We start from the raw sequence: 144,179 nt of genomic DNA, 5'->3' as shown, positions 1-144,179 counted from the left end.
AGATGAGAAAGAAAACTTGAAGACGTATTTGTTATGAAACTACGAATATTTTCAATGAAATACATGTGGGGGGGGGGGGGGGGGGGGGGGGGGGGGGGGGGGGGGGGGGGGGGGGGGTAACAAATTTGGAGTAAAACAAAAACTTATTACCGTCAACAACTAATAGGATGTAACTAATGTGTCAACATGGCAGTAGGTTATTTCTAAGAGTCCCCCTCAAGATGGAGTGTATATATCCAAAACACCCATCTTGCTAAGCAAAGAATTGAATTGAGTAGAACCAAGAGCTTTTTTTGAAAAGATCACCCAATTCATGGTGAGAAGTAACATGAAGAGTTTTCATCACATTGGCCTGTAACTTTTCTCTAACTATATGACAGCTTATTTCAATATGTTTGGTTCTTTCATGGATAAATGGGTTGGCTGCAATATGAAGAGTAACTTTGTTGTTACAAAAGAGAAGTGTTGGCTGAGAGTGTTGGAGCTGAAAATCTTTTAACAAGGCAAGTAACCAAGAAAGTTTACATGTTGTAGAAGTCATGGTCCTATATTCTGCTTTAGCTGAGGACCTTGAAACAATTTGTTGTTTCTTTGATTTCCAAGAAATAAAAGATTCTCCAATAAAAACACAAAAACCCATCACAGACTTGCGAGTCTCTACACACCCATCCCAATCTAAGTCACAAAAAGTTTTAAGGTGAAGGTTAGAAGTGGCAGAGAAGAAAAGACCATGACTAGATTTGTCTTTTAAATACTTAAGCACTCTATGCACAACATCTAGGTGAGGTTGTCTCGGCTTGCCTATATATTGACTAAGAACTTGAACAACATATGCAAGATCAGGTCTGGATATAGTAAGGTAGATGAGTCTACCAATGAGCATGCGATAGCTAGACGGATCTGCCAAAAGTTCACCTTCAGTAGAGGAAATTTTGACATTTTGCTCCATAGGAAATTTCACTGGTTTGGTTGGTAAAAATCCAGAATCCTACAAAATATCCAAGGCATACTTTTTTTTACATAAAGAGATGCCCTTGGATGATCTAGCCACTTCTAAACCAAGAAAATACTTCAAAACTCCCAAATCCTTGATTTTAATTTGTTATCCAAAAAAGTTTTCAATTCAATGATGGATTGAAGATCATTGCTTGCTAAAATTATGTCATTAACATAAACTAGCAAAACAATAAAAGAAGAAGCATTAGACTTAATAAACAAAGAATGATCTGAATGTGTTTGATGAAAACCATAATCAAGTATAGCAGTAGATAATTTGTGAAACCACTGTCTAGATGCTTGTCATAGGCCATAAAGAGACTTTTTGAGTCTACAAACATGATGGTCCCCCTTTTGTGCATTACCAGGAGGTATATCCACGTAAACTTCTTTATTGAGGTCACCAAGTAAGAAGGCATTATCTACATCTAATTGATGTAGATGCTAATTTTTAGTAGCTGCCAAAGCTAACAAACATCGCACTATGGTCAATTTTGCATCTGGAAAAAAAGTTTCTTAAAAGTCTAAACCTTCAACTTGAGTATATCATTTGGCAACCAACCTGGCTTTGTATATTTCTATGTTACCATTCGCCTTGTATGTAATTCTTTAAACCCATTTACAGCCTATAGATTTCTTTCATACAGGTAAAAAAGTAATTGTCCAAGTTTCATTGTGTGACGCCCCCAAATTCCACTGATACCCCCAAATTCCACTTAGGATCAGACGAATATTTGAAGCGTCGAGACATGCAATACAAGGTTGATGGTAACATAGAAAGATAAAACAATTAGGTACGGTTTAGATAGTGAGATAAGATAAAATAGTTTTAGATAAAAGTTAAAAGTTGAATAAAATATTGTTAGAATATTGATTACACCCAAACTAGTACGCGGTATTATAGTATAGTTCAGGGTGTCGATCCACAAGGAGTCGGAAAGAAAGACAACAAGACGCAAGCTTAAAAGAAAAGATCAAATTATAATATGATAAAAATATGAAAATTCTACCTAAAGCATGTAATTAAAATGAAATTAGGGCACGGATAAGAAGGCAAGTAAAGTTTTGGGTTTCTATCAATCGAATTCAGTACTATGACTTTTTCAATCGAAACGATATACACAATTAAGAATTATAGCACCAAATTCCTAATTGGAAGAAATGACATTATATTCATCTACTTTCTCAAATTTAATTTTAGAATCTATTCTTCCTTTACAAACCCCGGTTTTCATATATAAAAATGAATATTAGATCTAAAGATAACCCTATGTTCATAAACGATAGTGCAGCAGAAGATCACATCACTGGTATGAAAAGTTTATTTAAGTCACAATTATATATTCATAATCGTATAGCTCAACAAAATCAAACCATAGCAAGATTTAATATAATTGTCTCAAACTTATAATATCCAAAACAAATAGAGAATTGAATTCTAGAATATTAAACAATAAAGCTTAACATATGAATTGAAATAAAGCCAAAAGATTTTCACCAATTAATTTCTACCCTAGACTTTACCCAAGATATAGTTTTCTATAGAAGAACTAAATAATAAAAATTGAATTTTTCTCTTCTCTAAAACTTTGTCTCGTCCTCTCTAAAAAACCCATCAATTCCGTGCTAATGAAATGCTTATATAGGGTAGGAAAGAAACTCTAATGTCTTTTATATTCCCGCATACAAAATCGCCTAAATTTTAGGACTCATCTTGGCAGCCACGTACGCGCTTCATGAGTTTGAATTTAGAAATCTTTATTAGAGATAACTTTGTAGCCATTTAAGATAGATTTTCAACGCATCAAGAAATGCATCAATTCAATATTTAATTGGAAAGTTATGATCAAAATACTAAAGTATGTACAGGTTGTCTTCTAGCAAATTTCGGACTGACTTTTTCTCTTGATCCGAATTACTCTCAAACCCCATCATTATCCTTATTTGAAGAGTCTTACACTCGTTAAAAGTTCTTAAGTTGTTCCAACGTCTTGCCCACTTGAAAGTCTTTTAAATTTGACTGGGTTTGGACTTGTTCTTTTATAGACTCTAAAATTAAACATAAAAATATGCTCAGGAGTATTCCAAAGTAAATAGAAACTAAATTCAAGAATATACATTAATTCCTATAATTTCTATTCATATTTTAGCATTTTAGTCCAATAATAGGATATTTAGAATGTACTTTCGTACACTCATTAAATATTATTCTTTTAATATTATTATTATTTTGAGATTTGAAAAAATTAAATTATTTATTATATTTTGTGTGAAATTTTAAAAAAAGTATAATGATGAGATAAGATGAAACACTTTTACTATAACTTAACATTTCGATGGCTAAAAGTAGTTAGTTGGAAAAGAAAAATATATAAAAATAAATAAATAAAAAGCTCTCTGATATGTATACACATACATACATACTGCATGCATCCGTACTCCCACACGTACACTTAAATCCAACTCTTTGACTGGTTTTCAGGAAGCTAGCTCCATTGTGATTCTGCCCGGTAACAAGAATAAGCCTAGCAGAAAAAAATCTATAGAGCACTTTAATTTTGATTCAAGTTTAAAAAAAAATGATTCAAGTAGATGAATGAAAGTTTTGTGGCAGAAATAAAATAAATAATCCTTTCACACTATATATATTTTCTTTTGTTCCATATTAAATATAATCTTTAAGATGAAAAAAAGACGTGTTAATTAATAATTAAAAGTTTAGGAATGATTCAAATTTATTATAATTTCTTTTGAATTAAAAGATTAAGTGGTAACTTTAATAATAGTAATTTAAGAGTCTTAATTATGATAATTCTCTAAAAGATCAGCCTAGAAATCAAACGTGAAGCATAAAATTAATATGCCAAGAACGAAGTATGTACATGTACTAGGATTGTTCATCCGGGCCGGGTTTTTGTCCCAGCCAGGTCCGGAACCCGGGTACACCCAGTACCCCTTTTTTTCCATTTAATCTTTCTAGTTTGAATGTTTTTATGCCTTTATTCTAAACCCTAACTAGTTAATGAGTATATGAACTGTTGTTGACAGCTGCATGCATGGTCAGTGCGTACATACGTAATTTGAACGAACTAGCTTAATTAGTTTCAATCTTGCATGGCATCGAAAGCACAATGATCCCCAATCATATTTTTTTATTGGTGACGTAAAGTTTTTGCTGACGTGTCCAGCCCCAAAATTATGCTCTGCTAGGGTTTGGATTTAGAGGCTCTGCCATGGCAGTCGTCGGGGGCCCCTTGGACCCTTGACGTCAGCTGGGAGACCACGTTCCTTTGCTGATCTAGTGTCTTAAACACCACATGCCATTCCTAAGGTGGTTGTTCAATTTTGACATCCTAAAGTTGTGGATGGTGAGGTTTTTGTACAGTTTTCAAAAGAAGAATTAGAGAAGTCTATTGAGCCATTCCGTTTTGCGATTGTCATGAAGTTCCTGCATCAGAGACCATCTTTGGATCGGATTAGAAGCTTTATTCATGGGAGATGGGGTCTGATGGCTCAACCGGTGATTTCTACAATGAGGAGACCGAGGAACCTTTTTGTTAGATTTTCCAACAAAAATGATTTCTTGAAGGCCATGACAAGGGAGAGTTGTGACATTGATGGTGTTATGCTGTTATGTACAAAATATTTCAATGGTCTCTTGATTATTCTGAAGATGTGGAACTGGACATGGCTCCTATTTGGATCATGCTTTCGGGACTTCCTCTGAATTTTTATCATGAAGCCATGCTAAAGATTGTTACGACACCAATTGGAATCTACTTGAGAAGAGATAACACTACCCATTGTGCTACACGCATAGATGGGGCTTGGGTTTGTGTCCTGATGACTATTGCGCAGAAGCCAATCCAATCATTTTGGATTGAGACTCCAAAGAAACCAACAAGTATTTGTCAAGAAGTAGTCTATAAAACTTTGCCAACTTTTTGTGTTGGATGTAAGGTGCAGGGACATAATCAATTGACTTGTAAAAAGACTACTCAGACGGAAAAAAGAAAGAATCAAGTCATGTTTGGATTCCAAAAATGTCAAACAAAGTGGTGCAAGAGGAACAGGTTGATGGCATACAGGACAATACTCCTGATGCTGAAACTAACAAGTCAAAGGGAGGAGAGGAGTTAAAGGTGTTGGTAATAGAAGCAGAGTCTCAGGATTTAGCGCAAAATCCTGTTATTATCCCTGGGAATGCACTAGAGCTGCATGAGGGTCAAAATCAATTGCAGGGAGTTAGGTGTGGACAAGGCGGATTTGTGGAGGGTGAATCTAGTGGGATCCACGTCATGGAGTCTCCAGGTGACATTGTTGCAGTGGAGGAGTTGGGACCGGATGGAGAAGATTTGCTTCCCTAGTATACAGATGAGCAGAATGTTGTTGATCATTTTTTAGGGTTGGCAGATACACAGGATGTGGCCTCTAATGAGGCAATTCATAGAACTTTATCCGATTCAGAGGGAGACAAACAACTTAGCCACTTGTGGAAAGAAAAAGATGGTGCTTCGGATTCAGAAATCGGGAAAAAGGATGTGCTTACAGGTCAATTTTTGTGTAGTTTTTCTAGGGCTCCAAGCCTGCCCTCTCGACTGGATTTATGATTGGTAAGATTTTCTTTTGGAATGCTTAAGGTCTCAAAACCTCGAAAAAAGATTTCGGTCTTTGTTAAAAATTCATAAACTAAAAATGCTTATAGTGGTGGAACATTTTAGAAGCGATACTGAACTTTTACATTAGCAAAATATATTTCGATTTGATGCATCTTTCTCTAATGGAATCAATGATGGGAAAATTTGGATTTTTTGGCAAGATGATATACAGGTTAGTGCGCTTGTTGCCTCTAGTCAACACGTTATGTTGTTGATTAATTCTTCCGTGGTTGTATCGGTTGTGTATACCAAATGTAGATACTTGGATAGAAGATCTCTTTGGTATGATTTGGTCTCTATGGGCATATTGGCCTTGTCGTGAGTAATTATTGGGAACTTGAATATTATTAGGCATGATGGTGAGTGAAAGGGTGGGCATCCTAAGTTGCTTTGTGCAATGGCGGATTTCTCTAATTTTATTAATGCAAAAGGACTGATGAAGTGCCCTTCTTTGGGAATCAACTCTCGTGGTGTAATGGCCAAAGTGGGTTGGCGAGAAGTTGGGCTCATCTAGATAGAGCTCTTTGTAATACCAAGTGGTTGGATTTATTTCCTTCAGGTTCCCTTCAATATTTGGCTCGTAGGTCATCTGATCACTCCCATCTGCTCCTTGGTTTGGCTGAATGTTCAGCGACATATGGTCCTAGTGCTTTCAAGTTCCAACAAATGTGGAAAACACATGATGATTTCTGGAGGCTAGTTGCATCTGTTTTGCAGCAGAATGATAGTGGATCGGGATTATTGAAGCTTGCTTCTAAGCTCTAAAGGCTGAAGGTTGCACTTAGACAATGGAACAGAGAGGTGTTTGGTTGGACGGGGGATCATATTAAAACTCTCTAGGAGAGGATTGAGGAAGGTGAGAGGAGCTTACAGGAGCAATATTTTGAAGACGTTGAAAGTGATGTTTTGGCATCGCAAGTTGAGCTAACATCCTGGTTAAAAAGAGAAGAGGTCAGGATTGCTCAAAAGATCAAGAAGACATGGATTGATCATGGTGAGGTTTCTTCATCCTTTTTTGCAGCATTGCAGGCAAGGAAGCACAACGTAATTAAGGAGATACATCTTAGTGATGGGCAAACATTATCGACTCCGGAAGAAATTCATAAGGAAGCCATGATTTACTTTGAGGATTTTCTTTAGGCACAGTCCAGTACTCATGTTCCCAGTATCTCCCATCTTATTCAACATGAGGTCTCGAAAGTGGAAAAACAGTCTATGTGCAAGGCCCCATCAGAATAGGAAATTAAATATGCTTTATTTTCAATACCTGTGAATAGCAGCCCAGGTCCAGATGGGTTTGGCACTGGGTTTATCAGTCATTGCTAGACCTTGGTGAAAGCTGAGTTAGTGGAGGCTGTGCGAGAATTTTTCTTGGGCTATTCTCTTCCAAGGTACTATACTTCTTTCATTGTCTTAATTCCTAAGGTTCTGAATCCTTTTTCTTTTGGCAAATTCAGACCCATAAGCCTATGCTCAGTTGTCTATAAGATTTGCTCGCAGCTATTGGTGGGTTGTCTTACATCGGTTTTGAGCAGATTAATTTCTATGGAACAATGTGCATTTTTGTCAGGAAGGAGTATTTTCGAAAACATTAGCATAACCCAAGAATTAGTGCATGCTATCAATTCGCCGGTTAAAGGTGGTAATATTATGATGAAGATTGACATGGCTAAGGCCTATGATAAGATTGATTGGAATTTTTTATTCCAAGTTCTTCATGCTTTTGGGTTTTCAGTTGAGGTTTGTAATCTTAGAGCATTCACATCCGATTCCCTAAATTTTTTCCTAAATTTTAGCTAAAAATGACACTCCCTATAATTTTATCTTAAATTTTACTCATTTTTGAAAAACCTTCTACATCCCATTTCCTATCATTTCTCTATTCTATTAAAATAATATTCTTCTATTATTTCTTTATTACTTTTTTCTCTCACTTCCATTTTCAAACTTAACTACTTAATATTTTTTCTTATGTTTTGAACTATTATTATAGTGGATATTTTAAAAATAAATAAATTATTTTTTTAAGGGTTTAATAATATTTTTAAAATTATTATTTTTATATTTTAGTAATTATTTAAATTATTTTTAAAAATATTATTTAAAAGTATAATAAATATGAGTATAAGAGAAAATGTAGTTGATTGAAAAAAGAATTTATTTTATTTATTTGAATAAAATATTAATAAAAATTGATTTAGGGGATGAATAGTGGAACAATGTGTTACTACTCCTTGATATTCGGTGGCTATGAATGAAACGGCTAAAGGTTCTTTTAAGGGTGGAAGGGTCTTCGCCAAGGCAACCCAATATCACCTTATTTGTTTATTTTGGTTAAGGAAGTGTTTATGCGTCTTCTACGGCAGAAGTTTCAGGATGGCCATATTGGTTTATTTTCACAACCGCATAATGATCCGTTAATCTCTCATTTGCTTTATGCAGATGATATGGTGATCTTTGCAAATGGTGGTAAGTGATCTGTTAAGCTGATTAAAGACACCCTTAATATATATATATGCTTGTTGGTCGGGTTAGGTAGTCAATGAAGCAAAATCATCCATATTTTTCTCTACCAGAATATCCTTTTTCAAACAACGTCAAATAGTGGACATTACAGGCTTTATTGCTGGCAATTTTTCAATAAAATATTTGGGAGTTCCTATCATTTCTGGGTGTACGACGACTCTATTTTTAGACAAATTGTTGATGAAAATTCGGAAGAAAATAGAGGGATGGAAGGCTCGATTTTTATCTTCAGGGGCTCGATTAATTCTATTAAAGCATGTGTTATCAAGTCTACCATTACATTTGTTAGCTGTCTTACGTGCACCGAAGTCAGTATTTGCTATGTTCAATAGACTTTTTAGTACTTTCTTGGGTTCAGCTGAGGGGAAACCAAAAAAGAAATGGGTGAAGCGGAAATTGATGTGTAAACTAGCTGATGAAGAAGGTGTTAGCCTACGGAATCTCATTGAGGTCCAAAAGTCTTTACACTCTAAATTTTCATGGAAAATGCTTACTAAAAATTCTTTGTGGGTTAATTTTTTCAAGGCCAAGTATGTAAAGGAGCAACCTATTTCACTAGTGAATCTGTTGAAAGGGACTAATTTTTTACAGAACATTGTGGCGCAAATCCCATTTTTGATTAGCTGATCTAACTAGATTGTAAGAGAAGGAAATATTTCATTTCGGTGTGATAATTGGCTAAAATCTAGGCCATTATGTGCTGAGTGCAATATTGTTGAACATCAGAACTTGAAAATCAAGGAATGTATGGTAGAGAATAGTTGGGATGTGGATTACCTAGTGCAGATTGTGGGAGCGAAATTTACGTATAAGATTTTAACCAAACTAGGGGGTATAAAAGATGGCTTGGACATATTAATCTGGTTGGTCAAGTCTGATGGAAAATTCATCACTTCATCGGCTTGGGATCTTGTGCATGTTGTTGCTCCAAAAAGGCAATGGTCTGAATGGATCTAGCATGTGGCTTTACCAAAAAAAATTTCTATTGTAATGTGGAAAGCTTTTTCACATAGCTTGAGTGTGGATGATAGAATTTGGCGCATTGGTATTCTTGTGGTTTGTAAGTGTGAATGTTGTGAAGAATGAGAATTTAAAGATTTGAATCACGTTTTATATGGTGGGAAAATTGCCAATAGACTATGGCAGACTTGTTCAATTTTTTTGGGAATTCCATTTTTTTCAAATAGAACGTGGTCTCATCGGTGGAGGCATGGTTTCAGCACACGAAGAAAGCCTCATTAGTGGGAAATCTCATTAGTTTGGTTCCATCGGTTTTAACATAGAGCTTGTGGTCTGGGAGGTGTGCGGCTCATATGGAAGGTAAAAAGGAATCGTTTGATGTTTTGTGGCGCAAATTCAACTACTGGATTGCATGGGTTGCCAGTAGGTTGCAAAAGTCTTACCGTTTGAACTAGAGGGATTTTTCGATTTTGTCTGCCCTGAAATTACCGATAATTCCTGCCCGTCCAAAGCAGTTGCGAGCAATTTCTTGGCATAAGCCAATTCATGGCTGGTTCAAGCTAAATGTGGATGGGAGTAGCCTTAATAATCCAAGAGAATCTGGTGCAGGTGATGTGCTTCGAAACTATGAAGGAAAATTGCATTTTGCATTTGCAGAATATACGGGTATTGGTTCGAATAATAGGGCGGAATTGATGGTGCTATTATTTGGGTTGAGACAATGTAAGGTGCATGGATTTAACAACATTATAATTGAAATGGATTCCCTTTTGACTATCAACTAGTTGAAGGAAGATAGATGTAATGTATGGTACCTGGAAGATTTTTGGAAGGAGATTTGCAATCTTATAAGGGAGTTGAGTGTGCGGATTCAACATGTTTTTAGGGAGGGTAATTCTGCAGCTGACTGGCTTGCGCGATTGGGTAGTAGAGGATGCACTGATGAGTTTTCAAATGATACTATTCCTCATTTGCTGAAAGGCATATTGAAAACTGATCGAAGTGGTTTGCCAAATTTGAGGCTCTTTTATTGACATGTTCTGCTAGGTACACGGGTGGTTTGGGTCTTTTTCTGCTTGGTTTTTTTATTCTTTCAATGTTATCGCAATAAGCTTGGTAATAAGGTTATTATATGGAATTTCTTGTAACCACCATATTCCTCCGCCTTAAATGATGATTTTTTTAATAAAGAGTCTAGGTGTCGCCTAGTTAAAAAAATAAAATAAAATAAAATAAATTGAGTTCCAGATTGTAAACCCGAATTCATCCAGTTCCAACCCAAGTCTAACCCGAGCTAACCCGGCCCAGGTTTGAAATCCGAATTCCTGTCCGGGTATACTTGGGTTCCCGGGCAGAAACTCGGATGAACAATCCTAACAAGTATTCTTTTAAAAATCCAACTTATTGTAAATAATTAGTCAACAAGGCCTTTCCTCCTCTCTACCATCTACGTTATTTTCGACCTAACCATCCCAATCTTTCCACCTAAAAGGGGTGGAGCTTCGGCTCCTCCCTCCCTCCCCCAGTCTAGCCTACGCCAGAACTATCCATAGGTTTTTTTTTTTCGATTTTCTTTAGTTTTTCATCCATAACACCAGGATGTGCCGATCTGCTGCCTATTGACCTCCTATGACTGTCACGCACCCCACCATCAGATTCTCCAACCATCGATCTGTCAGGCGGTAGAAGAAAATCGACCAAAAGAGCAACGCATATGTCTCATGTGCGGCTCACACCGTGCGTGAGTCTCAATCGCTGCCGCGCCATAGGGAGTTTGACACCGCCACACATAGCACCAACAGGACCAATGGCTTCGGATCTCTTATATCCAACATTTACCTTCTTTCCAAAAGTGCTGTGTGAGCTACACAAGCATCCACAACTAGTGACAATCGTTCGTCGGTGAATTGACCCATCTTCTGGTTGTTAATTTCTTATATTCCCGCTTTCTCTAACCAAGATCAAGATGAAGTGGTTGTGAAAGTCTCCTTCAACCAATCCAGACTAGCAGAATGCAGCACATACCAATCCACTACAACTTGTATTCATAGTGTTATAGTTTGTTTATCTGATTATACTAAAACTGCTTCAAGCGGCTTCCCCTTTATGAGAAATGGATGGGAGCCAAATTTTTTGCTCAAGATCCCTCATTTTTATTCTTCTTGTGTTGCTTTTATTTGTTTGGGGATGACTGTTGGGGATCACTGGCACCAATTCCTCATGTAACCAACTAGTTTATCTATGAAATGCTTGCTTAGGAAAAAAAAAAAAAAAAAAGAAATGGAAGTATGTCAAGGATCTTGAGAAATAATATCCTGTCGTCTCTGTTGTTAAGTGGCAATTTTATCCGGCAAAGTTTCCACCATCTTCCAACTTAAATCGGTACGAGGGATAGAGATTATTTTAAATTTGATGGTCTAATTTTGAAAATAAGATTTTCTCACAAGATAAACTCTATATAGATATTAATACTATGTACTTTATGTCTTTATATTCAACTTTCGAATGCCTATTCGATCAAGTAATTAAAAATGGCCTCAATTGGAAATCCTATTTAGCATTAATGGTTAATGGGAGTAACCAATCCTCTGATCCGGATATTGGGATCGGTCCACTACGATTAATTAGGACAAAAGCTTGAAAACCTTCATAATAATCCGCTTCAGTTGTGAATTAAGAAAAATGATTATGCCCTAATTTCTTGTCGTCCGGCCCTCAGCAACCTCAACAGATCCCTCATGTTTCTGATACTTCTAGGAAATTAAGCATCTTGAAGTGGGTGAGAGAGAGAGAGAGAGAGAGAGAGAGAGAGAGAGAAGCAATGATTTTGACTACATGATCAGCAGAACTATATATGATTTATAATGACGAAATTCGGCCTAGTCATAACAACCCATCTTTGATTGCCATTTTACGAGAACGCTACCGATCGACTTCTTATGCACGGAAAATGTTGGCCATGGAAGACTGTTGTCATATTTCAAAAATATGGGCCGCGAACTTCTTCATCTTGTCTCGCTCAAGACCCATCCATACATTTATGCATCCACCATTTCCCACGCTTCTTCTCTCAGAAAGAAGCAGCGCAAACTCATCGTTCCCACTCGCCACCGGTCCGCCATGGGCAAGCTTCCCAAACCCAAAGTCAAGCTCACCAAATGGCAGTTTACTCCATGCTGAAACATAAAAGTTCCCATTACAAGTTGCAGGGACGCCTTTGTAAACCTCCAACCAGTCTATCACTGACCTCACGTACTCCTCTGTCACTCTCTCAATTGCTTCCCTCATCTTCTCGACGCAGAAACAGAATGGCTTCTCCACCAAATCAGCCACTTTTGAGGTTGCAAATGCTGTGATCACAGCATTCCCGACAAACCCATTTGGCAGAGGTGGAGATGTTTTAGACCTTATGTCTACTGCAAAAAGAACAGTTGAGACTTCATCTGGGTTTGTGAAAATAGCCTTTGTTCTTGCTCTCCAAAGGTGAGCTGCAATGGCTTCAAAGCTTGAGCATCTTTTCATGGCTTTTTCTTTAAGAGTGGCGATCAGTTCAGGAGTAAACGAGAAGAGCTTGTGAGTGAATTTTTCTGAAAAAACTGATGGAGAGGGAAAAAACTGGTTTGGTGCAGTGAACGATGAGGCAAGAGATGAAATATCCTGTAGCTTTACATATTCCATATGTGGGTATTTGATTTGGGGTGGGATTCTTGCTCTGAAGAATGTTCTGTCATTGTATAGTACTTGGTTCGCTATGCTTTCACCTCTGCATAGAGAGGCAAGGTTCTGGAACATTTCACTAGCTGATTTTCCATCAAGAATGCCGTGATTTGTCACAAATCCGACTGAGAAACCTCCACAGGAAAATCTGGTGACCTGCAAATAAATTTCCCTAATGATTTATTTTTTTGAAAAAAGAACTAATTGCTTAATAGAGGAAAAACAATCTTGGTAAGAGAATAAGTTTGCAAAGCATTGCCTGGATAGTAAGAAGTGCAGTTTCAGCGAGGGTTTTGTAAAGGCCAGGCCGATGAACAAAATGATGAAATGTTGAATTCGGAAGAGAGAGCTTTCCAAGGTCCTTCAACCGAAGCCTCGAGGTGGCACTGACAAACAAAGCTCCAGCATTGTTGCAGAGAAGCTCCAACCTCCTTGTCTGATGGTTGAAGTTGAGTCTCCCAGCCATAAAATAGTAAGGAACTAAGAGCACCTCAGCCACTGCTTTCCCCAATCTGTGAGAGATATTCAGTGTTGAGGAGCTCTTGTCTGGAGGTACTTCAAAAAAGAAAACTGTTTCCACAGGGAAAGCCACTGCTAGATCAATATTTGATAAGAAAATGGTTTCTGGGGGGTCTGGACTATTTGGAGACACCAGTTTCAGTGGCTCTTCCTTTGCAACATCTTGGCTGGTTATGGAGACTGTGAAGTCCATGGAGAGAAGCAGAGATCAGTAGGAGAGCTTTTGAGGTCATATGATATATAGGTGATGATGATGTGCTCATGAGATTGTCATATGATTTATAGTGCATGGTGGTAATAAACAAACTTTTCACAAGATAAAAGGTAGCAACCAACATGTAAAGTAGCAACCAACATGAGTTTTGTACTTGTATATCCCAAGTGCAATTGGGGCCAAAGATCCATGAACAGTGGAGGCGGGAAAAGCATGAGCAGTGGGTTCTAAAGAGTGCATGGGTCCTGATCATTTGATTGGTGAAAGAATTTTAAAGATTTTTCATGTTTAATTGTGTAAAAGCAATTAAGTGGTACATTCAGCATTCGTGGATCCTAAAATCAAGGAAATAAGATACGCGTTTCTTTCATCCATTTCCATGCATACATGGCTGTAAAAGAACATGATGTTCGGAGCGAGAAAGATGATGGGGATCGATCAGGGATGCATCTAATGAATTAGCACTGCATTTTCTCATTATACTATATAATGGTTTGGATTCTTACGGCCTCCTCAAAATCATTATCCGAACTTGAGAGGGAATATTCAAGTATAAAACAAATAGCTAGACACATACAGTTCAAAATTTCAAACAATGCATTGGACTGATATATATCAATCACGCAACCAAGGACTTCATGGGTCTCGACAACATCCTGCGCCAACCTCATGATTTAATTGGTTAACATATGCAAAGTGTCACCAATTTGCTTACCTTTCCGACATGGATAATTTTTTATTCTTGCAAGCTTAAATCTATTTATAAATTTGTGTATTGATACCTCGGCAAATACACTGTTGATGCGGAAGTCTACTAATACCAACTTCCTGGTTCAACCTCACGTCGATGCCAAGAAGAGGAAAAAAAAAAAGAATACAAGCACAGAATTCCTCTCTATATAGCTAGAATCTTTCCAAGAAAATAAATTAACAAGTTTATGACGTCTCACCAAACTAGTCCCATCTCAAGATCAAATATGCAATTTCATTAATCATTCAAAAAGTGCCTTTAATCGTACATCCTTGATCCTTAAATAGCCAACAAAATAGAATACTACTCTAACTGAGAAATAACAATTGCAGATAGAATAAAATTTGGAAATACTAATACTAATCTAACTAGGAATAATTTGGAAAAGATAACAATCAATTAAAACAGCTCCACTAATTACGGAGCATCCTCCTGATTTGCATCAATTGCTAGCTCCCCTAGTGAAGAACTTGACTCTGGCAAGTTTTGACGAGTGTAAGCAGCAAATAGATGTGGATGTAAACATTGGACTTCTGATGCTTGCAACCAAACTGATTCTGAATTTGGACAATTTTTCCATTGCACTAAAAACTTCTAATATCCTCATCTACAGGTTGTAACAAATTGATGATCAAGTATGGCGGCAATCTCATCTCAATGAGCTTTATTTTCTGGAACGTGAGGAATTGGTGCCTGTGATGTTTTTGGAGCTTGGAATGTGGAAAATTCGTTTCCATCACCCTTAAGTTTAGTGAGATCTTCTATGTTAAAAGCTGGGTTAATACCAAAATCAGAGGGCAATTCAATGACGACGCACTGGTGCCCAATTTCTTGGCGACTATAAAAGGACCCTCTAGTCGTGCATGAAGCTTGGTAAAACTCTCCAGAAGAAATCGCTCTAGTCTTAAACAAATAAGAACCATATCACCCACGTTGAATTGCCTATATTTGCAACTTGCATTGGTAGAAATTGCATAAGAATCTGTATTAAAGGTAAGGCGCCGTTTGCATTCTTCATGAACGTCCCTCATATGGCTAGAAAAATCTAGTGCAACCTCGCTTGGTCTTTGGGGCAACGGTAAGGAGTTGATATCAAGTAGAGTGCTAGGCCGGAAACCATACACCACTTTGAACGGGGTGCACCCTGTTGATCTGTTAAAAGAATTATTGAAAGCAAATTCTACTTTTAAAAGTACTAGATCCCAGCTGGTGATATGATTCGCAATGAGGTAATGTAATAAATTTCCCAAGTTTCTGTTGGTTACCTCAATTTGGCCTTTTGTTTGGGGATGGAATGCACTAGAAAACATCAGCTTTTTTCCCATTTTTGTCCACAATGTCTTCCAAAAATAACTCACAAATTTTACGTTCCTGTTAGACACGATAGAAGCTTGAACACCATGTAATCGGATTATTTTTTTGAGGCATCATAAGTCTTGTGACATGGAATGAAATGCGACATCTTTGAAAAACGATCCATGACCACCATAATTGAGTCACGTTGCCGAAGAGTTTTAGGCAACCCAAGAACAAAATCCATGCTAATATGTTGCCACGGTTTGTCTGGAATGGGGAGTGGTGTATAAAGTCCTGCTTGTTGCTTGGTTCCTTTATTTATCTAGCAAATCCGACAACAATCAACCATTGTGTGCACGTCTCCACGCATCCAAGGCCAATAGAACCGATCAGCAACGATAGCAAAAGTTTTGTCATATTCGAAATGCCCAGCTAAACCCCCACCATGGAGTTCCCTAATTAGGAACTCGCAGAAAGACCCACGTGGAATGCATAGCCATGTCCCGTAAAATAGATATCTGTCCTTCACAAAATATCCACCACTTATGCGTACATGACTAGATAGATTACTCCACACGTTGCCGAAGTCCTTGTCATTAGCATACTACGTTTTGAGACTATCAAATCCTGCAAAATTAGCTGAAAACATATGTAAACAAGTGAGGTCTCCTGCTTAAGGCGTCAGCCACCTTATTTTCAATGCCCGACTTATGCCTAATAACAAAATTGAACAGTTGCAAATAGTCCATCCAGCAAGCATGTCGGGCATTTAGCTTACTTTGGAAATTTAGATGCTTCAAAGAGTCATGATCAGTGTAGAGAATAAACTCTCTATGAATCAAATATGGTCGCCAATGCTTAAGAGTTTGAATTAAAGTATAGAATTCCATGTCATATACCGAATATCGTCAATGAGTGTCATTAAGCTTCTCGTTGTAAAAAGTGATGGGGTGACCTTCTTGACTCAATACTCCTCTGATTCCCACATGTGAGGCATCACAAGCCACTTTAAAAACTTTAGAAAAATCAGGCAACTTAAGAACTGGTGCTTGCCCCATCTTCTCTTTAATTTCGGTGAAGGCCTTGGCAGCTGTGTCACTCCACAAAAAATTCTTTGCTTTCAAGCACTCGGTGATTGGGGGGCCATTATAGTATTGAACCAGCGAAAAAACCGTCGAGAGAATGTGGTCAAACCTTGAAAGCTCCTAACTTCTGAAAAATTTTGGGGCGTTAGCCAATTCTAAACAGCTTGCACCTTTGTGGAGTAGGCCCCGACACCTTGATCAGAAATTATAAAACCCAGAATTTGGTGCTTGTCTTCATAAACAAACACTTGTCTCGATTGATATATAGTTGTCCAGCTTTCAAAGTTTTCAATACCTGCTCGACATGGTCTAAATGGTCCTGCAAACTTTGACTAAAGATTAGGATATCATCAAAATAAATAACGACAAATTTGCCCAAGAATGGCTTGAGAGCTTGTGTCATAACGCACATGAAGGTGCTCGGCGCATTAGTTAATCCGAAGGACATGACTTGCCATTCGAACAAACCATCTTTTTTTTTAAGGTCGTCTTTCACTCGTCACCCAGACGGATACTAATTTGATGGTATCCACTTCGAAGGTCGAGCTTAGTAAAAATAGATGCACCACTTAACAAATCCAACATGTTGTCAAGAAAGGGAATGGGAAATTGGTATTTCACTGTGATCTTGTTAATTGCTAGGCTATCTATGCACATCCTCCAACTACCATCCTTCTTGGGTGTAGGTAAAATCGGAACAACACAGGGACTAAGACTCTCTTGAATGAATCCTTTGTCTAACAATTGCTGAATTTGCCGACTAAGCTCTTCATTCGCTGTCGGGCTCATGTGATAGTTTGGTAAATTAGGCAAGGTTGATCCGAGAATCAAGTATATAGCATGCTACACATCCCGCATTGGAGTACGTTGCTTCGGCATCTCATCCGGCATAATGTCCTGAAATTCTTTCAGCATTGTGGCCAGTTCCGCTGGAATAGAACCATCCTCTTGCTTCATTTCGCACCTCACTACCATTAGCACCATATCTTCACCATGCAGGAATCGAGAAAATTGACGCATGATCAAAACTGGGACAGCTTTCCTTTGAGTCTGAAATTCTGAAATTTGCAAAGGATCCAAAACAAACTTCTTACCCTTGAAATTAAAGGATTGCTACGTTTGGGTGTCCAACTACTCTGAGAAACTCTTGTACGGATGGAAATAGTCTTCTATCCAAATGAGTTTGAAGTAGTTTTCAACTACTCTGAGCCGAGAGTCTGTGTCGAGTGTGAATGCCAGTGTGCGATGGAGAGGGAGAGGGAAGCTTGTGGTGGCTAGGTCTGCGAGAGGTGGTTGTCGGTGTGAGGTGGTGGAGGTGCGGTGGCCTGGGTGGCCGCGTACGGCGGCACAAATCGACAGAAATGGGTGAAACCCATTTCGGTTGGGTTACCGCAGGGGAAAGAGAGAGATGTGCGTGGGGGAGATCAATGGTAGCTGGCTTGGTCGCCGGTGTGAGGGGGAGTCGCCGGTGGTGGCGGTGAGCCTGGGTGGCCTCGTACGGCAGCGCAAGTCAAGAGAAAAGGAGTGAAATCCATTTCGGTTGAGTTACCGCAGGGGAGAGAGAGAGAGAGAGAGAGAGTGAGCTGCGCATGGGAGAGATCGATGGTGGCTGGCTTGGTCGCCTGCGTGAGGGGGAGTCGCTGGTAGTGGCGATGAGGCTGGGCGGCGCCGGGCTGGGTTGAAGGAGAATCAGGCGTGGGGGAGAATCGGGCCAGAGGAGAGAGAGAGAGAGAGAGAGAGAGAGGAAATAAAAATAATAATAAATAAAATCACTATTATATTTATCACTATTATATATAAATAAAAAAATAAAATCATTATAATATTTATCACTATTATATATAAAAAATAAATAAAATCACTATAATATTTATCACTATTATATATAAATAAAAAATAAAATCACCATAATATTTATCACTATTATATATAAATAAAAAATAAAATCACTAAAATATTTATCACTATTATATATAAATAAAATTATCATTTCATCAAAAAAAAAATCTATTATTGATGGGACCCACACATTTTTCAACTATCTATCCAAAAGTCAACAACTCAACATATTTCATACATCCAAACAACTCAAAATACTCTCAATGGGACCCACAAACCCACTCCAATCTCTACTCATAACTATTCACAAACATTCTCAACACTTCTCAGGTATTCTCACTGCCCAAACGTAGAGTTCCGGTCAACACTCGATGGATCACGCAACTAGGTAAATCTGATGCGCCCAGGTGTTCTTCTTTTCTCCGTGACTACCCTCATCGGTCTCCTCCTCATCCGTTTCTTCAACCGTGTCCATTACCAATAATTCTTTTTCACATATGAAGGCTAACTTTTTTTCTCTTGTGGGACACACAACAGCATAGTATCCAAAGTCTTTACATTTGTAACATTGTGGCCCTTCGCTGGAAGCTTTTGCTTTTTCCTTTCTAGTCTCCAATCACTACGTACCTGGGTTGATCTTTCAGCAATGGTGGCCTTTGGAATGAAGGTGTTGGCACACGTTTCGGTCTTGCATCCGTTGACATCATTTTTCTCCCAATCGAGATTCCCATTTGCTTCTCAATACATAGTGCTAATTGATACACCTCCTCCACATTAATTAAACGTGTAGTCAACATCTCCTTGCGAAGATCACTACGCAATCCTGTGCGGTATCGAGTTAAAGTTTGTTGTTCAGTCTCTACAATCTTGCTACGGCAGTCAACTCGTGGAAGTAGTCTGTGAATTGATCAACACTCAACGACTCTTGTCTGAGTTGTAACATCTCTTCGAACATCATTTGCTCATAATCAATGGCAATTATTTTTCTTTAAGTCGTTCCTTCATTTCCTCCCAGTTAGAAACTTATGGACGTCGGGTACGACGTAATTGTTATTCCACACTTCCCCACCATGCTCGTGCATGACCCTTCAATTTCATCCGAACATAACGAACCTTTCAATCCTTTGATACAACAAACCAATCGAAGTAGTCCTCAATAGCCGTTAACCAATCTTCAAAAGCGTTGGGTTCTATTTTCCCATAAAAATCCGTCACATCAACCTTCATCCTCTTAGTCAGTTTATCAAGAGTTTGATACTTCGGGCCGCGCCCACCACGACCTCAGTGAAAATTTTTTCTATGACATTGGATTCGAGGCCCACGATCCTCAAACTCCCAGTCTCTTTCATCTTCCCAATCACCTTCATCATCTCTACCATTTTCGTCCAATACCTCCTCACGAACTGGCCCTCTCCGATTGAAAGGCCTAAACCCCCTTGAGCTCGACACTCATCTATGACATCTAGTTGGTGAGTGAGTTACTCCAAAACTGTGGCAATTTGATTTATTTGGTGTTGCAAATTGGGATGTTCCGCATCTTGGTGGTTTAGATTTTGGTTGTTCGAATTTTGGTTGTTTGGATTTTGGTTGTTCGGGTTTTGGTTCTTGGCCATGGCGTACGAAGTACCACGATGGGTTACCGGCATGAGTGTGCTAAACTCTTTAAGGAAGGAACCTTGCTCTAATGCCAAAATTGATGCCAACTTCCTGGTTCAACCTCACGTCGATGCCAAGAAGAGGGGAGAGAGGGAGAGAGAATACAAGCACAGAATCCCTCTCTATAAAGCTGGAATCTCTCCAAGAAAATAAATTAACAAGTTTCTAGCATCTCACCAGACTAGTCTCATCTCAGGATCAAACATGCAATTTCATTAATCATTCAAAAAGTGCCTTTAATCGTACATCCTTGATTCTTAAAGAGCCAACAAAATAGAATACTACTCTAACTAAGAAAACAATAAATTTGGAAAAGATAACAATCAATTAAAACAGCTTCACTAGTTGGGGAGCATCCTCCTGATTTGCATCATCTACGACAAGCGTTTACATAAGAACTAAAGAAAGTATCGATTTTTTGACATTTTTAACGAACGGATCATACAATAAATGGTCTATTGATTTCTTTATGTAAAGAGCCATTAATTTTTTTTTGTTCTGTTCTGTGGTATGGGTGACATAATAACATAGGGGCAGCGCCATGTAAATTGCTCAATTTGGAGTCGGGGCTCTTATGTAGGAGGCCCATCGTATGTTGGTAGATATCCTATAAGTCAGCCCACTTTGGTCTTAAACGACCAATCCCAGCTTTATGCAATGCCCAGCCCAACACGGCCTACGTTGCGTTTAAAACAAAATATGCAAATCTCACGTAATTTTTTTAAAAAATAAATAAATATGAAACTCAAATAAAAAAAAATAATTTTTTTAATAATAGACCCACTATTTTTTAAAATAATTGTGCGGTGCTTATACACTCCACCACTGTATATAACATTACTCCGAAGGAAATTATACAGAAAGGTATTATACATATAAAATATTTTATAAAAAAAATTAGATTTTTAAAGTAATATGATTTTACACCGTACGTTAAATTTATTTTATAATAAAAATAATTTTTAATATGACGTATCACATCTAGTCACATCTTTTTCTTTAAAACATTTATTACAGATACGCAAAAATTTAATTGAATTTTTCTTTGCTATTTCGTCTCATTATGAAGAGATACACTTTAAATATTTTTACTTTATTGGATACAATATAATATAAAGTAGATTCTACAATATTTATAATTCGATGGTAAAGAAAGGAAGCTAAAGATTTTGACAAAAATCACTGAAAATATTATTCGTAGAAAACAATGTTGTGAAATTGACATCATATGTTGTACCTAAAGCGAGTTGTGGGTGCGCCGTGAAGAATACCTTGGATTTCCTTCTTTATAGTTTATTCCATGCCGTGGACCAAGAGGCAAGAACTCAAAAAGAAAATAAAACGTGGAGAAAGAGACGACGTCGTCAAACTCATTCAACGCTTCTATTTTGTCCATTGGGTATAGTATTGGATATTAAACTATTTTTGTGGCCTTCTTTTTCTGTGGAACCTCCATGGTAGCTTCCATGATCATGATCAACTAATAATAACAAAACATTAAATATGTCTTCATAATAATCATGAATTTAACTTTTTAATCTTAAACTAATTCCTAAAATTTTATTTTGTCAATATTTTCTACGTTAGTTTGAAATATCTGTAATTTAAATGGTTTTAAGGGGTCTTTGTTAAATAAAACTACTCCAAAATATGAGAAGTGTTACAGTTACAGATAGATTTCATAAAAATAAATTTATAAATTGACATAATTTTATATGATATGTTAAATCTACAATCTAACGTAGATTGTAAAGCAGTTTACAATCTACCGTACCGCATTAAGTCACGCTAATTTATAAATTTATTTTTATGAGATTTCTTTGTGGTTAAAATATTTTTCTTCTAAAATATTATTATTATTTATATAAGTTAAGACATTTTTGAGGTTGTAGTAATTTTGAGAGAATATGGTCAATATTATAACAACCAAATTTTGAAATAGTAATGTTAGATATAATTTTAGAGTATGTAAGTTTCGCGTACTTCTTTTAAAAAAAAATGAAATTCACCATTAAAAAAATAGATTTTTCACATAGATCTCAAATTTATCAATTTTTTTTTTTTTTCTAAAAGTGCATAAAAATTACAAAATATCATTTTCCCTTTTAAAATAAAGGCCCAGATCTAGGACTTGCGAGTAACGATAACACCTAATTGTTAACGGCTTTTACCTGCAACTCCTAAAAAAATAATTGATTAAAAAAAACTCCTTAAAAAAAATTTAAATAACATCTAATAAATTAAATGGCCCTTGCAACTTTAACTACCTACGTATCTCCTACAACGTATGTAGCCGGAAAACATAAATACAAATAGAACAAAGGCAAAAAAAGAAAGAAAGTGTACTTCAGGACGTTTTATGGTGTTAGGTTTGATATTCTGTTATTTGCTCGTACCCAAAAAGGAAGTGGGAAGGGACCATTGTTTTAAGTCCCAAAGGATTTATCTTTTCCAGAACTGATAATGGTCCAATTAAAATGTCATGATTGGTCACAGTCTTCCAGATTATTGATAGATTTTAGACGTCGAAAGGAGCCCGCCCTAAATATTTTTAGAGAGAGAAGTTCTAGAAATTCAATTCGAAAACTACCTCAGGGGGATGGGAGTTTGGGCTCCTCCTTTCCTCCTTCCTGATATAGTTTTCTTCAAGTGTTTAATTTTTCAGTCATTGTTTTAGTTTAAATTTTGTTTTTTTCTGGTCAAAGTGTGGAGAAGCGGTGTTTCATGTTTTCTGGTAGTTAGCAACCACCACGCATCTTGCTGTAAGGTTCCTAAACTGCAACTGCCAATCTTTCAGATTGTCGAAGGTTTCAACAAAAAGAGCGACACGTGAACCACAAGCACGGATCAAATTGCACGCGTGACCTCCATGCACCACAACACAAAGGGCTCTGTTGCTGCCATGCGCAACATTTTTGGAGTCAGTGATCTCGATAGCTTCAGGATTAGCGATCTGGCACACTCCTAGCGTGGCGCGTTATCCATAGCAAGAGATGGTTTTCCTATATTTTTCTATTATGTTGCGTATGTTAGGAAAAAAAATAAAAAGAAATAGGTTGTTGGACTTGTTATCCATAGCAGGAAATGGTTTTCCCGCTCCTCCTTTAGAGGATGAGGGGTGGTTTTTCCTCTCCACCTTTGGAAGATGAGGGGTAGTTTTTCCTCTCCTCTTTTGGAGGATGGGGTGGTTGTCCCTCTCATCATTTGGAACGTGGGGGTTGGTTATCTTGTTTTTTACAAAGTGTTATATTCTCAGACAAACCGGAATTGAAATCTCTGTTCTTTCAAAGTCTTATATCTCATAAAGTTTTGTTATTAGAGAGCTTATAGAAGTTAAGACAATGTCCCTCATAAAGAAATTTATGTGTGAGGAAGTCTCAAACAGATAAATAGTTTGGCTTGTAATCTAAATTTTTTCCTATATTTGTCAGTCACAACTATAACTTCTGTTTGAAATAAAATCCATTTCCCATAAAAAAATGATTATTAATAGATTTTTAATTGTTTTTACCTTAAAATAGTAAGAGTTATATAATATACAATTACTTTTACGTACTCTTTGTTCACTCTACTTATGTAATTGGTTAAAACTATTATTTTATATTAAAAAAAGTAATATAGTTAATTATATTAGTGAAATGTATAAAAAAATATAAAACAATGACTGTGCATGAAATTTTTGAAATAATAATGATACGACTTTGATATGATTTTTGTAGTTGTTGTGAAAGCATAAGACCCTGACAGATTTTGACAAATCATTTCTTATAAGCAAATTTGAGTTGTTGTAGACTTACAACCCAATTACATTTTATTTATAATTTTTAATAAAATAATATTTTTAAAATATTTAAATGCATCAAATCAAAATAATAGTCAAACTAAAATTTTAAAAAACATATTATTTTAATCCATAATTTATAAAACAAGTGGTTGCTCTATCATTTTTAAGCAAATATATATCATCACAAATGATAAATATGCCACGAGGCTTTTACGGGGCTGCACACGAAATATGACAAATTTTGTACACTTCATTGCATTCTTTACGTGAACGACATTATTTTGTTTAATTTTTTTTAATATATATATATATATATATATATATACACATACACGTGTGTCTATACATACAAAATTACTTGTTTAAACACAGACACACGCGTATAAACAAAAATTATTTTGTTTAATTTTTTTAATATATATACACGTACACGTGTGTGTCTGTGTTTAAGTCGGAGGGCAGGTGAAATCCAAACAAGCGCAATACTTCTTTGCATTCGCCCCATAAGCCTTAGTTTGTTTTCGTAAATGGATTGGGATGAGTGGATATTAAAATTAAAGGTTAAATAAAATATTATTAAAATAATTTTTTTAATATTATTTTTATTTTAAAATATAAAAAAATTAAATTATTTATTTTATTTTATGTAAAAATTTTTAAAAAAATTATAATAATTAAATAAGATGAAATAAAATAAATTGATATAAATTATAAAAACAAACGATGCCTAAATATCCGTCGCCTGTTAGAACACTAGTATTGGACTCATCAAATGAGTCAAATCTTTAAAATTTGATGATTTTAACTTTAAAATCTTGATATTGGATGCACTATATGCTCAAATGTCAAGCTTTTAATTACAATACATTTCCTTTCATCTTTAAATTTGAAGACTCACTATTCACATTCTATAACTCTATAACTATTATTTTATTTACTTAAATTATTGTTTCCCAATTTTAAGCCACAGTATATTTAAGTTGAAAAATAATAATTTAAGTATCAAATTAAATTATTAATTAACATATAATTAGTGTAATTGTAAAATATAAAAAAAATAAATTAAAAATATTAGTATTAACAAAATAATATTATATTATTATTTTGATAAATCTAATAGTTAATTCAATGTAAAGTTATGGATAGAGAAATTTTAGATTTATGAAAAATATATTCTTTTTATTAAATTTTAAAGATAAAAATGATAAATCTAATACTAATTCTCTTAACCAGCGTACTGCAAGCGGTCTACCCCCGCTAAGGAGTGGCCCGGGTGGGCCTGGTATGGGTACTGGGCAAGCAGTCCTAGTACAATGAGAGGGATTAAGATTTCTTATAATGTCTCTGTTTGAAATATTTCTTGTTTAAAAAATAAAAAATAAACACTACATAAAAACCACCCCCCGCATGAACCACAAAGAATGTTTGGAATATAATATTATAACAAATCCTAATCTTCCAGATATTGGCGTTACTTCCTAGAGAGTTGTGTGAGCCATGGGCCATGGTGAACTTCCAAGGATAATGCTTGAAATACTACTTCTTAGTGACACAAGTGTCGATTGGATAGTATGTTAAAATGAGATGAGATAAAAGTTAAATAAAATATTATTTTTTAATATTATTATTTTAAAATTTGAAATAATTAAATTATTTATTATATTTTATATAAAAATTTAAAAAATTATAACAATGAATTAAGATAAAATGAAATATTTCTTGTATCTCAACCCAACCTTAACGAGACCCACCAAACAGACTTCATCATTCAATAACATAGATTCAGGAAATGAAAAACAAAGAAGAAGCTGCTCTGCTCTCGGAAAAGCTCCATAAAATTTCCTCTCATTCAACGTGCCCTGCCTGGCAAAAATATTAATTGGGGGAGGATATATTCGAGAAGTATTCCGTTTAGAGATTTTTTTAAAGAGGAAATAACTTATGATTAAAATGGTGTTGTTATTTTAAGGCCTCGACATGTTTACTTGACATAATTTAATTTTAAAGATAAATTTTAAATTTTAAATTTTACAAATCAAATTTTACTATTTAAATAACGTAGAGAGTGTGCTTTACACACAAATTTCATAATTGAATAACTCTCAATTAAAATTAATGATGTGTACAAAATCATATATAATTAACGCTCCTAATATTATTTCATTGATAGATAGTTTTATTATTTTAACGAGTAATGTTATACATCACGTTCTTATCTCATTATATAAGATATTACACATTTATTACCATTAGATAAAAAAAAATCATTCAATAAAAGATCATCAAATAGTGATAAATATATCACATTTTATGTAGTGGAATGAAAGTGAGATGTCATTGTGTTGTAGAAAATAACAGCTCTAACATTCCTTCCATATAATTTTCCAATTTTGATTGGATTATGCTCATTGTTCTTATCTGTCACAACGAGGAAATAAAAATTACAAAATAATTAACATAGAGATCAAGAGATATATCCTCTTCGTTATTTATTCATCTATTTATTTTAATAATATATAGAAGTGGTCCATATGTATCGATACGTCCCACACATACCACATACATTTTTGGCACAGATCACACATATACCATGCTGGGGCCATGTAATAATGATGATGGTACTGTATCTACATGCATACATGCATGCTGCATGTATGTATGCATACATATGAGTCGAAATGTCAATTATATCTCCAGATCAATGATGTAATTTCTTATGAATTTGACAATAGTTTAAGGTTAAAATTGAATGTTGAGATGATCTTAGATGATCTGTAAATAAAAATAAAAATATCGTCCAATTATATTTGTGAGTAGAAGTATAATAGTCTAAGAGTGTGTTTAGATGTTGAAGTGAATTGAGTTGAGTTGAGTTGAGATGATAAAATATTGTTATAATATTATTTTTTAATATTATTATTATTTTAGAATTTGAAAAAGTTGAATTGTCTATTATATTTTGTATTAGAATTTAAAAAAGTTATAATGATGAGTTAAGATGAGTTGAGAGTAATTAAAAATTTAAACAAAGCCTAAGACTACTTCATATACCAAATACAACCTAAATCGTCCAATAGGAAACACAGGACAGGAACTGTTCAAGTTGGCTCGCCATCTAATTCACGCCTGGAGTGCCAATGAACAGAGTTGACTCGGTCTCGTAGTCGGTCAAACAAGGGGAAAAAATGTTCTTTTATCTGCTCGCTCAAAAACACGTCTGGAAATGAAGTGGAATAGGTTATTAGACTTTTATCTATAATGGTGTTGGATTCCTCCCTCTTCCGTGTTAGGAGGATGAGTATGTTATTTACTTATCCTCTTTTAAAGAATAAAGTTTTGATGTGAGGTGTTTTTTTATTTATTTTAATATAGAGAATGATATTATCTCTTTTAGAGTTTTCGTGAAGATTTTGTGTACGGAAATATTTATAATAGATGTTAGTTTGAGTTATAATTTGAGTCACAGATTTAACTTCTTTTATGAAATGAAATGAAGTCTATTTCTTAAAAAAAAAAAAAAAAAAAAACTCATTTGGAAATAAGGAGACTAAAAATTATAAGTTTCATAATTTGTTCACAAACTTAATCTATAAATACCGAATGATTATGACAACATTGTTAATCGCAACTTTGATACGTCATTGAATAATTATATGGACAATTCAAATCTAAGAGTGTATTCATCAAGCATCATGTCATATGGTCATATGACCCAATTTTTTGCATTAAATACCTTTTTTTTTACGCCTCCTCGATTTTTTATAATATCATGCCAATTTATCCGAATGATTAAATAATCTAAATTAATTAATTTTAAAAAAGTAATGTTATATACAGTATAGAGTGTGCAGTTTTAAAGATTCTATTTGAAAATATATAGAATTTATTATTAAAAAATAAATCTTTTTATATATATCTCATATTTATCTATTTTTTTTTTTAAAAATGTAGTTTACACATTAAAACTATATAAATTATTTTTCATTTAAAATAAAAAAGAGTTCAAGATTCCAACGTTATGGTAGCACTCGTATTCATTTATGAGACCGAGGCCAGAATGAAGCCTTCACCTAACTCCATGCTCAGCCGCAAATGTCCGGGTTTAGCCAAACGAGTCGGTTCAGCCTAAACCCGCTTTTGTTTTTAACTACTTTTAATTAATAATTAATAAAATGCAGACTGCAGACACAACTCCAAAGGGGTAGTTTGGTCATTAAAACAAAAATCCGGTCACCCTGACGCGCTATGGGTGCGTGAGGCCGCCCCTTTGCTGTAACCTCCCTGCACCTATACCAGCACGTAGCAAGGATTCGCTGCGACACTCGTACGGATTTAAGAGCAAAAGCTTCCCTTACAGATACGTATTTGCGGAAGAGTAATAGATTAATGATAACGTGGCGACATATGATTCGATAAGTGTAATTCGTGCGGGTGGGCACTTGTGTACTAGATCTATTCGATGTTATCGCAGTGGAATCTTACAGTGCCACGCGTCGCGTGATGTGATTCGGTTAACCACGCTCTAGTTAGCCGCGTGGGAGAATATCACCTTCGCCCCCCCCCCCCGCCGCGCGTCTCTCTCTCTCTCTCTCTCTCTCTACTCTAAAATACTTTCTAAACTCGTATGTTATTATTCTCGCTCTCGCTCTCTCTCTCTCTCTCTCTCTCTCTAGTTCTCAGCGACTTCGCTTTCTTTCTCGTTCTTTTGGCTTTCTCTACGGCTTCGGGCTTCGGCTCCGTTCCTCTTCGGATTCAGCCTTCGTGGCCATGAAAGCTAAGCTCTCCTAGCCCTGGTACGACCTCTCGTCTCTGTCTCTCTCAGTATGTGTAACATGTATGCGTATGTATATACCCTGTGTGTTTCACGCTTTTACTTTCTCCCTCTGAAAGAAAAAAAGAGAAAAGAAAAATATAACTGTGCGAATGTTCACGTTTTGTTTATATTTTTTTAATCTATGAGCTGCCAATCGGAGCATAACCATGAAGACCCATTTTCTCAGGTTTGCTTATTCACGTGGATTTCAGCGTCTTGCTCTTTATCCATGTAGGTGTAGTAACAATTTCTTTTCTTTTTTGTTTTATATATGTGCTTTGCTTCTCGTACGATTTAATGTAGTTGTTGTACTTGGCTCCGAGTTTTAACGGTTGCTTCTTGTGTAGACAAGTCTAATTATTTTTGGGATCATATTGGAATTCTATTTAAGAACGGTGGTTGTCTCGGTGCTTCTTGTTCTATTCTTTCGTTTTCTTCGTTGGGTTTCTGGCCTCTGTTGGTTTTGAAGATTTCAGTGTTGTTGGACTGCTAGGATTATGCTCGGTTTAATGATTGTGATAAATGTGCAAATATATATATTTATGAGGTTATATTTTTGGATGTGGGGCTGCTTCTTTTTTTTCTCTCTCTTTTTTGAGAATGTGGGGATGCTTCAAATTTTGTTTCGGGTCGGAAAGTGGATCTGGGATTGATTACTTTGTTGATTGTTCGGGGTATGTGTTCCTTGTACATCTTATTTGTTATGGTTATTCGATTTTTTTTTTTTTTAATAATATGTTGTTTAATTTGGGATATTTGTTCTTCTGGAAGTTGGTATGTAGTCTTTTTGTTTCTGGCGGGATGGAAAATTGCAATCTTCTATCTCATGAATAATTGAAACTGGTACTTGGAAGTTGCTTTCTGGAAATCTATTGATTTATTTTGAATCTTGTTTCTATCGGCTTAAATCTTTCATGTTTATGTTTGCGCTTTCTGAGAAGCAGAACAACAATTTAGGTGGTTCTATAAGATTACGATAACAATATTAATAGCTCAAAACTGCAGATAGTCGAACCATAATGTTGTCTCCTGTTTCTAAGTGGATTTTGGTTTCATTATATTGTACAGAACTGCTAGTTATGTGCTGCGAAATTTGTGAGTAAACGTTCAGAAACAAGCTTCAAGCTGTAAATGTACCCGATAAGCTATGCATTTAATTTCCTATGAGGCCATAGAAATGGAAAAATAAATAAATAAAATGATAAGTCTGCAAGTTATGATACATTAATTGTTTGCTTCATCTCTTTTGTTGCGCTACGATTTAGAATGAAATCATTGCTTATAAAAAGATAATTTAGTATGAACACATCATATGGAAAATATCTGAAACCTGCAGATGTATAGCTTCTCTTAGGAAAAGGTTTCTTTAATTCTCAAGTTCCTTGCTGAAATTGTTCTTGTAAATCCCTGCCTCTTTTTTAAGTTTTAAAAAACCAAATAACCATATAGGTTTACTTCTTCGACAGATGGATTCAGCTCAAGTCAATGAATGCAGAGATATTGTTGAGGATGGTGAATTTGATGAGCAATCAGCTTATCGAGAGTGTACTCATTTATATGACGTCTTTGGAGAACCACAGGTATTTCCTCGAGTGGGTAATGAATACCAGGTTGAAATTCCACCACAGATTACAGGATCTGACTCTCTCCGGTTTGCAAAGAACCCAGCCGATGCAGAAGACACAGCTGGCGATCCTCATGATTTTCTGATGGGATTGTCTGTGCCAGTAATGTGGATCAGTGGATCAGTGGAGACTGTAAAACATGAACCACATGAAGCTATTGGTGATTCAACTGAAGTATCCATCAAAGATTATCCTCTAAGATATGAATATAATGGAAAGAGCCACAAGATTTTGGAGGGCAGCAACTTAGAACCTAAAGATGAGCCTCCATATGATATGTTAGACAATGGGATAAACTTAGGAGAATTAGCAAATATAGCCATGCAACAAGAAATGAAGAATACGCATGATATGGATACACGCAAAGGCTACTACCCAGTTCCTGGTTCCTTGGGAAATTCCTGGAGTGATAAAGAAGAGGCCAGTTTGATCCTTGGTTTATATATTTTTGGGAAGAACCTTGTTCTGGTGAAGAAATTTATTGGGAGTAAAAAGATGGGGGATATACTATCGTTCTATTATGGGAAATTTTATAGGTCGGACAGGTACCATAGATGGGCAGAATGCCGGAAAATGAAAAGCAGGAGATGCATATATGGACAAAGAATTTTTACAGGATTGAGGCAACAGGAATTGTTTTCTCGTTTGCTTCCCCACGTGTCAGAAGAATGCCAAAATACTTTAATGGAGGTATTTCTCAAATACTTGTACATGCTATTAAAAATTTTAATGCATATAGATTTATATGCACGGATACACAACAATATGACCAAAATAAAATGTATACCAAAAAATCAATTTCGACTTCTTGAATAGTTTCTACAAATTTTTTATCGTAATGTGTCAGAATCTTTTCATGGCAGCTTTCCTTTAGCCTAAGATTGTAAAGATTCAGTAACAGTAATAATTTCTGGTTGGGTTGTTACAATTTATAAACAGGTGTAGGCATCCTTACGTTGTTGTTTTTCCTTTAGTCTTTTCATTATATACCTATTGTACATATCTCTACAGTTTCTTGCACCTTTAGGAATCCTCACTTTCATGTCCTAGGTTCACTTATGGTATGGTATCCTGCTTGTTTTAAGCTGGATGGGATTGGAAGACTGAATCTATCAGCTACACATTTTTATTTGAAATTCTGTGCATTCCTTTTTGCTTCTACCATGCATGAACCGATGTTTTTTTTAATCAAATCGTGTTCAGTTTTATGCACAGTACAGTCTCTCTAGTAAAAATTTAGTGTTTTGCAACTCCCACTGTCTCGATATTTGACTAGCTGGTTTTTTCGTTTTTTTTTTTTTTTTTTTTTCCATTAGCTGATTTTATAGATTAAAATCTCTAATGTTGACTTTGCTCAAACTTCAAGCTGCAAAATCTTCTCAATAATTCTTGCGGCATGGAGAATAGAGAGAATTTTAGATGCTGTAAATATTATGCTACAATAGCATTTTTCTTGTTCTCCATCATTCCATCGCGGTAACATTTTGTCATTTGTTATATAAAAACTTGAACAACAGCCCCCCCCCCCCCCCCAAAAAAAAAAAATGAAATGATATAAACTTCAACAAATTGGCAGGTCTCAAAAGCATTTGGGGAGGGAAGAATGTTACTAGAAGAGTATGTATTCACTATAAAGGATTCAGTTGGGTTGAATGCACTTGTAGAGGCAGTTGGAGTTGGTAAAGGGAAGCAAGATCTTACAGGCATTGTGGAGCCTCCAAAGTCCACTCAAGTTGTTCCTGTCCGGCCAGAGATACCAATTGGCAAGGCGTGCTCCACACTTACACCTCTGGAAATTGTCAATTTTCTAACAGGAGACTTCCGGCTAAGCAAAGCCAGATCAAATGATCTCTTTTGGGAAGCTGTTTGGCCCCGTTTGCTTGCCAGAGGATGGCATTCTGAGCAGCCCAATAGTAATGGCTATGCTGCTGGTTCCAAGCATTCCTTGGTGTTTCTTATTCCTGGTATTAAGAAGTTTTCAAGAAAGAAACTAGTGAAGGGTAACCACTACTTTGATTCTGTTAGTGATGTCCTGAGTAACGTTGCTTCAGACCCAGGGCTTCTTGAGCTTGAAATTGGAGCAGATGACTATAGAAGCAAAGTAGAAAATGGGTGGACTGACGAAACCAAACTGGACCTAGATGATTTCCCTGATCAGCAACGCCACTGTTATCTCAAGCCACGAACTCCTAATCACAATACAGATGTATTGAAGTTTACTGTTGTGGATACAAGTTTGGCTAATGGGAAACCAATCAAGTTGAGAGAACTGAGAAGCTTGCCATCTGGAGTAATGAATATTTCAACCTCTGGAAGTGATTCTGAAGATGATGGAGATAGTTCTGAGGAGCCAACAGATAAATCTGATTCTGTCAATACCTCAGGCTTTGATAGGGAGGAGCCTAGAGCCACCAATAGCATTATTGACCCGGAAATCAATTCTGACAGGATGGGCTTAGAAAGTAATACTCCCAACGAGGGGTTTCAGGGTAATGGCCTATATCATGCTAATTTCTCTGTGAATATCCCCAGTGGTCGGAAGACCAGTATTTGTAACGACACACAGGCAAGGAAGGCCACAAGGTCCCAATTGAGCCAGAGAATGGGACCAGACAACACTAACCATTTACCTCCTGTTATAAAAAGACGCAGAAAATTAAATGCTTGTGGTCGCACAGATACAAACCCCAGGAAATTCAACATCTTGCGAGGTCCCACATTAAAACGATATAAGCCCAGTGGCTCTGCACAAGATCCTGATTTGAGTGGGAATGTTCTTTCTCAATTGGATTCATCTCAGGAGAAAAAATCATCTACCAGCTTGCCTAAATGCAGCCCGGTCATCAGTTGCGAAGGCATTTTAGGTGGCTCCTGTTTTGTTGCTGAACATCCTCATGAAGTACCTCAACCCCGGACACTGATTGACTTGAACTTACCTATTGCTTCAGATGCTGAAGATGATGAACCTTTCATGACAGAAACAAAAGATGATGACAAAATTAGCAAGGAACCAGATGATCCCAATGTAGCGAAACCATCTGACTGTGTGGCAAATTCTGAGCAGCAGCCTAACATAAATTTCCGGAGACAAAGCACGAGGATCCGGCCGCCAACCACTAAAGCACTGGAAGCTCTTGCTTTTGGATATCTAGACCCAAAGCAGAAGCGAAAGAGCAGAGATGCCTCTCCACGAGAAAACTCAATGTTAAGACCTTCTCGACGTGCTCGTGGTCAAGTGAGAACTAACGAGAATTTTGGTGCTAGTGTGGTGGATTTAAAAGTCGAGGAAAGGGCAAATGGTGTGTGCCATAGTAATGGTGACATGATGACAAAGTTGCAGGCTTGACTCAAGGGAAGAGGGGATCAATGCCTTTGGTTTCTGGACTGTTTAGCTGCTGAGATGCCTAGTGACAACATGAGAATATGACTTCCGCCATTCTTTGTTGTTTTCACGAGCTCTGAAGTATACCCAATTCATTCAACTGCAATAATGACCCGTCATCCCAATGAGCAAGCAGTTCTTTCACTCTTCTAACTGGTTCGGCATTTGGGGGCCTCAGTTACAATTCACAAACGAAATATACTCCTAGTCTTCTTTCCATGTGGCTGTTTTAATTAGACAAAGCTCCTGTGGTAGGAGGCACTGAGAATGAGGAAAACAGAGGTGAGAGTAATAGGTGCCTGTCATTCCAACTTGTCTCAGAATCAAAGCTCCATTTTCTATAGACTGACTTCACCTTTCAGGGGCTATTCTTAGTTATTAGTTGTCTCCATTCTCGACCAGAATACATGTCATTGTTTCCCTGCTGAATTTCTGAGCATGTTTCTGGCACCTATGCTCCCCATGATAAGAGTTATCCACTGTGGTTCCTCGTGTTTTCGTGTCAACATTTATGATACTCCAAAATGTGTTATAATTTATGCAATCCCCTATTGATTTGAGTATATTTTATTCGATAATTAAAATTATAACATATTAGTTAGTACGCAATACATTTGGAATGTATTTAAATTCTAGCATGAACTGAAAACTGGACTGACTTATTAAACTGTGACTGCTAAGCACGTGATCAAGATTTTGGTATGGTGGGTAATCACGTGATTAAGAATTGTGAGAATATTAATTTTCATAAGAATTTCATGACCTTGAATAGTTGAATATAAGAGAAATGATAGTTGCAGTCGTGAGTGTGTAAGTGCTGCGCAATCATTTTAAAAAAATGAATAAATACGAGATTCACATAAAAAGAAAATTAATTTTTTAATAGTGGACATACTCTTTTTTAAAATGACTGCATAGCGTTTACGCACTCTATGACTATATGTAGTATTACTCTGAATATAAATACGACAAATGTTACTAAATTAACGATGATGAAATTATTGTTTTGACTCTCGGGAAAATTAAGGATATATTTAACTTGGTTTTTAATGAAATATTTAACGAATGGATACATTTGTAATTTTAATGAAGAATTGAGAGTGCTCTAAAAATAATTAGCAAATCTAATGGTACAATTATAAATAGTAATAATTGTAAGGCACTTATTCTCAATAAGTTAAAATTAATTTCTATCGGAATAAATATCTCATTATTTTTCAACGACTGCTTCTATTTATCATTCGCCACATCACATTTGATTTTTTTATTTTTTATTTTTTATTTTACTCTTACTAAATTAAATAAATTTTTTTATTTATTATTTAATGTCACACATTAAATAAGAAAAAAATAAAAATAAAAATAAAAAATCGTGTGTAAAGATGAATAAAATTTTCCTTTTTTCAATAGTTTCCTGTTCCCTGCAGTGCCACATGCGGAGGGGAGGAGTAGCTGAAAATTCTGTCAAATGATTAATAAATAAATATATAGTTTTTAATTATTTTATGTCACAAGACGATGAAAGAGTATCTGATTCAATCAATCTAAGAAGTAGAAAAGCAATGAATGAGAAGAATCTTAAACAATGCCACGTAGTACGGATATTGCAGTGTGGGCTGTGTCTCTCCTCCATAGTCAGTCTTCTTCTTCGTTCCCTAGGGTTTACGTCATTGTTGACCCAAGGAATTCCTTGTATTAAAAAGGAATGGGTCAGGCCTTCCGTCGAGCATCTGGAAGAATCCGAACATCTTCTAGTATCAATACGACGCCGTCCTCATCGAAATCTAATAGCGTCGTCGACAGGCGACCACCGATAGTGGGCCCCACCGACGATCTGAATATATCGAAGACCGGCGACCGTGGCGCACTTGATCATTCTGGTGAGCTTTAGGTTATGAGCGCCTTTTTTGTGATCATTTTATGGAATGCGGAGTTTGAGGGGAATTTGGTTGGTGCTGTATTCGATTTCAACTACTATAAGCTGTTTTTTGTTCTGGAATTCAGATTGAGCTTTGAATTTGGGACAGTTTTTTCTTCTTATTTTTTGAAGTGTGCGATTGCAGGTGAGTGTAAGTGTGTGATAGACTTCTATGAGATGATTATTAAGATCAAGGATGCTAAATTCAATACACACTTTATTTATTCAATTTTTAGATAGCAGCTCAAGAATCGATGCCGAAAATGTGCTTGAAGATCGAGATCCAAAGTATGATGCCATGCTTAGTCAAATGGTTGGTAGAATTACGTCAAAGCCTGAGATTGGAGAGGTAGTTACTGCTGCTCTTTGCATAACCTTTTTTTTTTTTTTTTTAACTATATCCCCGCACTGTAATTTGTCCACAAATGTTTAGGTCTCGTTACGCTTTATAATTTAGACGAGATAAGATAAGATATTTTGTTAAAAGTTGAATAAAATATTATTAAAATATTATTTTTATTTTGAGATTTAAAAAAATTAAATTATTTATTATATTTTGTATAGAGTTTAAAAAAATTATAATGATTATATGAGATGAGATAAGATTAAAATTTCCTTAGGCATTATTATAACTCTTAGATTCTAAGAGAAAATCTCCCACCCTCAAATATAACCTTATTTAAATTCGAAACTCATCTCAACTCGTCTCAACTCATCTCATCATTATAATTTTTTTAAATTTTTACAAAAAATATAATAAACAACTTAATTTTTTCAAATCTTAAAATAATTTTTTCAAATTTTCACATAAAATATAATAAATAATTTAACTTTTATTTTATATTCACAAATAATTTTAACTCATATCTGAATCTAAACCGCCCTTTAATTTAATGAATTGATGGGGCACCTCCATGCTGCTCATTTGCATCGAGCATTAAAAAAAAAAAAAATGGTTTGTGCACTTTCAGGCATTGTAGACACGTTAAGTTTGAATGCTAAATTCATCTCAATTCATCATTATAATTTTTTTAAATTTTAACATAAAATATAATAAATAATTTAATTTTTTAAATCTCAAAATAGTAATAATATTAAAAAATAATATTTTATCATCTCAATTAAACTCGATTCAGTTCAACATCTAAATACAGCATTAAACATTGAAGTGACATATTACTAATAGACTGAGCCTTTTCTGTTTGTTTTGGGAGATTGATATTAGTACAAAAGAGTTCTGCTTGGTGTATTTTTCAATGAAGTTGCAACCAATTACAATATTCTTAAGTGTCTGCTGATTGGGATCCTCTTTGTTCATGTCCACTTTGACTCAACCCATTGAATTGTATAAGACGGTGAGTGCCTTCCAGAGCAGGTAAATGGTCTGAATAGTTAATTTGTTTTATCACTATAAGAAAATTATTTATTTATGATTAATTAATTTTAACAAAATAATTAATAACTAAAATTAATTACGAATAATTTTTTAATCGTAATAAATTAATCACAAAATTTCGTTTTTATATGCTTTTGTCACTAATGTTGCAAAATAAACCCATGGCAAAACTGCGAAATACAAAACCGGATTCTGGAAGTTATGGGGATGGGTCGGCCCCTCCGGGAAGTCTGAATGTGGCACAGCTGCGCCACATCATCCTCCTGCACGAAGGCAAAGCTGACGACAATGAAGGGCCTATGAATGTCTAACAGATTGCTGAAAAAATCCGAGTTGATGTGGCACAGGTTGAAAGGATTTTGCAGTCCCTATCACTGCCTCCAGAGGATAAGGATGTGCAAGTGGATCATTGAATTCTAGTACATCTGGACATGCTCTGCTCATTGCAGACAAATGCAACAACATTTATTTTAAGAAAAATAATAAATATAATATTTTATACTACATTTTATACAATAATATTTTAGAAAAAGAGATATTTTTATAAAATATTTTATAAAGCTAAAATTATTTTACAAAAATATCTTTATTTTATAAGAGAAATATTATTATACCCATTCCTTTTGACGCCTTCATTTAACAGCTGGTTAAATTTTTTTTTTTTTTTACTTAGTAACAAAGTAATTTTAAATGTATTAATTTATTTTTTTTAAATATATTTAAATATGTTAAAAAAATATAAAAAGAAAAAAAAAAAAACTGTTTTACGCTGGGCAGATGGAACGGTATAATAGCCGCACCTATTTTATAACGTTTTATAAAAAATGTTATGTATTTATCACTACTCTTACTTTAAATCAGCACATATAGTCCAATCGTGTCGATGACTTGATTCCAATGTTGTTGACTCGAAGAACCATTGCTATTATTACCAAACTCGTCCAACAAACAAGAATACGGAAAATCATCAACAGACTTCTGAAGGACAGCCCGCCGTAAGCAATGATATTTTTTTAAAATAAATTTACCGTTCAACATCTCAAATACAGCCACCAAAAATTAGGTTAGCCCTAGCCTCAACAACTTTTTGCCATCTCTTACAAGTATGTATATTTTTTCTATGGCCTATTGCCATATGACTGCATCTAAATCGAATAAGTATACTTCCCCCATCCTTGACATCTATGAAAAGTAAATAAATATTTCCATACGAAAAAATATTGAAAAAAAAAAAAAAAAAAAGGATGAAAAGGGATAAAGAAAGTCGGGAGGGTTACTGTCACGTCCAAATGGACTCTAACCAGTCTGATGTGTATTCATAAGCTACAAACGTTACAGCACCAGCTGGTGCAGCTTTGACTGTTGATGGGACTATACCTTTATAAAGACCAGCCCCACCCTCCAACAGTAAGATTTGGCGAAGTGCATGCAACATATTTCTATAAGCATGATGCTCGACTCGAGCACCATATCTGGGGTGCCTTGGTAGTCCTTCGATCTGCATTTAGCCCAAACCAAGGAAGACTGTAAACATCCAAGTTGGCAAGGAGGGAAACAAGATAACCATTTCAGTATTTTCTTGTCTTCCTAATTTTCAAACCTCTTTGAAATTATTAGACAAGTATTAATTAAATGTAACTTAACTAAGAACTATGAACAAAAAGCAACAAAAGAAGCAAAGGTTAATAAATAAACTTTTTCTGAAGTAACAGTAAAACAAATCTCGTCCAGGTGATTGCAAGAACAATTTGGTGGTAGGTGCAGTTAATTTATAACATTTAGAAGAACCCAACAGTACTTGCCCTGAAAGATAACAAATGAGATAAAGAAACAAACAGGATCACAATTGCATCTCTGTCGAAAAAAAAAAAAAGTCAATTCCAAAGTTTCTAAAACTAAATGCTAGAACAAAGATTTCAAGAATGCTAGAGATCTACCTGGAATCTTTTCTTGACCACATCAAGTGGATGACAGACAAGTTTGGCACAAGTCCCTGCAGCCAACCCACAGAGGAAAAGCTGAAAGCTTGAAAGTCCATTTTCTGTATCAGTTAAGCTTGAATTAGCAGCTCTATACCTGTTCCAGGCCTACATTGGATGAAGTAAAATGTACCAGGTCAAAAACCAACTCGCATGAGTAGAAACCATGATGGCTCTCTAAACTGGCTATATTTAAGAGTCATAAACTAAACTAAACCATCTTAAGAATCTGTAATTGAATGCAGGCAATGAAATACTATATTATCTAAACATATGAGATAGATGTTCCTCATTCTCAATGATTACTTTGTCTATGAGACGGAACAAGCAAACACCATAAAACCTATGTCTTTGAGTTCAGAACTTTTCGTTGGAAAAGAGGACTAGAATCTTACCATAGACCATCGCTTAAATGTATCATAGGTGCCAAATTGCAGACCAGCATAAGGAATAATCTCAACCAGTGTTGGTGACAATCCAGCATATAACCCTCGGAAGCCACGATTTGCAACTATATCAACAAACGCAGACCTCATTGTTGGATACACCTAAATGTCGGCATATATTAACAAGCCAGTATCAAATAAATGAGCTCAATGGCCTGTTCACAAATTAGCATTTTTGCAGAAAACAAGTATTAAAAGGTGGTGACCACTTGAATGAGACATGTAAAGCCATGGGCATTTCCAAGAGCCAAAAAGATTACATTCTTCTTTGTAATGAAAGCTCTATGTGTTTTAAACAGAGACATTTTTCACTTCCATAGACAAGTCCCTTGTACAGAGAGAGAGAGAGAGAGAGAGAGAGACCCGCATGATAAAATAAAAACACCCAGTCACCCACATTGAGCTGCCAAGCTCTGTGAACAAAAATACCTCAGAAAGGCAAGAGAAGCCCTGCCCACATATCCTAGCGAACAACTTCCACATATAATGGAAAACCACTGTGTCTCCATTCATAGATAGTAATCTGTGCATTTGGCACATCCATACAAAGAAGAGTAAATATAATTATTGTTGATTTAGAGCATCACATTCATTACAAAGAGACATCATATATGATCTCAACCAACAAATAAGTTAAAAGTCAAAAAACATAGTGCATTTCTTTTCTAATTCCTTTCTTCCCAAAATCAAGCTCTATAGAATCTGCGCACCAGTTTGTTTGTGGTAAAGCCATGGCAAAAGATTTTTCAGCTAAAAACTTGACTGATATGCATAACTTTGTAATTGCAGGAGTAAATGAAAAAAACTGAATGAAATAATGTTCTATTAATTGAGTGATTCCTAAGTTCACAGAATGAAATATGCTTAAGGAAATCCAGTTTAAAACACAATATGAGATCACTTCATGCGTCTACTCAAAATTTATACCTTCGGTTCACCCTGTGAAGCTAATATGGTTCGTAGAAGATCAAAGGGATATGATCCAACGGTGGCTGCACACCCTGCTAAGGCTCCACTGACATAGGACAGATAAGGACTCAATTGGACGTGATCCTCTGCAACAACCAGGCTCTGACTTATAAGAGAATTAGAAAAAGCAGAAAGCTAAAGGTTTAATTATCTACTAAGTAGTTAAACCTTTAGCATCCTTAAACTGGATAGGGATTTAATAAATTTATATGAACAGTACTATAATTACAAACATAGACAGGTACAAAAACTTAAATAAACTAATGGCAACCATGCCCAATAGAAAGCTACAAAAATAAACAATTCAACATTGCATTGTTTCGGGTTAAGATATAGGAGCTCATATTGAATAAAAATTAACCAAAGAAGAGTATCAAGAAATCAATCAGTCTAGAATTCATAATTCTATGTATACACTGCCAAAGAATAAAACAAAATATTACAATCTAACTTGAGAAAGTTCTCACAGATACCTGTCTTGGAAGAACCAGCAGCAAATGTTTTAAATTTGTGTAGCACGGTAAATTGTATGGCCGTATAAGGCATAACCATAAGTAAAGCTGGGACATTTCCACGCCAAAAACCCTGCCATGAGAAATTAACTTGCTAAGCTGGGGAAAAAGGTTTAACTTCATCTAACCCTGGCTTTGAAATAAAAATTCAAAAGAAATTTCCTAAAGCAGTGTTAGTGTGTTAAACCATCCACCCAATGAAAACAGGAGCAGAATTGTATACACTGCATTGTCTTCAAGCATCTACTACGAAACTTTATAAATTGCAGAAAAGATTTAATTTACATTTACTACCCGACTATGTGCATATGTATTACAAGTCTTAACATTGTAAACCAGGTACCCAGAAACAGAAGTGCAGGAAGCTATCAACTCAGGACTAAAAGAAATAATATTTCACTTCACACTGCTCACTTTTTTGCAGAATAATCTACTTTGATGAATTCTGGAAACCAAGGAATATCAGCACTTTAAAGGAATTAAAATCAGAAAAATCTGTGCTAATTTCTTGTGACAATAATGTTTCTAACCCATAGTTTAACAAAATCTGCAGCATAAACCTTTCTAAAATTCGTAAATTGGATTTTCCTGTTGACCTAAATCTTAATTGCCAATGGAAAGAGCCTACATAGAACAAAACCCAACATAGAAAATAGGAAACAAATGATTGCCAACACAAACTGACAGAAGAAAACATCTAACATAGATAAAAAGGAATTGAGTCATCATACTGCTAAGCCTTCCTCCCTAAATATGTCCTTTGTTGCTTGGAACATTCCAGTGTATTTTGATGTTCCGGACCAATTGCTCCGAAGCAAGGCCCAAGAAGATGTGGGCTCGATTTGGACCTGTCAACAGATGTCAAAAAACATTTAGGCCTCGTTTGCATTCAAAACCCAGCTCAACTCATCTCATCTCATCATTACAACTTTCTCAAATTTTCACATAAAATATAATAAATAATTCAACTTTTTCAAATCTCAAAACAATTTTCTCAAATTCCCACACAAAATATAATAAATAATTCAACTTTTATTCTACTATTCACAAACCATCTTAACACATTTCAACTCATCTCTGAATCCAAACCACTCCTTACCCTACTAAACAACCAGCCTTTAAGATGCAGATATGCATCAGCCAACAATCATGTACACAAACTTGTCGTATGAACATAATCATATGCATCACCAGATCAACCGTTTGTATTTTGAGGCACAAATGTTTTTCACATTCCAGCAAGAGAGACTAAAGATCCTTCCCCTTAGTCATCCCAGAAAGTTGAACTAACTTTTTCCAACTTGGAAAGAAAATGACAGGTCATACCTAAATGGAGGCCCTAACACATCAACGAAGTGGAGCTTGCCTTGTGATCAAGATCTTAGCCAATTAAGGTTGAGTAGTTACACGAATTATAACACAATGTACGTGATCCATTATCGTCCAATGATAGTTATAACATAAGGAACACAACAGTCAATTTTTTTTTTTTTTACATAATACTAAAAAATAGATTCCCAAAAGGCCGCAAATTCAGTAGAAACCAAGACAATATGGATGAGAACTTCAAAATGCAGCAGAATGCAAGGTTCAATTTCCAACATTGTATTCAATAATGCATTGGCCGCATTAAAAAAAAAATATGATATTAATTTTTTTTTTTTACAAGTGATATGAAACTAAAAATATTACCTGAAATCTGATCTTAATTACGTCAAGCGGCGACGTAACCGTCCGTGATATACCACCGGCAATTGCCCCCGCTGTAGCATCTATCGCTGCCCGTTTCAGCTGCCCCGGCTCCTCCATTCCAAAACAATCCCCCTTCTTCAGGTCAGTCTATAACCTAAATATGTATTTCAAAAGCAGACACTCAGAAAATACATATATACATAGTCCTGACTCTCCCTCCAACCTGGACAGGCACGCACGCGTATAGCAGAAATTTCATCTCTAGAGAACAGAGGAGAATGATGATTGCGCGAAAGAAGAACGAAAATTGTAACGGAAAAAAATGAGGTAAATTCTCAAGAAGGCAAACAAAAGAGATAGGGTTTCCACGATGTAAAGGGAAGACTACAAAAATCAGATATAAAATAATACAGAAAACAGATTGAAGAGCAGGAGGGAGAGAAACGTACCTGAAAAGAGGGAATGAAGAAACAGAGAGAAGACCCGCCATTAAATATCATTGGAAAGAGAGAGAGAGAGAGAGAGAGAGAGAGAGGGAATAGAGAGAAATACTTTTTTGTCCCGAAAATGGGTTTCGAATTTGTGCCCCAGAATAATTTTTTTTTTTTTTTATTTAATGGCTAAGGAAGGAATAAATATCTTCGTCTCGGAAGAGGAATTTGACTCGCCTAAACGGAACTTGCCAATACACATCTATCCATCGTCTCTGTGACTGACTAGTGACTGCTTTCCTAAAAAATTAAGAATGCGTTGTTTCGGAGTTTTGGACCGACCTTTCCTGTTATGTTCTCTCTCTCTCTCTTGTTTTTTAAGAGATCTGTTATGTTCTTTTTTAAGAAGAATATAACAGTTCCTTCCAAAAAGAAGAAGAATATAATAATAGTTACTGTAATTTTCGTCTTAACTCACATCCATCTATCTATAAAAATAAAATAAATTTTTTTAATCAAATAAAAAAGTCTTAAATTAAAAATATTTTCTATTTATTTGATTAAAACAAATTAATTAATTCTAGATAGATACAGAAATCGCTTGAATTATTTAATATATTGCAGATTCTATATAACTTTTTTTTAATAAAGCAGACCAAATATAAATATCTTATTGAAAAATATTAAATTTATTCAATAAAAAATTACAAAAAATTTACTTTTCCACGTATCGCTTATTGATATATATATATATATTGAAAATCATAAAATTTGAAATTCTTAATTTGAATTTAAAAAAGAAACTAACAAATTGAGTCTTCTAGTAAAACTATAAGTACATATAACACTATTCTATTTTATTTATCTTTTAACTCTCTAATTTAATTAATAATTTGAAGAGAGTCTCAACTGATCTCGAACAAAAAGAAAATGCTAATCTTTCCAAGTTCAAAAGGGCATAAATGATTCTTGTTCCACCCTACACAGAAAAGTAAGAAAAGTAATTTGGCATAATTTTGGAGGTGAGATGAGAATTTTATGTTTTATTGGAGAATTTAAAATATTATGTTTTAATATTATTATTATTTTGAAATTTAAAAAATGTGAATTGAGATTTAAAAAAATTAAATTATTTATTATATTTTATATGAAAATTTAAAAAATATGCAATGATGAGATGAGATGAGACGAGAATTATGAGTCTAACACATATTGCACCGAATCAAAGAGCTTTTTGTTGACATGCATGCGTGCCAAAAACTTTGATTCTTCGATACCGGTAAGGGTTCACAAGTACTGTTTCCTCCGAAACGGTTTACCAGTGAAATTATTTACTAAACAGTTATACTGCTAAAGCTATATATATATATATATATATATATATATATAGTGTGCAAAGCTTTTTCGTTTGTTCACATGATAGGCATGATCGCAAGGTAATTATTAGTTTGTTCATTAAAAATGCATTATATATAGTACTCAACTCTATATATGGAAAATTAGTAAGGATTTTGCATGCAACGAAATAATTATATCGTATTTTAAATTATAAGTCTTTTAATTTTATTTATTTTATTTGACTAAAATAAATTATCTGAATCTTAAATGTAAGTCATTTTATTTTAACATGATATAATTTTTAAATTGAGTAATGGACCACCCGTGTTCATTTAATATTGTGTTTATATATCGAAGATTCAATTGTAAGAGTTTTATTATAACTCTATGTCTCATACACTCATATCCTAATGGGTTTAGACTAGGTCAAATATTATCACATAATTAATGAGTCACAGTGAGACAAGAATGTCATTATATCTAGTCACAATAGGACACGAAGTCTTTAAATTTCGTGATGGCTAGAAGTCTATAAATAGTATTGAGGAGTTAAAAGTTCTCACCTACAACATCATTGTACCTCTAGCCATCAAGAGACACTTGGATGCTAAGTTGCTAGGGTGATCCTTCTCTCATAATCAGGTTAGATTCTTCATCGAACTGTGATAGAGAAAAACACATCTTTTAATTGTTATTATTTTATTATCGTGGATCATAGAAGATCGAAGATCCAATTACTAATGTTCGTGTTAAAATATTTAACATGTGATATTAGAGTGTCAGGTTACAGATATTCTATGATCTCGATAAAATATAGAATTGATATATATTATCGTATATTAATTTAACATCATAAATACCATGTACTTCTCCTATTTTATGTTGATACGTTTCTGAGAAAGAAAAGCTCTCTCGTGGTTGTTCACGATTCCACAAAGTATTCCACGAAGCATCTGTTTTAGTTTTGCTTGGGTTTTATTTTATTTTATCCCTCATTGTTTGCACTGTGTTGGTAGTTAAGGAGCTGCTATATGTGTTGGTAGTGTTAACGTCGTGTTTTGTACGCCTTTAGTTTTGGTTTCAGCAATTGAGGTCTTCAAAGCTGGCCTACGAAAACGAAGAAGAAAGAAGTTGGGAGAGGGCGGCCTTGGGGCCTGAGAGTCTCCGATGCCAAAGTCAATAAGTATTTTGGAAGATTGCAAATAATGAGAGGGCCTAGAGATCAAACTGTTTTCTCGTATTTGGGGATCGCTATTTATACCTAGAGTTTGGGGGGTGAGATTGTGCCTGCCCCCGTGGAGCCCATGTCATTTTACTGTTCCTTTTGTTAGAGTTATTTAATGCAGCGTGCCTCTGCAACGAACTCATTAATGGGGCGTGTTGCTCAAGTAATGATGTCATTAATGCGACTTGGTTCCCCAGTTTGCCTTCCCTTGCTAGTGTCTTCATTGGTCTATTGATATCACCTTGTCAGAGGATCGAGGGTCCCCCTTGCTTCCTGCTTGCTCATGTGGGTAGGTACTCAAGGGGTGGACGTTGTTCGAGGGATCTCCGCTACGGCGAGTCTCATCCCCCTACAATCTGCTCCCATGTGGGCTGGGCCTTGTTTTCTTATTCTCTTAGTTGCTCCTCACAGTTCCACTAAAAGGGAAAAAATCCCTTATAGGTAGTGTACGATGTAAGGTGGCCAGTGACTTGACATTAACGGTGGCGTAAAGGGGCATCATAAAAGGGGCTGTGAAACCTCGAATGGGTGTTGCCCTATTATGAACCTCGATTTTGTTGGTACAAAACTAGGAGAGGTGTTTGGCGTTGGGAGGAGGCTAAGAATCTCCTCCACGACGCCTCTGTAATGGTGGCGCATAAGGCTTTAAAGCCCAGTGGCCGCTGTGGTGATGTTGGTAAAAAAAAAAAGGAAACAGTGAATGGAGGTGGACATCGGCGATGGGAGGAGGCTGGGGACGCCATGCCGTCTTCTCCTCGCCGACAATGTCCACAGTTGTGCCAAACTGAAGGAAGGTTGACTGGCTGGTGTAGCGCTGCTTCGATGAAGAAGAAAGAATGAGGCGTTGCTGTCTAGGGTTTTCAAACCATGAGGATTTGGGCTGTGGGCTAGGTCGTGGGCTTTGGCCCAATCCAAGAAGATGTAAAACTGTAATAAGGGTACGGGCCAGCACAGTGGGCCAGAAATCTAGGCAGCCCCAATAACAGAAAAAAAAATGGGACAAAGAATTGGGTCTGTACAGTAGGCCCGACCTAGGGTCACTTTATGACCAGACCCATGACCTCACCATTGAACAAAGTTTCAGCCCAGGTTACTAGATTGGTCAGGTCCAGATTCAGACCGGTCAAATTATAATATAATATAATATTATTATTTTAATATTATTAATTAAAGAAACTAAAATTTGATTTTTCTTTTATGTACATGTTCTTATTGTTAAATACATGTATGAATTATTTAATATTTATTTTTGGCTTTTATTTAAATTATTGTTATTATGCCATATATAATTGTTTATCCAATATGGGAAAATGATTTACACCAAAATTAAGGAAAATATTGGTTTCCCAAAGATACAAGATTTTCTTAAATTTTGATAAAAAAATTATCAAACTTCATAGTAAGTTGGATATGATGGAGTGAACAATTTGTATGTCACAAGATCTACTCCCTAAGAAGGGTCTTAATGATACTACAAGTTCATCCATCAAATTAAGGTTTGAGTAAACAATTTATATGTCAAGATCTACACCCAAATGAGGGTTTTGAATCTTTTGATGACACTACTAGTTCATCCATTAAAGTAAGTTTGGACGGAACAATTCGTATGTCAGAGTTTACTCCCAAAGTAGAATTATAATTATACAGCTTGTTTATCCATAAAATTTAATACTAGTGAGAACACTTTGTTTATGAAGATCTACTCTCAAAGGAGGGTTTTGATGACATTACTAGTTCATCTATAATTATTTGAATTATAATTATTGTTTATAAGCGTCTAACTCAAAGCATTATGTGACAAAATTTTTCTTGTAGTAAGCGTACCAACGTCATTACATTCATAGACTTCATCTATTCCTGTTTTGAATGACTCTAATTTTGTTAAGTGGGTTGAGCGAGTCAAATTCACTTTAGGCGTCCTTGATCTGGACTCATCCCTTACGAGTCCAAAACAACCACCCATCATTGAGAGTATTAACAGGGATGAGAGAAAATGATTTAAATAGTAGAAAAGATCAAACAAGCTAAGTCTAATATTCATGAGAATTACCATAGTCGAAAATATAAAAAAATTCACTCCCTAGTATTGAGGATGCCCAAATATTTTTGCAAAATGCTAAGGAGAGGTTTCGGTCCGCAGATAAATATTTAGAAGGAACACTAATGACTAGACTTACCACCATGAAATATGATGGAGCTAAATGAATGCAAAAGAATATCCTTGAAATGACAAATATTACTGCCAGATTACAAACCCTGAGAATGAAATTAGAGGAGTCCTTTATTGTACAGTTTATTCTAAGCTCATTGCCACCTCAGTACGGTTCATTTCAGATGCACTATAATTCTATTAAAGATAAATGGAAGGTGAATAAGTTGGCAAGTATGGTAGTTCAAGACAAAGTAAGACTGAAACAACAAGGACATTACTTTGCTAATTTCGTGACTAAAGAAGCTACAAAGAAAAAACACCATTATAGCAAAATGAAACGAACTGGACCATCGAAAGGAAAGGAGCCTGCAAAAGTCAATCAGATTCAACATGACATTAGTAAATACTACTTTTGTGGGAAACATGGACATATGAAAGTTGAGTGTCCAAAACATAAGGCTTGGTTCGAAAAGAAGGGTAAGCCTTTTTACCTTTGTATATTTTGAATCAAACCTTGTAAATGTTCCTACTAACTCTTGGTGGCTAGATTCGGGTGCTAATATTCATGTTTCCATTACCATGCAAGGATACCTTACAAGCCATACACCAAACCCCAGTGAGCGATTTATTTTTATGGCACATGAGAATAAGGCTGAAGTTTTAGCCATAGAAACCTTTCATTTAGTTTTGAGTACCGATCATTGTTTAGACCTTCATAACACAGTTTTTGTGCCTTCTGTGAAGCGTAATTTAATTTTCCTATCCAGACGTTACACTGATGATTATTATTTTTCATTCTATAATGGTAGTTTCAATTTGCTTAGAAACACCTTATCTATTGGTTCTGGGTTTCTTTTCAATAGCCTTTATCAAATTTGCCTCGATAATACATTTGTTAAAAATACATATACCCATCACCATGAAGCATGTATTGAAACTAAAAGAAACATGATAAATGAAAATTCTTATGACTTGTGGCATAAAAGATTGGGGCATGTCTCCAAAGAAAGATTATAGAAATTAGTAAAAGAATGGATATTTCTGCATTTAGATTTTACTAATCTTGAAGTGTGTATGGATTGCATTAAAAGAAAACAAACCAAATATACTAAGAAAGGTGCCACAAGAAGTAAGGAGCTTCTTGAAATAATTCACGCGCACACACACACGCACACGTGGACCATTCTCCACTGAATGTTTTGGTGGAGAAAAGTATTTTATCACATTTATAGATGGTTTTTTACAGTTTGGATATATCTATCTAGTACATGAGAAATCTCAAGTTGTATCCATACTTAAGGTATTTCTCATGGAGGTGGAAAGACAGTTAGATAGAAAGGTGAAAATCATCAGATCGGATTGAGGTGGAGAATACTATGGAAAGTATGACGAATCGGGTCGAAACCCTAGTCCATTCACTAAACTTCTTGAATAGCATGACACTGTTGCACAGTACACAATGCCAGGGACATCACAACAAAACGATGTTGCTGAAAGGCATAATTGGACCTTATTGGATATGGCCAGAAGTATGGTAAATAATTCTACCTTACCCAAATCATTGTGGGATAAAGCCATTAAGACAGAAATGTATATCTTAAACTGAGTTTGGAGTCACCCATCTCAGAATGATAATACCAATGATGAACCACGTTCAGAGTTACCAAAATAGGTAGTCTTACGCAGATCTCAGAGAGATAATAGACCTACTATTTCAGTAGACTATGTGGTGTATCTCCAGGAATCTGAATTTGACATTGGGACAAGTGAAGATCTACTAAGGTTTTCACAAGCCATAAAGAGGAGTGATTCAAGCAAATAGATCGATGCCATGAAAGAAGAATTGAAATCTATGGATTAGAATCAAGTTTGGGATCTAGTTGAATTGCCTGAAGGGTGTAAAAAAGTCGAGTGTAAATGGGTCTTTAAGACCAAACGCAACTCAGAAGGCAACACTGAACGATATAAGGCCAGACTTGTTGCTAAGGGTTTCACTCATAAAGAAGGCATTGATTATAAAGAGACTTTTTCTCCAGTATCTAAAAATGACCATTTCAAGATCATTATGACATTGGTAGCTCATTATGATTTAGAATTACACCTGTGAAAACAATATTTTTAAATGAAAGTTTGGATAAAGAGGTCTACATGGAGCAGCAGAAGGCTACTCAGAAACGGGCAAATGTCACCTAGTATGTAGGCTCAAGAAATCGATATACAGGCTTAAACAAGCCTCCAATAATGGTACTTAAAGTTTAATAATACCATTACTGCTTTTGGATTTAAAGAAAACATCGTTGATCGATGTATATATCTAAAGGTCAATGGGAGTAAATTTATATTTCTAACCTTGTATGTTGATGATATCTTGTTGGCTAGTAGTAATCTTGGTCTACTTTATGAAATCAAGGTTTTTCTCTCCTAGAACTTTGAAATGAAAGATATGGGTAAGGCATTTGATCGGAATCGAAATTTTTTGGGATAAAAAATGAGGACTATTGGGATTATCTCAGAAAAGTTACATAAAAAGAGTTCTTGAGAGATTTGGTATGAAAATTTGTTCATCACTGGATACTCCAATATCAAAAGGTGATAAGTTTAGCCTATCAAAATGTCTTAAAACTGAGTGGGAGTGTAAAGAGATGGCAAAAATTTCTGATGCTTTGATTGTGGAGTACTTGATATATGCACAAATTTGTGCGAGGCCAGACATTAGTTTTGCAGTAGGCATGCTTGGGTGCTATCAAAATAACTCAGGGATGTCTCATTGGAAAGCGGTGAAAAGAATCTTGCGATATCTACAAGGAACTAAGGATTACTAGCTTGCCTTTAGAAGAACTAAAAGTTTGGAGGTAACTGGATACTCAGACTCTGATTTTGCCAGTTGTTTTGATAGCAGGAAATCTATTTCAAGTTATGTTTTCCTGTTGGCTGGTGGAGCGATCTCATGGAGAAGCATGAAGCAAACAATCATTACTTCATCTACAATGAAGACTGAGTTTGTGGCGTGCTTTGAGGCCACAATGCATGGTTTGAGAATATCTATATGATATTCTCTTCAGATGATACCCACAAGATGTCTACTAATGGTCGTGGATATCCTCTAAGGGAAGGCAAATCCTGGTCATAGGTCAGTTGTAATGCCCGAGTCTTACTACGTAGGTCCTTACGTCATTTTATTAATTATTTAAGTTAAATATTTTATAATAAAGATATTTTTTATTACTTTTAATTATTTTATTTTAAGATGAGTATTCTTTATTTTTAAAATATGATTTATTAAAATAAATCAATGATATTATTTTTAAGACTTTGAGATATTTTCCTTTAAGCCATTTAATTTTATTTATTTTGAAAATTGCCCAATTATTCTCTACCATTGGATTGGTAGGTGAAAATCATCATTGAGGTGGATAAATCTCCACCATCCACTTGCTTCCTTGTGATGGAAGGAGGAAATAAAGACCAAAAGTCTTTGTCCCTCCTTAAACTTACGGTGAAAGCCATACAAAGGAGAAAAGAAAAAGATAAAACTAGATCACTTTATCCTATTTCACCCGTAGGAAGCAACCAAGAAAGAAAAGTCTTCATCTTCTCCTCCCAATCTTATGTGATAAGTCTTGACCAAGTCAACTAAAGCCATTTTATTTCTTTCACCCGTAGGATTTCCAAGGGCCAAGACAAGCAAATAAGCTTTGCATCCATAGGCTTCAAAGCAAGACATCAAGCCATTTGACCCACAAGCTTCCTAAGGAAACTATTGCACCCATCGTCCAAGACAAGGCAACAAAAGAGAAAAGAAAAAACTAAAAACTAATCTTAAGGCATTCTATCCTCCTACCCGTTGACCCTCACCCAAGAAAAAGAAATAAAATTTCATCTTCTTTTCCAAGAGCTAACCAATGCACACCTTCCTCTTTTCATCTTCTCTTTTCTTTTCATCTTCAAGAAAATAGGCTCCTTTATCTCCCTCAAGCTTGTGACTCTATAGCAATGGAAGAAGAAAAATATTTTCTTCAAAGCTTGGAACCAAAGCTTGATCTTATCTTCCAAAGGATGAAATATTGAAGGTAATAAACTCTTGGTTCACTTCCTAGCATGATTTTCATATGGATTTCGAATTTCACCATTTCCTTACCCATTGATGTTTTGGTTTTGGGGTTAAAACAGTGCTATCACTTTGTTCTTCATCTACACGGGTTTATCACCAATTGGTCCTCCACTTGTGTTTTGAAAGAAGCTAAGAGCTCAAGGTAAAAATCTTAATTTGATTCATTTGATTTTAGTGTGGTTTTGGAAGCTTACTATGTTGTTTTAGCTTGTGTTTTGATGTAGTTAATTTCCTATATTGTAAATAAATATGTATGTCCTGTTTTTGGCCTAAACCGAATGGTATTATAGTTGTTTTGCTATGTATTTTCCTATATTCGAAAATACCATGTTGTTATTAAACTTGGTTTAATCATAAGTGATGATTAAAGTAATTTTAAATTATATATGTTGGTATCATGTGCCTTGTGTTGAGATTTGGTTGGTAATCTATTTTTAGGATGCTAGAGGTTTGGTTTAATGGTTTTACTTGGTTCTATAATTTTATATCTTGCTTTCAAAGGTATTAAGTGAGTAAAACATAAGCTCGAGTGTTTAAAGGTTTTAAAGTTTCTTAATGGGTAACTTTATTATACTTTATGCTACTTTAATTTTTAATGGGAGATTTTATCTAAACTAATTAATATATTGCTTATGTGAATAAGTTATAGCTTAGTTAGTTTAGATATAAGAGATTAATTGTGCTTGGTATATTATGATATGCAAAGCTATCCAAGTATCCCTAAGCCCATGTCACAGCATGTTTTGATGTAAAAATAGCCCATTTATATTGTCCCTCGTTTGGTTAAATTCTACCTAACCCAAGAGTCAAAAATATATTAAGTTAACCTTCTTATAATGAGGGACTACAAGTTGATTAAAGGTCATGTTCCCTAAGCTTGTTTAGCCTACTTAAGATGCCTAAATCTATTTTAAAAGATCCTTGTTGAGAATTTTCAAATTTTATCTCCTAATGTCTGTAACTCAAAGTGAGCTTGAACCAAAGAGACATTGCTTGAAGCCTATGAATTCTTAGTTATTTTTCATATAAGCTTTTAAAATAACCTTTCCATGAACAGCTAGCATGTCTTAATATTTAAGTTATTTCTTTTGTAAGTCGAGGTGAGGAGTAGTCATTTAGATTAATGTTAAGCATAGAAGGGACGTTAGATTGTAATATCATGGCTTTTTCTTTTTAAAGGGAGGGTTAAAGAATATTGTATGAGTATTAACACGTTTATGGTATTTATTAGAATAGGACCTATGTTGATGATGAAAGTATCGAGGAGCATAGAGGAAAGTAGCTATGACCATGCTTCTTACATCAAGTTCTCCTTATGAAAGAATGTCTCTCTCTTATTGCAAATGTTCTTCTAAAGAAAAGAGTAAATGTATATAATATGTACAAACCCTTTCTTGATAGCCCCTGTTAAGCACACTATCGATTATAATTGTGTGTATGTATATAAGGTAATGCATGCACGTAGGTTCTAAGTCATGGGATTTCCATATATGCTCTCAATAAACTTATTGATTATTCTTATATGTAGTATAGTATGAAAATGTATCTTATTCATAAAATGCATGTGAATCGAAGTAAGAAAGATGATGAAAATGTTTTGATTGCAAAGGAAAGGTAATGAATGTCTCATGCCTTATGCTTCAAATGATGCTTTAAACGAGTTTTAAAATGCCCCTATGAACTGATGCTTTCAATGACGCGAATAAAATGTTTTAAAATATCCCTATGAATTGATGCTTTAAATGATGCGAGGAAAACGGTTTAAGATGTCCCTATGAACTAATGTTAAATTGTCCCTATGAACTGACGCTTTATGGATGCCATGAAAAATGATGTTTAAGCTCATGCTTTAAAAATGATGCTTCTTTATGAATGCACTGTTAAATGAAAAGATGATGTTAAGTTCATACTTTTAAATGACATTTTTCATGAATGAACTTTTAAATGAATTGGACTGAAAAGACTGACATGAATGAATGAAAGAAAGGACTGAATGAATGAATACTTTAATGTATGAAAATACGTAACGGCCATATAAATGAAAAGGGTACCAAAAGAATGGGCAGATTGCAATGCCGGGTAAGTAGTACTGGTAGTGTGCCAGTGCTGCCCCTTGACTGAAAATGGATTCCCAACCTGTGGTCACGGGCGGAATCCAAGTCCGAAGGAAGACCGCTAACCCCAACACACAGGGCGTAATAGTGTGTACCTGCCAAAGAAAGTGAAACGTAAAGTAAAGTTATTTCTAAGAAATATTATGCATGAAAGCAAAGAAATGTTTATGCATGAAAACTAAGAAATGTTTATGCATGGAAGTATGACTTATTTCTTAAACTGTTATACATGAAAGCATTGTCAAGAATTAACAAAAAACAAAAAAATGTTTATGTATGCATGTTTCAAAAGAAAAGAATAGATGCCTAGGATGTTTACTGCATGGTGTACTACTTACTGAGTATTCGACTCACTTTTGTTTTAAATGTTTTAAACGTCCAGGTAATGATGAAAATGCTGGAGAGCAAGGCATTACTGCAGAGAGAGAGGCAGACGCTTAGAATCTTCCCTAACCAGAACAGTTATATTACGAATGATGAGTTATGTTTATGGGTGTTGCTTTTATGTTGGGACAGAGTCTCTTCTTAACTAGAACAGTTATGTTTTTATGAATGTATGGACTCTGAGAGTCTTTTTGGATAAATGTTCGAATAGAATGTCTATTAGGTGTTCTCTTTATTAAATGAGAAATTTAGAGTACACATGTGTCATGTCCATGCCGATCGCATGTTATTCGAAAAAGAAAATGATGAAAAAGAAAGAAAGAAAATGACAGGCATGTAAGTCGCGATCCCGCCCTCTTCGGGGCGGGGTTGTGACAATAGGTCTCCTTGACTTCAAGACCTGCTACTCCTTGACTTCAAGACTTAATTTTGTTGTTCTGTATTGTTATACAACCTCTATTTGAAGTTCTCAACATTTTCATTAAATTTCTCGATCACTGATGCCCTAATTTGTAAACCCTCATTTTTATTCATCCAATAATTATTGGTTATTGTATACCTCGAGACCTACTGCTTTCACAAATTTCGTAGAGCTATTTTTGGGCTTTTTGTGTCTAGTTGAAATAATTTTATTTTAATATTCTTGGAGATTTTGTTTTGGAAATACTCTCAAATTTATAATGGTGTTGGTATGTGGTTGAATTTATTTTCTAGGCAGTAAAAAAACAATAATTTTTCATTTTCATGTTATTGAGTTCTGGAATTTAGTCTTAGGGTTTCATTTTGATATTATTGTGTTCTGAAATTTCAGGCCGAACAAAATTGGGTGTTTTCCTAGTACCAAAAAAAAAAGGAGGAAGAATAATATGTGGGTTTCACTTTGAAGAGGCAAATTATTAATATATTAGGTAAGTTCCTCTTCTTGGTTTTCTCATCCCATAGTTGTAGCACAAAGTATGCATAGATGATTAAGTTCCAAACTAGATCATTTTTGTTTTACTTTAATATGGTATTTGTCTACATTAATGGTCTTATTCTTAGGAATGTGTGCACATGTGAATAGGTTGTCATGCTTATAAATACATATGTGAGTATTATCTATGGGTTGTCATGCTCACAAATACATAGACAAGCATGTGAATGGGTTGTCATGTTTATCTATTGTTTTATGAACTAATTCTATTATATAACTCCTTATAATTTCTTGATGTTGGATATGTTATTATTGCATATTGTTCGAAAATATTTTTTCTCTATATAGCTATATAAATGTGCTTGTAGCATGCTTTTTTAACCACCAGTACAGCTCTCTCCGTGTGGAAAATTTTCTTTTGGGCCGGGGTGGTCATTGATCTCTATATGGTGTGCATTCATCGGCTTTCTATCTTTATTAACTCTCGAATTCAGTTGCAATTACTTTACATGGTTTTATGATTCATATATTCAGTTGATCTCTATATGGTGTGCACTTTTGCCTATACTGATATCTCCTTGCTTGTTCAGAATGAAAGATTGCCATAATTGGCTCATCTCCTGCTGAATTAACGAGCATGATTAGAATAGTATTCACCTCTAAAAACCCCTAGGGGTTGGCAATGTGCACTTTTATTTTCAGTGAGACTATCAACTCATTGTGATACTCTGTTTGACTTCTTCATCTTCTTCTTTTTCTTTTCTTTTTATGGTCTAATTGCTTTATATATAAATATATATATATATATGTATGTGTGTATATATATATGTACATACATATATATAAATGCAACTAATTGATTTATGTTGTTATTTTAGTATAGTGGCTAGACCTTGCATTGATACTCACTATGAAACTTTAGCTTTAGTGTGGCCACAAAAGTGATAGTTAGATGTCATTTTTTAAATTACTTTCACTTAAAAGGCTTGGTTGTTATGGTTATCTTGTACAATTTTTTTATATATATATTTCAGTTCTATGTGTACCTTGAACATTGGGTGTTGTGTGATGTAGAAATATTGGAGCTTTACACACTAAGGCTTCGTTTGTTTTCGCAGATGAGATGAGATGAGTTGAAAGTTGAATAAAATATTGTTAGAATATATTTTTTTAATATTATTTTTGTTTTAAAATTTGAAAAAGTTGAATTGTCTATTTTATTTTGTATGAAAATTTGAAAAAGTTTAATCATTTTTACTCTTAAATGATGTCACCGACTTTATCTTTTATAATATTTTAACAATCTAATGTTCCCTTTTTGTTAGCTGTAGTTGCTAGTGTCAGAAACTTATATGCTGCCAAAATTTTTTAATACACACCATGTCAGAAACGTTTGTTATTTGAGAAATTCATCTTAGTTCATTTGATTTTCATAACTTTCTTTTGTGCCATTAGTTGTAAAAACTTACGTTCTTATGCAGGGGATACTTGTGTTACACCTACTTTTCAATATTATTTGAAGGGCACATTATCAATTGGAAAAGTCCCCTTAATCGAGTAAAGGTACTTCCCATCTAACTCTTTCTTTTGTAGTTATTTTCTAACTTTTCAAGAAGAAATTATTTTCTGATTTTCATTTTTTATAATTACCTAGAAGCTATGTGCTTGGTTAGCTTGCCAAAAGCGTCTGTTTATAGCTTGTGCTAGGGATTTAAATTATCAACTCTTTCAGCAACAAAAGTTAACCAAATAAAGTTAATGATTTTTATGGGATTAACCTCTTTTGCTATTGCATGAATTTTCTTACAGCACCAAAAGCTGTAGCATGTATCACTATAACATATGTTATTCAATCATTAGCTAAATTCATTCCAAAAACTTTTTGAGTATTTTCGGGAAACTTGATTTTGGCTTTCTTCGCACAAGATGGATATGCTGATCGAGGATAATGACTATAAAGTATGCATATTGCCTCTGTCTTTACTCCAAGTGCTTCTTCTTCAATGGCTCCATGTAGAAATTAAGTATGTCTTGATTTAGTAATTGTTTCTCTTTGTTTGCTGAATTTTAGAAGTCATGTTTTGCCATGCAAAGTGAGTTTATGTTTGTGTTGAGAAGATGCCAACAGAAAGATAAACACAGGTTGAGGTAGGAGCAATACACTAGGGAAACATCATAAGATTACTGCCAGCTATAGACTTTTTTTTAAGATCGTTCTCCTATCATGATCTTTAATCTATGTAATTAATTATGTTTTTTTTAATGGATCAGAGTTGTTTTGATAATATTGGGTTGGTGAAATTGGTAGCACAATTTGTACATGTTTGTTTAAAATTGTTATATGATATTTTGCTGAATTTGGATCTCCATTATGTTCATATTTATGTTTTTAGGCTTATATTATACCATTATTTTTCTACTTTTGGACTCTTTCTCATTAATCGGTTCTATAGTCTATAATTTTTTTTTTGGAATTTTTTTCTCTATTTGCGGCAACATGTTGTTTTCTACCAGAATGAGTTATTTTCAGCAACAATATATTGTTGCAAATAAATTTATCTTCCAAAGAGGCTTTCGATGTATGTTGCTAGTAAGTAATTTGCAGCGATTACTATTTGTAGAGAAAATGAATTATCGACAAAAATTCTTGTCACAAGAAGAATTTTGTGTCAATATGTCACCGCAGCAAATAAGTATTCCCAACACTGACAAATGATCTGAACGACTTATTTTTGGCGATTTTTGTTCTTATTTGCAACAAATAGAGTTGCCAGTAAGGGTGTAACCGAACTGGTTTGGTCAGGTTTTGGACAAATTTTGAGACCGAATTGGTATACACTAGTTTTGTATTTTCAAGAATCGATACCATACAGGTTACCCTCCTAAACTAGTACTTTTGGTTTTACTGATTCCGGTCCGGTTCGGTCTGATTTTTCAGTTTTAGTATTAGTATTACTAATGTATTTATCCAAAGGAATATGTTGAGAATTTTTTAGGTCATGAAATGTAATTAATATATGAGAAATTCTACTCTATGGCCGGTCTACTCTTCAACACCACACACTAATGATGTGGCAAACCGGGTTTATTTTCAAAATGGTCCAGAGCTCTAATTTTTCCTTTCGGTCAAGAGAGTTGTATTCCCTCCTTTTTTTGCTCTCCCCCTTCCTTCTGTCTTTGCTCTTCCCCTTCCCTGCCGAAAGCTTTTTCTCCCCCTCTCTTTGCAAATCCCTCTCCCTCTACTTGGATAATACAACCAACATCGAGTTCAGATGCAATGAATCACACACACAAACTTGAGCCGGTTTAGAAAATGGGGATATAATTTCCGAAGCTCAATAAACTCCTACAAACTTGAGGTTTCTCATCTTAATTTTGAGGTTTCACATTTTTCTATTTTGAGGTTTCTACTCTTAACATTTAGGTTTCTCATCTTTCTATTTCTCCCTTAATAAGTTCTGCAGACAATAATCAATTGTTGAATTTTTTTTTTTCCTATAAGACAAAACTACTTTTAAAAGCTCACGAATACAATCCTTCGATCTCAAATGAGGGAAGGAATATGGAATAATATAATAGAAGAAAATTGTTCTTTTCTATTTTTTAGTCCAATGAAGGGTGTTTCAATAAACCTAAAAGCAAAGAAAATTATATAGCTTTCCACCTATAAATACTGCAGGTTCATGCTGAAAGTTTTAATTTTCTGATATGCCGAAAGCTCCCTAAGGCCGACTTTCGTCCCCTCCCAGGTATGCCGTAATGCCGAAAGTTCTAACCCAACAATGACGAAATGCTAAAAGGTAAGCCGTCGCAATAACCTAGATATTCTCTGTTCTTCCTACCTAAATTTATTCTCTGTTATTCATCCCCTCTTAGATGTTCTAACCTAGCAAAAACAGAACTTTATTCGTCCCCTCCCAGATTTCTAATCCGAAAGTTCTGTGTTTTACTACAATTTTTCAGAGAGAGATTACCATAGAGAGAGAGGGCCTTTAGAGAAGAGCTTCACAACAGCCTGCCAAATTCGCTGTTCTTTGGTCAATCAGAGGTGAACATATAGCAACATAGCGGAGGGCGCGAATCCGAAGCATGGAGGGAGAACATGGGAGGAGAAGGAAAAATTCAAATGGAAGTGACGGGGAGAAAGAGGAAAACATGGGGAGTCTAATGAGTCGTTTTGAAAAATAAAAAATAAAAGCAAGTCATGTCAGCAAGTGTGTGGTGTTAGAAACTTTAGTGGCTTTAGAGTGGAATTTTTCTTAATATATATACTTTATATTTAAAATATATGATCAAACAAATGTTCATGTTTAAGATTTAAATTTTATATTATAAATTATAATACAAAATTATTTCATATATAATTATATATATTATATACAATTATATATATATAATATAAAAATATTATATATGATATTAAAAATTAATTAAATATATATATATGAACTGGTCCGGTCCGGTGTCGGAAAATCTAGTATAGGAACTGAATCAATTTTAACCGATTTTTAAAATAGAGGAACCGGATCCAAACCGAACCAACCTGTCTAGGCTAGTTCTCTAGTTTATTTTAACAGCCTAGTTGCCGAAATAAGTATGATATTTTACGACAAACTGCAGTTTTTCCAAGAAGATATTTAAATTGATGTCGTATTGTCTGTAATCTTGCGGCCGGTCTTTTTTGGCTGGAAAAACAGTTTTGCACAGTTTTTTATTCTTTTGTGGTAAGATCAGTACTCTACCTAGAAAGCCATATTTGTTACAGTGAATGCATGACAATTTTATTTTAATTTTTTTTTGTAATGCTAATATCGAGATCCATCAACTTCATTTAAAACATTTTTTTATTAAAAAATAATACATCTATTGCAAAACAATATTTGTCTTTATTCTTGCACGGTTATTAACGATGAAAAAAAATCTAATTATAAGCGATTTTATGCACTAATACGTATATATATTTAATATGATTAGTTAAAAAATAAATTTTATTAAAAATAATATTAATTTGAATTTAAAATATGAAGACAATAATATTTATACATAAATTGGTACATAAACTTATTTATATATAACAAAACTCATTAATAATAGATAGGCATAAAACTATTTTACAACCAGCTAACGTACGTGTTTGTGTCACCTCATAAAAAATAATGTTACAATTTTCTTGCAGATTTGATTATTTGAATTTTGAAGTTTACATAATTATAATCAAAGACGTTATAAAATAATTATCCGATCCGATTATTATATATATAAATATATATGTGTGTGTGTGTGAAGAAGATCAGATCGATCGTGTCCGTCCATCTTATAATAATATTATCATGTGACCTAATTTCCTATTGCGTGACCTCATTATAAGGCGGTACATGTAGATATGATCTCTCATCTCTCTAGAAATAATAGTTGCAATTGTGAATACGTAAATATTGTACAATCATTTTAAAAAAATAAATAAATACGAAACCTATATAAAAAAATAATAATTTTTTTAATAGTAGATCTTATTATTTTTTAAAGTGACTGTACAATATTTACACACTCTACAACTATATATAACGTTACTCCTCATCCCTCATTTAGTACTCCACAAGCAAGATGCATGTAGCGCGCGCACATGATCGATCGATTTGGGTCATATACCTATATATGCGTGGCATTGATATTTCTTCCAATCAAACTAATTAAACTAATTAAACTTTTGAGTATTTTCGGGAAACTTGATTTTGGCTTTCTTTGCACAAGATGAATATGTTGATCAAGAATAATGACTATAAAGTATGCATGTTGCCTCTGTCTCTATTCCAAGTGCTTCTTCTTCAATGGTTCCATGTAGAAATTAAGTATGTCTTGATTTAGTAATTGTTTCTCTTTGTTTGCTGAATTTTGGAGGTCATGTTTTGCCATGCAAAGCGAGTTTATGTTTGTGTTGAGAAGATGCCAACAGAAAGATAAACACAGGTTGAGGTAGGAGCAATACAATAGGAGAACATCACAAGATTACTGGCAGCTATAGACTCTTTTTGAGATTGTTCTCCTATCATGGTCTTTAATCTATGTAATTAATTATGTTATTTCAGTTTTTTTTTTTAATGGATCAGAGTTGTTTTGATAATATTGAGTTGGTGAAATTGGTAGCACAATTTGTACATGTTTGTTTGAAATTGTTATATGATATTTTGCTGAATTTGGATTTCCAATATGTTCATATTTATGTTTTTAGGCTTATATTATACCATTATTTTTATACTTTTGGACTCTTTCTCATTTAATCAAACAAATATTCATGTTTAAGATTTAAATTTTATATTATGAATTATATTATAACATTATCTCATATATAATTATATATAAAAATATCATATATAATATTAAAAATTAATTAAATATATATATGAACTGGTCCGGTCCGGTATCGGAAAACCTAAAATAAGAATCGAACCAATGACCAATTTTTAAAATGGAGGAATTGGTCTTGAACCGAATCAACCTGTTTGAGCCGGTTCTCCGATTTAATTTTACAACCCTAGTTGCCAGAATAAGTATATTTTATGACAAACTGCAATTTTTCTAAATAAGATATTTAAATTGATGTCGTATTGTCTGCAATCTTGCGGCCAGTCTTTTTTCGCTAAAAAAACAGTTTTGTGCAGTTTTTTTTATACCTTTTGTGACGAGATCAGTCTCCCTAAAAAGTCATATTTGTTGCCGTGAATGCATGATAATTGTTTTTTTTTTTTTTTTTTATTTGTAGTAGTAGTAATATTGAGATCCATCAACTTCATTTTAAACATTTTTTTTATTAAAAAATAATAAATCTATTGAAAAACAATATTTGTCTTTATTCTTGCACGGTGATTAATGATAGTTATAAAACTATTTAACAACTGGCTAACGTACGTGTTTGTGTCACCTCATAAAAAATAATGTTACAATTTTCTTGCAGATTTGATTATTTGAATTTTGAAGTTTACATATTATAATCAAAGACGTTATAAAATAATTATCCGATCCGATTATTATATATATATATATATGTGAAGAAGATCAGATCGATCGTGTCCGTCCATCTTATAATAATATTATCGTGTGACCTAATTTCCTATTGCGCGACCTCATTATAAGCCCGTACATGTAGATATGATCTCTCATCTCGAATAATGTTACATGCAGTCGTAGAATGCACAAATATCGTGCAGTCGCTTTAAAAAATAGTAGAATATATTATTAAAAAATTATTATTTTTTCATATGAATTCCGTATTTATTCACTTTTTGTAAAGTGATTGTACGGCACTTACACACTCACGACTGTAATTATCATTTCTCAAAGCGTCGTACAATCACTTAAAAAAAAAGAATAAATACGAAACCTATATAAAAAAATAATAATTTTTTAATAGTATATCTCACTATTTTTCAAAGTGATTATACGACACTTGCACACTTTACAACTATATATAACGTTACTCCTCATCCCTCATTTAGTACTCCACAAGCAAGATGCATGTAGCGCGCGCACATGATCGATCGATTTGGGTCATACATCTATATATGCGTGGCATTGATAATTTCTTCCAATCAAACTAATTAAACCAATATTATGCAGCCTTTTTTTTTTTGTAATCATTCGGAAGTTTTTGTTACGACGATTAATTAATGTACAGTTTCAATTAAACTATCAAGCGTTAAGAGATATATAGCATGATCAAGATGAGTAAAATGAAACAACAATATTAATAGTACTCATGATACTTTCTGTTATCTGTGTACGTACGTTCTTATTAGTTATTTTATTTTATTACAAACGCGCACAAGAAAATCTATGTTCTTATTAAGCATGACCTAGAAATATTTGTACGTAGTTCCTTACATACTATGCGTTACACATTATATATGTACAGCTCGCTTCTTATCACGACAATTATGCGTTTTGATGGGACATGAGGGTAAGCATAAGTTAAGACAATTAATTAATCAATTCGAGAAGTTCAAGTACTTGGGCGTGCATGCAATAAGGTAATTAACCATTTTCTGAGACTTCTCAAGTCTCGACCGCCTTTTATGTTCGGAAATTGAACTTCGACTACGCACCTCGTAATCAGGTACTTCAGTACTACTCTAAATCAAGTACATGGTCTATAATACCGTGGCCACCTCTGTCATGGTGCAGGATATATAGAAATCTCTAAACTATCGTTGTAAATATACAAGAGAAATATTTTAATTATAAAGAGAATATATAAAAATAATCTTATAAATTAATTAGACTTGATATAATTTATCAGATTGTAAAATTATTTTTATTATAAAATATATCTAATCAAATATCACGGAAGACTTTTCAACTTAGAACGAGATGATCAAGCCAAACCAACTTACACATTTTTTTTAAAAGTAAATTGACAAATAATCAAAATATAAAGACTCTAATTTAATCCAAGAACTGTGCAAGTCAACAACCATGGTTAATTATATGTTCGAAAAACTATATACCCACCTCAAACTATCCAACTCATGGTTACAGCTGCAACGAAAAAGTCTCGTTTCGTGAGTCATGGGTTATGAGCGTTGAAAAGAACTGTGCAAGTCGACAACCATGGTTAAGTGTATGTTCGAAATATTGTATACGTACCCACCTCAAACCATCCAACTCATGGTTACTGCGATGAAAAAGTCTCGTTTCGTGAGTCGTGGGTTATGAGCGTTGAAAAAAAGAGAGAGCCTTGAGGTTGCTTCAGTTGACAAAACCACCACCACCCCCCCGGTCTCTCCGTGTTTGCACCTCTGATCTTGTGCTCAAAGCTAGTCTAAACATGGAGTACAGTACCTTAGAACTCAATGTTATCTCTGCCAGGGACATCAAAGATGTCAAGTACCTCTTCTCCAAGATGGGTGTATACGTCGTTGTCTCGCTCTCAGGAAACAAGCAAAAAACCAAAACCAACGTTGACCGAGATGGTGGCACCAACCCCTCGTGGAACTTCCCGATGAAATTCATCATCGACGATTCTGTAGCCCCAAAATACCTCCCGACTCTCGAGTTCAAACTCCGCTGTAGTCGTACCCTAGGTGGCGACAAAGACATCGGTGAAGTTTACGTGCCCATCATAGAGCTTCTCAACTCTACAGGAGACAGTAAGTCCAATATACATTATGTGAGTTATCAGGTGACCAGACCATCGGGAAAGCCCAAAGGTGTACTAAACTTTTCGTACAAGTTTAGCGGGAAAGTGGCTGCTGGTGAGCCCCTAAAGTCGAAGGTTATGGCCCCTGAGCCCGTTGCTACATATCCTGCTGCATCGGTGGCAGAGCCTAGTGCACCACCATATGATGATGGTTTATATCCTGAGAGTGCTCCTCCTCCTCCTCCTCAGGAAAGATATTTATATGCTCACCCAGCACCTCCGTACCAGCCATATGACTATGGGTACCCGCCACCTCCGCCTCCACCGGGTTACTGGTACCCACCTCCACCAGGATATGGGTACCCACAGGTGCAACAACCGGTGCCGAAGAATAACAAGTTTGGGATGGGGTTGGGAGCCGGATTGCTAGGAGGAATGCTTGGAGGGATATTGATTGGAGATTTAATGTCTGATGGAGCTGATTGTGACGCAGGATTTGGAGATTTTGGTGGGTTTTGATGTTTCTATTTTTTTTTTTACCCCCTTTTACTTCTCTTATTTTATTTTATTTTTGAAAGTTTTTATCTCTCTTGCTAGTTGTGTGATGAAAAAAAAGTTTTATTACTTGTACGTCTCCTTTATAAATGCATAACATATCATAGAATTTATTATAATCATAAAGAAATTAAACTGAACTACTTTTTATATTATTTGATGCAACAAACTCGCGATGTTTAATATGCCAATAAACCATTTTGTTAATAATATCTCTTTTAAATAATGTTATTTCTCATCTTAAATTTTGTGATCTTCAATTACATTATTTAATGGGTATATTTTAAATAATTTTACGTGTTAACCACTTAAATGATAGTTATTTAAAATGTTATATGATACTGGCTATATAAATGACAAAATTATAAACGAAATGTTATGGACGTGTTTGAACCAGTGCATTCTTTAGTTAACTGAAGAAAGCATTTAAATGAAGAAAGCATTTAAATGAAGAAAGCATTTAAAAGAAGAAAAAAGTTATATGCAATCGTCTGATGCAAGCGCGGGCAAACGCTTTTGATGTGGAAAAATTAAAAACGAACCGTTTCGTGTTTGACCCCATTTCTCAGATCCTCAACTCTCCATCTTTCTATTTTCCTCCTTCTGTGTTTCGCTGAGTTCTCAACAGTTTGTCTTTTTCTTCATTCTTCTTTGATTGCTTGCTCTGAATGTGGTGTTGTTCATCTTCTTCTTCTTTTCATTACAGATCATTTTCATTACCGATCGAAACTTATTTAAATACAGATCATTTTACATATTCTTCTCATCCCAACAGTTACATTTTATCCCCAACATGAACTCTCCATTCCTTAGTTTCCATCTCCCTCTCTGCTTGGCCTGTAGCTCAATGCTCTCTGATCTCCCTCACCCTCATTGGTTTCTCCGCTTCTAAGTCCACACACACGCGCCATCGGTATATAATCTGGTGTTTCGAATCGCATAAAGAGAAAGAGAGTTCAGCAATGGTGAGTGGCGGTGTTAGCAAGGAAGTACTGAGAAACAAGCAGGTGATGTTGAGGGACTATGTCAGTAATGGTTTTCCCAAGGAGTCGGACATGGACGTGACCACCAATACCGTAAAGTTGAAGGTTCCAATGAAGTTCTAGTGAAAAACCTCTACTTGTCCCGATACTCTCACTATGCCCCTTCTCTAAGCGCGGCGAAAACCAACAATAACAGCAAGGATAAACAAAGATAAGGAGCTTCGCCGAAACGAAGACGATGGCTTGTGGAAATCTTTTTTTTTATTTTTGTTTATTTTTTATTTCCTGGATGTAAATCTTTTTTCTCAATTTGTGTTCATCGGAATCGATTTTTTGTTGTTGGGTTTCTCAGATGGATGTGAAATTTGTAGACCTCATCGAAAAGTGTTGGATGTAAATGTGGGTGTCCCCTGTTTGGGGTTTTTTTCCTCATGCAAGGAAGACGACGGTTGTGTGGGGGGAATTTTTTTTTTTCATCTGTTTGTTCAATTTTTGTTCGTCGGAGTAGAATAGTTTTTTTTTTTTTTGGTTTCTCATTGGGAGGCCTCAAGGGAGGGAGGCGCTTTGAGTGGACTTCGGCTTTGAGGGAGGGATGAATGGAAATACAAAGAGGGAGATGGAAACTGAGGGAGGGAGGGAGAAGAAGAAGAAACGGGAATACGAAGCACTGACGAAGACAACCTCTCTCTACGTTTCTTTTCTATTGTTTCTTTGGTCTTTTTTTATTATTATTTTTTAAAGTCGTTTGCACGCCGCTTGCATAGGGCGACTGTACGTAGCAGTTTTGTTAAACGAATACATATATTGAGAAATTCAATTGGTACACATTCCTTCACGTGCTTGAGAGCATTCATCCATGGAAATAAACGATTAAATAAAAACATAAAATATGAACAAAATGAGAGATATATAGATTTATGTAATTCGGCAGAAAAGCCTACATCTCTATAAGTTGTTTAGGGACAAAATTCACTATATATGATGGGTAATTTTATAGTTACGCATTACCTCACCTATCTCTCAATTATATAATGAAAAAATTTAGAATTCCTATAGGTTGAAGAAGATGCTATCTTGCTCTAGAGAGAAGATTTTTTGGGGCTCTATGTGGCGCCCTCGACTCCCACGTGTTATTTTTGTGGAGTTCGTGACACTGGAATGATGACCACACGGATCACGCACCCCAACGACCAGTGCTCAGAGTGTGTACAACATGCAATAAGTGTACAAAATAATATTCGCAGCGGAGAAATAGAAAGATCTTTCTTTATTAAGTACCAGAATTGTTCAAAAACAGTAAAATATTATTACAAGATTTATATAGTAATCTGACAGATAAATTAAAGATAAGAAATAATATAAGGGAAACAAATCTCATAACGCTGATCAACAATCAACAGCTCAAGCCTCTGGCAGAGCCGATCCCTCAAGTTCATACTCGGGCTCTGCGTTAGATTCTATGGCACCATAAGAAAGAATCGTAGGGTAAAACATCATAATGAGATTATGACATCTAAGTAAGTAATTAATCAAAACAACATCCAAGAGATTTAAAACACATTAATATAATCACACGTCCCCATACGGACAAATATGCAGAAAACAAAACCATATTCTTTTTTCCAAAAATACACTTTTAATTACTCACGTCAAAAATCTCATTTTGGCCCAATCATAACCATTATTTTATTATGCATGCACCACGGTCTCCCCTATAGACCGTCCGCACGCCCTGACTCTCATCATCACATCACGGGTAACGTCTGTGCATGAGACTTTGTAATGAGCGATACTCAGTTCCACGCTCAGCGCGTACATAGCCAAGTATCTTCTAACCTCGGCACCCAAAAGGTCACGAAATCAATACGAGAGCGTTACAATCTCGTCCGTTCTCATCGTTGCCCTGCGACAACTCAGAGGACGTCACATCAGTCTGTTATGCTCCCGAGTGACCAGAGGAGTTCCACCGAGATAATACCTCATCTCGGTTTGGGGTTGTGATACACAAGCACCCACATAATTAGTCTTAATTTTCAAAACAGACAACATGACTTTATAGCACAATTTATTTAAGGCGATAAATGTGCATGACAACAATTATTGGATGATATATTAAATATCTCATTTACATAAAATCTCAACAATTTACAATTATACAGTTTCACAACTACATGCGTAATCACATCCTCCAAATCCGGCTCAAGGCCCAACATCAATACCAACTGCAATTAAAACCCAACACTGCAACGGTCCAAGGCCCAATTCCAACAAACCAACAGTTTATCAATAAAAGTCAATAACACTATTTTAAAACTCATGAATTTGCATTGAAAAATTACATACACAAAGACGGAAAATCTGGAAGATCACGCGAAAGGAAGTATTGCTCAAGGTGGCAGCACAATGGTGGCACACGGCGGTTCAGCGCCCAAAAGAGCTCTCAACTCACTGGTTGGCTAAATTACAAGTGGATAAACACGGGTGGCTCTCGGGGATGGTCAAACAACCAAGGGGAAAAACACCGTGTGCGGTGGTTCGCGGTGGTGCACACGACAACAAGGCCAAAAGCTTTCAGGACAACACAATACAAACTTTGAAATTTAAGATTTCGAGCTTGAGAGAGAGAAAGCAACAGATTTTAGATCCTCAATAATTGGAGAACTCGGCCTATTTATAGGCTGAGCATGGCGGTAGCAGGTGGTTGGTGCCACTCGGGTAGAGAAGAGAAAACCAGCAGCACAAGCCATGGAGAAGAGAAGTGTTAAGGTGCGAACGAATGGCGCGGTGGTTGACAGCGCATCACGGAGTCCACCACCAGTCAACACGGAGCTGCTTACGGAAAAGGTGGAAGGTGGTGGTGGCTATGAGGAGCGGCAGCTCGACAACAAGATTTCAATGTTCATGCCGAAACGACACGGAAAAGAAAAATGGAAGGAGGAGGTGGAAGTGAAAGTGGTGGTGGCTTGATGTGGGTGAAATGCGTGGCTCATGGTCCGAAAGGCATTGGTAGCAACTAGAAGAAGAAGAACCTGGAAGAAGATGGAAGAAAGAAGAAGAAGAAACCAGAAGAAAAGAAGAAGAATGAGAGGAATGGCGCATGAAGAACACGATGGAACCCTAGGGTTATATCCAAAACAGTGCCGTTTAGCAAAATAAGGAGTTGGGTTTACTTAAAACGCACAGGCTAGGCCCTTGCACACGGGTTGGGCCAAACACTACAAGGGTTGACGGGTTGGGTAAAAATTCCTACTGGTTGAGTTCAAAACACGGGCTGGGTCATAAACTCAGACACGACCCAATAAAAAAACACACACACACACACAACCCAACAAATTAAAATACTACAACTAACTACACACAATCCCAACAAAATAAAACTACTATAAATAAAATAACACAAATAAAATAACATATTTAAATAAATAGTAAGGAATTAAAACCCATGAAAATTAGAGATCTCACACTCTATGCGTAATGAAGTCCTCTAAATCTAAGGAGATTTCTTCCTTTATAGAGGTCTCTTCTTTTTCTTGGAATGATTGAGTTATACTTATCTTATAAAGCTCTTTCCTTTCACGTGTATTATCTCTAGGTTTGATTATTAGTTGTTGACTTTATACCTAATAAATGGACACCCACAGGCTCACCATGAGAGTTGACAGAGACTGCTGGCTGTCATTTATTCCATTGGTGGGCTTGGACAGAGGCGAAGAAAGGCAGGAAAGAACCAAGCTTGCCCACGGTTCCTCATCATTCTGGTTTCACGCTCACAATCGGCGACATGGGCACCCATGAGCCCACCATGAGAAGTGACAAAGACAGTCAGCGATCATTTATTCCACCGATGGGCTTGCATAGAGGCAGAGAACGACGAGCAAGAACCGTGGGCGGCAGGCAAGAACCAAGCTTGCCTACAGTTCCTCGCCATTCTCATTTCACACTCACAGTCGGCAGCACGGGCACCCACAAGCCAGCCATGAGAGGGGACAGAGATAGCCAGCGGTCATTTATATTGAAATCTCCTTTAATATTGAATTCACACACACTTTTCAATTTCAAATTTTTAACCTTTTCATTGAGCTTGGTTTGGATAGATAAATGTTTTCATCTTACCCCATCCTATCTCAACATCTAAACACTATAAGTACAAACATTTCAATTTCATTTCAACTTTTTCATGTAATTATTACTTAATTATTAGAACTTCCCAAACTTCCAAACAAAATACAAAAAATAATTCAATTTTTTCAAATTCTAAAACAAAAATTATATTCTAATTATATTTTAACTTTAAATATTTTTATTTAACTTTTTCTTTCTTCTTTTTTAAAGCTCCATAAAACATATTAACTCAAATAATTTTATTACTATTCACAAATAATTTTATTACTATTTATAAATCATCTCATCTCATCTCATCTTACAATCCAATCGAGACGTTGATGTTCTATTAATTGTTTTGTCTAAATTAAGAAGTTTGGTCCACGGAGCAGTGTTAAAATATAAACCAAATTAATTAAATTGATGGGACCTGATTTCAATAGCTTAAACTCTCTGTACAATTATTAATTTGATATGGGAAATATTCGGCATATTTAGATCATTGCAAGCAGAGTAGTACTACTGATTTTTTTAAAAGAATAAGTACAATGATTGAAGTTATTTTATCCCAATTATATGTTCTCTAATTGCAACTTGCGAGTGACATGCATGAAACGATGCTTATTTAAAATTAATAACAATAAAACTAAAGAAGTCATTCCCCAATTTCCTTTCAAAACCAGCATTATTGGCAGCAAAACAACAAAAATGTTGCCGGCATATCAAAAGAAAGAAACGAATGAAGCGATGCATCAGATAGGACGACTTTGTTCCAGCCATCAATTATTTCTTGTTCATCACTTCATCTATATTAATGTCGAAAATAGAGAAACTTTGAGGGTTAATCTTTATTATTTTTTAATGTGTTTAAAATTTTGAATACATAACATATAACACATATATATATATATTCATATTTATATAATGTGAATGAGGCTAGATAAATAATAAAAATATAATTAATCAATAATACTCATTGATATTAATTGATTTTCACAATAAACTAAATATAGTAAAAAAATAAATCATATTAGGATACATGCTAAATATTACGAATATATTATCTATTCTAACATATATAAACGATGAATATTAATTAAGCTAGCTCGAGATTAGTAGTACCTCGTCCTCATCACGTCCACTCCCTCTTATATATTTCACCAAGAACCTCAACTTCTTTAGAAATTGGAATTAGAGAATATTTGCAATAATATTAACAGCTAGCTAGGAATGGCGATTTATAAGGTTCATGGGATTCCAATGTCCGCTTGCACAGCTCGAGTTTTGCTTTGTCTCCACGAGAAAGGTCTTGCTTACGAGCTCCTTCCGGTTGACTTGGCTGCCGGGGCTCACAAACAACCACCTTATCTTTCCCTGAATGTACGCGAGATGATCATGAGCTCCATATCCTAATTAATTTCGCCGGCCCTCTTTTTCTTTTTGTCTTTAATTGCATATATGGGTTCTTTACATCTATTATATATATAATTTGCTATATACGTTTCACAAATTACCCTCTAATTTGATGATCATGACTTGCAGCCATTTGGCCAAATACCTGCTTTAGAAGATGGCGAAGTCAGTCTTTTTGGTAAGATTGCAGCCATTTGATCATGATTCTTGTTATGTAATGTTGTACTATTATTGGCATGCAGCAAACCTTGATTGAGTAGTACTAGGTCTTATAACTAATTTTGTGCTCATGATACTAGAATCGAGGGCTATTAACCGGTACTTAGCACACAAGCACAAGGATGCCGGGACCGATCTTCTCCGGTCAAATAGCCTATCGGAGTCGGCGCTTGTGGACACATGGATGGAAGTGGAAGCACATCGATTTAATGGTCCAATTTCAGAAATTCTCATCCAAATATTAGTCAATCCCATGTATGGGATGGCTAGTGAGGAGCAAAAGATCGAGACTGAAATGGGGAAGCTAGGAAAAGTGCTGGACGTGTACGAGGAGAGGTTGTCGAAATCTAAATACCTAGCAGGAGAAAGTTATAGCTTGGTTGACCTTCACCACATCCCCACACTTGTTTACTTCATGACAACTCCCAAAGCCAATGCCATAACTTCTCGTCCCCATGTGAATGCTTGGTGGAATGACATTTCCTCGAGGCCTGCCACCATGCAAGTTTCCACAAACATGAAGTTGTAGAAGGTCTAGGAATGTGTCAAACCTTGTTTTTTCGTTGATAAGCATGTTCGAGCAACTTGAATGCAGTCTTGTGTCTCGGTCTCCTTCTTATTTGCATTTCCTCCAAACTACCAAGTTTTATGCAGCACTTTTCTATTGCAAGCAGTGCGGTTAGAACTTAAAACTTGATATGTAATAAGTTTCATATACTCTCCTCTCTCTTTTACATTTCTTGAGAAAGTTGAATGTAAACGGCTATCACTGCAAAGAAATTATATAAAAATAATCTCATAAATTGATATGATTTTATATGATTTATTTGATTTATTTTATAATAAAATATATTAAATTACGATCAGTTTATTTTATGGTTAAAGTATTTCTCAATTTAAATATAAGATTTATTGTAAAAAAGTTATTTACTGGAAGAAAATAATTGGGCTCTCTCTCGTGGGCCGGGCCTCTCAAATAGATCAGCAAGCTTTCTTTCTTTGTTTTCTTCTGAACACGGCGTCCAGCAAGTAATTCTTATGGTGTGTGTTCACCCAAGATTTATAAATAGAGATAAAAGCAAAACCCTAGAAGGAGGAAGGGAAGCCGCTAGGTACTAGTTGAAGCAGCGGGGAGAAACAAGCTCCTTTAAAACCTCATTGTTCCAGATCGAGATGAGACCTCTGGACGAGAAGGAGACGACCTCGGTCTTCGAGAAGCTCTTCAAGTTTACCGGCAACAACCTCAAGAGCATCGTCGAGAACCCCTCTCACGAGGGCCCCGAATCCAATCCCGGCCGCTACTGCTTCCGCCTCCACAAGAACAAGGTCTACTATGTCAGCGACTCCCTCGTCAAGCGCGCCACTAACGTCGCTCGCACTCAACTCGTTTCCCTCGGCACTTGCATCGGCAAATTCACCCACGGCGGCAGCTTCCACCTCACCGTTCAGTCTTTGAGTATCCTTGCTCCAAATGCCAAGCACAAAGTCTGGCTCAAACCCACCTCCGAGATGTCGTTCCTGTACGGGAACCACGTTTTGAAAGGTGGGTTAGGGAGGATTACCGAGAATATTGCGACCGGTGACGGCGTCGTGGTGTTCTCCATGTCGGATGTGCCTCTGGGTTTTGGGATTGCCGCCAAGAGTACCCAAGATTGTAGAAAGCTGGACCCAAATGGGATTGTGGTGCTGCACCAGGCGGATATTGGGGAGTATTTGAGGATGGAGGATGAGCTTTGAGTTTTTGGGGGAGGACTTGCAGCTGATTTGGGGTTTTTGGGAGGTTTTGGCGAATGGATCGGTGGTATGTTGTGATATCTAAGGGTTCATGTAAGTGGATCTTAACTGATTTTGGTTAATACGAGGTCGAGTTATGTGGAGTTTTGATTATCATGTTGGATGCCCTGGCGTATGGTGTGTTGCTTGCGTTATAAATGTGGCTGAATCACACTTGTGGCAGGTTTTGATCGAGACTAACTTTTTTTTATAAGTCGATCAAAACTAACTTAAAAGTTCGCTTAGGCTTTTGAATATGCTAGTAGTTTATAGTTGATTTCGGGAGGCTGAATGTCTCTGTTTGTGCTTCTTAATGGTGTAAATGTGACGAAATTTCAACTTATATATGCATCTTCTTTTCTTTATGCATTCTATGTTAACCCGGTAATGTAAGTTTTGTTTCAAACTGTGATTTATGGATTAGGTATCTTTGTTTGGCTAGGCTTAAGATTGAGTTGTTGTAATTTTAATACATAATTGATGCATATTGCTACTAGATCATCTATGATGTAGTATAAGTACGTACTAAGCCATCTAGAATAGAACTATTCCATTCTATTTCAAGGTGATGGGATGTCTTTGAGCCCTAAATGAGAGAGAATTATGAAACAGCATTAATGGCTTTCAAATTCAGGAACTGAAAAAGGCTTTATCTTTGGCCATGTCTCTTGGGGAATTCGTATCTCTCTCCCATGTGCATTATTTATATTAGTGTCTTTAACCTTATCGAACATCCAGACATAGTCAAGTTTCTATTGTGGCCATTATGGTAGGGACTGTTACATGTCTGGAAAAGAAAATATGGAGAGAAAAATCTGATGGATGGGCTTCCCATTTTCATGATTAATATCTCCTGAAGGTGTCCATCGTTGCCGGTTTATATTCTATAATTATTATTCGAGCTACATCTGGACTCTACACATCCCAATTAATGTACCTAGACTACTTACCCCAAAAAATGAATCTTTTTCTCAATTTTATTGTAGTTTATTTTTCTTTGTAATAAATTTTATCATCTTCAGCCACACCGACTGATGTATCACACTTTAAGCAGCAACCGACTAAAGGTATCTACTTTTTCTCAACTAAGTGTGACACATAAGTTACTTATAAAAAAGAAAGTGTGACCCATAAGTTGGTGTGACTGAGGAGGATAAAATTCAGGATCTAACTAGACTTTGAATCAGAAAAAAAGGGATCTAACTACAGGTTTAAACTACCATATCACTCGTGTGATTGCACTGCAACACATTTTTTGCTTAGACATGGTCTTTCTCTGGTTTCTACGTTAATTTTGTGATTCAAGTTTTTATTTAAACAGTGATGGATGGGATTAAGGCCAATTTGAAGATTGTGTTAATAATTTTACTAAGTTATAGATAATGAGATGTCTTTTGTGAATCAATGACGATATGTGCATCCGTACTAAGCCATTTAGACATGAATCATTCCATACCTATTGAAGGTGGTGTGTTTGAGCCCTGATTGTGACAGTAAGGATAAAAACACGAAGGGCTTCCCAATGCAGGGACTGCAACTGCTTATAGATGTCCCTACTTAAGCACATCTGTTTCTCTTTGTCACATGTGCAGTATTTGCATCGGTAATTACTACTGTATCAGTCATCCAGACATAGTCAAGTTTCTATCGTTTCCATTATGGTAGGGACTGTTACATGCCTGGAAAACAAAAGATGGAGAGAGAAATCTGATAGATGGGCTTCCCATTTACCTGATAAGCATCTCCTTAAGGTGTCCATTGTTGCCTAGTTTTGTGCTCTAATAATTACTGAGCTACATCTGGACTCCACATACCAACTTATGCGAGCTATACCAGTTCAGTTTTTGTGTTTCATCTTTGTAACTTTTTGCATATTGTGACAGTGAGGATAAAAACACGAAGGGCTTCCCAATGCAGGGACTGCAACTGCTTTTAGATGTCCCTACCTTAGCACATATGTTTCTCTTTGTCACATGTGCAGTATTTGCATCGGTAATTACTACTGTATCAGTCATCCAGACATAGTCAAGTTTCTATCGTTTCCATTATGGTAGGGACTGTTACATGCCTGGAAAACAAAAGATGGAGAGAGAAATCTGATAGATGGGCTTCCCATTTACCTGATAAGCATCTCCTTAAGGTGTCCATCGTTGCCCAGTTTTGTGCTCTAATAATTATCTGAGCTACATCTGGACTCCACATACCAACTTATGTGAGCTATACCAGTTCAGTTTTTGTGTTTCATCTAAGTAACTTTTTGCATATTGTGACAGTAAGGATAAAAACACGAAGGGCTTCTCAATGCAGGGACTGCAACTGCTTATAGATGACCCTACCTTAGCACATCTGTTTCTCTTTGTCACATGTGCAGTATTTGCATCGGTAATTACTACTGTATCAGTCATCCAGACATAGTCAAGTTTCTATCGTTTCCATTATGGTAACGACTGTTACATGCCTGGAAAACAAAAGATGGAGAGAGAAATCTGATAGATGGGCTTCTTCCCATTTACCTGATAAGCATCTCCTTAAGGTGTCCATCGTTGCCCAGTTTTGTACTCTAATAATTATCTGAGCTACATCTGGACTCCACATCCCAACTTATGTGAGCTATACCAGTTCAGTTTTTGTGTTTCATCTTAGTAACTTTTTGCATATATCAATGTATAAAAGAAATGTTTTAGCTACAAAGGGATTTCACAAAAGTAAACCTACAAACTGATATGGTTTGATGTGGTATGTCAGATTACAAAATTACTTTTGGGCTTTGCCTATCTCTATTAATAATATTATCGATTACTTATAAAAAAATATTATAAAATTACTTTTATTGTAAAGTAGATCTAATGTATCACATAAAATCACGTCAGTTGATGAGTTTACTTTTAGGAAATCTTTTTTTGGTTGTAGCACTTCTCATATATAAATATTCTAACTTGATTCTGGATGCCTTTGTGGGGGTTGGAAATCTTATTTTGCTAGTACAGGTTTAAGCATCCATTAGGACCCCAGCATGACCTAGTCTAATCTTTGCCTTGGGTGCACGGCTCTATAGAATCCTACCTTATTCTTTGTATCGACTTGAAAAAATTCAAATAAAGCGGTAGAGATCTAACATTTTTTAAATTGAGCGGTAGAGATCTAACAATGAGATCTTGGAGGTCAAATTTTTGCATCCTTTTAAAGCTTGGTCTCATGTGATCTCCATGACACTTATTTTCATGATTCATTATTTCTCCTGTTTCTGTTGCTTGTGTATTCAGTTACTGCCGGTGTTTGATTCAATCTCATTGATTAATTAGTGTACGATTCTAATCAGGCTATGCTCGCTTGATTTTATCTTTTGTACACGGGAAACATGGGATGTGTTCATTGCTAATTTGTGTGTTCTTATTTTTTTTTTTTCCAAGTAAAAAGACGTGTTCTAATTTGTGTGTTCTTATGTCTTAATTTTAAAAGCTTTTGCAGTGATTTTCTTTTGTTTACTTCAGTTTCTGTGTGCACCTTGTTTAGTCCTCCTTTTTCACAATCATTTGGCACGGAGGCTTCCACTTCCTATTATTGCAAACACAACAATGATACAAATGAAAGAGTGTAAAATGTTTTTGACTCCTGACATTTGGTTGCTCAACCCTCAACTTGGAATGCAATCTATTGTAGTCGATAGTGCTATGGAAGGTAACAGAAGTGACATAAAACCCACAGTACTACTGACTATATGCAATGAGATAATGTGGGAACTTTCATACCCTATATGTGGAAGTCTGCACTTTTCAAACTCACAATAGTGGCGGTACTGTACAAGAGTGGGGATCATATCTCTAGCTAGGGTCTTGTTCTGCAATATATGGTAAGATTACAGAATTTATTTCTGCTTCTAATGGAATTTTGGTGTTCATGTTTGAGATAAAATATTTGGTGTTCGGCATGCAACATAATTGATTGTTGATGTAGAATGTCGAATCCTGTTCCTATTAGGAGTTTGTGCTTTATCACTTTGAATTCAAGAGGTGTGTACGGTAGAGGATTGCCATACAAGGCTTTGTATTTTAGGCGGCTGTTATATTTGCTTCTCTCTTCTTTTTTCTTTTCCCTGATTCTTTTTCTTTTTCGCCATAAGATTGTATTGCACACATAGGTGCCTTTTATCTAGTTTTATGAATCATGTATCGGACTCATGTATATCAGACTGGTTGGCAAATGATTCTTATAGATGATGTTGACATTCAGATCGTTGATCGGTCTTCTTGACATGCTTTACAGAGAATTTATAAGCCGACTGTTAAGACTTACTGCCATGATAGGGAAGGGCTTTATATCCCATTTCGCTCGGCTTGGGGGGATATAGAACTTGAACTGAAGAGTCAGAGCTGTGCATGTTCTCCTAATAGGTTGACTGATTTCCTTTTAGCAAGTCAATTATAGCTTCTTCGCCTGTGGGGGCCACTGCCCGAATGGGTATGAACTTCCCCCTTTCCAGTTGCGTACTTTCTATCCTTTCTGTTAACAAAAATTCTATGACAATCACTTTTACGTGTACTTATTTGTGGACTTTACTAATATGATTGATTGTTTACTTTTTTTTAAATATAAAATAACTATTTTGGCCAATTACATTCTAATATCAGTGGAGAGCGTAAAAAATATGAAAAAATGATTGTATATAGCAGAATTTTTTTCTTAAAAGGAAAAAGAAAAGGGAGAAAAATTCACAAGAGCCCTATCTAGTTTTCTCAAAATGGGGCCTTCCTCGTATTAGACCATGTGAAGAAGTGACCCAAACGAGTCCATCCAGTTTGGCGAATCTTGCGAACTCCCCACCCTTTCATTCTGTTTTCTTATAGCATTAAAGTCACCAAACACTAACCAGGGCTGCCTCTGAAAGCTGAAGCAAATTCAATCAGACTACGCAGTGATCTGTGGAAGATCCCTATAGGTCTGTATTGCATTTGCAGATATGGAGATGGTCCATGGACCTCTATCATATCACCTTCTGGCATTAAAATTTCCCAACATTTCGAACTTTGACTTCCGAGGATTTATTGAACCATTGCTATTAACATACTCTTGACAAATCCATTCAAATACCATATCAAATTATACTGTACAAAAGAATAAACACCCTTGTTCGAGGAGGAGGAGCTTTGAAAATATGAATTGGCGTGGCACAAGCAACATGAAATGGTGGAACATAGATTTTTCTCTTTATTGCTGACCTGACTATATGCACACTGCAGTGGACAAATAAAAACTAGAAGAAAATGCGCATCCGGGGAATCGAACCCCGGTCAGTACCGTGGGAGGGTACTATGATACCACTACACTAGATGCGCTTTGTGAGCTCCACTTCTATAATAAACAATACATGACTGAGTAATTTTAATTGTATAGAGTTCGTAGAGAGCTACTTGATCCAAAACTTGCGGTTCCTCATGAATGTATGCAATAATAATGGTCTTGTCGTTTTCAACAAATTATTACGGGATACGACGACTAAATTCCCGGCCCCGGCCTTATTGATTTGTTTTCACGATCGAGGGAATCGATCCTACATTCCAAATGTTTAGTACTCGCTCTTTTTCTGATCATAACAATCAACGACTTCGTAATTAATAGCTGGCCTAGCCTTGTTCCATGCATGCATGCGTCTTTGTTCTTTAAGAATCAAAGTTAAGCATAAACCTTGCTATCCATTTAATATGTTCAAATACGCGCGTTCTCTGATTCACCGTGCATATATATATATGGCAGACAATTAAGTTCGCAATCATTATCTCTGCATAAACACCATTAACAAGCATTATAACTTTGATAATCCCAATGATTCTGATGATATTATTCTATAACTATTATATGTATATAAGGTAGAATATGTTCAAATAAACAGATCGATGGGCCCCCCGGCGGCCAGGAAGACCGGTAGTTTATGGAAAAGAAGAGGTTCTATATATATATATATATATATATATAATATATATATTATATATATATATATATATATATATATTCATATATATGGAAAGGCATATATATATATATATATATATATATATATATAATATCATTTAGAAAAGATGATGGGAAGTACGTACAGATATGATCTCACTACTAAAACATAGCGGCCAGGACTCGGATTTTGGCATTAATTGTTAAATATCTTAACAAAACATTAATAATTAGATCTTCGATTTTCTATAATCCACGATAATAAAATAATAACAGTTAGAAAACGTACCTCTCTTTATTACAGTTTGATAAAGAATCTGATCTGACTATGAGAGAATGATTAACCTAACAACTTTACCTCCGAGTATCTCTCGATGGTTAGAGGCACAATGATGTACTTGTAGGTGAGAATCCTTAAGCCCTCAGTATTATTTATAGATTTTTGGCCATCAAGAAATCTATAGACTTTGTGTCCCACTATAATTAGGTAGTTAATCTTATCTCATTGGTTAATCTTATAATCTCTTTTGACTCATCAATTAAGTGATAAATATTGAGCTATTTTAAATCCATCAAAATTTGAGTATATGGGACATAGAATTTAAATAAAACTCGTACATTATAAATTTCTGAGCGACGTCAATAACACGCGGTATATGGCATGGCTGCTTGTTTGTGACGATTGTACGTGAGAGCTAGCTTTCCATTCATCGTGATGCTCCCTGTGATATGGTACTATAGGATTAAACTGCCCGCATATATCTGGCTGCTAGCTTGTCAAGAAAGCTGGTACGTACGTACGTGGTCGGATTGGAGCTATATATATTAATTGATCAAGTGCTCCCTGAGTGAATAACTTTATATAAATTAGTCAGGAAATTAATTATAATTTATACTGGTAACATAAACAAAAGGCGCTATTATATATATATATATAGTTGATGTGGAGATCAAGCACTGTGTAGTACTAGAATTTGGATACTTTTAGAATTATCAATTCTGACGTGGAAAACGTACATTTGCATGCTGGCGCCACCTCACTATTTACGTCATGATCGATCTCGAGGTACGTATTTTAATAACGGTCACTTGTTCCATGATTATAACGGATCCAACCAACAATATCGGCAAGTTATAATGATGATCTCTGACATGAATTTTTCTTGTTTGAAAGGCCGGAGAGAATTAGGTGATTATACGTACTCAGGTACGATCACCATGCATGCATGCATATGATCTACGCAAGTTATAATAGTTACTTTAATTACAGATCTAGTAGCTTATTTCCTCAATTTGTTCTTGAAAGTGATACTTAGGTATCATCATGTACATGATGCAATTTATTTAAAAGATCGAATATATATATAGCTTTCCTTTTGTTCTTGAAAATGACTACCCATGTTCGCATATATATATATATATATATATATGCAGCTCGATCTTTAATTAATTAGATATATAGTAAATTCCATGCAATGCAGCTCGATCTAGTTGCAGCTGCTTCGTGCATGAATTTATAAGCACCTGCTTCAACACTACCTGACTGATCGAGATTTCTACAACATTTGTTAGGAAATTGCATGCATGCAGGTACTGTACGTAGAAATTAATGAAAATTAATTAAGAAACCAAGAGAGAATTAACGACGTTGTCGATCCTTTATTAACGAAATAGCTAGCTAGAATTAGAGTGGAATGTATATAGTACGTATTATAAGTAGTAGCTGGCAATTAAGCGCGCGGGATATACATTTAGGTTATAAGGTAGAAATTATAAAATATCATTGTCATGAGAATATAATTGGCAATGCCGGGTTTGGTCGGGTGAAGTTAATTTGCATGCAGGAGGCCGTACCATATGGCCACCATCAAGGAAGGGTAGGCCAGGTACGTACGTATAAGTTGGGGCAAAAACCACAAGCCCTTTAAACAACAAAAGGAAAATCCTTCTTGCAGGTGATTTTATACACTAAACTGCACACTAATATTAAATATAAGACATTCTTCTCTCAAAATTTTTTTTTCTTTTATTTCTTTTTTCAATAAAAAAGATTATGTGAGTGTTGATATACAATTTAGTACGCCAAACTACTTGTAACTAATAAGTCTCTGAACAAAAACATAGATAAATAAGTCAGAAAATGTAATAGTTAGGCCAAAAACCGCGGCAACGAAAGTCTAGCTAATATTGTTGGCCTCCGATCCATACTGCACGCAAAAGATCAACTCTCCATTCATTAATTATACGAATACCGACAGGCCGATTATATATGCATGCATGCCCACCCATGCAGATGCTTATATATATATATATAGTAAATATTGTAATGTGATCCCAAACAGTACGCTGACCCGAATGTATCCTCTGGAATCTCTCCCTAGCTAATTGGACCCCACATATGACCTAGCTATACCTTCACCAAAACATATATAACCATACATTAAAAAATCCAAATAACATACATTATATATATATATATATGTCACACTGAATTCACACCTATATAAATACCCTACTCGACTGCTCCATCTCCAAGCTAACAAGCTGATCATAAATATTCTCCCTGGTCGTTTCCCCCCACCCTCTCTCTCTCTCTCTCTCTCTCTCTCTAGAAAAAATAAATGTCTGGGGTTTGGGTTTTCAAGAGCGGGGTTGTTCGCCTGGTTGAGAACCCTTCGGCAGAATCGATGGACGGAAGCCGGCAAGGTTCAAATGCTCGGCGCAAGGTGCTGGTTCACACTCCTAGCGAGGAAGTCATCACTTCCTATGCAGTCCTTGAGCGCAAGTTGTTGTCGCTTGGGTGGGAGCCGTACTACGAGGACGCGGACATCTTTCAGTTCCACAGACGAGCTACTGTCCACCTCATCTCTCTCCCAAGGATTTCAACAGGTTCAAGTCCATGCACATGTACGACATCGTCGTCAAAAACCGCAACATGTTTGAAGTAAGGGATATGTAGTAGTACTTATTGTCCCCTGCGCTAGCTTTGTGGTTTGGTTTGCTCCTGTTTGAATGCAATTTCTTGATTGCCTCTGATGTCTACGTACTCATATCATGTGTAACAGCTAATTTCTTGGATTATATATGTCGGTCTAGTTTAGTTGGTCTATGTTTTACATATATGGTTTTTTTTTTGTCCCTAAATGATCGATCATTTAGGTCGAGTTTGTACTCAAACAGGGAAGCTATCCATATGTAGTTTAAGGCCGGCCGGTCATCTGCTTGGTGAGCAATATTGCCCGTTATGGATCTGTAAAAACTCTTTTAGTACTGATCTCTTTGTGCATGGGATATTGGAAATTTGGTTGTTTTTCTTTCGTCCCCATTTTTTTCTGAGAAGACTTATGGCAATTAATCGTGTTGACTTCTTTGCTTAATATATATGAACGTGTAGTTCTAGATATTCATCGGAATGCTTGTTAAAGAAAACTCAAATTAATAAAGAACAAAAGTTGTGGAATATTGATCAAATGCATGTACAATATTGAGTTGGGTGGGGGCATGAATTAAGAGAATTTTCTTTGGCTCATACACTCAATATAAAATAAAATAAGAATAATGCTAGAGTCACCGCGAGGCTTCTGGTGGACTCTAGTATGTGTTTTTTTTAGTTTTTTTTTTTTTTTATATAAATCTTTTTAACAATTTAAAATATTTTTAAAAAATAAAAAAATATCACAACATCATTAAAAAATATTTTCTTAATCACGAAGTAAAATAAAAAATATTTTTTTATAATTTTTTTTTTATTTTACTTTATGATTAAGAAAGTATTTTTTAATGCTTTTTTTATTTACTTTAGAAATTTTTTTAATGATATTCTAAATTTATTTTATTTTTTTTAAATATTTAAAAATATTAAAAAAATTATATAAAAAATATCTTTAAAAAATATATATTAAAACCAACAAGAGCTCTCCAACTAGAGCCCAGGCGGTGGCTCTAGCATTATCCATAAAAGAATGTGGGAGGCAAGAAGAGTACAGGGTCACTTTTCGTGGAGACATTGCTTCAAAAGGGTTGTTCTGGGACGTACGTGTTGATGCTCAAGTGGCCGACAAGTCTCTATATATCTAGCTATCTTGATCTAATGGAGAAGAGAGGAAGACTAGTAATTCGCATATTCTGATCTCTCTAATCCTTTGAATTATAAGAGCATGACCTGAGATCATCTCCAAACTGGAATACGGATGATGACGTAAAACTAGAAAAGTTGCGTTATTTTTACTTGTCGTGAAGTAGAGCGAGCCAGCTAGGAATTAGATTTTATCTGATCATGGACATGTGCTTTATTTGAGAATATATAGTTATACTTTCCACGAATGGAAAGTAAGTATGGATGGTCTAATCAAACGGTCAGGTCTGTCACGTTATTAATTAGCCCTTGCTCAAATTATCAGTTATACGTTACAAGAAAAATAGTTATTTGTAATTATTTTATTACGATGAAAAAGATTATTTATAATAAAAATAAATTTATTTTAATTAAAATAATTATTTTATTAAAAATAATTGATCACAAATAAATAATTTTTTTATATATATTATATATATAGCTTCTAAAGTTGAATATTATGTTATAATTGAAGATCTAACAGTACTACTTAATATAGTTAATTAATGGTAATATATTTAAAAAGTAGATAAGCTAAAATAAATAAAGAAGAATTCACGTATTGACAAAATTGATAATTTGAAAGTCCTATTGAGATCACAAGAGTATAATGTATATATATAGTACTTTTTAATACTGCTACAAATTACGTACCATGTATATATATAATTTATATTTTTTTTAAAACCCCATGAAAGTTTGCACAAATCATGGGAAAAGAAAAAAGGGATCGAGCAGCTAGCCCTCCTCAACAAAGATAAGTAGCCTTGCAATCCTTGTTGGCAGTAAAGTCAACGTACAGAACTGGGACATTAATAAGAAAATGCTTCTTGAACCGATGATTGTCTGTAGACTGTATGGATTGTATTTTTTATTTTTTTATTTAATGGTTAAATAAGTGATTATATATTAATAAATTGATTTTTTTAAATAAAAAGAGGTTTGAAGAGGTATATATAAAAAATGGTTAAAAATAAATAAAAATAAAAATAATAAAAAAAGTAGATTTATACTTATCGATACAATAATACAGATACACCATTCTCGATCCTCTAGCATTATCCGGAATAATATTATGCCCCTGCCCAACTTATGCCACACCAGGTTAATTAATTATGTAAGAAATTGATCATAACAGCGATCAGTTAATTCATACCAATTACATGGACAAGTTTAACTAAATTAGTATACTTTTATATTAATTAATTGTATCTTGTAAGTCATAACCGAAAACCTTTTTTTTTTTTTTTTTCTCTCTCTTTTGGTTAATGAAATAAGTTCAATGCGTCGACCACTGGACAAAAGGAGTACTACAGACAAATAATAATCACATGATTATTATAATATTGAAGCAGCAACGAATCAACGATGCATCATGCTGCATGAATCCAAACTTTTAGCAAAACGTCCATGCATGAATGCTTCCAAACAACAAGTGCTTGAAAGGTTAGCCGGGGAGAAAGATATATATCATGATCCATTAATATTCGATCCTGATGATGATCTACACTTCATGACAAAGATCGCATGCAGGAATTAATTCATACGTACTTTCTAGTGTGGATATATAAGAGACTTATTAACACGTGTCCAAATACTGTAGAAGAAAGCCCATAAATTTATAAATTAAGATCGAAGGGGTCACGAAATATCAGCTGTAGAGTCGTCTTTTCTCATTCAAAGCTACTCCCAACCCATTCCTGATCCGTATGGGCTACAATGCACTTGATCTCATTGAGTAGTCATCGCTAGCTAGCTAGCTTGTTCTTCATTATCTTACTACTGCTGAATGATAACCCACGGCCATGCAAAAAGTCGCAGATCAGGCTGCAGGAATACTCTTGATCTTTCAGCTTTCAGTACTAGTTGTAGTACCCTATCCAGAAAGGATGGGTCAGAGAGATCTTTCTTTGTCTTCTCATGAGTTTGATTTAAACCACCAGATCAATATCAGAGCTTGTCTTATCATGATCCAATGAATGCATGCAGCTAGCTAGGTCTCAATCATTGCAGCTCAATATTTTTCATTTTTTCATTAGTACGTTAAAAGTTTTACTTAGATAATTTGATTTTCCGTACTCATTAATCTTCTTGCATGCATGGTAAACCCTTTTTTTGAATACTTACATTGCCTAGTGATGAAGTCCAGAAGTAAAGGATTTGGGCAATATTTTGTAAAAACTGTTAGTCAAAACTTTCCATCTTTGAGATCGAGTTATCTGTGCGTAGATTTTATGCTCCTCTTTTCTTTCTTTTTCTTTTTCTTTTTTTGTGCGCCATATGGCCAGTGCATGACACCAATGCATCATTGTTTTATGGAATTTCTATCAAGCACATCTAAGACAAGTGTGGCAGTGGTATATATATGTCAAATGAAATACCGATCGAGATGATGCTTCTTTGACGAAATTAAAAGGAACAGAAAGTGGAATCAATTAGGTAGGAAAGAGCTAGCTAGCTAGTACTGAATATAATTACTACACATCAATTTTTTTAACACTCAACTTTACGTGTAAACATAGATAACTCTAAATCCAACACATGATGGGAAACATTGACGTTAAATGGTGGAAAAAAAATGGCATTAGGTTTCAATATTTTAACATGACAAAAATAATAACTTTTATGATCATTTAATGCTCTAATATCAAGTAAAATCATCAATTATTTCAAAAGTTTAAACTGATGAGAATGGATAAATTTTATGATTATTTTTTTATACATTTGGGAAAGGGGGTTTCGAATCCAAGATCTCTATTTTAGAGATTGTGAGTTTATATCAATCAGGTTACAGGCCTTTGACTGTAGATTTTATTATTTATATTTAAGCCTTAACAACAAATATTGCTTGAAGAATCATTTGTCATGCAATTATATATGCTTCCATAGGCTACATACTCCCCATCGTTTGAATTCAGAGATGAGTTGAAATGGTTTTAGATGAGTTGAATAAAATATTGTTAGAATATTATTTTTAATATTATTATTGTTTTGGGATTTAGAAAAGTTGAATTGTTTATAATATTTTGTGTAAGAATTTGTAAAAGTTATAATGATGAGATGAGATGAGTTAAGGTGAATCTCAAATCCAAACAAGTGATGCCCATGACAGGATGCCTCTTGGAGGTTGTCACTTTTAATTCCTTAAAAAACAACCGACGAAAGAGTTGTTCCACTTTTCTGTAAACAATCATGCATGAATATTATACCAAAGATGGAAAAGAAACTATCATATTTTAGTTGTTTAGTCTAAGACTCTAAGCACCGCCCTCAAATATTATATGAACATTAACGAATCATATTCCTTGAGAGTTTGAATTTCTGTGATTTATAATCAATGTTTTGCATTTTTCTAATTTTCAAACTGCACGCGTACTGGAACAAAGCCAATTCCATCACAACATTAGTATATATGCTTTCCCGGCCGGCGCCTACCTTAAGTTCATCCCATTTAGACACCCTAAAAGCTAGCTAGAGTGCTGGTGGGCAAGCAATGACTTGCATGTGATGACTAAAGGTATAAACTTTTACTATATAGTAAATATATATATATTAGTTATAAAAATTTGAAGATATGAGTAGCAAGAAACGTTATAAGGACCCTTTATTTCCTCCCTAGTTTGTTTTCGCAGATGAGATGAGATGAGTTGAAATTAAAGTTAAAAAGTTGAATAAAATATTGTTAGAATATATATTTTTTAATATTATTTTTGTTTTGAGATTTGAAAAAGTTGTATTGTTTATTTTATTTTGTGTGAGAATTTGAAAAAGTTGTAATGATTAGATGAGATGAATTGAGATGAACTGTGAAAACAAACAAAGAGTTCAACCATGGCCGGAATAACAAAAACTCGATCTGAAAATGTTTCCCTAAGATAACCTTAAACAGGGACAAACTTATCAATTTTTTCTGAGTTTCTTCTTCATTTATCTGGTGTTGAGAAATATTCACTGGATATACATGATCTCCGTGTATTTAGAAAGAACTTCTTGAAGAGTTTTCCAAGAGCATACACCAATATTATGAAAAAGCACTGAACGATGCTACTCATAATTTAGTTTACATTGAGGTTTAGCTTAGCCTTTGCCTTCAAATGTGACAATCTCCAAAGTATGGGGAGCACTTGGACCCCTATTTGTCAGATTGTCGGACCAACAATGATAGGGAGAAGTACTAAACACTTTCAATATCTAAGCAACATGTATTAAGGACATGTCCGCCCATTTTAGAAGAGTTTAAAGGCTTAGCTAGTCTTGGGCCCAATGATGGACCCCATTATAAAAACAACTTGCTGTAGCAGTGAATATCAACTTATGAGGTATATGCACATCGACCCATCAATATCAACTTACGAGCAGAACCTGTTAAAATGGTACAGAAGTATACATTCGGCTAAGTCCCTCGTTGTATGAAAACAATCTGAGTGAGCAATTGATTAATTGGACCTAAACAAAGGACGAGTGATAAAAGACAATTGCTGTTGAGCATGCAAGATGTTTGGTTGATTTAATGTAACAAATAACTATAAATTATCCAGAACTGCAACTGGACTTTGAATATCACAAACTATTGCTATATTGGATTCAAAATAACATCTTGATGTATTATTTGACAAGATCTACCATGACCCAGCTCTCTCTCTCTCTCTCTCTCTCGCAACACTGAAAAAAAACAAAACAAAACAAAACGCCTACACTGACTTGCAAAGAATTCCTGGACTTTACTGTTGAGCACAACTTCACTTGTGATTTTGAAGATACATCACAAATTACAGAACATGGTTCATGCGCACATATTGTTGAATCTACGTCTATGTAATTTTGTTCCCATTGCTGTGTACTGAAGAATTTCTACTAGTTGGTGCAGTCAAATCCATGGCAAATAGAAAGCCAGATTATCAGGATCAGAAGGAACAAGATTCCAAGAACCACCAGCTTTATTTTCATGTTTTGATACCACATCTTCCGTCTAATTTGTGTTCCTTTTTCTTTGTACAATTGGGCCTGAAAATTCCAAAGAAGAACTTGTTCAGAATGAAGAAGAGAGATAAAGCCAAAAGTTGCTCTTGTTCTGTCAATTACCTGCTTACGCAAGTCTTCAGTTTTGTCAGCAATACTCGTTAGGTGTTCCCCCCTATCAAGAGCCTGAAACGCATATATAAAATCAAATCGTGTAACATGCAGCTTCTGTTGCATGGTTTTCTTATAATGTAAGAAATGGTGCAACTTAAGCAAGCAAAGTTGATGTTAGAGATATTTGCTAGCCACCCTGCGAGGGTGGGTCTTTGGCACTATAGAGGAGAGTGGCTTGGAGGCAACAAAGCTGCCGTTAGTTTATTTAACAGAGTATGAACGGGATGATTTAATTTATAAACTTTGCAAATTCATGGAGAGAGAGATCGATCCTGTTTTAGTACTTGGTCCAAAAGGAAAGCCCATTTTCACTCAATTTAAAATAAATAGTACAAAAAGAGCATAAAATTCTGTCGAGTTTTGCTACATACAGTCACTTTTACATATTCTTTGTGTACTCCATTGGTGTGATTGGCCAAAGTAGTTCTTTTATATTAAAACAAGTGACGCAGCCAATCACATCAATAGAGTGCACAAGGAGTACGCAAAAGTGACTGCACATAAATTTTTTGAATTCTATATTGGTGCCGGCATAAAGAGAACCATAGATGCATATGGTTAAAGCATCATATAAAGAATCCCCAAAAACAAATTTGAGCAAATGTACAGTATTATTTTATGACATGAAACCTCACCAAGGCAGGGATACACAGTATTGTGGTAAAAAGAACAAATTTTAATAAAAAATAAACTATTACCTTGTCAATATTCTCCAACATGATACTTTTAACTTCAGAAACTTGAGCCTTCACTTTCAACAACTTCTCAATCTCTTCAGCATGGTCAATAATATACTTCATGTGCTCTTTCATGATTGGTCTGTAAACTTAAATTCGCTTTATTTTTCACCTCCTAGCAAGATTTTCTGTTCAAATGCATAGATATTTAATACATCATATTCAAGAGTCAAACTTACATACCCGAATTCCTTGTTAAGACTTTTGGCCATAGCTGTATCTGCTTTACCACCCCCATATCTTTTCCTAAAGTCTGCCTTCATCCGTTCCAAGAATGCAATAGATATCTGCTTGCCAACAGATTCATTGGCCACAACACAGTAAGCTGCAAATCACAAAGATCCACAATAAGACAGTCAACCTATTAAGGACTAGACTCACATAGATTCAAAAACCTTTAGACTCAAAGATTCTTAGAAATAAATTATGACAACAAGACATTACGAAACAGGCATATAGCTATGGTAAGGGTCCATCTAGTGTCGTATACCCGGAGGGGGGAGGGGGGGTGGGGGATGGATACATTGTCTGATATGTATCCGGTATCCAAAACAAAAAATGCTCTAATGTTGAAGAATGGGAGCCACATGGCCAAGGATATATACCATGAGAAAGGGTTCGACACTCTGCGGGACACCCAAACCAGTGCACTTTCATAACATAGAAAAATGTTTTGATACAAATCCGGCTTTTATATCAATCCAGCTGCTCCACCCCCAAAAAAGAAAAAAAAATTCTCCCTCATGTCATGCATGTGGTTCTCTATTCCATAAACTGGTAAAATAATTAAAACCACTATATTTCAGCTTCAATGGCATAACAGGACAGAGCCCATTCACAAGTTCCATATTAACGGAATTCCTTACCTCACATGCATCCTTAATGGTAAACCTCATCGGAAAATCAAAAATAGAAGATGCTTCATACAAGGATATTTCCCCACAGTGAAGCAAAGCTTCAGCATTAATATTTTAGTCATGAGGTCGGAGATTATAAGTTCAACTGGAGCATTAAAAAAGGTAAAAACTTGTGTCATGCACACATGCCTGGATTTACCGCACATCCTGATTATCCTCCTCCTGCTAACTTTAAGGCCTGGTTTGGTTACTAAGATGATAAACAATTCACATTTTCAAATATCAAAACAAAAATAATATTAAAAATTATATTCTGACAATATTTTATTCCACTTTCAATTTTTATTTCATTTCATCTCATCTTATCTGTCTAACGAAACGAGCCCTAAATATTTATTCTGATTTTCTTCATTACATACCCACGAATAGCACATTCCACGCCCAACAGCATATATGATATATCCATCAATCAATCAAACAAAGGTCAACCCTACAGACTAATACTTCTATTATAAGAAAGGAATTCCTACAGATTAATACCGATCAATCTCAGTCCATCTAAACGTGTTCGCTGGCAATTTGATAGCACGATTTCTTGGGAAAAAGTTGAACTCGTGCTACGTTACAACGGGCATCTGAATCAAGCTAAATTTCCATTAAGTATTCAGAAATTATGAATATTTTAACTCTTCAAAGAGCGTCAAACTCTGCTACAAAAGAAAAAGAACAACTTTTTTTTCAAAGAAAAACAAACAGAAATAATTCAACTAATTCACTCTCTGGGGCTAGAAACAAGTACCGCTCATTGAATTTTCCGGAATATAACTACTTAGCTCACGTTAGGAGACTCTTTACTTCCCTGGAAACCAAAACGATATGGGAACCCCGAATGCAAAGAGTTAGATTTTCAACTATATAGTATTTTCCTCAGTTAGAACCCAGAAAACAAAATATACATGCGAGTGTTTGGGGCCAGATCCAAGTACTTCCTCTTGCAATTCAACTTCCACCTCAAAGAAAAAGAGTGAAATGAAAAGGGAAATTTTACCATAACCATCTTCGACGAGAAAATTGAAGGTGTGGTGGTCGCAGGTGTAGGTGAACTTGTTGTTGGAGGAAGGGAGTTTCTGCAGGCACTGAGCCGCAATCGCTGGGAAGTTGCCGGTAAACTCGGTGTACTCGGCCAAGACCACGGTGCCTCGGGCCACAAAGGTGTATATGAACGATTCCTGACTCATTGTTTTCTCTCTCTCTATGCAGTATGCAATGATTTAGCTCCGAAGCAGGATAGAGATGGAGCAAAACGTGATCGAGAGAGAGAGAGAGAGAGAGAGCTCAGAGCTTGTTCCGATTCTTTTCTACGTTCGCAATTTCTGGGATATTTTGGCCCGTTTCTTTACTTTTTATTTATTTATTTATTTTAAATGAGCAAATAGGAGCAATACAAAAACCAAAATAAGAGACCAAATTCAAGTCCTAACAGAATCTCTGTGGGGGCGGGATGGACGTGATGTAAAACCTATAAACAGTAGGGTTGTACGCAGTAAAATTAGCATTTATGCTCGACTTAGATGGCCTTTCATTACCTAACATCTTCTCGAAAGAAAATGATCTATACATAACATATTGTACAATAATATATTAAATAAGAGATATTTTTATAAAATATTTTATAAAAATAACATAATTTTATAAAAATATTCTCATTTTATAATATTATTGTATAATGTATTGTATAATTTATTATGTATATATCATTACTCCTTCTAGAAGTGGTGGGATGATATTCATAATAAATACAACTATTTTCTACTCTCTCATTATTTGATCATTTTCTCGCTTTGTGTGATAAATAAAAATAATATTTGTAGTAGTAGTAGAGTACGCAAATTTCACATAATTTTTTTGAAAAATGTAAATAAATACAGGATTTAAATGAAAAAATAATAATTTTTTAATAATAAATTTTATTTTTTTTCAAAACAATTATACAGTAGTTACGCACTCTACTATACGCAGCATTACTCTTCTTTCGGGTTCAAGTCTGTAAGATCAATCTCCATTGCATCTGGATGTCATCCACTATATATATATATCGTTTGAGAGAGGTTTTTAGGCTTCCTTACGGTTTCTGTAATTCTCTTTAATTGGTCACTGTGTTTGGGATATCTTGGTTGTGGACCCTTTTGTTCTTTACGAGTTAAAGAGTTAAGAACAATCCGAATCCAACATTCGATTGGATATGGAGCAAGCTGCAAGCCCCCCCGCCCAGGAGTTGATTGGCCAATATGATTGATTCTCTACACAGCATCTAAGCAGGAAAAGTTGTTCAACAGTTTCAGGTCACCTTGGTACTTCTTTATATCTATAACAAGTTATGTGACCATGTCTTAAAAAAAAGACTATGTTCTTGTCGTAAAAGGGGTAAAAAAAAAAACATAATCAATGGAATTGTTTCGTTTTATCGATCTTATAACATTCTAGAGTCAATACATGTTTTTTGTTCAGCACAATGTATACATCGAGTTGAAGTAGGCAGGTAACCTAACCAATACCTACAACAGACTTAAACTGTAAAATTACTTTATTATCCCTGATCACTATCATAAGGTTTGGAGAAACATGCATTGATTGGGTCCATTGACATGAGTTGTTCATTAATTGATGAAAATAATAAATTAAACATGAGTCAAAAGCAGGCGTGATTGTGGTTTGATGTCTCCTTCATGCCTAATCACATTATTCCCAAACTTTGGAAAATAACAAAATTCTTCATGCCGTTGATTTCCTTTTAGTATTCTTTTTTCTTTTTTTAAATTAATTCGTGTTTTCTTTGTGGGCACAAATTTATCTTGAGTCAAATCTTCAAAGTAGGTATGCTTCTTATGAATGATGGATCCACTTTCATGGATCATTTTCTTTAACCTGTTATTTCTACCCATGATAGGGAAGTAGAGTGAATTAAAAACTTTTATAATTTTAATATTATTTGGAGAGATATAAATATAACGAGTAATGCTACATACAATCGTAAAATGCACAAGCGTTGTACAGTCGTTTTAAAAAAGAGTGTGATTCACAATTAAAAAATTATTATTTTTTCATGTAAGTCTCGTATTTATTCATTTTTTTAAAGCGATTGTATGACGCTTGTACACTCACGACTGCAACTATCATTTCTTAAATATAAGATGTGAGTTTTGTTGTATTTAATATTAGGTTTTGCTACTTATCATTCCCACACACCACATACCACATTAATTTTAATTTTTTTTTTTGTTTTATTCTTCTTAAACTAATTGAATTCTTATACTCATAATTTATTCACCACATATTTAGTAAGAGAAAAAAATAAAAAAAAAATTATGAGTGGTGTGTGATGTATGGAGATGATGAGTAGATTTTTTTTTAATATTAGGGTTGACACTACTTGAGAATAATGTTTAATATAGAGAGGTCTCTATATTCAAATTATAAAAAAAAAAAAAAAAAAATGTAGATTCAAAGCTCTGTTTTTTTTTTTTTCTTCTTATTATTAGAGATAGAAATAAATAAAGCAACGCATGAGTTATGATATGATCATGAGGATTTTGGTAGTGGGTAACAAGGTGAATGTTAATTATTCGTCCCTTTCCTTAATCATCTATTTAAAGGTAGGATTAAAGTTAAAGAGAATAAAGTAGTAAGCTAATGATTGAATGTTTAGTACTCTAAAATTTGCCAATTACAAGGAATGAGAGACATATTCATATATCTATAAATTTGAATCCACCCCCCAACGGCCTTTAAGAGGCCTCTCGATCGCCCTTTTCTCTGTCCAATTGCTTCAATTCTCGAACCTTCTTCCTCATACAAGTAATTAAAAACAATTTAAAAAATCAAGTGGATCTGAAAAGTGGTAGGTAAATCACTTCCAAAGCTATTCAAACCATTACGTTAAGATAGATGATTATTCTCATTAATTTATATTATAAAATAGATCTAACGTATCATATCAAATTATATTATTTTATGTTAAAAATCTGTAAATTCTAGAGTTTCAAAGATTCTCTTCCAAATGTATTAAAAAAATTATATTATTTTATACATTTATTTTTATAATATTTTTGTATAAATTTAACACATTTCAAATCTGAAGTCGCGATCTAACCTTGGATTTGATCATGGGTTCTCGGGTCGTGAACTATGTTTACAAAATGCCTTTTCAAATTCTAATAAAAATATATCTATTCTCAAACAACATATATTTCTTCATAAACATCACCCATTTCCATGAACCTTAAAAACAATTCTCTAAAATTTTGTTAAAAATATTCCTAGTGGTTCTACTATTTAAATATTAATATGTAAACATGAAAAATTATTCTTCTCAGTCATTGTTCACCACTCCACATCCTTCACCTCATGAAAAATATCCTCATACCTTATAAAAAAATTATAAATGTAGGAATGTGGGAGTGAATGATGACTGATGCATAACATTCATCGTGTAAACATATCCCTTACTATGTGAATAATTATATTTATAAAAAATTTAAATTAGGAATGTTTTTATAATATATTAGTAGATAAATATATAAAACATATTAGGCCTCGTTGGTTTTCATAGATGAGATGAGATGAAATGAATTGAGATTAAATTAAGACTGTGTTTGGATGTTAAACTGAGTTGAGTTGAATTGAGTTGAGATGATAAAATATTATTTTTTAATATTATTATTATTTTTGGATTTGAAAAAGTTGAATTGCTTATTAATTTTTGTGTTGAAATTTGAAAAAGTTGTAATGATGAGTTGAGATGATTTTATGAACCAAACGAAGCCTAAAAGTTAAATAAAATATTGATAGAATATATATTTTTTAATATTAATTTTGTTTTGAGATTTAAAAAAGTTGAATTATTTATTTTATTTTATATAAAAATTTAAAAAAAATATTATAATGATTAGATGAAATAAAATGAAATGAGTTAAAAGAATTTGTGAAAACAAATAACTCCTAAGGGTGGGTTTGGATAGACAGTACAGATGAGATGATATGTTTTGTTAAAAATTAAATAAAATATTGTTAGAATATAATTTTTTAATATTATTTTAATTTTATAATTTAAAAAATTTGAATTATTTATTATATTTTTATATAAAATTTTAAAAAAATTGTAATAATAAAATGGCGAAATAAAATATTTTGTGGATTCAAACACATCCAGTGTCAATGAAATAGGTTGTCTCCAATAATACTGAGTCTGTGACATTCACAGTGTGAGTGATTAGATCTGCAGATTAACGTGCAGCTGCCATTAACTTGTACGAACTGCCCGCCCAAACACATCCTTAAACTCAAATTTCAAAATCCGAAGTACTGTTTTGTTCTGTCACAATGTTCCACCGTCTGGGTCCTTGTATATATAACCTCGTGCCGATGGTGGAAACTCTCCGGATTGAAGATAACTTTGTTTAAGGCCTCCGACCACAAATCTGAATTCAGAAGCCTCCCCAAACAAACCAGATAAATCTCATCGGCGTCCTCGATTCCATGGCCAATTCTGATCCATCTCCTCCACTCCCTCGTGCCAATCCACTCTCCTCCGTACTCTCTCTCTCTCTCTCTCCACGTTTTTGTATTGATATATTATTTTGTTTATGAATTTGATGATCTGTGATTTTTATTTGCAGAAGAAGGAGAATATTACTCCGATTGGCTCAAAGATCGCGGTAATTTCAACTCCGCACCTACCTTTTTTTCTGTATCTGTTTATCATAACCAGTGTTTCGTTTGTTTGCCTTTAATGGGTTTTTTAGTACGCTGCTTGATTGAGGTTTAGATTTTTGTTGAACGGTAACAAAGAGAGAATTGGGGGTGGGGCATTTCTATTATCTTTGTTCCCGATATTCTCTGCAGCCAAACAGGGACTTCAAACAGCTGTAGCTTGCTAATATAAGTTATTTTTTGGTTCTCAGGAACTAAATGAATCAAGGGCTGAGCTGCTTAATAGAATTCAAGGTTTGAAACAGGTGACTTTAAGCAATGCTTTCTTAGTGGGAATAATGGTTGTTAATTTCTTCAACTTGGCTTCATACATTTCAGTTCTGACTGTGGACCGCTTTTTATTTTATTTTATTTTTTTGAGCTAATTAGGATTTGCAAAATTGGAGATCAAAGTTAGACACTCAAGTTATGGTCTATCGCAATGTAAGTGTTTGCTGGGTATCACAAAACGTGGTTGTATATTTATTTTGTTCTGTTTTCTAGATGTGAAAATTCTGGGTGTATTTTTGTCTTCTAAATTTTTTATATATGGTCATTTTTGCTCGAATAAAGTATCTTGCTCATATGGGTGCTTGTTCTTTGGGACATGCTATGACATTCTATTCCTTTGTTTGATACTTGGATCTTATTTATGACTGGATTAATTCTCACCCAGAGCTGTTTTGAACAAGTGTTGGAATTGATATTTGGATCTTATGCTGGGTTTGCCCACACATCTGGTTGGGGATTGTCAATAGAAACATCATATGTTTGATAAAATGGTAGGCTTTATGTAAATAAAACAAATCATTTGAAATTAAGTAGACAACTATGCTTGTAAATAGATATATAAGGATATTAGCAGACAACGTCGACATATTTTGAATCGATGATGCTTGCATGCGATAAATTGACATTGGGATTTCCAATTTGAATATTGTCAGGGATGAAAGATGGAAGTGGCTTAATAATTCCTCTTCCGATTGTTATTGCCCATGTTTAAAGAATGATGGTCTATATTAAAAGTGGATAGGTATTGATCATTAATACATCATATCTAACATGGTTGACATATATGAATTTGTGATATGCATGATTTAATTCAAATGGATTGAATGTAACATCATCATCATCATCCATGGTGATTGGTGCAGCCTAATGGAGTTCAGTATTAGAAATACATCAAATTAGATTCTAAGTCATCTTTATTATGCTCAATGGAGTTCAGTATTAGAAATACATCAACGTGCAGAAGTTGAATGTCTAATTGGCATACTAGAACTCACTGCTTTCTAGTTTTCATAGAGATAGATTCCTTTGTTCTTAAACTAGTAACTTTTTATGCAATTGTTTCTTACTTCATACAGGAGCTTTCAGATCTCAAGAAATCACTAAATGTTGAAGTAGAGCAACTTCGATCAGTAAGTGGTGGCTCCAGATTTAGCCTTCCAAGCTCTATTTTCCAGATATATGTATATAATTTTTTTCTCAATCAAACTGGAACTAGGAATTTCAAGAACTGAGGACCACTCTCCAGCAGCAGCAACAAGAGGATGCTACTTCTAGCCTAAGAAACTTGGGGGTAAGCTATCACTAGACTAATTTTTCCTATGCCATTGGCTTATCTGTTAAATAGATTTCTGGTACAATTATATGTTTTGAGAACTAATCACCAGTACCTGGGCTGACGCATAATAATGAGCTTTTTGCAGCTGCAGGATGTCACAACGGATGCTAAAAATGCTCAGGCTCAAGATTGCAGGGTTGAGGGAAGTGACAAGGAAGGACATATTTTGCCTAAGGAGGAAGACGATAATGATAAAGAAAGTGAAAGCTAGATGGCTTAATTCGGGAGTGTGCATACCTTTTTGGGTTTTGCATGACCAAAAGGAGATGGGCATTATTCCGTGAATCTGTACCAATGTTGTTTATAGAGAAATTTAAATAGGGAAATGATATTTATGGTTGTGTAGCGTACCTTGAAAAAAGTTGATAAATTTATGACTCATGAAAATTTTATTTTTTTAATGCAACTCCCTCTTCTTTTTTAAGGGAGTTTGCGGAAATTATAAATTTCAAGACTGTATGTAATATTATTCAAAAAATTAAATATTTTTAGACTAGTTTATTTTTTTTTTTAAGATAAATGATATTTACAGTTATACAGTAAATAAATATATATTTTTTAAAAAATAAGTAAATATGAAATGCATTAAAAAAAATTAAGTTTTTAATTGGGAACATTATTCTTTTTGAATTTATTTACATAATTTATAATTGTATCTGAAATAGAATTTCACGGAGCAAACAAGAAATTATTTAAGACTTTATTTTCTAAAAGAAAACTTCACTTAAATTTGGATAGTATTTTTATTTTCTATAAAATTTGTACCAATAAAAAATCTATAAGGATCGTCTTTTATTGGTTGGGCCAACTAATCGTATGGCAGTGATTTAATTTATTGTTGGTGGGTAATTGCAGCCCTATTTTTAATCCATATATATCTACCCATATCTACCATTGGTGGTTATTTATTGCCTGAAAGATGAGGGATTAATGTGATGTTCTGTCTCGTCTTATCAACCACTTACTTTTTGCACCATTTTCTGAGCGCAGCGTCAATTTTAATTGGCATTGCGAAAATAGAAGCTTACGTGTGCAAATATTGAAAGCCATAGTGATTGCTCGACCGACCAATTGAGGTTTCGATACCTGAAAACTTGAATAGGGTTTAAGACGTGGAAAATGATTGGGTTATTATTATTTTATTATTATTTTTATATTTAAATTTTTTATTTTATTTAATAGTTAAGGAAGTGATTATTAATAAAATTATATATTTTTTTAATTTTTTTTTAATATTTAAGAATGTTAAAAAAATACATAAAAGAAAATGATAAAAAAACAAATATACTATAAGTAGTAATTGAGTAGTAAATAGGTAGTAACTCTATCACTACCCTTAAGATGCAGCTGAAATGCTTTGGAACTCAAATTTGGGTCCCGAATGTGTGTTCTGAATAGTTTTTATTTATTTATTTAATGATTAATGAAGTATTTTTTTAATGATATTGTGAATTTTTTATATTTTTTAAAAATATTTATGATGATTAAAAAAATACATAAAAAAAGAAAAGAAAAATAAAAAAAACTCTTTTTGCCTTTTCGGTAGGTTCTCAGCAAAATTACAATCTATTGACGATTTATATTTAACTTTAAATATAATAATATTTTTTTATTAAATTTAAACCCATCAAATTAAAAGTAAAAGTTAAAATAAAATTTAAAATAATATCATTTTATTACATAGATATAAACAAGTTGTTATGTAGAAGTAATTTCTATCGTTTCTCTTGCAAAATAAAATATATCCATGTGTCACTCAACTAGCCTCCCGATTACAATTAAATTTAGTGTGTACCATAAATCTGTAAAATCTACAACAAAAATAGCACTGATTATGATAAAAGATATTTATAAAATAAAAGTGTTATAATTATAAAGAGATTCTATAAAAATAAACTCATAAATTCATTTAATTTTATATAATATATTAAATCTACTTTATAATAAAAAATAGTTTTATAATTTAACGTACCATATTAAGATACATAAGTTTGTAAATTTATTTTTATAAAATCTATTTGTGACTAAATTATTTATCTAAATAAAACTTATAAATAGATATGCCTTGATTACAATAGTTTTTTTTAAAAAAATAATTTTATAATCTAACCTACAACAAGTTATATTAATTTATAAAATAATTTTTCATAATTTGTTTTAGAGGACTACACATTTTTCTTAAATTCATTTAATAAAATTTGTATCTTTATTTGTTTTTGGGTTCGTTTGTATAGTGTAATGAAATAAAATAGTTTTATATTATTATAATATTATTAATTATTTAAGATTTGAAAAAAGTTAAATTATTTATTATATTTTATGTAAAAAATTAAAAAATTTATAAAAATAAAATAAAATAAGATAAGATGAAATTTTCTATATCCAAACCATCCGTAATACTTTTCTTCGAGTACTGAACCACTCCTCTAGTTAATTTCCGTAAGTTTCCCTTTGCCATTTTCAAAGTATACTTTGATAGTTAATAAGTTATCTTTGCACTCTCCCCCCGAATTTGAGTGCATAAATTGAAGTCCTTCAAAGTTAAAAGCACACGGGTACAGCTTTGACCTGAATTTCTCCCACATTCATTCCTGCCTCTTCCTGAACGCCTTCAAAACTCCCATACTCCCGGGTACTCTTTCTTTATCTTCTCCATTCAATCTCAAACCTTTACCTTCCTCCCTCTAATGGCTACAAATTCTACTCTAGAACCATCAGAAGCACTGAAGTATCAGGTATAATCATTGAAGACAAACCCCCTTCGTATTCTTTCTTATATTTTTCTTTCCTCGCTACATGTTTTGGCATTTCAATGCTTGCTTGCTTTGTTTTTTCAGACATGGGTCTTGAAGGTTTCTCTCCACTGTGACGGTTGTAAGAGGAAAGTCAAGAAAGTTCTGCAGAGCATTGAAGGTATTGAACAGAAATATGAAAACCCTTTTATCATTTCGCTGTTGAGAAAATGAAGTAATAGAAAAATATATCACTTGAAACGTTTAAATCCCACACCTTTTCTTTTTTTTGAGTAACCTGCGGAAACGAAAACATATAACATAACTGAGCTACACAGAACTGTCCGACTTAATGCAGGCAAGTTTTTCTCTTTTGTGAAGCCCAGAACAGAAAACATTAGTACCTTTAAGTTTCATTGTTCTTTCGTTCAATTTTCTAGTCATCCAAACAGTGTTACAAACATATAATCTGGAGATACATTTCTATACACTCGTTTCCGGGGTCATCTTTTGTTACACAGCCTTTATTGTACTTTCTTTAATATTTTGCAGGTGTTTTTTCCATAACTTTTGATTCACAGCAGTACAAAGTTACGGTGACAGGAAACGTCACAGTTGAGACCCTAATTAAGAAGTTGGTTAAAACAGGCAAACGGGCCGAGATTTGGCCAGAAAATACGGTCGGGAAAGAGAAAAAGTCCGGGAGAGCAAAGAACAAGTACAAAGATAGTAACCCACAAAGTCAAAAAGTTGAGAATCCATGCGAGAAAGTTGAAGAGAAGCATAACTCTGCTAAAAAAAGTGGAAGCGAAAGTGGAGAGAAGTCGCAGGTACATCATACCGCCGGTGAGAAGTCGCCGGCTGCGGGTCACAAGGGCAGTGAAAGTGAGGGCGCTGCTGTGCTTGCTGCAAAAGGTCGCGGTAAAAAGAAGAAAAAGAAAGGGCAAGAAGGTAATAATGAGAGCAGTGGTCAGGGTGCACCATTCTTCGGTACGCCCGCAGGCACGAAATCTAAAATTCATGATCCGGGTATGAATCATGGTGGTGTGGCCCCGCTAAATCCCAGCTCTACACGTCAGCAATCATGCCAGTACCCACAGGCAAATTACCCTCAGCCGGAGAATATTGCAAGTCACAACATGATACATCCTGCCCAAAGTTTCAGTCCCTTCTATTGTGTTCCATCAGTACCGTACACGTACGCAGGTGCCAACCACGAGATTTATGCAGTGCAAGCGGCACCGTCGGACTCGTTTGGGATTTTCAGTGATGAAAACGCCAATGGGTGTTCCATCATGTGATTGACTTGGTTGTGGGATCCGAACGGTGGGTAGTGTTGGAATAGGCCTTTGACTTTGTGTTCAGATAAATAGAATTGGTAACAAAAGCAACCATTTTGGGACTCATATTGCTATATACAAAGTTGGTTAGAGTGTTTGTTAGGGGGAGAATTGTATTTTGGGCTCAAATGGGTATGTAATTTTTATGGAATTCAGCTCTAGGGTCTTAAGTATTGTGACTTGTTTGGGCTAAGTTGGTTGTGAAATGTAAGCTGAAACCTACAAGGTAATTATTCTTGTTTGCTCTTAGTATTTCTATTGTATAAGCAAAAGGCATTAATAAGGTCAAAGATGTATAAAAGGACGGGTAGATAGAATGCAATAGACATATATATCGTTTTATATATCGCAAAATGCCAAAGAAAAATAAATGAAAAATTATATTTGCAATCATAAAGTTTACAAACACGCAATCCCTTTAAAAAAAGTGAATAGATACGAGATTCATAACAAAATAATAACAATTTCTTAATAGTGAATTTTATTATTTTTCAAAACGATTATGCGGCATTTGTGGATTTCACGACTGTATGTAGCATTACTCTAAATAAATAGATAAATTAAGTCCATAAAGAGATTGTTATAAAGGCAGTCGTTGGAGCCGTTCATAGAATGGCAGGCCAATCACCCCCTTTTAGGATGGCTAGATCACCCGGCATGGGTGGTGCAAGCTAGCGCAATCCCGCAAAAGTGGTTTGTCAGCCATGCTTTTGGGGGTGGTGTTGGCTAGATGGTGACGATTGAACCACCCATTTGTTTGGTGGATTTGGCCACATTTCGAGGATGTAATTGAACCATACATTTGATTTATACAGTTCATAGTGGCAAAAGAGTATGCTCTCTACCATTAGGCTTTAGTCCAAGATTCTAGCAGCTTAAAACAAATGAGTGCATGGTACAGACTGTACAGTTGCAGTTGCATTGGCACGAGCTCTCTATATATCATATAGTTTTGTTTCTCTTGTTTACAAAAGGCGAATATAAGCTTTAAAGACAGTACCTTCGTAGAGCTGAGTATAGTATAGTTAGTAGCCCCTTATATGGTAGTCAACATGAGGACTATTTATTCTTTACTTTACATTTGGTATATATAGAATGAGCTCTGCTATCTAGCTGACTACATCGCACGTTATATATATTTTAATTTTAATTTTTTAATTCTTTAAATTAATTAAATTTTTATACTCATAATCTCTACACCATATATTTGTTAAGGAAAAAAAAAATAAAAAGATTAAAAATAAATAGAATACTCACAGGAGATGGCATTTCTGTTCATGCTATTTGAAATTTTGAATAGGATAATTTGATTCCCATTTGTCGTCACTATGGTCAACCCCAAAGATCCGCACTGTTTGACATTCCGAGGCTCGTGTCAAAAGCGAACCTTACGGCTATTTTGTTTGTTCTTTGCTGTATGTATTATAGATTTAATTATAAAATTGTCTAGGGGAGTAGGATATGAAAGAGCACTTTTATCATTAAAAAAAATAAAGGGTTCAAATTACAATTATTTGGTCAATGTCCAAAAAATAAAAAAGAAAAGAAAGATTCCCAAGCACCTACTTTGATCGTGAAGAAATTTTGTGAAAACGACGGAAACAAGGTGCAAAAAAGCACAAAGAGAACAAACAGGGTATTCTCAACAGCATGCAACGGGATTCGGAACCGGATATCCGGCCATAACTAGATCCGAATCCAGATGTTAAAATTCGGACAGTTATCCATCCAAATTAATCCGGATTTAATCCGGACAAAAAATCAGATTCAATCCGGATATCCAGATTGTAACCGGATATCCGGATTGAATCCGGATCTGGGTTATAACTGGATTTAATCCGGATTATAACCAGATAAATCTGGTTTTATTTATTAGTTTTTTAAAAAAAAAACTTTAAAACTTACAAAAATGTTTTTATAGCACTTGTTTTTTTTTAAAAAATTCTGATATGCTTAAATTGCCTAGATTTGTTTTTAAAAAATAATTTAAACACTTTTTAAAAGATTTTTATAAAAAAAAAAATAAAGAACAAAATAAATAAAAATGCAAAATAAATAATATTGTTGTTACATCACAATGCAAAACATAAATTTACAAAAAATAAAAGAAATAATAATACATCACAACTAATTAACTAAAACATTAATTTACAAAGAACAAAAGAAATAATAATACATCACAACTAATTAACTAAAACATTAATTTACAAAGAACAAAAGAAATAATAATACATCACAACTAATTAAACTAAAACATAAATTTATAAAGAACAAAATGCATTAGTCTTCACATTTTGAATCTGGAATTGGGAGGAAATTTTCTACCGGACTGTCTCTCCATAAGCTGCCAACAACATCAATTACAACAGAAAAATAAAATTTTTATATTTTACAAATACACTTCATAAATAAGTAGAATAAATAAAAAATTTCTGCCATTAGTATTGAATAAACATTAACAAACAAATATTTATTTGTTAATAAACATTAGTATCCTCAACATTAGTATCCTCAACACAGTCCATAGTCCAACATATATAAAATGAATTAGCTGTATTGAGCAACACAGTCCACAAATAAATACCAACACAGTCCACACGGCACCAACACAGTCCACAGTCCAACATTAGTATCCTCAACACAATCCACAGTCCAACATTTTAACACAATGACGAGATACAATCTCAATCTCAATTATACAATTTCAATTCTAATAATGTACATGCTTCAACAAATATAATCAGAACCAACAATGACAGCAAATATAATCAGTGAGAAAGAGGGTGAGATTACAGATAAAAGCTCAAACAAGCTTGGGCAATTAAAAACACAGAACTAATGTAGTCATGTAAGCTATAATGACCCAAGTTCACTGTGCAGAATATTAAAAAAGCACTGCATAACTTGAATAATTATGCAGGAGTTATGTAGGAGTATAAGCTAATTATTAATAGTTTTTGTGATTAAAATTGTACAAAAACCAGAACCAATGTAGTCATGTAAGCTAATTTCAATTCTAAACTATCAAGCTTGCCAATGAACTGTTAATAGACCATATAAATGTTTTAATTACCAACCAAAAATCTACGACAATGAGTATCAATATGGGAAAGACACTTCTTCTACTTGGAAATTAAGACCAAATAATTAATGTAATTCAAGAATTACATCAATCTCACGTACACTAGCAATACCTAACCCCTATAATAATGTATAAATTAATAAAATAACTAGCAGAGTGTTCTATAGTAGAAACAGAGTTATATCCACTGAAAAATTCATTTTAATTGAAACAAGTCTACTGAAAGTCTAAAAATTGGAGAACATGAAACAATGTCGTAAAACCTTGGTTAATTCCCCAAAACCAGAAACAAACCCTCCCCATCTGAAACAACCACTCATATCTTACATAAGAAAAAAAAACCCTCTTATTCTCTCTTTCATAACTCGGTCCCATCGTTTACAACCAAATCCTAAAACACTGAAAAATATAATAAAACCCTAAAACAAAAAAATCCCAAAACACCCATCGTTTACAAAAAAAAAAAAAAAAACCTAACACTCAATCAAAAATCCCTAAACCCATCATTTACAGAAACTAATAAAGTAGAGAAAGAGTGATGACCATACCAGATGCGCATCTCTCTCCCAGATGCGCAAACTGCAAAGGACTTCGAAAGACGACGGGATTTAATAGAAGAGACGCCTGCGTCGAAGAGAGAAGGCAGAATGGATTCGAAAAGGGGAAGAGAATGGATTCCGGAAAGGAGAAGAGACACATGCGTCGAAGAGAGAAGAGTAGGGATTCGAAAGCTTAGGGCAGCAAGGGGTTTTTTTTTTTTAAAAATGACCCAGTTACATATAACCAGGTCATAGAACCGAATCCGTAACCGGATTCGGATTCTTCTCACCCGCCTGGAGTAATCCGAACGGATAATCACCTAGATATACCTGGATTTTCGGGTTTCGAACCGGATTGAAAAAAAAACCGATCTGAATGCACACCCCTACTCCATTGTCAAGAGACTCAAAGGCCAAGACGCTAAAAAGATAGATGATGTCATGTTAGGAGAAGAGAAACAAGTGGGATAATATTGATTTAAAAAGGTAGGTTGCTGTAAGATTGTAGGGCCATTTATTTTGTCTTTAATTCTCTATCCCTGCTAATGAGTCAAGGACAAAATTCTAACTGTAGCTTCAATGTGCCAGTAATGAAAATAAAAATTTTATGTATAGTCATTTTTACTTATTGATTATGTATTTTACTAACGTGAATAGCTGTATCACTTTTTTTAATATAAAATAACTGTTTTAACTAATCAAATTAATGAAATACATGATAACCATATATAACAAAACTCGTAATGAAAATAACCACATCATTTGAAGTTCATGTCACTAGAAGTTGTTAAGTATTTTAACTAAATAAATTGTATTTAACAAATACCATAAGTAGTTAAATCTCAAAGCCTACCTTTTAAAGTCCCAATACGAAATATCTTTACAACATCGTTTTAAGTATACTGAAATTGCAGAAAATTTTCTTAATTAGATCACGAGCTGCCACGTCTCAAATCAGTCACCACACTTGCTCGATTAGTATTTTCGATTGGTACTTTCTAGAGTAGATCATAAGTGTAGATTTGAAGAGCGAGATGAAAATTTTTTATTTTAAATAAAAATTTAAAATATTATTTTAAAATATTATTATTGTTTTAAAATTTAAAAAAGTTAATAAAAATTTAAAAAAATTGAATTATTTATTATATTTTATATGAGAGTTTGAAAAAATTGTAATGATGAGATAAGATAAGATTTTTATATCTCATCCCATGCCTCAAACATATCTGTGCATCCACGGATGATTATTCGTTAAGACAAACATAACTATTCTCAATATTCAAACTATTTCACTACTATTTACAAACAGTTTACTATTATTCACAATTGATCTTAGATACTCTTAACATCCAACAAGTCAGAAATACTTCCTTATATATTAACATAACTTTCTTCATTATTTCATTTAAAATTAGTTCTCTTTTCTTAGTTAAGAGTTTAATTCAAGTCTGTTGCGTTGTCCTTCTAAGCATATATGAACTCGATCAGAATTAGGTAGCCAGACATTACATGTCTTAACAGTCCTCCGACTAACACAAGCCTGTGCAATACTAATTTCTCATGACCTAAATAATTGTATCCCTTACCTTTCATGAAACCAACGCCAAACACTCTCCCAAGATCCAAGATAACTCCTAGGCTGCAGAGAATCATGATCCGTAGAAAAAAAAAAAAAAAAATTCTGTCCTCGTTGACTTCGAAGACATGCGAGGAAAATCAGCTTTCAGGATACCTGGTAACATGGCACCTTGTGCTAACAAGCAAGGTAAAACTTACTGGAAATTCAAGCAACCAAATATCTATATAAACTTGACAGTACCCACTACCAACTGCAACAACATTCATTACTATTAAAGGGTAAAGCCCAGAATAAATGCAGGTCATGGATTCAAGATAAACTCGGGCAAAACATTGTTTAGAACATTTTTTTCCCTTGCGATGCCACTATTTCCTCAAAGCAAATTTCATAAAACTAGGCATCCTTTTATTTTGTTTTCCTTTTGGCCACCGATCCCATTGGCATACACCCGTACCTTGCTTGAAATGTGATGGTCAAGATAATTAGCTATTCAGATATGTGAAAGTAAATGTTATGCAGAGCAGTCAGTATACATGTAAAAGGTACACGAGATTTTATGTCATATCCACAATTCAAACAGCCACACGTGAAAGATCAAAAAGTAGTTTCAATATTTCATAAAAACTAATGGAAGGAGTCAAAATCCTTAGACCACATTGCATCGACCCGAGAACAGAATTTCAAACACGATAATGAACTAGATTCTCTCTCTCCCTTACTCTACTGTTGACGAGCTTCAACTTTCTTTTTCTGCCAAAGGCGATCAAGCGCACTGTCAGCATCTCCCTGGAATAGAATGTAAAAGAAATCAGAAAAAACTACACAATCAAAAATAATAGTCTAACCAAGATGTGAGTAAATTGTATGAATTAAACAAAAACTGTTCATGAAAATTTTTTCTTTTATACAAGAAAATCTGTTCATGAAAGATTGCAATAGAAGCACCGAAATAAACAAGAATGAAATATAAAAACACAGACCATGTGGAATGTCTCATACATCTACAAAATACATGGCAATGCGGCCACCAAAGGCAGAAACGATTAACACAATCGAAGGCAGAAAGATAGAAAGAAAGAAAGACTTTCAGACTTCCACAATCAAAGGCAGAAACGATTAACACATACAGAACACAATTCCTACAAGGAAAAGTAAATGCTTCAAGTTTCAGTCAGTGTTCAACACCTCGTGGCACAGACAGTTCATTCAACCAAAACAAATCTTGAAAATATAAGACTCTATACTTTGCATGTTAATATCAAACGTTTCCCATAAAAAAGACAAAACATCAGTTTCTAAGGCACTTACATTTCTATAAGATCTAAAGGCACATTCCATTTACTCCCCAAAAGTAATTGCCTACCACTAATCTTCAGATTAAACACGCAAAGCAATTTCAACAGTCCTTCACTGAGAGTAAACTTCAAGTACCATAATCTAAAACTCAAGCAACTCATGCAAATAAAACTGTGGAAGTAGAAAACTGAAATGGGGAGAGAACAAAAAACCTGAGCACGAACAAATCCACAGAGAGCAAAGGTGGAGAAATGGCCGTTGTACACGCCATTCTCATCCAAATGCCCGACATTGATCTGAACGGAAGCGTGGTCCTTCGAAGTAATCAACCTGTTTGTGGCCGAGCTGATTCACAAGCATTTAGCCAAAAAAAAAAAAAAATCAAGATGCATTCGAGAAACACAAAAACTGAAAACAATGATAATGAAAAATGGAAACATATTAAATACCATTTCCTGGGAATGTAAAGCTCGGTAATAACCCCCTCTTCGTTCTGCATCTTGGCTTCTGTGTAAACTACTTCTTCAAACCCTTACCAATCTGAACAAACAAGACCAAGTATCCAAACTTTTAATGGACTAAGAAAGAGGAAAAATTAAAGGGCAAAAAACTAGGGGCAACAGATGAATAGCATAATAGAAATATCAGGGTCATCCATATGAATGAAAACAAGAACAAATGAGCACTAACAATGGGAAAAAAACAGAGAGAGGGTTGCTAAAAAAAAAACAATCTTTGAATCTCAAAGTATTCATTCATTCACAAAAAAAGAACTCTTAGCCGATTCATATTAATACAAAATTTAATAATATTTAAGAGATAAATCTTCAGTTTTTCACAGCAATAAAACATGTTTTTAAAGAGCACATAAAACAAAGAATCCAGCCAGTTTGTCAAGAGAAACAAAACCCTAATTCTCAGATTAAAAGTAACAAAACCCTAATTCCCAAGACAGAAATTTACAAAGGGAAACAACTGCCTTCAAATACCGATATATATAAGAAAAATAGAGACAGGATTGAGAAAAAACCAGTAAAGAAGAAGGATCACACGAGCAGGTAGACAACGGCGAGTAGAAGCTTTGGGAGGGAGGAAACTTGAAAGGCGGTTTTTAAAGCACCGGGACTCGAAACCTAATTTCCGAGGAATTACTTGGGTCGACCCAAACATTAATGGGCTTAATCATAACAGCCCAATCTCGGGGTCACATCTTTCTATTTATTAATTTTATTTTCCTTTCACTACTACCTCAGCTATAAATTGTTAGGGACTAATTATTTCGAAAAAAAATGATAACATCTATACCATTATCCAAAAAGGAAAATACTAAAGGAACTGATGGGTTGTACCGATGAAATACTACGTTTTTGTTATTTTTAATAAAAAAACAACAATAAAAATGCATTATCGATACAATCAGGAGCAGAATCAAGAATTTTTTATTAGAGACCAACCGACATAAATATAAAAGTATGTAATTTCTTTTAATCTCCCTCTATATTAGTACACATGCAATATTAAAAATCTATTTAAAGACTTGAATTAAAAGTTAATATTATTATCTCTTAAAATCGATTAAATGATAAAACAAGGTGAATATTGTTATACAAATTCATTGTAACAGTAAAAGCACAAATAAAGGATAAAAATTAAGAAAACAAAAAATAAATTTCATTGTTGAATCTAAGACTAAAACTTCTATTATATAGATAAGAAAAGCCATGGGAAATATGTTTCTTTCACTCCTAATTGTTAACCCGATGGTGATAGCATAGATGTTAACAAAACCTAATCAAAATAAACTAGTTAGTAGAAGACTTCATCGGAAAAGTATCAACAAATAGGAAAAATGATGTTCTAAATATACAAAATAGATTAAAAAAAAAAAGGACCTAAAACCTTGCTTGCCTATTATGAGATGTGAACAAAAAATAAAACAATTAGTGTGAGAATATAAGATTTTATTAATGACAAAAAAAAAAAAAATATATAAGTATGAAAAAATAAAGAGTAATTTTTTATACAATAGTGAAGTATGTAAACACTGTGTAATCGTTTTAAAAAAAAGTGTGATCTACTATTAAAAATCAATTTTTTTCATGTGGATATCATGTCTTATTCACTTTTTTCAAAACGATTATGATACGGTTGCACAATTCACAATTATAAATATCTTTTCTAAAAAATAAAACGAACTTTAAAACTAAGTGCGAAATTAGATTTTTGAAAATTTTAGAGAGTTCGAATTGTCTTTATATTGAGAACATCCTAAAAAAAATGTACATATTAAAAAGGGGTTTTTAAAAATTTAGGGGGGCTAGGGAAGGTTCGGCAACCCATCGATCCCTGTAGAAGGGCTCATGTAAAAATGACCTCAATATCTCAAAACTATATCTTTAGTAGGGTCATTTAGGAGTTGTTTGGATTAAGAAACACTCTTAACTCATCTCATTATTATAATTTTCTTAAATTCTCATATAAAATATAATAAATAATTTAACTTTTTCAAATCACAAAATAATAATAATATTAAAAAATAATATTCTAACAATATTTTATTCAACTTTCAATTTTCATTTAAAACCATCTCATCTGACTATCCAAACAGTTCCTTAAAAACTCTAAACTCTAACTTCATTTTGATCTTCACTTCGATTGAAATTAAAATTTTTGATATTGGAGTTGGAGGTCAAACTCTAAAGTTCTTAAAATGGAATCAGTGTTTATAATTCAATAAAACTCTATAATCCTGACTCCGGCCCCAATTTTTATTTAAAAATTAGGATAAAATTTTCAAGGAATGATGAAAGTATTTTGATATGCTAAATAGCCCTGTTGGCTATTGCGATATGTTTTAGTAAACGGCCTAATAAAGACTAATGGATATTTGGATAATGAGTTGAGTTAAGATGAGATAAGATGAGGTGATAGTTAAAAGTTGAAGAAAATATTATTAGAATATAAATTTTTAATATAACTTTCGTTTTGAGATTTGAAAAAGTTGAATTGTTTATTATATTTTGTTTAAAAGTTTAGTAAAGTTGTAATGATTAGATGAGGTGAAATAAGTTGATATGGCTTTTAAATCCAAAGAAGACCTAAAACTAATCGGTCTCAGATCTCTCTAGCTCCCAACTTCCTCTCTCTCTCTCTTCCTTTCTCCTATATTAGTGCAACAACGTACGTTCTCAATCCCTCAACTCTCTTAATGAGTGTATGTATGGTTCTCTCGATTGAAAATCCACCGACACACACAAACACAAAGGCTAATGCATATGCAATACTTGATTTTAGAGTTACTTTCTATAATCACCATTTTTGGACAAATTAAATTGAAGAAGCCGTGCACGGCCATGAAGGGTGGATCGGATAGTAATTGTGACATATATATATATATATTCTGTTGAACTAAAATTTAATCTGTGTTTGAATTTCAGATTAAACTATGCCTACAATATTGCCAAGAAAGCTCACAGAATATTGAAAACAAATGAGAAAGCAGTAAAGAACACCAATGATTTATATGTTCGGTCCTAATGATCTACATCCACGATAGGAACATCTAGGAGCCTTCTGTTTTCATTGATCAAGATGAAAATTTCAGTATCAAGATTACAAGATATCACCCTCTTCCTCACCTTCTCTCAAGTGTCTCTCTCAGGTCCTCACTCTATTTCTCCCGGATCTTTCACCAAGTCATAATGTAATTTGTATCACAACGATCAATATAAATGAACTACATCAAGCCTTATATAGTTTCTCAAATGCATAACAGAGTAGCTTCAACCCTCCACCTCAGCAACTTGAGGATCACTTGACTGTAGGTTTTTTCTCCATTTGACATGTGTAAGGATCTCAATAGTTGAAATTTTTTATAACAATTCTCCACCTTGACAAGCATTTAGTCCTTGCAGGATGTCTTCGTCTTCCTCTTAGATGTTCCTACAGGTTCTCCCCTTAGTGGGTACTCAACAATTTCCCATATTAATCAAGCTTAGACAGTGTCTAAACTTGGTTGTTGGTAAGGATTTTGTCATCATATCAGAGGGGTTGTCTCCAGTAAGAACTTTTTCCACTTCAGTTTCCCCAGAAGATATGATGTGCCTCACTAAATACAGCCTGACATCTATATGATTGGATCTCTCATGATAAACATTATTTTTGGCAAGATGTATGGTGCTTTGATTGTCACAGTGAATTGTGACACTGCCTTTATATATGCCTAATTCATGAGAGATCCCCTCCAGTCATATAGGCTCCTTTATTGCCTCAGTCATTGCAATATATTCTGCCTCAGTTGTTGATAAGGCTACCACTGGCTGTAGATTTGTCTTCCAACTGACAGCTCCTCCAAAAATGGTAAACACAAAACCAGTTAGTGATTTACTTGTGTCTAAATTTTCGGTATAATCTGAGTCAACAAAGCCTTGTAGATTAGATCCGATTTGCATATTTTCACCAAATTTTAGTCCAAAGCACTTTGTACTAGATAAGTATTGGAATACACACTTAAGAGCATGCCAGTGTGATTTTCCTGGATTGCTCATGAATCTGCTTACAATACTGACAGCATAGGTTAAATCTAGCCTAGTGCAGACCATAATATACATGATGCTCCCAACAATGCTGGCATATGGAATATTCTTCATGAATTCTTTATCCTCATCAGTTTCTGGTGCTTGAGTGATTGACAATTTTGAATGCTGCCCAATAGGAGTGCTAACTATTTTTACTTGATCTATATCAAATCTGTTAGTACTTTGGAAATATATGATTTTTGAGATAAGTAGAGAAGCTTTTTATTCCTTTCCCTTATGATCTCCATTCCCAGAATTCTCTTAACTGGACCCAATTCATTCATCTCAAATTTTGACTTAAGCATGCACTTGACTTGGTTAATTTGAATTATGTCCTTACAAGCAATAAACATGTCATCCATATATAACAATAGCTATATTGGATTTCTTTAGACTTGCTTGTGGTATACAAATTTGTCATAATTGCTTCTATTGAAACCATTGTGAATCATGTGGTAATCAAATCTTTTATGTCACTGTCTTGGGGATTGTTTAAGTCCATACAGTGATTTCTTTAATAAACACACTTGATTCCTTGTGGTTTCAGTAGAGAAGCCTTCAAGTGGTTGCATGTATATGACTTCTTCAAGTTCACTATGCAAGAATGCTGCCTTAACATCCAATTGTTCCAAATGCATGTCTTGATATGCCACACAAGAGAGTAAAAGTCTTATGGAGCTGTGTTTAACCACATGAGAGAAGATTTCATTATAATCCACTACTTCTTTCTGTGTAAATCCCTTAGCAACTAACGTAGCTCTGTATCTAGGTAGTTCAACTCCTGGTATGCCCTCTTTTATTTTGTAGATCCACTTAGAACCAATTAGTTTATAATTTTATGGTTTGGAAACCATTTCCCATGTTTTATTTTTATTTAGATTCCATTTCCTCTTGCATTACAAGCATCCATTTATCTACCTCTTTACTGGCCATGGCTTCCTTAAAGGTTTTAGGTTCCATTTCAATAACTTCCTCAGCAACAGTAAGAGCAAAAGCAGTAAGCTCAACCTGCCCATACCTTTGTGGAGGTTTTATTACTTTTCTTTCCCTGTCTCGAGCTAGTTGGTAAGTATTCTCTCCACCTTGTTTTCTAACCTTTGAACTTGAGTCCTCAATTTTTCTAACTTGAGTTTCATGATTACAAGGTGAGTCTATTGACTGCTCCACCTCAAGTTGCATATCAGTAGTGGCAGGTAATTCTTCATGACATTCTGAATTTTCTTTCTTTCCTGCCATTTGCCTCTCATTGAAAGTTACATCCCTACTAACAATACATTTATGTTTTCCAGGTTCATTTATCTACAATTTGTATCCTTTTACCCCTTTTGGATATCCCACAAAAATGCACTTAAGTGCATGTGGTTCCAACTTATCTGTTTTTGAGTGTGCATAGGCTACACATTCAAAAATTCTTAAGTGGTTATGTGTTGAAGGTTTCATTGACTATATTTCTTGTGGAGTTTTGAAGTTTAAGGTTGAGGATGAACATTTATTAATTAGGTGCACAACAACAACAACAACCTCAACCCAAAAGGTTTTTGATAAACCTGATGTGGCTAACATGCACCTCACCATTTCTAAAATGGTTCTATTCATTCTCTCAACTAAGCCATTTTTGGAGTGTTTCCCTTACAGTTTTATGCCTAGCCAACCCCTCCCTTTTACAGAATTCATTAAACTCATTGGACAGATACTCTAAGCCATTATCTGTCCTTAACCTTTTAACTTTTCTGCCAACCTGATTTTCTACTAGAGTTTTCTATTCTTTTAACTTAGCAAATGTATCACTTTTAGTTTTCAATATGTATAACCATACCTTCCTGTAGTAGTCGTCAATAATAGTCAGAAAATACCTTACACCCCTATGTGAATTTACCTTTGCAGGTCCCCATAGGTCTGCTTGGTTTTATGAGTAGCTGTTTTGAAGCTGACTCTTGTTGATTTCCCAAGTATGCAATCCTCACAGAAAAGTAACTCTCCAAGATTCTCATCTTTCAGTAAACCTTGTTTCTTAAGCTCTTGAAGACCTTGTTGATTGACATGTCCCAACCTTTTATGCCATAAAAAGGACCTTGTCTTCCATCCCCTTTTGGACTGGAGATGCCTCACCAATGACTGTCTTGCCAACCAGTGTGTAGAGACTATTTTTTATTACTCCCTTCATGACAGTAAGTGACCCCTTTGCAACTTTTAAGATTCAAGATTCTGATTTAAAAGTATAACCAGATTGATCTAGCATTCCTAGAGAAATTAAATTTTTCTTCAACTCAGGTATGTATCTTACTTCTCATGCATCTTTAACCTCACTAACCCAATTTCCAAAATCTTGCAAGATTTGTTGTTTCCAAGATTCACATGTCCTCCATCGAGTTCAATGAAGGTTTCAAACCATGATCTAGAGGGACACATATGGAATGAACAACTTGGGTCCAAAATCCATTCATTTCTAGAATCCACTTCTGAAACATTCAGAACTTCAACACTTTCATATCCATCCAAGCCAATAGCTGCATTTCCCTCCTCCTTAGACTTGTTTCCCACACTTTGCTTCTTTTCTCGACAATCTCTTTTAAAATGTTCTTCCTTGTGGCAGACAAAACATTTCAATTGTTTTCCTCACGATTTTGATCTTGTTTTGTTGTTCTTCCCTTTCTGATTTCTTTTATCTAGCCTACCCCTTACAGTTAACCCTTCTTTAGTTTATGTTTTGTCATCGCTTTTGTTTTGTAACTCTCTTGAAGGTGTAAAGCCTGGTCTTCTTGTGGAATTTGTTTGCCAGAGACTTTTTCATATATAGATTCTCGAGTTTTAACCAAACTCCAGCTGCAGTATCTTCTTTAGCAACTTCCCTCAAGACTTTCTCACCAAGAGAAAAGATTATGGTACTATGAGCCTTCTGCAAGACTTGTGTTTTCTCCTTTTCTGATAAAGAACTCAAGTTCTTTTCATCAAGAAGTGCATCTTAAAACCCTTGTTGTACCAGTAATGCTTTCATCTTGATCCTCCATAGACCAAAATTATTTTTTCCAGTGAATTTCTCGACATCAAACTTAGTTTTCCACATCGAACCTGGCTCTTGATGCCACTTGTTGAACTAAAATCTAATATGTGTTTGAATTTCAGATTAAACTATGCCTCCAAGATTGCCATGAAAGCTCACAGAATATTGAAAACAAATGAGAAAGCAGTAAAGAATGCCAATCATTTATGTGGTTCGATCCTAATGATTTACATCCATGGCAGGAACAACTAGGAGCCTTCTGTTTTCATTGATCAAGATGAAAATTGCAGTATCAAGATTACAAGATATCACCATTTTCCTCACTTTCTCTCAAGTGTCTCTCTTGGGTTCTCACTCTGTTTCTCCCTGATCTTTCACCAAGTCACAATGTAATTTGTATCACAACGATCAATATAAATGAACTACATCAAGCCTTATATAGTGTCTCAAATGCATAACAGAATAGCTTCAGCCCTCCACCTCAGCAACTCAAGGATCACTTGGCTGTAGTTTTTTTCTCCATTTAACATGTGTAAGGATCTCTCAATTGTTGACATTTCTTTTAACATATTCACAATTGCATCACATGATCATGACGGTCAACATGTCTCAATTTGTTTGCAGAAGCATATTTTTATTTTTCTTTTGTTTGATATGTCAAAGGAAAGGAAAAAAAATAAGGGGAGCATGATACTCTCATTTTATTCTAGAGTAGTGCTAAACAATTTAAAATTGGTGCGCGCAATCATGCAAATAATTTTAATAATATAATAGGTTGTAATCTAACGATGGAGAGCTCCGTTTGGATGTTGAGCTGAGTTGAGATGAATTGAGTTCTTTATGAATAGTAGTAAGAGCTGGTGTGGTTTCACAAAACTGAACTATTTTATCTCATCTCATATAATCATTACAATTTTTTTAAACTCTCATATAAAATATAATAAGCAATTCAACTTTTTGAAATCCAAAAATAAAAATAATTTTAAAAAATAATATTATAACAATATTTTGTTCAACTTTTAACAAAATATCTCTTCTCATTTCATAAAATATTATCCGGCAAGAGATTTTATAATTTAATAAATAAACTAACTAAATCATTAATGCCTGACATTAAATTCAATTGCTCCATCTAAGCCTGGCCCGCCTGCTCGTGGTCATCATCCTCACTTGGGTGGTTAAAAATATGAAATAAAACTAAAATGAGTCGAAAACTCAGTAAGAAATCCATCACAACGTAAATATAATAAATATAAGATTTTTCTTAAGAATCTTCATGCTGACTAGGGGTGAAAACCGACCCGTTTGGTTAGGTTTTTGGGCAAAACCAATGCCAACTAAAAGTTAATTTGTGGGGGAGAAAATTGGCCGAAACTGGTCGACGAGGGGGAGAAACACCGGTCGAAACCGTTGCTTCATTTCTCTGGCGGTTCACGGTCAGTTCCCAGACCAACCTTCCTCTGAAAGAGTAGAGAGAGAGTGTTGTAGAGGAGAGAGAGAGAGAGGATGAGAACTGGGAAGAATGCGAGGAAGAAGATGCAAGGAGGAAGACGAAGTTATTTTGAAATGACGCTCGTTCTACTTAAATTTTTTTTTTATTCATTATGAATTAAACCAAACGGCGTCGTTCTACTTAAATTTTTTTTTATTCGTTATGAATTAAACGACGCGTTTGGTTTAATACCAAACACCATCGTTTAAGTTGTATTTAAAACACAACTAAAGCTTAAAACGACACCGTTCCACTTAAACTTAAGTAGAACAGCGTCGTTTTAAGTAGAGAATATATATAAAAAAATAGTTTATTTAGTCAGCCAGTTCAGCAGTTTGAACCAAGTTCAAACCAACGCCGAATTGGCCGATATTGATTTTCTCTATTTCCTACCGCACACCGACCGGTCCTCCACCTGTTTCGGTTGGTTCTGAGCTCCAGTGGCCGGTCTGAGTTGGTCTAGGTCGGTTTCTCAATTTTTTGTACAGTCCTAATGCTAACAACTAATTATGATTGTTCATGCTGATACTTATGCTATGCATGACTAATTTATCTAAATTAACTGATAGATCTAATTTAATTGACTGATCTGATTGATCAACACACTTAACCCTGTGTACGAGGTTGTATACTGGCCCCAAGTCCTGTGGCAGCAAGGTGAGCCGCTGATAGTATTTTGGCATACTATGGTGGACTACGCTTGAGTTTGTGTCTTGCACATCCGCCCTGAAACTGCATTGGTGCCATGCATTTGAATGACCAACTGATTAAACTGATTTGATCTTATCTTGCACTTGAACTTAAGATATCTTAGGTGTCTTATACAACTTGAGATGCATAACATACTATATACCTAATTATAATTTTTGAATTTGAACATGATCATATGTTATGTTGGATAACATGTTTGCATAATCATGACGTTTGTGGTACGTAAAAGAGGCTATCAAGAATTGGTTTTAATAATAATTTATCTAAACTAACATATGATAATCCTAATTTGTGATCAAATTACATACTTCGCAGTGCTACTTCCTGAATCTCATTTCGTAGCTCGTCACCTATATGAAGTAGAAACGTCACTAAATTTGTCTAGGAAAACATGTCCTCATATCCCACTTAATTAAATTCATAGTTTAGAAAATAGTCAAATAAATATTCTATGTAACACCATAATCAATGAATCCGGATATTTTAAATTACTTAATTACCAATAACATATTATAATTTAGTAGGGGTGTAAAAAAAACCGATGAACTGGACCGGACTGTACTGAACCGAACCGACGGATTTGGTGCAGTACTGGGTTTGGTTTGGTCCGATACTGGTTTTATTTTTCTTAAAACCGGTCAAAATCAGTCCGGTTCTGATTTTTCTTTTTCTAAAATTGGACTAGACCAAGCCGGATCGGTTCATATATATATTATAATTTTTTATATTATATATAAATTTTATATATAATATATAATTATATATAAAATAGTTTTGTATTATATGATAAATTACTAATTAATATAATATTAAAATTTAAAATCTTATATCACTATAATCTATAATATAATTATAATATATATTATAATATACTACAATATATTATCGCTATAGTAATATATACTATAATATACTATTATATATATATATATATATATTATAATATATAATATAGTATATTAAAACCGGACCGGAATCAGTAAAATCGGAAGTACTGGTTTAAGGGGTAACCGGTGCGGGATCGGTTCTTGAAAATACAAAATCGATACATCCCGGTTTGGTCCTAAATTTTGTCCAAAACGGGACCTGTTACACCCCTATAATTTAGGAGAATACTTGAGTTATTTTAAATTCTAATAAAATAAGTCGTGAAAACCTCAATTAAAATAGCTATTCTTTCCTATAATTAACATAATTATTAATTTTTTACAAGAAATATAATAAATACTAATATTATTTAAATATTCTTAACATACTTCTTTAATTTAAATTTAAAACTTTAATAGCATAAATATATCCAAATCTATAATAATAACATTAAAGATTCATTTCAAACAATAAATTTTAAGTATTTAATAATAACTAATATAGTTTAAATTCCCTAATTATTTTCTATAAGGAAAAATAAGATTTCTGTAAAAATAGGATTGTTGGGCTAAACAAAATAAACCAAATCTAACTTAATAAAATTTTCCTGATAATTAATTCAAGTCCAATAAAAAGAGTCATCATGCCATTGTAAACACACTAGTTAAAAAAAAAAACATTCAGCCATGCTTACATACCAATGGGCAGAAACGTAAAAGCATTTTAAGAAAAGCAGAAGTCTTAAATATGCTTTACATAAGGACTAGGAGCTATATAGAAATAGATTAAAGGGCAATTTTTGTAATAAATAATATGTAATTGTAGGTATTTTTGTAAAAATCTGAAAACTTAAAAGCATCCTTAACTTTGAGAGCAACCGACTTCTACTCATGAATAAAAGGATCTATGGTAGAGCTTACCCAAGGAGATAGAGGGCACCGTGGAAGAAAGAAGGGACAATGTGGGTGGCCGGACGGAGGTCGACGGCGGCAACGTCCGTGCATGGTGGTGGAGCTCCTAGCGTAAAAGATGATTCCGGTGTAGTTAGAGGGAGAGAGAAACGAAGAAGATAAAGCGGAGGAGAAATGGCTTACAGTGGTTGTCCAGCGTGTCGATGTATTCTAGGTGTATTTCGGCAGTGACCAATGGCAGTTTCTCGGTTGTCTGTAGCTACTTCGGCATGGTGGAGACTCGTTAGTTTCTCTTGACCGTGACGGTTTTTGACGAAGAGAAAACAGGGGCATCGTTGTTGTTCAACGGCTTGTGGTGGTTGTCTGGTGGCGGTACAAGTGACGATGGTTTTTTTCATTTTGGCCTAACGAGGTCGATAGTGCTACTGGTGGGTGCGATGCAGATCAACTTCAGTGTGGGGGCTTGATTTGATTCTAGAGGAGGTGGTTTGTGTGAAGAAATATAAAATGGCTTCTACGTGTTCAATGTCATCGGTTACAAACTGATAATGTGCATATCAACTCATGACGTGCATATCCATGATTCATGAAGGGGTAGAGCGTGAGGCGGGTTTATTCCACTAAGTTCATTCTATTAATGGATAATAGATAAATAACAACAACCACAACAACAACAACAACAATAATAATAATAACCTCAATTATAATTACACATGTTACTAATAGAATTTGATAAAATTCATAATAGTAATATATGTTAAAATAAAATATTTTTGATAATATTTTAAAATTTAAAGAAATAAATAATATATTGTCTAATTTAGGCTCAACATGACACAAATCTAAATAAATAATCACTACAACAAATCCTTTCTTTTTTTTTTTTTTTTTTTTTTTTTTTTTTTTTTTCCGGGAGGGACTGTGGTCGAAAAAAATGTAGACTTAGTGGGAAACGATTTTTTCCCACCAATTTGTGTCGTGGAAGACTCGTGGCATATAACTGGTAGGGAAAAAAAAAAAATCTTTTTCCACCAAATTTTGAGTTCATGGGAAAAACCATCTTTTTACCACGACATGAACGACAGATAAAACATGACCTCGTGGTCAGTAATAATGTCGTTATCCATGGAAGAAATTCATGCAAAATCTTCTATATCCATGAATTTCCTTCGTGGCAAAAGTAGTGTCTCATAAATTTTACCCACCAATTCGTTCATGACAAAAATTATTCTGGATGATGACTTATGGTGGATTGTGTTGAAAGAGGTTCAATACATGCCTGTTTGTGGGATAACTGTAGAAAGAGTTGATTTTTGGTTGGATTGTTTGTGGGATTGATTGGTAGAAAACTGTTTTTTTTCCTGGTAGCAGACACTGGTGACAACAAACTTTTTAAGAAAAGTTGTTCGGTCACAAAACAGGTTTTTTGCACAATCGTATTTCCCATGACTAATGTTCCTGGGAAAGCAATCTTTTTTGACAAATGATTTTGATGGAAACTATTTAACCAAACTGAAAGAAAAAGTAATTTCCAACATATATTACCAATCCAAATAATCCAACACCATATCAAACTAATCCAACCAAAATTTCAGATTACCAATATATATTATACATAATTAATATTGTAATTTACAAATCTATCCACTGGGCTAACCAGTCAATTAAGGCCATCACAAATACATGAGGGAATTACAAATCCTAGTGCCAACAATATGGATGATAAGTTACAGACTAAAAGACAAATTTCTGCAGTAAACACATGTTGCAGTAATGCTGATTCACTGAGACAATCTTCATTCTAGAATACATCAATATTCCCCTCTTGACCCACAAAGCATGGTGTCCTAAAATCTACCTGAAAAAAATTGTCATGTACTTACTGTATTAGCCAATAGAAAACATTTATTTAAGGCAATGGTACTAGCTAGAACATTACTATAGCAAAACCAAAGGGTAAACTGATGCAAATAGTTAACAATTAGATTAACCTACTGGCCAAATAAAAGCTGACGTCCAGGTTCTTTTCCCCCTTCATTTCATACACCTATTCCCAAGTCTATCCATTCATGTTGGGAGTTAATGGCAAATGTGAAGAGACCTATGCCAAACTCAAAATACTTATATGGTGGAGGAAGTGACATGGGCTATGAAGCTTACTGATGATAATTGTTGTAACATGTTGTACATAGGTTTAATTATCCATAGTGTATTAATCACAAATAATGAGGCCTCCCAAAAAGAATATTTTATGTGGATGCATGGAAAATGCTAAATGTCAAGAGTTGAATCTCAAAAATTTACAATATATATATCTACCAACTTTTATGCTATTTTAAATACTGCAGTGACATATACGAAGAAAAATTCTGCTATAGCATGGTCTGCTATAGCAGAATACATGATCCTGCCCTTCACATTATATATCTTGTCAATTAGTTATGGTTCTCGTGGCTGACAAGTCATCAAGCATGGACTAAATTAGAAAAAACAGATCATCATGCATGGATAAAGTCCTCATGATATGCAAATAATTAAAGCATGCATGTAATAGTCTTTGAACTTGGTGCCCCACAAAAAAACCAACCAAACCATCCAATGGCTTATAAAGAATTGTAGTTAAGTATTTGTAAATGTAAAATAAACCAATCATGAATTATCTAACACCTTCCATGATCAACATAACAACCACAAGTCTCTATGGGATAATAGAATAAAGTTATGAAACTATATCTTTTTAACATGGCACTGGACTCATGTAACTTTGGCTCAACCATCAATATATATTCACATATCAATAGATAATATAGACTTTACTACTGAGCATGCTAAATGTATATTTGAATTACAACCAGAATCTAACATCTCCACATTATATCTACTGAGAGAGAGAGACTAAAATAGAGTTATATTCTAACTCTCACATATCCAACTTGTTTGAAGTGGGTGTAAGCTACTTGAGAACTATAGTCCTATAATAACATGGTCAAACACTAACCAAAATGCATTCTGCACATTAACACCTTCAGATATGTGCCAACCAAGGATGTTGTATGATAATTCATCCACAATGTATTTGCATAATTAACTTGAATAATAGCAAATGTGCTGAAAAATTTATACTTACTGCCATATATCAAAGGACAATCAAAAGTCATGACTTACATATCATAATCCAATACAAAATGCTATCAAAAAATAGACCAAAACAACTGTTAATTTTTCTGCACTGGTTTTAACATACCAAACCTAACAATATCATATTCACTACAAATAGAAAAGTTTTTCCCTTTCTACAAACTGTAATGGCCATTGGATTGTTACCATCCACAAAAAAACATACACAAAAAAAGACCACAAAAATTACTACTGGACTTGGGACGCCTAAGCATCTTGCTGAGTCTTTCTATGAGATTCAGTATTTTCCTCCAACTCAGATACCTGATAGTTCATTTCTTTCTCATACTCAGAAAAATTCCTTTGCATAGCTTCAATATTAGCCATCATCTGGTCTATTTTGCTCTTATACATTTCCGCATCACTCTTGTTCCGTTCATTCTTTTCTACTATATGCATAAAAGTTTTGTTCTTCTTCATTGAAGGAGAGGGGTAAGGAATGATTATGTGCTCCATCCCTTGTGTGTACCCAGATTTGAACTTTAACACATCTTTAAAAATTTCAGCAGTCGCTTCATCAACGTCCTCCTTGGGATCTTTCTCATTCAATTTCTCCACCAAAAGATTCTGAAAGTAATATAAAAGAAAATCAACTATGCTGTTAATCTTGATCCAATATATAGTCTAACCAGGGCCGGCTCTCCCATAAGGCGAGTTAGGCGGTTGCTTAAGGCCCCATAGTGAAAGAAGGCCTCAAAAAATACTAAAAAAATAATTAAGTAAAAAGAATTTTAAAAAAAAATTATTTATACTAAATAAAGAAATTAAAAATTCATGTCTAAAATAAACAAGCCAACGGTAAAAATAATGCTAATAATTATAAAAAGATAATATAAATTTCTATTGAATTACAGACGCTGCAACTTCTCTTAGGAAAGCCAAAACTCACAGTAATGACTGTAATTTAATGGTTTCAATCTACCTCTACGAAATCTAAAAAAATCCAAAGGAACATTTCAAAAACTGCTTTTATACTTGAAATCAACAAATTTTATTTCATACCTTTTGTATTTCACTCTCTGTTCTCTAATCTCTCTCTTGCGTCCATACCCATCTTGCTCGTATGCACTGGCAGCATCTCCATTGTCTCCAATTGTACCGTCAAACGTTGAGTAACTCTGTTGTGTAGTCTGTATTTTGAAAGGTAAATGAAGCTCAATCGCTAATTAATCTAAGTCTCCGGCTGCCGTTTCACGTTTGTATATAAAGTGAGTGTTTGTTTTATCTATATTATATATGCGGTGAATGAGTCTGTGAAGGTATGTGGCAATAAAACAGCCACGTCAATGTTACTGTTTGGAAGAATTTTCTAGAACATCATGGGACCATGTCCCTTGGTTTTTTTTTTCTTCTTCAATTAATCGATACTTCACAATTTGCATGGCCCATGGGCCGGGGCACCTGCAATCATTTTTCTAACTTTTATTCTTTTTATTTTTATTGTTTTTAGTCTATAATTTATTTGTTGATTTTGGATATTAACATTAAGATATTTTATTTTATTGTGCAGATTAACAATTTTATGTAAAAGTGAAGGTCATTTGTTATATAAAAGTGGATCTCGTTTGCTAAATCAGGTTCTATTGTTTTATATTAATATTTATTTTTTCTAGAATATTCATAATCATAGTAAGATTTCAAATAGTGGATATTGTTCTTTTCTACTAGAAAATATGTCTAATAGAAAATATGTATCTGAATATGAAAAACTTAAAAAAAAGAGAAGAATAAAAAAATTAATTGAATCTCAAAAAGGATCTTTAAATAAATTTGTTACTACCAATAAACAAAATATAATAGAAAATTTAGGTGAAACATTTGTAGATGATCAAGAAACACACCAAATAGGACCACAAGATGACAAAATAAATCAAGAAATATAACGAAAGGGATCTGAGGATAGTGCTCAAGCATGTACTACTACAATTATTGATGGAAAATTTGGGAAAAGTACAGAAGAAAATAAAAATACTGTAGACATATCTGATTCTATTCCTTCAAATATTTATGACCCAGCTCAATGGAAATACGTTGATACAAAATTAAGAGATTTATTAGTAAAAAATGGTCCAATTAGATATAGCGATATAAACTTTCCTAAGGATGAGAACTCTAGACATTTTTCTACTACATATTATATACGAAACTTATCAAATGGAGAGAAACATGATAGAAAATGGCTAGTATATTCAAAAGAATTGAATAGAGTTATCTGCTTTTGTTGTAAGTTGTTTAATTCAAAACTTAGTATAAGCCAACTAGCTAATGAAGGAACCGATGACTAGAAAAATCTTAGTGCTAAGCTTAAAAACCATGAAACAACCAATGAGCATATTACTAACATTACTGCTTGGCTTGATTTAGAAATAAGATTGTTAAGAAATAAAACAATTGACAAAAAAGTCCAAGAACAAATTAACAAAGAAAAAGATCATTGGAAAAAAATGTTATTGAGAATTGTTGCTGTAGTAAAAACCATTGCTAAAAATAATTTACCATTTCGAGGACAAAATGAAAAGATCTACCAAGAAAATAATGGAAATTTTTTAAGTCTAATTGAAATTATTTCTGAGTTTGATCCAGTAATGCAAGAACACATTCGACGTATTCAAGATGGTGAAATTCATAATCATTATCTTGGGCATAATATACAAAATGAATTAATACACTTGCTAACAACTGAAATTAAAAATCATATTATTAAAAAAATAAAGAAAGCAAACTATTTTTCAATTATACTTTATTGTACCCCAGATGCAAGTCATCAAGAACAAATGTCTCTCATACTAAGATGTGTTAATATTTAAACAAGCCCAATAAAAATGGTGAACATTTTTTAGAATTTATTAAAGTATATGATACAAGTGGAAAAGATATTCTCAATGAATTATTAGATGCAATAAAAAGTCTTGAACTTGATATTAATAATGTTTGAGGATAAGGTTATGATAATGGTTCTAATATGAAAGGAAAAGAGCAAGGGATGCAAAGAAGATTGTTTGATATAAACCCCAAAGCATTTTACACGCCATGTGATTGTTATAATCTTAATCTTGTTATATGTGACATGGTTAATTCTTGTCCTAAAACTATATCATTTTTTGGAATGGTCCAACATATTTATTCTCTGTTTTCTTCATCAACAAAGCGATGGAAAATTTTACAAGATAATGTGTCAATTCTAACTCTTAAGCCACTCTCACAAACACGTTGAGAAAGTCGAATTGAAAGTATCAAAGCAATAAAATTCCAAACTCCACAAATAAGAGAAGTTTTATTGCAACTAGCAAAAATAACTGAAGATCCTAAAACAAAAAGTGAAGCTAATTGTTTAGTAGTATATGAAATTGAGAACTTTGAATTCATATTAGGTATGACCATATGGTATGCTATATTATTTGCAGTCAATATTGTAAGTAAAAGTCTGCAATCTAAAGATATGCATATAGTTGTTGCCATTGATCAGTTAAAATGTCTTATTTTTTTTTCAAGATTATAGAGAAAATGGATTTAAATCTGCTATGATTTCATCGAAAGAGATTGCTATTAGTATGGAAATGGAACCTGTATTTAGAACAAAACGAATAATTCATAGAAAAAAACAGTTTGATGAAAATGTCATTAAAGAGATAACACAATCTTCTGAAGAATCTTTTAGAATTAATTATTTCTTATTTATAGTACATCAAGCAATTTCTTCAATTCAAAATAGGTTTGAACAATTTCAAATATATGAAAATATTTTTGATTTTCTATTTGATATCAATAAATTGAAATCACTTGACGATGGTAGTTTGCAAAAAAATTGTCTTAGTCTTGAAAGCTTTTTGAAATATGATATTGATGGTTTAGATTTATTTTCTGAGCTAAAAGTTTTAAAAGAAATTTTACTAGTAGTAGAAAGCACTCCTATTAATATGTTAAATTATATAAAAAGACTTGATTCTTTTCCAAATGCATGTATCGCTTACAAAATTTTATTGACAATACATATTACTGTTGCTTTTGCAGAAAGAAGTTTTTTAAAATTAAAATTGATAAAATCTTATTTAAGATTAACAATGTCGCAGGAAAGATTAAATGGATTAGCCATATTATCAATTGAGAAGGAGATATTAGAAGAACTTGAATATAAAAATTTAATTAGTAATTTTGCATCTCAAAAAGCAAGAAGAATAATTTTTAAATAAAAATATATTTAGATATAACTTAATTAATTTGATATAAGAAAAATGCCCGTTTTAACTTATCGCCTTAGGTCTCAAAATCTATTGAGTCGGCCCTGAGTCTAACACAAGTTAATTCAAACACAAGTATTTTCCACATAATTGTGTTCAATTGTGACATTGATGAATTTGCCCTTTCGTGCTGACCAATGTGTTTCTTTATAGAAAGCGACCATATTTGGTGCTGTCTCCCACTGCCACACATCGTTAACCATGTATGTTAATATTCAAGTCTCTTCATATTTATAATTGTAACGCCTCGGTCCCGGATGGGTCGGGGAGTTACCTCTTAACACTTAAAATCATATCTCACTGCACAAATATAAACTCAAATTCCTCAATTACTCATAGACCTTATTGTTTTAAACCATTTACTCCAAAATAAAGAACTAAGAATACGACGAAGTCTCAAAATGCATGCCAACTTCCCAAAGTACTAAGTGAACAGAGCAAAATGAAACTATTCAATAAAATTCTCAAATAACAGGTACCCTCTTTGTATTTAATATACTATGCTCACAAAGCCTTACACATGTTTCCTATTTTTGAACCTCCGTTAAAGTATCCAAAATATCTAAAATAAATGTTGTGGAGATAAGGGGTAAGTTATCAACAACTCTGTAAGCAGATGACATATGCTAGCGTGCAAACATGAGCACTTACAAAGTATAGTATGCAGAACAAAATATTTTCTAGAGTTATCATGCAGAACAAAACATGTTTTCAAATGTAACAGAACGATAGTTTTAAGACAAGTAAAACTTAGAGTACTTTGGCATAGCATAACCTGAGCATCATCATCACATCAAAACGGAGCAACTCACAAAGCAGAGACCATGTTTCACCCCCATAGTAGGGTTGTGCTAACCCCGGTGGCCAAATCAAGTAGAGATAGAGGTGAAGTCTTTCCCTTATCACTCTTGGAGTCCTGAGTGTGCACACAGGAAAGACCACATAAAAACTACTTTGTTTCCAAACTGGGTGTGCTTAGAGACAGAGAAGTTGGTACCAACCCAAACAGAGCAGAGCAGAGCATAACAAAGCAGAGCAGAGCTAAGACAGAGTCAGATACAAAAATTCAGTACGCCATGCTAAAGGTTTTTAGATGCCATATCAAAACAAAACAGAGCACCAAAACATAATCAGATCATTCTCATATACTGAAAAAAAATAAAAGTCGGAGCATCTTTCTAAATCAATGCACAATTTTTCAGATTCTCAATATCGCTCTTTTTCAGATTTCAGATACGACATGAAAAAATTTAGCTCATGTCTACATAATGCATATCAGAAATATTTTCTCATTTTCATACAGATTTCATGAGTAATGCAAATAAACGATCGATGTTGTTTTTCCCAAGTTCTCATTTCGTAAAAAAACATGCAAAATTTTTAAAAAGTCAACCTCAGTCTGAAGAATTCGTGTAAAATCTAGCATAGGGACCCCGCTTACCTGAACTTCTTAACTTTTTAGAATTTCTCCATAACAGTACTGAATGAAAAACAATCGTCACCTATAAAATAGCCACGTACTCCTATAAATTTTCAATTGAACACTTATATCATTGCTTAAACCTGAAATACTAAGTAATCTATTTTTCCTTCAAAAATAATCTACAATTCTCGTAATTCTAAAATATGGTCACTTTCCAAATTCATTGATGTCCACTTAATATTCACTGAACTTAATTCTCACTTATTCACAAGTTTATTTAACAAAAACCAAAATTCAACCCATTTTAGAAAATGAAAAGTCGTTGAAATAAAAAATATTACCCTACTCAATAATTTAACACCCGAACTCAAAATAATTTAGAAACCCGACCCAAAACATTTAACTTCTAAATAACTTAACACAACAAAAAGAACACCGGTAGAACACAAGCCCATGTGGCCCAAAGGGCAAAGTTGTAATTTATTAAAACTAAGCCTCCCTACCTCCTACGTAAAGGGCTTACGTGAAAAACATAAACCAAAGCTTGTTGCAAGGAGATACTCGCTAGACCCAGGGTAGTCATGCGACAGAGACTCACCTGAGAGTAGTTGTGAGGTGGTGGAGACACGGGAGGACCTGGTGGCTTAGAGTGGCTTGAGGTGGCTGACGAAACTCTCTGTGCAGGTGGCGTCAAAGTGGAGGGGGCTCGTGCTGTGGGGTGGCTGAGTTGACTCACTATGGGGAAATAATGAGGGGTGGGTGCTCTGTTTCGAGAAACAAAAACAAGGGATTCACACGGTCTGAGTTGGGTGGTTTGGGACGTCGTGCTTGTGCTGTTTTTATGGTATTTCTAACATGAGGGAGTGCCTTGCGAAGTGGTTGAGCAGACGAGGAAAGTTGTTGACTGGTTTGCGGAGGAGGGATAGACGTGCGACAGCGCTAATTCCTTCTTGGCGTGATCTTGACTGGTTCAGTGGATGCTGACGAGTGTGTGGGACAAGTTCCCATTGAGGACACAGAGGTGCTGGGCCGTGGGGGTTGACCCGTGGTGGTTGGATGGTGGAGTTTCCAGGTGACTAGCAACTTGGTGCGAAGAAGATAGATAAATAGAGAGAGTTTGAGAGGATTGGAAAAAATAGAAATGCACTGTAAGTAGAAGACAATAAAAAATAGGAGGGAGAGACTCGAGTGATGAACTGAAACAAAATAAAGGAGAGAACTCAAAAAGGGGAAGGAAGTTCAAACTTCTAACTGCCTAGACGTGGAGATAATGGAGATTGGGTGGAGGAATCTTCGGAAGTGCAGAAACTGAAATTGAAAAACGGCCAAGAAGATAAAATGCAAGCAGCATGATGAAGCTCACCGCAAACGACGTCGTGGGGGTAAGGGAGGTTACTCATCTGCGTGAAAACAAGATAAAGGAAAAAAACAAGAGAACCCAATGGACCGGCCTTGGGTTTAATGGGCCTGGGTGCTACAATAATACTCATATTAGAGCACTCTCATTGGATTAGCTAAAAGTTAAATCCAATGAAAATTTAGCTATGGAACCATAAAATGTGATCACATTGAAATAGCTAAATTCTAAATATTTGAAATTTAGTTACAGTAACTTCTAAAGTAATTTTCAAATTTGAAAGATACTGTTTGTTCATCAAATACATTTTATATTATTTGTTTCTCTCTTCCGAGGTCTCTATCAACGTCTTTCTAGTTTCCCCCTTCTCCTTCCCACGATCTTCTCCCTTCCCTCTCAAAAACCAGATGCCCTTCCCACCAAAACCTGAGTATTTCATCTTCGACTAGAGAGACCCACCACCACATCACCACTGCACCACCACTCCATGTCTCGTCGGCAACAACGACATCGCATCACCGCGCCACCGCACTCCTACTCTCATAGGAAACAACCAAAACCCCTCTTTCTCTCGCCGATCTGCTTCTCTGAAGCTCAAGTAATCTCTTTCTTCGTATAAGATTCGATTCTCTTCATGATCCCTAACTTTATTCCGCACCTCGCTGTCCCTCGCATTCTTCTTCTCCAAACCCTAATCTTTGATTGTGGATGAGTTTAGCTGTTTGTGGATCTATTTTCTGTCTCTGTTTATGATTGAGGGGTTGCATGTAAGCAAAAGAAAAAGTAAGAATTTATACAAATCTGTTTGTGTATATTTCTCTACTCTATTTTCGTGAGGATTACACATAATTTATACAAGACTTGTTGTAATAGAATAGCAAGAATTTAAATTTCAATTTTACATTTGAATAAACTACAACTATGGTAACTTTGAAATTTGAAGTTTGTGATATTTCTCTACGGTAACTTGCTTGTTTGGTTGCTATTGCATTGTATAGCATGCTACCTCTAGGTTAGGGAAAAAAAAAAAAAAAACAGATTCTTCCAACCATTCACATATGAAAGTAAGAACTTGTCAATTCCATCATTGGTGTCACCAAATATTTCTCCAACACCCCATTCTGTTAAAGTTATTTAACCTACTAAATTAATGCATTTATTGAGCTGGAACTAAGCATGCCATGAAGATAAGCCACTCGACCATTGACTATTGCATGACTCCTCCTAAATTGACAAGGTGGAACTGAGAATGAATTCAATGCATTTAATGCATGTTTCTCAATGTGTTGAGGTGAGCTGGAACTGATTGTTGAATTTTTTCTGCACCAATACATCCTGAATTGTGTTTTCTTTTTTTAGGATTGTCCCAAATAGGTTAAATGAAAAATAGACAAGGTGTATGCCTAAAGTTTGAAAAGTTGTATTTGCTCTATTTTCCTTTTGTAAATCTGCAGTTGTAAGTTACACATGCTGCTACTAGTTTGATAGATTATGAAAATAGAATATTTCCTTGCTAATTGTCAGTGCATGTAAACCATAAAATCCTCATGTTTTTTGTTATCCTTATAATGCAATGAAGGATGACTGCACCATTTGATGAGAATCATTTCTTCACCACCCTCTTACAAAGTGGTGGATGTGAAGAACGCAACACCCCGTTCAATAGCATAGATGATAATATTCTGGTCCATGCTTCACATTCACGCTAAGGTGAAAGAATGACACCCTCTAAAAAAACTCTTCGAGGTATATCTTTCACTGTGGAGGAAGACACTCTCCTTGTTTCATCTTGGCTAAACATTACTATTGATGCTATACATGGGACTGACCCAAAACATACTCAAATGTGGGAGAGAATAGGTCAATATTATAATCAATATAAAAAACCAAACAACCAATTTTGTTCTAATGGCTCATTGACCAATCAATGGCAATGTATCCAAAAATGCACAAATAAATTTTGTACTGCTGTTGCCCAAGTAGAGTCACTACATCCTAGTGGTGCCATAGAGCAGGACAAGGTAATAATTTAGTTTCTCCCTTGTGGTTTTTTAGTGGTGGATATTATTTTTTCTCCAACATAATCATTTGGCTCATTTAAGCTTAAGAAGGCGAAAATAAGTATAAGGATAATGAGAAGGCAAAGTTCACCATGGAACATTGTTGGTGTCTATTAAGACACCAACCAAAATGGCAACAACATATGTTGATGATGAACACGAGGAGGAAACCACCTGGGAGACATCCAACCAGTAATGCCTCAACCCCGCTAGCAAATGACACTCCCGATGACAACGTCGAGATCATTGATGAGAGACTGCTAGGTAAGAAGAGTGAGAAAGAGAGGGAGAGAGAGGAAGTCTAGAGAAGCTGAAGATGCTGACTTTAATAAAGCTTTAAGTCGCATGACTGATGATAGAACTGTGTGTATGGTGGAGAGGAGAGAAGCGGTCACCAAGGCCGAGAGCGATCGGATGTCATTACTTGCACTTAAGAAGAAGAAGGTTGATATAGAGATCATGAAATTAGATCTAGATGGTATGAATGCAATGCAACATGACTACTTTCAAACACTTCAAAAGGAAGTTTACGAAGAAATGAAGAATAGATCTACATCTACATCTACATCTCCCTCCACACCTTTTGGAGGAAAGTAACTCATGTTGTTGGTGTCTTTCCTCTTTTGTGCTGATTTTAGTGTAAATGCAGAACAATGTAGTAGACCTTATTGTACTGATTTTAGTGGCTGCCTAGTCACATATGCTGAAAATATGTGACTGGGCAGCCACATAGTAGATGACTCTTTTGTGCTCCTTTTATGGATGTAAGACGTAGATGTATTTTGTGGAAATACAAAGTCCTACCAATGTATTTTGTGGATAAGACCTGAATGTATTTTGTGGAAATGTGGATAAGACCTAAATGTATTTTGTGGAAATACAAAGTCCTACCAATCTATTTGTGGAAATATAAAGCTATATTTTGTGTATTTTGTGGATGAAGCTGTATTTAATATTTGAAGTTGTACAGATAGAGAGATCTTCTATAATTTGCTCGAAATGAAGAAGCTGTACAAACCTGAAAAGAAAAGAAAAAACCGAAAGAAGCCCTACAAACCTAAAAAGAAAAAAAAACCATTATTTCTTTTCTACAAACCTGAAAAGAAAAGAAAATTAAAAAAAAAAACCCCCGAAAGAAGCTCTACAAACCTAATCAAAGAGTACTGATACATCTAATAAATATAGCTTCATCTCCGATAGCATAATAAAACAAATAGCATAAATACATCTAATAAAACATAATAAAAGAAACATCTCTTATAGCACTTTTAAGTTTTACAAATAACCAAAAATAAATACAAAGCAGATGAGCTTAGAGAGAGAAAAAAAAAACTACAAAGCAGCCTTCACTTGAAGTAGAGCGCTTAGTTTTGGCCATGCAAACTCCACATATGCTCAATAAGGTCATTTTGGATGGGAATGAGTTTGTCTATCTCTAAGAAGATGATGTTGTTGAATGAACTCTGTAAATTCAGGTATATGATCTCTTGAAATTGGTTCATGAGAAGTACCATCCATTTGTTCGTAAACAAATTGGTCTGCACCAAGGTATAGATGACGTTCATCTTCAACGATCATATTGTGTAGGATAATGCATGCATACATAATTTCCTTTAGTACTTCTCGATCAAAGTAGGTAGCAGGTCCACGCACAATAGCAAATCTATCTTGAAGTACTCCAAATGCATGTTCCAAATCTTTCCTTGCTGACTCTTGGGCGGCTGTAAAAATTGTTTCTTTCTTCCTTGAGGTGCTAGAATTGTTTTGACTAATGTTGCCCATGAAGGATATATGCCCTCAACAAGATAATATCTCATTGTATGGTCATGACAATTGATTGAGTAATTGCACGGAGGAGCACGACCTTCGGCAAGAGGAGCAAACACAGAAGATCGGCCTAGTATGTTGATGTCATTATGAGACCCAGGTAAACCAAAAAAAACATGCCATATCCAAAGATCGTAAGAAGCAACAACCTCTAAAATAATTGTTGGTTCACGTACATGACCAGAGTACATACATTTTCAAGCACTAGGACAATTTTTTCATTTCCAGTGTGTGCAATCAATGCTACCCAACATTCCTAGAAATCCACGCTTTTCTCCAACATCTAGTAACCTTGCTACATCACTACTATTTGGAGACCTTAAGTACTCATCAGAAAAAATCGCAACAATCACCTTAACAAATTTTTTCAAACAAACTCAATCGTGCGGTGGTTTCTTCGATCCTCAAATATTCGTCCATTAAATCTGCCGTACCCCATATGTGAGCATCTGAATTGCTGCAATCATTTTTTGAAGGGAAGACAATCCAAGCCTTCCACTGGCATATCTTTTTTGGACAAAATTATCATCATAAGTTTCTACTGCAGAATGAATGTGTAAAATTAGATCACGACCCATTCGGAACCTCCTCCTAAAAACATTGGGCAGATATATTGGTGATTGAGCAAAGTAATCATTCCAAACGCATTGATGGCCTTCTAATGGATCACATCTGATGAACGTACGTCGTCAATAGGGAGCAAATGCTCCTTGGGTAGCCCTTCGCTCTCAATGTTGTGTCATTGCTTGCATCATTTGAAATTCTTGATCAGAATAATCATCATATACAATATGATCATCACTCCAAAAGGGATCTATAGAAAATTGAGTGGTGTGTTGTAGAAATATTGGAAGAAGGAAGATTGGAAACCTCAATAGGATTTGTTTGTAATGAGTGGGAAGTACTAGAGGTTGGTCTATTTATAGGATTGCTCCAAGACTATTAGTTACAACAAGATTTTCATGTCAACGAATATAGTTGTGCTGATTTTAATTGATGATACTATTGTTGAATGGAGGAAAGTTTGGCGAGGGAAGATGGTTCGATGGAAAATGAAGTACATATAGTTGTTGGATAGAAGAAAGTTTGGCAAAAAAATATTGTTGAACGGAAAATAGAGTAGATATAGTTGTTTGATAGAAGAAAGTTTGGTAAAAGAAGATGGTTGGATGAAAAATTTAGTAGATATGATTATTAGATAGAAGAAAGTTTGGCAAAAATACTATATGGTAGAATAAAATTTGGTAAAAAAAAAAAATATAGTTGGATGGGAAATATTGGATTGGTTTGTAAATTAAGACATTTATATAGAATTTTATATAAGTTTAACTAGACGTTTGTGGTAATAACATTAAATGAAAATTGAAAAAATATAATTTTTTTAACCTATAATTTAATTAGAATATGATTACTAATTAATATATAATATTATGAACAGTAAAATATGATAAAATAAAATAAATTCATAATTAAAAAAATTAAAATATTTTTGAAATTATTAATTACTCATGAATAAATGGATAATCCAATGTAGAGATTTGATGTGAATAGCCAAAGCCAAATTCATCTTTTATTATTTTATTGTCATATAATTAAAAAATGGCCATTCCAATATGGAAACTTATGTGAATGGAATAATTAAAAGTTAAATTCATCTTGCATTCATAAAAAATGTACTTTAACTTTAGTTAATCCAATTAGAGTGCTCTTATACATCATAAAAGGCACAAACCTTCTCTTCCAAAATTCTTACAAAGGATTTCCTCCTGCCGGTATGATTCACCTTTACTTTTTGCCTATCTGTAATGTTTCTTCGAGACTTCTGCATTTTTTTTTTAAGAAATCAAGTCTCATTTTGTGCATTTACTGCTGGAATTTAAAAAGGCAGCAATATATATATATATATGCAATATATGTATGTATACATATATATATATATATATATTACATCTAGCACAAACCAAAAAAATATTACAATGTAAATAGCCATACTTGAAGCTGAAATTTAATTACAATATACCTTAAATGTTCTGCTTGCCCACCTCTCCAAAAGCAACTCCCAAACAGGTTTTTCCACCATGAGTGTCCCACCACGTAGGGCCTCCTCGTGCGATGCATATTTTAGGTAGACTTTGTGTAGTTCATAATGATATGCATTATACTTCTCAGACAAATGCATTACAACCATTTCCTTATGGCTGTCTTTTGTCTAATCCAATACAAAATCTATCTACAAGTTCAGTTATGCTTGTTGTTACACATTGTTATCAAATGCACATTAAGTTAATGGAGTAAAAAACTACATTTTAATTGGTTACTATAAAATAACTGTCCTACCCTAACACAGTCATTGAGCTCTTGCTTCTCCTCCTCAAGTACAAAACTCTAGCTCTCATGCCTCATGTCGGCATATACTTTAATGATCCACGTGACTCAACCAGTGAAGATGGAGGCATTATCACACGATGGACCTCGATGGCCATCCTTTATATGCAAAGGAACCTTACCCACCTTTCGGAGGTGTTCAAATAGTGTGCCTTGCGCAGGCTCTCGACCCCGTTTCTTAATAAGTGGATCTATATCTCAAAAAGTTATGAAGTTAAATCTAGAATTAAAATACGATCCATAAACCAGAATAAATGCTCCAATTTGACTCCTATATTAATTGATCACAAAAGATGCATAACTTTTATATAAATGGTTGGCATACCTGTGTTAATATTCCCCTCTCCATCCTGTGCTACTTTGATGGATTCTTGTACGCCCATACCTCCTACTACTTGAGTCGATTCATTTGAGTCCACCTCGTCTTGTAAAATATTTCTCGGAGGCAATGCTTCTGCATCTGGGCTGCTACATATGATCGGTCTTGAGTGTCGGGCTCGCCTCCTACTTCCCCTCTTTATAAAGTGTATTACTATTACATACATGAAATTTTCAAACCCAAAATTTGAATTAAGTTCTGTTTTTGTTTAACAATCAACCCATGTATCTTACATCTATGTATTAAATAGAATTATAAATACTTTATATCCTATACTGAAATCTCATATTTATAGGGAGACATCTAAGAAAATAGCCAATAACCTCTACTGGCTTTTACAGTATCTATTTGATACCTAATAAGATTTTTTTTCAAATGCCAAAAGTGATGGCACGTTGTGTTCTATACCTTTTGAAATGTAAAATAGCCAACTGAAATGTCTAAAAGTCAGTTGGTAGACTTGAATATTCAGCCCAATATTCTAAATAATCCCAAACATAGATAACAAAAAACAGTTGAAAATGAAAGGTATGTAATTAGACTGTGTAAAACACAGCAAAAGACTGTGCACAAATTATTTATCCAGGTAGAAGGAGGCAAAGGAATATATTAGAAAAACAAAACTACTTGTACTTGGTTTTGGGTCTGGGTTGCGTGTCAGAGGTCAATGAGTGAAGCATACCAAACAATCCACAGTGAGAATATACTTTCTATATCTGTTTAGTGGAAGAAGAGAAGCAGCTCCAACATAGAAAATGAACACAGCCTCAGGAGCTAACCACTGGAACTTCTGCTTCCTCGTTGGAACAAGAACAAAAGCAAATAAGCTTTCTTTTCTAGACTATCAAAATGTTGTCACGTTGTTTCTCTTCAAAATTAAGCAAAGTACAAATTTAAGTTCAGCAAACACTTAAGAAACTGCCAGCTATCCAGGAAAAGAGGAAGCCATATGCTCTACGGATCACAAGGATATGACCCCTGGAGCCATTTCTCAGCCAAATTAAAATTACTATCCCGCCCTTATACAATTTCCTGCCTCTTTATATATGTGCTTTAAAGTACTGCTCTTCATCATGCACGAATTGGAGACATATATGATACTTTCATTTTAGGCCTTGCACTGCAACATTTAGCAAAGTAATTAAGTTATTTTGTAACTTATAAAATTGCAATTTCCCTAAATTATACCATTGTCAAAGAAGATTTATCATTTTTTGCCTTTGAGCCTAATTTGTACAACACATTTGTTAGGATTTGTGAAAATACCATAAATAAATAACATGGTTAGATGCATGAATGAAATTTATTTGATTTGTCCAATACATGACTAATTTTGTGCTTAGGTGATTTGTCCATAATACTTGGTTCAGCCAACAAAATCTCATATTTAATATGTATTTTCTTATCATATTAACATATGTTAAATAAATAACATGGTTAGGTACATGAATTTTAAAGTACACTCTAAATTGTGTGCTTAGAAGATTTGTAATTATACCAGGTTTAGCCAGCTTAGCCTCATATTTAATGTGTCTTTTCTTATCACATCCCAGTATGTTAAAAATTAACCCCACCTAAATATCTACGTTACTTTTGAGGTTTCTGCATATAGCTCTAGTTTGTTTGCATTTCTTGATTTACATTCCTAGCCCCTTTTTTAGAAAGTGTATCGCATTTTTCAATGCAGTTACAACCTATGTTATCCATCTAGAGTGCAATCCATCAACTATGTCATCATATGCAGTTTGAATATAATTCACTTATACATTTACACATCATCCCCATTATGTGATCATATAACTCCATTTCATAAAAAATACAGACAAACACGTAGATCTCCTACATCCCCTAGCTAGCACTTCAAAGAAGATGCTCATCATCCCACTGCAACAACTTTCATGCCTCGACCTTCGATGTAGGTGGACCAAGAACCACTCTTGATTTAAAGTAACCATTGAATCTGCACACAATGTAATTCATAATCACATGAGTAATTATTTACTTCCTTTACCTAGCTAACAACATCTTCTGATTCCTAAGTGTAAAATGTCAAGCAACATTTGTCTTTCTTCATCCATATCACGTTTTATGTTATAAGCACATGTATAACATCTTCTTAAATGCAAAATAACACTTTTGTACAACTTGTTATAAAATTTAATATCTACCGACAGCCTGGATGCAACACTCATCTAAACTTATCTAAATAGCTTAGTTGTCTATCATTGTATATGATATCCAACCAAGACTTATGCAATATATAATAAACGAATCCCATTAGTTTTCCCCGGGAGGCTATTGGTATACAGTTCTAGAATTCGGCCTCCACGAACTTCCACTTAAGATAATCACATGCTTTATGCAAAATCTACCTTCAAGGATGAACCAACGAAGTCCGAATAATAGTACTCATGTAGTCAATTATAATAATACTTGATGCATTGCAATGCAATTGTCACAACTTGATTCTTGCACTTACATCTCATCCACCTACATCGACATCAACAATTGAGGTCATGCTTTGTCTGTGATAACCACATATACAAAGTAAGCTACTAGAATAGGTTATCAATACATTTCATAGTTGTAGAAAACAACTCACTCTTATCATAGGTCGTGAAATGGAAACCATGAAAATAATGCATGGTACCACAATGGGTGCTCATGGATGGTTTATTCAAAATGAAGGGAGAGAGTGGATAAGGCAACTTAACTGTTCATCTAAAATATGGATTATATATCATGTTGCTCTAAATTCAATAAACTATATATCGAGCAAGTCATGTCTACATTATGAATTTGAACTTAAATTAACGTACTTAAAAATTAGAATTACCGTCATCATCATCTGTCTCCTCATGATGATGTTGCCCAGACTTGCTATTGGAGTTATCATTGTCATTTATGTCATCGATCCTCAATTCATTGTCTAGTGGGTCATTATCAATAAATACATAATTGTCAACTGGTTCGGACGGGACTCGACGTGATATGATTGCTAGATCAACGAACAAATTCTCTTCATCAACTCGATTCAATGGATCGGCCATGGCTGATTCACTCTCGGGAATAAAGGGATATTTCTGGAGATGTGTGTGACTATCATCTTCTGCTTCACCCCCAGACGATTTGTCATCATCAACAGTAGTCATCAAGCGATTGTTATAAACATTCCTATTTGTAGTCTTATGTACAACCTGCCAACTTCCCCCCAATGTTGGATCCGTGAGATAAAACACTTGCAATGCTTGGCACACAAGGGCGAAAGACTCATCTTTATACCATTGTTTAGCATTATTCACTATCATCAAGTGGTCCCTGACACGTATCCCCCTTCTTGGGTCACCAATGTCATAACAAGCACAATTAAACAGATAAACCATGCGCCAACCCATATAGCAAAATTCTATAATATCATGCAACACTCTGTAGAAGTCAATAGGGGATCCCTGGTACTTGCCATGAACCACCACCCCGTTATTTTGGGTGCGGCGATACCTTTCATGCTCTTTCGTATGGAAGCAAACTTCATTCATTATACATCCGGCATATGATGTGACCCACGGATTTGGGCCATACGCTAATGCATATATGTCATCGATGACCTCACTTGACCTAATTGTGCGCAACTCTTGAATTAGGACATAAGAAAACACAATTATTGTTTTTTTTTTTTTATATCTAAATTGTAGAAGGGAGACATATGTATGCTAAATGATTTGGTATCTTACACGTGATTTGAACCACGATAAAAATTGACTCTGGTGCCTACGGTCAATGTTATGAGGGTCCTCTTTTTTCAATTTGTTATAATGATGTTGGCATATGTGTGAGCAAACGTTACCAAGAGAGTAAAAACTATAAATTTTAGTTAATGTTGAAACTTTCCAAGCATGATGTATTTACTCTATGTATTGCTCAACCTCTGTGCAATTATTAAGTACATATCATCGGGCCTTGGCCATTAGTGTGTTAGACAATTTTTAAGAGCTTGCTGTCCCTAATGGCCAAACCTTTTGTGAGAAAACAGATAAACAAGGCTCATTTCCCGACCCAGTCGAACCACCAAGTATGTCACTGTTGCATTCCTCTTGATTATATCTAATCTCAATATCATGAAAGTACATAGAGTAAAATGTAAGATAATCGAGAAATTGAGCCTTCTGGACGGGCTTTGTTACTGACGTACTGCTTGAACTTCCCTAAATACATTTCAAAAGGGTACATCCATCTGTATTGCATTGGTTCTACCAGCAATGTCTCCTTTAGCAAATGAATGGCTAAGTGCACCATGATATCAAAAAATGCGAGTGGGAATATCATTTCCAGTTTATAAAGAATGATGGGAAATTAGCTTAACGCACATCGGGTGTAAGAACCTACCAATCACAACTGGCAACGGTGCTTGCATTAAGATATGACAATTATGGCTCTTCATTCATTTGATTTTTCCATCACTAACACTGACACATCGTGCAATATTTGAGGCAAAACCATTTGGGAATTTCACTTCCGACAAACATGCAAAAAATTTCCTTCGCTCATTTAAAGTTAACATGTAGCAACCAAGACTCATAGAAATACGATCACCATAATGTTGTAAATGCAATTCTTTCTTTAGTCCAAGATTTTCCAAATCCCTATGAGTATTGGCGGAGTCCTTGGTTTTCCCTTAAATATTGAGCAAAGTTCCCAACACGTTATCACATATGCTTTTCACAATATGCATAACGTTTGGCTTATGTCTCAACCAAGTCTAACTAGTACGGAAACTAAAAAAATATAGAATGTTTTGTCCAATTTAGTTGATTGGGCGTTCGTTTCCTCATCAAAGAAGATTTACCAAACTGGATATGTGACACCCCACGTAATTGTTCTAGCAAATCCTCTCCCTCGACTCTTGATGGATGGAGTCGGTACTCTTCGTACCCATTAAAAGAATTTTTCTCTGTCTTCATATGTGATCTGGTGCCAACCATCGTTGATGACCCATATAACAATGTTTGCACCCATGTACCAACCATTGTGAATTTGTGTCAGAAGGGCATGCCATCTTGCCCTTTGTGCTCCACTCGAAAAGATTGGCATATGCGGGGAAGTCATTGATTGTCCAAAGTAGTGCTGCATGCAACTTAAATATTTGTCCACTATATGCATCACAGGTATGAATACCCTATTCCCATAACTCATTTAACTCATCGACAAGAAGACATAAGAACACATCAATATCATTCCTTAGTGACTTAGTACCGGCCATATGTTGTATGGTTTGCTTATATTATTGAATGGGTTAAACCTATCACTAGCCAAAGCAAGTCTAACATTGCGAGGATCTTGGAAAAACCTCTCATGTTTGTAATCAAAGTCTTTCTATACCCTAGAATTTGCTGGATGTCGCATGCATGTCGGATCGTCAACCCGAGCTTCTACATGCCATCTCATGACTTGGACTGTCTTCTTTGACATAAATAGCCTTTACAAGCACGACTTCAGGGAGAAATATTGGAGAACTTTGTGTGGTATCCTTCGTTGCTTACTTATACAATCCACCTAGATGCGTTACATTTAGGGCACTCATTTAACAATGCATTTTCCTTTCAAAAACAAGGCACAATCATTTGGGCATACATGTATCTTTTTGTCACTAAAGCCCAAGCCACGCTCCAAGCGACTAGCATCGTTATATGTGTGATACCCCATATTTTAGTATTTTTTTAATTGAATGATTATTTTAATTAATTTAAATATTGGTTCTTTTATTTTAAATTTATCTGATTTCTCGTTAGATTTATTTTATGATTTTTTAAGTTGTGAAATTTATTTTAATGTGCTTTCTTGATATTAATTATTATTTGCATTTAAATTGCTCTTTGCTTTAATTTATTTTATTGTTGGACTTTAATTATCTTATTTTATTAATATTGAGTTGTAGTGTTTTTATTTGGCTCTTATTTATTTTTATTGTGTCTTTTCCTTTTTGTTCTTCTATTTTTAGATTGGGCTTGTTTGAGTGTGTTTTATTTTTCTTTTGGGCCTAGCCCATTCGGTCCCTAGCCCAACCCGTGAGCCTTCAACCCAGCGCACTAAATCCCCCTAAATGGAGTCATTTGGTCCAGCCCTTAGTGCTTCTACATGTCTTCTTTTCTTCACCTGTGCGCCGTTGCTTCTCCACCTCCTTTCGGTTTCAGTTTTCATCCCCTTCTTCAATCCGTGCAACTGCTGCTTCTCTTCTTCTCCTTCTTCATTTTATGTCGTTTCTTTCCTCTGTTTTTCATTGGAATGCCGTCTGCTACATTCCTTCTTCCTCTCCAACTTATTTTTAGTTCTTCCCCTCTGCAAGTTAGCGAACGCCGTCACTCATTCCTCCATTTTTGGCTGGTAATGGTTCAATTTTCATTTCTTTAATTTTTGGTTTCTCTTTTGATGTAAAACAGTACAGATCTCTTCCTCTTTAGCATTTATTTTTCATCTTTTTATCTTTCCATTTGCAGGTCTGTTTGTGAGCTCCGTTATTGTACTTTCTCTTAATTTTTCCTTACTAATTTTGTGGCTCATACTTGTTTTGCCCTTTTTGCCGTGCCCTGTTTTGCTCATAAAAGTCGTGAATTTCACTTGGTTTCTTTGTGATTTTTGGTGTTTGCCGTGAGTTGCATCTTCTAGCCATTATCTTATAGATTTATTTCAGTTAATTAGCCCTTTTATTTTGAAAATATCACTTCGTTAAACTGGGTGTTCGCGTGCTTGATCTTTTAGAAATTTCCTTTTAGCACTGTTGTGACATTGATAGAGCTCAAGTTCAAAGCTCTAGTAATTCTCTGCAAGAGTCAAGTAAGCGGGGTTGTGTCATGAAAAGAAATGTGAAACGACCTCAGTTATTTGTTTTGCATTGCTCATCAGATTTTGTATAAGAATGAAGTATTTTCTGGCATGACTGACGTAGACATGAGTTTATTTTTTGCATTCTATTTTTGAACTGAGAAAAATTTGAGCGAATATGAAAATTTATAATTTTTACATGTGACATGAAGATATTATGAATCTATTTTGGAAAATGTGAAGTCATCTGAATTTGTTCAGTACTTCGTTTTGGAATGATTTGGCATCTGAAAAACGTTTGGCATGATGTCCTGATTCTATTCTAACTCTGATTCTGATATGATTTTGATTATGTTTTGTTCTGATATGTGGCCCTGTCACAGGTGATGATAGTGATCTCTAGCCCTGCCATGGGATATAATAGTGACCTCTGGCTCTATCACGAGATCTAATAGTGACCTCTGGCCCTGTCACGGGATACAATAGTGACCTCTGACCCACCATAGGATATAATAGTGACCTCTGACCCACTATAGGATATAATAGTAGTTTTCTGTTCTAAGTGTAATCATTTTGATATTTGGTGATTTATGTTCTACTTGGTTTTCTGCAAAATGCACAATCCTATCACGGGGTTAAACATGGTCTCC

At 34.5% G+C, this 144,179-nt stretch overlaps 12 protein-coding genes, 1 long non-coding RNA gene and 1 other non-coding gene across 18 annotated transcripts; 8 read left to right on the top strand and 6 right to left on the bottom strand.

The window, feature by feature from the left end:
* Positions 1-12,096: 12,096 nt before the first annotated feature.
* Positions 12,097-13,634, bottom strand: LOC121250247 (omega-hydroxypalmitate O-feruloyl transferase-like). The gene is made up of 2 exons (XM_041149299.1): positions 13,117-13,634; positions 12,097-13,013 (listed from the first exon to the last, which is right to left on the bottom strand). Exons 1-2 carry the CDS (start codon positions 13,567-13,569, stop codon positions 12,114-12,116), a joined length of 1,353 nt encoding a protein of 450 aa, XP_041005233.1. The 5' UTR covers positions 13,570-13,634; the 3' UTR covers positions 12,097-12,113.
* A 14,990-nt stretch (positions 13,635-28,624) lies between these two features.
* On the top strand, positions 28,625-34,384 carry LOC121235019. Of its 2 annotated transcripts, XM_041131214.1 has the most exons (4): positions 28,625-28,794; positions 29,002-29,045; positions 30,281-31,129; positions 32,016-34,384. In XM_041131214.1, the coding sequence occupies exons 3-4, from the start codon at positions 30,281-30,283 to the stop codon at positions 33,783-33,785; spliced, it is 2,619 nt and encodes an 872-aa protein (XP_040987148.1). In that variant the 5' UTR covers positions 28,625-28,794; positions 29,002-29,045; the 3' UTR covers positions 33,786-34,384. The 2 variants fall into 2 exon arrangements, with proteins under 2 accessions (XP_040987148.1, XP_040987155.1); XM_041131221.1 differs by lacking the exon at positions 29,002-29,045.
* Positions 34,385-38,131: 3,747 nt separating this feature from the next.
* Positions 38,132-43,282, bottom strand: LOC121239968 (mitochondrial thiamine diphosphate carrier 2-like). Of its 2 annotated transcripts, none has more exons than XM_041137393.1 (8): positions 43,183-43,282; positions 42,734-42,887; positions 41,773-41,889; positions 41,003-41,114; positions 40,488-40,615; positions 39,510-39,662; positions 39,073-39,222; positions 38,132-38,633 (listed from the first exon to the last, which is right to left on the bottom strand). In XM_041137393.1, the coding sequence occupies exons 2-8, from the start codon at positions 42,848-42,850 to the stop codon at positions 38,415-38,417; spliced, it is 996 nt and encodes a 331-aa protein (XP_040993327.1). In that variant the 5' UTR covers positions 42,851-42,887; positions 43,183-43,282; the 3' UTR covers positions 38,132-38,414. The 2 variants fall into 2 exon arrangements, with proteins under 2 accessions (XP_040993327.1, XP_040993320.1); XM_041137386.1 differs by having other exon boundaries at positions 42,734-42,880; positions 43,183-43,262.
* An 8,343-nt stretch (positions 43,283-51,625) lies between these two features.
* On the top strand, positions 51,626-54,535 carry LOC121253457. 2 transcript variants are annotated; one of them, XR_005938407.1, is made up of 3 exons: positions 51,626-51,949; positions 52,050-52,132; positions 54,487-54,535. It is a non-coding gene; the product is annotated as an uncharacterized LOC121253457 (long non-coding RNA). The 2 variants fall into 2 exon arrangements; XR_005938404.1 differs by lacking the exon at positions 54,487-54,535 and adding an exon at positions 53,086-53,135 and having other exon boundaries at positions 51,627-51,949.
* Positions 54,536-64,070: 9,535 nt separating this feature from the next.
* Positions 64,071-65,171, top strand: LOC121253404 (protein SRC2-like). Its single transcript, XM_041153434.1, has one exon. It carries the CDS (start codon positions 64,223-64,225, stop codon positions 65,051-65,053), a length of 831 nt encoding a protein of 276 aa, XP_041009368.1. The 5' UTR covers positions 64,071-64,222; the 3' UTR covers positions 65,054-65,171.
* Positions 65,172-71,278: 6,107 nt separating this feature from the next.
* Positions 71,279-72,419, top strand: LOC121253333 (glutathione S-transferase F13-like). The gene is made up of 3 exons (XM_041153383.1): positions 71,279-71,553; positions 71,716-71,764; positions 71,886-72,419. The coding sequence occupies exons 1-3, from the start codon at positions 71,404-71,406 to the stop codon at positions 72,332-72,334; spliced, it is 648 nt and encodes a 215-aa protein (XP_041009317.1). The 5' UTR covers positions 71,279-71,403; the 3' UTR covers positions 72,335-72,419.
* A 453-nt stretch (positions 72,420-72,872) lies between these two features.
* On the top strand, positions 72,873-73,943 carry LOC121253261 (60S ribosome subunit biogenesis protein NIP7 homolog). Its single transcript, XM_041153297.1, has one exon. The coding sequence runs from the start codon at positions 72,979-72,981 to the stop codon at positions 73,540-73,542; it is 564 nt and encodes a 187-aa protein (XP_041009231.1). The 5' UTR covers positions 72,873-72,978; the 3' UTR covers positions 73,543-73,943.
* Positions 73,944-78,840: 4,897 nt separating this feature from the next.
* On the bottom strand, positions 78,841-78,911 carry TRNAG-CCC. The gene has a single exon. It is a non-coding gene; the product is annotated as a tRNA-Gly (tRNA).
* A 3,160-nt stretch (positions 78,912-82,071) lies between these two features.
* LOC121253187 (flowering-promoting factor 1-like protein 3) lies at positions 82,072-82,807 on the top strand. The gene is given in 2 exon segments (XM_041153171.1): positions 82,072-82,398; positions 82,401-82,807. Coding segments are annotated over 2 exon segments (336 nt in total). The 5' UTR covers positions 82,072-82,145; the 3' UTR covers positions 82,484-82,807.
* Positions 82,808-88,196: 5,389 nt separating this feature from the next.
* On the bottom strand, positions 88,197-91,786 carry LOC121253106 (vesicle-associated membrane protein 724). Its single transcript, XM_041153058.1, has 5 exons — positions 91,414-91,786; positions 89,692-89,833; positions 89,470-89,590; positions 88,721-88,783; positions 88,197-88,642 (listed from the first exon to the last, which is right to left on the bottom strand). The coding sequence occupies exons 1-5, from the start codon at positions 91,601-91,603 to the stop codon at positions 88,493-88,495; spliced, it is 666 nt and encodes a 221-aa protein (XP_041008992.1). The 5' UTR covers positions 91,604-91,786; the 3' UTR covers positions 88,197-88,492.
* A 3,813-nt stretch (positions 91,787-95,599) lies between these two features.
* LOC121252974 lies at positions 95,600-98,141 on the top strand. 2 transcript variants are annotated; one of them, XM_041152873.1, is made up of 7 exons: positions 95,600-95,954; positions 96,041-96,079; positions 96,326-96,415; positions 96,504-96,557; positions 97,481-97,534; positions 97,621-97,695; positions 97,826-98,141. In XM_041152873.1, exons 1-7 carry the CDS (start codon positions 95,901-95,903, stop codon positions 97,949-97,951), a joined length of 492 nt encoding a protein of 163 aa, XP_041008807.1. In that variant the 5' UTR covers positions 95,600-95,900; the 3' UTR covers positions 97,952-98,141. The 2 variants fall into 2 exon arrangements, with proteins under 2 accessions (XP_041008807.1, XP_041008880.1); XM_041152946.1 differs by having other exon boundaries at positions 95,604-95,954; positions 96,326-96,379.
* A 2,128-nt stretch (positions 98,142-100,269) lies between these two features.
* LOC121252892 (heavy metal-associated isoprenylated plant protein 35-like) lies at positions 100,270-102,021 on the top strand. Its single transcript, XM_041152762.1, has 3 exons — positions 100,270-100,475; positions 100,578-100,653; positions 101,025-102,021. The coding sequence occupies exons 1-3, from the start codon at positions 100,428-100,430 to the stop codon at positions 101,771-101,773; spliced, it is 873 nt and encodes a 290-aa protein (XP_041008696.1). The 5' UTR covers positions 100,270-100,427; the 3' UTR covers positions 101,774-102,021.
* Positions 102,022-107,213: 5,192 nt separating this feature from the next.
* Positions 107,214-109,490, bottom strand: LOC121252798 (40S ribosomal protein S21-2). Its single transcript, XM_041152653.1, has 5 exons — positions 109,339-109,490; positions 108,758-108,848; positions 108,521-108,653; positions 107,732-107,798; positions 107,214-107,476 (listed from the first exon to the last, which is right to left on the bottom strand). Exons 2-4 carry the CDS (start codon positions 108,805-108,807, stop codon positions 107,733-107,735), a joined length of 249 nt encoding a protein of 82 aa, XP_041008587.1. The 5' UTR covers positions 108,808-108,848; positions 109,339-109,490; the 3' UTR covers positions 107,214-107,476; position 107,732.
* Positions 109,491-112,555: 3,065 nt separating this feature from the next.
* On the bottom strand, positions 112,556-114,121 carry LOC121246747 (secreted RxLR effector protein 161-like). Its single transcript, XM_041145004.1, has 2 exons — positions 113,804-114,121; positions 112,556-113,011 (listed from the first exon to the last, which is right to left on the bottom strand). The coding sequence occupies exons 1-2, from the start codon at positions 114,119-114,121 to the stop codon at positions 112,556-112,558; spliced, it is 774 nt and encodes a 257-aa protein (XP_041000938.1).
* Positions 114,122-144,179: the final 30,058 nt, after the last annotated feature.

Source organism: Juglans microcarpa x Juglans regia, chromosome 1D (genome assembly GCF_004785595.1).
Source record: "Juglans microcarpa x Juglans regia isolate MS1-56 chromosome 1D, Jm3101_v1.0, whole genome shotgun sequence".
Classification (NCBI taxonomy): Eukaryota; Viridiplantae; Streptophyta; class Magnoliopsida; order Fagales; family Juglandaceae; genus Juglans; species Juglans microcarpa x Juglans regia.
This window is presented reverse-complemented; position numbering and strand designations above follow the sequence as displayed.

What these genes read in the sequence shown, in the direction of transcription:
- LOC121250247 (XM_041149299.1), bottom strand. Translation starts at nt 13,569, where the DNA reads ATGGACTTCACAGTCTCCATAACCAGCCAAGATGTTGCAAAGGAAGAG. An exon ending in CTGCACTTCTTACTATCCAG is followed by an intron (nt 13,014 to 13,116) that starts GCAATGCTTTGC and finishes ATTTATTTGCAG; the next exon opens with GTCACCAGATTTTCCTGTGG.
- LOC121235019 (XM_041131221.1), top strand. Translation starts at nt 30,281, where the DNA reads ATGGATTCAGCTCAAGTCAATGAATGCAGAGATATTGTTGAGGATGGT. An exon ending in GCCAAAATACTTTAATGGAG is followed by an intron (nt 31,130 to 32,015) that starts GTATTTCTCAAA and finishes ACAAATTGGCAG; the next exon opens with GTCTCAAAAGCATTTGGGGA.
- LOC121239968 (XM_041137386.1), bottom strand. Translation starts at nt 43,233, where the DNA reads ATGATATTTAATGGCGGGTCTTCTCTCTGTTTCTTCATTCCCTCTTTT. An exon ending in TTAGGGAGGAAGGCTTAGCA is followed by an intron (nt 41,115 to 41,772) that starts GTATGATGACTC and finishes TTCTCATGGCAG; the next exon opens with GGTTTTTGGCGTGGAAATGT. An exon ending in CATTTAAGCGATGGTCTATG is followed by an intron (nt 39,223 to 39,509) that starts GTAAGATTCTAG and finishes CATCCAATGTAG; the next exon opens with GCCTGGAACAGGTATAGAGC.
- LOC121253404 (XM_041153434.1), top strand. Translation starts at nt 64,223, where the DNA reads ATGGAGTACAGTACCTTAGAACTCAATGTTATCTCTGCCAGGGACATC.
- LOC121253333 (XM_041153383.1), top strand. Translation starts at nt 71,404, where the DNA reads ATGGCGATTTATAAGGTTCATGGGATTCCAATGTCCGCTTGCACAGCT. An exon ending in CACCTTATCTTTCCCTGAAT is followed by an intron (nt 71,554 to 71,715) that starts GTACGCGAGATG and finishes CATGACTTGCAG; the next exon opens with CCATTTGGCCAAATACCTGC. An exon ending in TGGCGAAGTCAGTCTTTTTG is followed by an intron (nt 71,765 to 71,885) that starts GTAAGATTGCAG and finishes TCATGATACTAG; the next exon opens with AATCGAGGGCTATTAACCGG.
- LOC121253261 (XM_041153297.1), top strand. Translation starts at nt 72,979, where the DNA reads ATGAGACCTCTGGACGAGAAGGAGACGACCTCGGTCTTCGAGAAGCTC.
- LOC121253106 (XM_041153058.1), bottom strand. Translation starts at nt 91,603, where the DNA reads ATGAGTCAGGAATCGTTCATATACACCTTTGTGGCCCGAGGCACCGTG. An exon ending in TCTCGTCGAAGATGGTTATG is followed by an intron (nt 89,834 to 91,413) that starts GTAAAATTTCCC and finishes TGTGATTTGCAG; the next exon opens with CTTACTGTGTTGTGGCCAAT. An exon ending in CTGAAGACTTGCGTAAGCAG is followed by an intron (nt 88,643 to 88,720) that starts GTAATTGACAGA and finishes TGGAATTTTCAG; the next exon opens with GCCCAATTGTACAAAGAAAA.
- LOC121252974 (XM_041152873.1), top strand. Translation starts at nt 95,901, where the DNA reads ATGGCCAATTCTGATCCATCTCCTCCACTCCCTCGTGCCAATCCACTC. An exon ending in GTGCCAATCCACTCTCCTCC is followed by an intron (nt 95,955 to 96,040) that starts GTACTCTCTCTC and finishes TTTTATTTGCAG; the next exon opens with AAGAAGGAGAATATTACTCC. An exon ending in CGATTGGCTCAAAGATCGCG is followed by an intron (nt 96,080 to 96,325) that starts GTAATTTCAACT and finishes TTTGGTTCTCAG; the next exon opens with GAACTAAATGAATCAAGGGC.
- LOC121252892 (XM_041152762.1), top strand. Translation starts at nt 100,428, where the DNA reads ATGGCTACAAATTCTACTCTAGAACCATCAGAAGCACTGAAGTATCAG. An exon ending in CAGAAGCACTGAAGTATCAG is followed by an intron (nt 100,476 to 100,577) that starts GTATAATCATTG and finishes TTGTTTTTTCAG; the next exon opens with ACATGGGTCTTGAAGGTTTC. An exon ending in AGTTCTGCAGAGCATTGAAG is followed by an intron (nt 100,654 to 101,024) that starts GTATTGAACAGA and finishes AATATTTTGCAG; the next exon opens with GTGTTTTTTCCATAACTTTT.
- LOC121252798 (XM_041152653.1), bottom strand. Translation starts at nt 108,807, where the DNA reads ATGCAGAACGAAGAGGGGGTTATTACCGAGCTTTACATTCCCAGGAAA. An exon ending in CTTTACATTCCCAGGAAATG is followed by an intron (nt 108,654 to 108,757) that starts GTATTTAATATG and finishes CTTGTGAATCAG; the next exon opens with CTCGGCCACAAACAGGTTGA. An exon ending in GTGGATTTGTTCGTGCTCAG is followed by an intron (nt 107,799 to 108,520) that starts GTTTTTTGTTCT and finishes ATTCTATTCCAG; the next exon opens with GGAGATGCTGACAGTGCGCT.
- LOC121246747 (XM_041145004.1), bottom strand. Translation starts at nt 114,121, where the DNA reads ATGGCAGGAAAGAAAGAAAATTCAGAATGTCATGAAGAATTACCTGCC. An exon ending in AAGCCATGGCCAGTAAAGAG is followed by an intron (nt 113,012 to 113,803) that starts GTAGATAAATGG and finishes CCTATTGGGCAG; the next exon opens with CATTCAAAATTGTCAATCAC.